This window comes from Pelecanus crispus, chromosome 6 (genome assembly GCF_030463565.1).
Source record: "Pelecanus crispus isolate bPelCri1 chromosome 6, bPelCri1.pri, whole genome shotgun sequence".
NCBI lineage: Eukaryota > Metazoa > Chordata > Aves > Pelecaniformes > Pelecanidae > Pelecanus > Pelecanus crispus.
In genome coordinates, this window is record NC_134648.1 from 9851549 (window position 1) to 9969065 (window position 117517).

Genomic DNA, 117517 nt, shown 5'->3' on the forward strand with positions numbered 1-117517 from the left:
CTATTTTTTGCATTCATTTTCTAGGTTCAAAAAAATCCAAATACAAAATCATTCCCCAAGTTACACACCAAAGACAGAAAAAGCCCTACGTGGTCGATGGTGATTCATCTTTGTGGAAGTTCCTCAAGTCACTTCCTTTTCGTGGGCTCCACCTTAATTTATATTAATAGAATTCTGTTGAATAGTTATAATGAGATTATTCTCATTGTAAGAGAAGAAGAAAAAGTGGAATACAAGTAAGTAAATAAACAATGGGGGGAGATTACAGCTGATGTCCTTATTAGGAAGTTAATAGGAAGTTCTTGTTTGGTTGGTCAAACAAGTAATATCTTAATTGTAGACACACAGAGTCTAGGAATTAAATACACAAAGTTTACACTGAGCAAAAGCAAGACCGTCTCAAAAGCATTCACACATCATGATTCAACCTACCTGTTTAATCCATTCCACTGGAATAGTTCTTTCTCTTTCAAAACTGCTGACAATAAAATTGCAAAATGCAACCAAGAGGAAGAAGCAGAACAAGTTCTTCACTTGTTTAGATAATTTATTGCTTGATTAGTAGCTTGTTAAAAAGATCTGAGTCCACACAGCATCTTCATTAATAAGTTAACCATAATTTGCAAAAACAAAATAAGATGCATTCTTTGCCCACAGAAACAATTTAACATTAATGCGTAGAGAAGTAAAAACAAACTTCAACTCTACCTCCGCCTATTAGGGGAACTTAAAGCATCAGAACAAAAGGGAGTCTGGATAAAAATTAAATAGCAGACAAGATCTCAACTACCTGAGGAAACGAGTCAATGGTGAAATAATCAAAGAAACCACCACCACAAATTCTCTTCCTCAGGGAAGAAAATCTATGATCCATCCTATAATTGTAACAGTACAGAGAGGAGCCCCTTCCAATGGTGTAACATATATCAAAATTTAAAGTCTGCAACTCCTTCTGTCACAGCTCCAATGAAAACACCACATTACTGCCCCCTCCCAGGACTACTTTTTTTTTTTTAATTAAAAAAAAATGCTCCCCAAGATCAAGAAGCAAGGAAACTCCAGAAGACTTTTCATATCCAACTATACAATCTCCAGAAGGAGGAAGAAATGAGGAAAAAAAAAAAAAAAAACCAACTTTATAACTTTATAGAAAGTATTCTCAAACTCTTGTTCTTGAGCCAAGACTCAGTAGCGTTTTCCAATATACAACAAAAACTTGGCATGAATGGGGCAACATATGACTATGCTTATCATCCTTGCCACTGTACGCATTATTAGCCTGCACACCCTTAAGTCAGATGACAATGGCATCATAGGAATGCTGTGACTATTTAGAACAGAAGACCAATGCCCGGACCTTTGATCCAAACTCATCTATTTCCTTCTTACTCATATGAACTTCCCCTTCAGTAATGGCAGCACAGTTACAGCTGCCACAACAGCCATGCAGCATACTACCTGGTCTTCGTGAGCTACCTCAATGATTTAAGGGATCTACAGTATCATTTATCCAACAGATTCTCCATAGCCAAATGGTTCATCCACATTCTTTTTCCTGAGCCAAAGCAGAAGTCAAGTAATCACTTGCTTACCTGCCTAGGATAATCTAGATTACGTCCCTGCGAAGGAACGCTCGTCAAGCATTAAAGAGTTTGGCATCCATTGTGAAATATTTTGCCTTCGTTGTAAGTCTCAAGAACTGTATATACACCTGAGATGCAGTCACTAAACTATTCTGTTGGAAACAAAGTAGTGTTTTGGGGTCCACAAAGCAGAGAGACCCAATTGAAGTCATACCAGCACTCCTCACTGGACCTCTCTTTGTAGAGAGACTGCTTGCCTAAAATTTCTGCATATTTTCTTAGGCAGAAAGACTATTAAGGTCAGTGATGATGAGCTGCCTAAATGTTTTCAGAAAAATCTTTGCGTCTGTCTAGTCTACAAATATTTTTAGAATCAGGTTTTAGACCACAGCAAAGAGTAACTTGCATCATCAACAGACCTGCACTGGCTTTACCTCACACACATGGCATTCTGTTATTTGGACTAAAATCCTGAAAACTCTCACTGATTGCTTCCTCAAATTCAATAAAATTCACTTTGCTCTTTATCTGACTTTAATGTGCTAGATAGACCATTTTCTAGAAACCGTAATCAACATAAAAAAAATGGCAAAATACCATATGCAGGAAAAAAATACAGGTTAACACCACTGTCTGCAAAATCAGTAATCACGAAAAACAGTAAAAATTTGATCTATTATCAACCCTAACAACCATTACACCTGCTTGGATAAAAGCACCTAAAATAAGAACTTCACCCAATTAAGGTTAGCTTCTATTCATTGGTGGAAGTAAGTTACATTTTTAAGATTACACGGCTAAGGAAAATTTCTTAAAAATCCCTTTCTCACCTTAAGTCTTCAAGCAACCCTCTCACAAGCACAAACAAATTCCTTGTGGATCAACCACATACATACTAAATAGAAAGGGACTGTATCACAGCAACAAATACAAAGTTTACAAATATATCTCCACAGCTACCAAAATAAATGCCAAGCATAACAGAAACATCAATATCTATTGCCTTTATGCACTTCAGAAGCCTGCACCGCTGCTGCAGCTGAGCAAAATTAAAACACAGCCAAAGCTGTCAATCTGGTATTACATTACTTCACCTAGAAATAAACTGAAAGCTCAGTTTTGTCAGAAAAGGAAACTTTTCCAAGACACTTCTAATACAGCTTTGTCTTGTATACTTTGATAACAGATTCTCAGCAGGAACATTCAGAATTGTAAACAAAAGTAGAGCTGTAAGAGCAAGCTGAAAGGCCACCAAAGGGCTCCCTCTAGTGTGAAGAAGAAAAGGAAGTAATTTAAGTCCAAGATGTCAACTGTAAAGAGAAATGCGTTACTGAGACGAAAAAGGTAATGCAAAGGAAATAGTTAAGGAGCTAAATATTAACCCCAGATCTTAGAAAGTTGAGGTGAGGTTGAAACATCAGGGCTTTTGCTCTACGAGAAGCAGCCAGTGTCACAGAATCACAGGATGGTTGAGGTTGGAAGGGACTTCTGGAGGTTGGTCATCTGGTCCACCACCCCCACCCCAAGCAGGGCCACCTGCAGCCGTTTGGCCAGGCCTGTGTCCAGCTGGCTTTTGAGTATCTCTAAGGACAGAGACTCCACCAGCTCTCTGGGCAACCCGTGCTAGTGCTCAGTCACCCCCCCAGTAAAAAAGCGTTGCCTTATGTTCAGGAGGAACCTCCTATGTTTCAGTTTGTGCCCGTTGGCTCTTGTCCTGTCACTCAGCACCACTGAAGCAAGCCTGGCTCCACCATCTTTACATCCTCCCTTCAAATATTTGTACAGATTGATGAGATTCCCCCCTGACTCCTCGAGGCCAAAAAGTTTTGTTCCTGCCTAGGGACCTTAAATATCAAAACAAACAGGATGATTTCACTAGTGAAGTATCTCACCCAAACAAGACAAAACTGTATCAAGAAAAGCCAGAAGCAGATTTTTATCACACTGCTAGAAGGTTTTGACATGAATTTTTTTATCTTGTGTGTATTTGGGAGTGCATTGTTTCAAATGAGCCAATTTACACTGACAGTTTTCCACAGACCATTTCCTGGAACTCTCACGTCAGGACATGTACGTACAAGTCTCACAACATACTAGTCTTTCCAATGACAAAAAAAGTTTGGCCTTATTAAACTTGCTGCATCTAAAAATATTTTGAGCCACTGACAATGCAGAATTTTAATCCTATTAGATGAGCAGCACTCTCGGTGCCTTCAGTGGGAGCTGACAGCATTCACCAGCTGGGAGCACTGGGCCCATTATTGAAATCAGAGTGGGTGTTTGCTTCCCCATCAGTATTGACAACATTTCCATTCCCTTTCAAATAATGAATACAGAGGCAAGTATATGTGAAATTCCATCCTGCAACGCTTTTACTGACCCTCTGTAAGCATTTTTAGTTGAGTAACTTTCCCATAAAGATTAGTATGCTGACAATAACAAACTTTGTTAATTGGATGTATAATTACTTTTGTTATTTATGTGCTATTACAAGTGGATACCATTATTTCTGAGCAGTAAATTTTCTCAAATTCTCAACAACTTAGTGGTTAATAACTAAATATTCAAATTAGGTATAGTGGGTTTTGGTGTTTTGGTTTTTTTTTTTTTTTAAATCTTTAGGAAAAATCCTGCCTTATTCTGAAGCTTAAAAACTGACACTGATCTATAAACCTGTCCTTAAAATCCTAGTTATTTTATTAAAAACCTAGTCTTTCTCTTAAAATTGGGAGACTTAAAAGACTTCATCATGTCTTGTGGGGATGAAGTGATAGCCTTCACTAAGAAACAAAGTGATGTGTGTATCAGAAATCTAAGCACATTTTAAAAACACTTAAAATTCTATTATAGCATCATTACAATAGTAGTCTTGATTCCAAGTAAAGATTTAATTGACAATGGTTTGTCAAACAACATAATATAATTTATCACATCTTTTATTAGACCAACCAACGTAGCTGGAAAACCAGGCATTTCTACAGGAATGCGTAAGGGACACTAGGGGCTACCCAAAAAAGTAACTGTCTTTTCCAAGTATGACCTGGTCTAAAATACGCCCCCCCCCCCCCCCCTACAGCATATACTATGTGGAACAGGATAACAGTTTTATCCAAGATTCTGATATGGCTCACTCGTTTGTTGAAGTGCTTACTGCTGAACATGATAGATAGTCAGAGCCCTTTGATGTTAACTGCACAAAACCAATAATCAAAATCTAAGTTATGTCAGATTACCTTCAGTAGAAAAGCATCGCTTCTAAATCAAGCTACCTGGACAGAAATTTAGTTAACAAACATGAGAACTCTGAATAGCTTTGTATAAAGGAAAAATCTATACGATATGATTCAGGACATCAAATAGACCGTTACAGAGAACCAACCAGATGCACACACTTCCAAAGTCCATGAGAGGGGGCATTCTCAATTATACATTTGTGTCATTTTCATTATTCAAATGCTTAAAATTTCTATCTACAGTTTATCATATCAATTGATAAGTTCTGCATGAACAACTGAACAATACAAGAAATTTCATACTCAAGTTATGGTAGGATATATTTGCATATTGGGGTGAGATAAAGGGTGTTACTTTTTATGATTCTGTATCAAACAATCAAAAGAAAATCCTTGATAGCACAATCTGAATGGGACACTTACAAGGAATTACATGCATTCCTGACCTAAAGTCCTCCTAATCAGAAATCAGTAAAGCGTATTATCCTTTACTATACAAAAATGAATACCCCACTATTAATTTGCAGCAAAGTAATCAATATATGCAGAAACAAATAATTACTGCACAAACATCTTAGATGGATATCACCCTCCTCTTGTGAGGAGACACATAGTTCTGATTCAGTTCTTCACAGCATCATATTTAATTTCTCCAACAATATTTTACCAAACATCACTGTAATGAGTGAAGTTTTAAAACACAGGTAAATAAGCATACTAGCTAGTACAGACAATACCTTAGAAATATTTTTAGAGATGTGAATTTATATTCACCCAATGTTAAAAGCAAGTGATTTAAATTAATTTCCTATTTTTCATCTCAGAATATCTCTAATTATATATCTACTATATTGTTTACAGGTATTTATCTGGAAAGATTGAGGAAAATAACTGATGGTTCCATCTTTCTGAGCTTCTTCATCACATAGCTTGCTAACCAAGGCTATTTTACTTTCCTATTTATGAAGTAATTTTTCAAGTAACATGCAAAAGCTACTCATTGTTCTGCCATGCTGAAAACTGCATATACACAGGAGATACTCTGTTTATTCTAAGCACTTGCTGCACCTATTTTTTTTCTTACATTGATCTTTTCTATGTTCTGTATAATAAACCAGAATTTAAACACACTTTTAGTCATTACCTATAGCATAACCCTAACATTTTAGTATTTCCTTATATAATAATTGGCTTAAGCTGCGTACACTGTTGTCTTCTTTACATCTGCTCTTGTAATGCTGCTTTAAACGGCAAACTTGAGTCTTAGGGTTGGGACAGCAAAAATTCAGGTACAGTTCAGAAACAGGGCTGGCTCCTACCTTGGGAATAATGCAGTCAATGCACACCTGATGGGGGGCGGGGATAAACCTTGCTGAGTCTTTCCTTGTTGTGCTGTCTTACTAAGGGTATGTAGTGACGGCATAACACAAGAAAGGTTTACCTCATTAATACAAGAAGGAACTAGAGGACTCATGCACACTTGTTACAGTGTTTGCCATTACCAGCTTCTCACTCATTTTTCTGTAGACACTAACATATAAACATGTTACAGAGTTTTCACACATCTGTGTACCTCTATAGTAGTCCTCGGTGAGGATTTCACAGATAATCCTCAAGACCACAGCGGTGGGCACGCGGGAACGCAGGCTGAGCTCAGAAAGGGGCACACAGGAGAAAGAGTCTTTTCCAAAGTAAAGATCACCCTTTCCTGTTTTCCAGTGTATAACAACTTAACCTTTTCATTATACCACAATAATATATAATCTATACTGTTTATGTTTTGTATGGTATGGTTTTGAAAAACCTCCACCACACATGCACAAGCACCCATGCACACGCAGACAGAAGACACAAATTTTCTGCTAAGATCCACACAGGCAAAAACATTTGAGTAACCATTGGTGAGCGTTAAAGATCTGAGGGCCTTTCCTGCCAGAGTTCTACTGCATTGCTCCTCCACCTTCAGCGCAGGTGTGAGGTCCAGCAGAGAGTTCAGCTGGGGCTGATGTGTTTCTCAGTCCATAGCAGGAGCCTGGAGCCTTCTCCGCTGATGCAGGCAGGGCTGGGCCCAGGGGTCACTCTTCCCCTGAGGATGTGGGGATCCACCTCCACTCCCCAGACAACATACATAATCAACTTGGAAGTCTTCTTCCCTCTCTCTTAATAATGACATGCAACGGTGGCATAACGCAATGGAGATTTACCTGTTGCTTGTACAACAGAGGTTCCTCATACATAGTTGTTACAACACATAAAAAGTTTCCATATACGCATGCAGGTATTTTACTTACACTTAAATGCACCACAGAGTTCTTGTGCATTCGTGCCCTTGCACTGTAGCTTTCAGCAGGGATTTTGCTGGTTGACATCATCCTCACAGAGACAGTCGTGTAGGAACTCAGTGTGAGGGCTCAGTAGAGGCACACAGGAGGAAGTTGTAAGGTCCTTTACAAAGTAATGGCAGTTTCTCCTTTTTTCCAACATGTAGCAACTATTCTTGTCTCCTTAGTATTATTTGGAAAACAAACAATCTGTACTGCTCTTTCGTTACAAAATACTGTTATCTTAGTCCTCCACTGTGTTATAAGCACATATACAATCATACCACAAAATCTTCTGTTGAGATCTCTACCAACTAAAAAAGCATTAGAGCCACCCCAGCTTGTAACACATTCACCCCACCTGACCAAAGGGATATTCCATACCATATGACGTCATGCTCAGCATATAAAGCTGGGGGAAGAAGGAGGAAGGGGGGGACGTTCAGAGTGATGGCATTTGTCTTCCCAAGTAACTGTTAGGTGTGATGGAGCTCTGCTTTCCTGGAGATGGCTGAACACCTGCCTGCCCATGGGAAGTAGGGAATGAATTCCTTGTTGGGCTTTGCTTGCGTGCGCAGCTTTTGCTTTACCTGTTAAACCGCCTTTATCTCACCCACAAGTTCTCTCACTTTCACTCTTCCAATTCTCTCCACCATCCCACCTGAGCAGCTGTGTGGCGCTTAGCTGCCAGCTGGAGTTAAACCACAGCAGTCCTGATGTCATAAAGTAAATATTTAACTATGGTCATCATTCCTCCAAACAGTTCTCCTTATTTCACACATCAGAAGTTTCTGTTTTTCTCTGAGGAACATCTGATCACTTCTGCCAGCGTTATCCAATACCCTTAATTCTACTCTTTCCTGCTTCTGTATACTAAGTCACTCCGGCACTTAAATAACACAATCCAGAGTCACTACAGGAGATATGCAGCAGACACAAGTCGCTCTCAGTGCATCGATTTCCTGGTAGCTGAATCACCCCACTCACGTGTCTCAAGAGTTTCTTTGGTGTGCAATTTTTAACCCAACACATGCCAAAATTCTTCACATATTTAATGTTAGCAGCACACTGCGTTAAATGCATTTGCAGCCTTACCTTTTAAAAGGCTGTCCAAGGACCACTTATTGTCCTTGCCAAACACCACACATGGTTTGGGAACATGCTCTTAAAGCAAATGAGAAGTACTCAACTGTTTCTCTCCAGCCCTCTGGGGAAGCCAAAACAGCCACAGATTGACGGGCTTGAACCCAGCCTCCGTGCCAGGCTGCTCCTCTGCACTGGGAAGGAGAGCGAAGGGAGGCCCCCAGAGCAGGCATGTGCTAGTGGAGACCAACCTCTTGCATTTCAGGGAACCACATCTGCCACTCTCTAACCTTTTAGAAATATGTTAAGGTTTGCTTTGCTAATTCAAAAAAAAAAACAACAAACAAAAAAACCCAACCACACCAAAGTTATTTTCACATGTGCAAAACTTATGTTGGTCCTTTTTCCCCCACGGTTAGCTGCCCGGACAGAAAAGCCCGGTGGAGACAAAACGGTCTAGTTTGCTCTTAGATAAGTAATGAATTGTGGATAAGCAGCTAGTTAGAAGGTACGCTGCTGCAGCACCGTTAGGGAGGCACGTCCCCTCCACAGCTCCTGCTCAGCAGACGCCCTGCATTAGACCAAGGGCTTTAGTTCTGGGGAGTAAAAAGCCAAACCGGGTTTTCAGCATCATGACTAACCCAGGGGAAAAAAAGTCAGTTTTACAAGTAGAAAGCGTTCACAGAAGACGAAAGGAGCGCTACCTTGTCCTCAGAGGGATCCGGGGGTGAGCTGAGGAGACAGCCAGGTTTCTGGAAACGAAGCCCCGGCCGAGGGGAAGCCCCAGCGCTGCCACCGCCTGGGCTCCCTCCCCGGCCGCCCCCCTCTCCTCTCCGGCTGGAGGGGCCTTCCCGCCCCCCGCCGCTCCCCGCCGCTCCCCGCCGAGGCGCGGACCCCGGACCCCGGGCGGGGGCGGCCCGGGGGCGGCCCAGGTACGGCCCAGGTACGGCCCTGTGGCTCCGCCGCGCCCTTTCCAGGAAGCGCCGGCAGCAGCCGCCGCCACAGCGCCCAGAGACGCTGCCCCGCCAGCCGCCCGCCGCGGGTCCCGCCGGAGCAGGTAGGGCCGCGCTGCGGGAGCGGGACGGGGCGCGCCTTCGCCCCGCTGCCTGCCCGGCCCGACTCGGCGCCGGCAGCGGGGGCCGGTCCCGGGGCGGCGGGCTCGGGGGGGCCGGGGCAGGTCCCGGCGGGGCGGCTCTTCCCCTGGCCTCGTAGGTGCCGTCGGGTGGTCGCCGCACGGCTCCGCTTCAGGCGGCCATGGCGGTCTTACCGCTGCTGGGCGTCTCTGGGAAGAATTCGGCTCTTCCTTCATTCACGTTTCCTAAGTCATCCTAGGCGGGCGAGCGCAGGGGCGCTGGGCGTGAGGAGGTTGGCAACGCCTTTCTCCCGACAAAATGGTTTCTGTACGTCTGTTCACGTCGGGTAGCTGTTGCCACCTGCTGCGGCCGCTCTGGCCGCGGAGCCGCGGTTTCCGAGCCGCCCTGCGGCACCTCGTGCGTGCCCTCTCCGGGCTGACCTGACTGGGCTGGGCCCTCTCCGGGCTGACCTGACTGGGCTGGGCCGGGCCGGCGCCTCCGGGAGGGCTGTGCCCTCTCCGCGCTGACCTGACTGGGCTGGGCCGGCGCCTCCGGGAGGGCTGTGCCCTCTCCGCGCTGACCGGGCCGGGCCGGGCCGGGCCGGGCCGGGCCTGCGTGAGGGCCGTGCCCAGGGCGGCCCGGCCAGGCGTGCGGGCCTTGTGCAACGGCAGCGCCGGAGACACGCAGGACCGGCTCGCACCGGTGTTTTTCTTCTCGGGACCCATTAGCCTCAGCTGCATGTAGGTGCTTGCGTTAGATGACTTCATGTATAGGGTTCATTGACGGTTCATCGCTGACACTTCAGCCGATTGCGCTGTCATTCTTTTAACTCAGGGTAGTTTCTGTCTGACAGATACCGCGCCATGTTTGTGGTTTTGGTCCTGCTGTGTCAACTACATGGGATGTTTGCGTTTCCTCACTGCGCAGGAAGATTAAATAACTTGAAGCAACCTGAACAGAAAGACGGTAACTTACTTTTAACGTGATTTTATGCTTTCCAAAATAAAACTGTGTCTAACTTTGCTTCTGCTGAAAAATCTTTTTATGTATGTAAATAGTTTTGGGTTTGTGGTTTTTGTTTACTTAATTTAAAAATTAAGCTGGTTTATGCTTAATTTTAGAATATTTTAGTATCTTTTGCTGAAATGATAATTGACTTGGGTGTCAAGATTAAGTATTTATCAGATCCAGTAGGACGTGCAGATTGGGACAACTGAGCTTTCTTTAGGTCTCTGGGATTATTGTCATTGCTAGAACCAGAAACCTCTAAGTAACGTCAAAATTCCAGAAGTTTGAAATCTGTATTAAGACAGTACTGCTTGGGTGCTATTTGAGCACATCACAGTTTTATTTGTGTATCAAATATTGCTTTGTATTTAAAAGGGTGTATTTGTTTTTTTGAGATTGGTATTTTTTCTCAATACCAGATCCCCTTACAACACCTTGAAAGGTAAACATAGTGCTGCTATTGCAGTTCTTCACTATGGAGGGAGGGAAGTGGAAAGGAATTGAGGCAAAAACAGATGAAGTTCCTGAAGAGGACTTAAGCACTACAATGCTAAGCTGTGTGAAACTTCACATTTAAGCTTAAGCATCAGGGCTTCAAAAAGGAATTTGTAACTTAGCTGTCCAGTCCCCTCAGTGGGTAAGGAGTGCTGAAACCTTAAGACAGACTTTAAAAAGTCATCACATTGAGCAGGAGGTTCCTTCAGGGCAGTACATTGAGCAGAAAACACGGCTAGCAGAAAAATGCTTGAGACAGGTTATTCATTAAAATCCGTATTGCTCTGGGGCATAAAACATTGGGCTGCCAGGCTGCCTCTTTCCTGTGAGTTCATGGTGTAGAACCCTCTCCTGACAATAAGCCCAGATCATGCCGTTAAAGACAGAGCTGGAAAGAGAGGGGCCCAACTCTTTATCCAACAGTTCAGCAAGTAGAACAGTTGCCAAGGGTATGGGGTACCTGCAGGGAGAGGTTACCCTTTCAGCATTTTCTGAACATCTTTTACCAGCAGTTACTTTATTCAGCACATTGTATGGATGCATTTGTAATTAAACGCTAGGCATCCTAAAACCGGATTTACCATTTTGTTGAACCATGGCCTAAGGACTGCAGAACTGCATTCAGTTCCCTCACGTATAGGAGAGAATTCAAATTCATTGGTTTCATTCTCCAAATACTATCTTAACCACCAGGTTGTAGGTAATTTGGAGATGGAAATAGGTATACTTTGACTATGTCCTATAAAATGAAAAAAGTGCAGATAAGTGGATAAAGACTCTTTCAAAGAGAAAAGGAGCATGCATCACTGGGAATTAGGGGTCCTAGGCTCCAGGCAGCTTGTGTATGCCTTCCATGTTAATTAAAATGCATCAATTACCTAAGTTAATTAAGAAGTATAGTGAATACCACTTGCATGGTAAGGAATGAAACACTACTGAGCAAAACTGAAGATCTCTGCTTCAGAAGATTGAAGTTATTCTCGCAATTTGCACTCAACCAAGATATTGATAATACCTTTCTTCCATGTAATTCCTTCCCCTTTCCACTTGTGGGTTTGGGGGATCTTTTTGGATGAAGTCCTTCTCTCTGGTTACTCTTAGATACAGCATAAATATTTTAAGCTTAGATTTTCTTGCAATTACTTTAGAGTATGTGTGCACACGTGTGGCTCCTTCAATATGTACTGTATTATTATATAAATATATACTGTAATATTCTATAAATATATATGGTAATATTCCTTCAATATATGATAATATTAAGGAATAAACCACCAATACGCAAGTTACACTGCAGTTTTCTTAGTTTTCAGACAGCAAACCATTTTGAGATACCGTTGCAAGATCTAACAGTAACTATTAGGGTAAAAATTCCTAAATGATGTGATAATCTCGCCAAACAAGCTAACAAGAACACAGAGCTAATTTGTAGCTGAATAATGTTATTCTGAATCTCATCTCCTTTTTTAGCCATCTGGCTTGGTACGTAACAATGCTGTTTCTGCATTACACTTGCAAAAATAATCCTCTAGTCATTTTGCTTAATGAAATAGTCTGAATTTCTTGGAGTATGGATTAGGCTTTCACTGAAAAGCAAGCCACAAAACTAGTTCTGTCATATAAAGATTTTTTTTTTTTTTAAAGAAGTTGTAGCAAGAGCAGGTTAAAACTTGACTATGGAAAATGCCCGGTGAGCAAATGCATTCCTGTATTCCAAAGCCTGCGATAATTTCACTAACTCTTCTGGAATCTCACCTCACAACGTACTCCATGAAGCCTCACGTAGCCTGTAATAAGCACAAAAGAAGAAAAGAATTAAATGGCTTCAGAAGTGCCTGTTGTCAGTAAAACGCCTATTACAGACTAATTTAAAACAAACAAACTTGGCAATACGCCAGCCTTTACATAAAACTTACTGCCGTGATTGTGAAAAGAGAACAAATGTAAAACAAATAGGACTCTGCTGCCATGATTTAAAATCCAAATTCCATAAACAAAATTTGGAACTCACAGATACCAGAATATTGATAAATGTATATTGAGGATTCTATAGAAGGAAGAGTTTTTTTGGTCTTTTTCCTTTTTTCCCCGCTCCCTTGCCTCCTTCCTCCAGTAGGTCAGTGTCTTGCTGGGTTTGCGTCTGACTGAATTTCTGCTTTATGCAACTGTCACTTTGTTCTTAAGAGCTCCAGTAAAAAACTGATGCCCACATCCCAGAGGAATAATACCAAAACTTGAACAACAACTGTCAGGAGAATCAAATTCTCTTGGCCAGTACAAGGAATAGCTGAAAGACTTTACAAGAAAGGAAAATATGTTTCTTTTATATTGCATAGTTAAAAAGTTAGCAGCAAATAAGACATTTTAGGAGGAGACCTTGATGTTTCTTTTTCCTGTATGTAGTTGAGAGATGCTAGGGGAAGAAAGGGTCTCAATGTACTCCTTTAGGATGTTAACCATCCTTTAAAAATACCAAATTTAGTTTTCCTAACTTGTTTTAAATTTACTTGATTTTTTTTTTTAATTAGTGTTCACATCAGAAAAGGAGGCCAATTTATTCATTGGACGGCATCTTCTGAATAACAGATTCGATTTCGAAGCATTCACAGCGGATAACCTGGAAAGAGAATGCTTTGAAGAGCTGTGCAATTATGAAGAAGCGAGAGAATTTTTTGAAGACCCTGATCAAACGGTAGCTGTTCAAACTGAATTTAATGTACTGAAGGAGATTATTGACTAAATCATTACTGTATCTAAATACTGTAGCCCTTCTGAAAACAGCACTTAAAATGATTGGGTTTTTTACTGTAAAAGTAGAGGCCCCAATTAGATGGGGTTATTGCTTTAGATACACAGTGAATACACCTGAATATGTACTATTGTCTTAAAAACTTTAGATAAGGGTTCCAATTCTGCAAACAAATATAAATGAAACTTCAGACATACCACTTGTGGATATACCTGTATGTGTTTTCAGAATCTCTTTTTTTTTAAGTAACTTCTCAGCATCCAATTTGAATGTGTTCTGCATGCTCTATGTATTAATTGGCTGATCGTGTCCTTCTGTCATGCCAAAGAAGTGTTTTAGAAGAGAGGAGTACGGAGCAAATCCGCAGTTCAGCTATTGCTGAGTATTCCTATAGTATTATCTTCTAAATCACTACCTATACACAGCTTAGAAGAAACCTGGTATAAAAAGAGAGAAAAATATGTAAGAAACCTTTCAGCCCAATAACAGAACATGATGACTGTCTGAAGACTGGCTCTTGCTGCATGCAGCAAGAATCAGTTTGTGATTCTAGGTGTGCTCTGCAGTAACCTGCAGAAAGAGCAAGGACTACACTCCTATTCTGAAGATGGAAATGTTAGTTTGCCATTGCTAGCATTTTCCTAAGAAAAAGGTGAAAGTGTTAAATTGGAATCTTGATGGAGTCTTTTGCTGGGTAGCAAAAGTGGAAATTATAGCTACACACATTTAATGCATAACAGTCATGCAACATAAAAGGTTTTTCTCTTAAATGAATCCCATTATTTTTCCTAGCTGATATGAATTCAAATACTGTTCATGCAAACGTCTGATTCTAAGAACTTGACTTTGCCTCATTAATAATCTTATGTAGGGATTTACAAAGATTAATTTTAAGCATTTTTTTAGTGTCAGAATATATGCTAACTTCTACTGTAATCAGGCAGAAATATGAGGTAACATTGGACAGTTAAATGGGCTTTTCTCTTTCACCAGCTGGCATTCTCTCCTTTGTGAAATTGTAATTTTTATGCAGACCTGAACGTATGAGAAAAATACAGTGGGATAAGCAAGTACAAATCCTTCAGCGGGAGTTGCTTGTGTTTATGCCATGGATAAATTTTGCCCACAGTACTGTATTAAAAAAAATTGTCAATAAGCCTGCCAATTATGTAGCTCATATAAATATGATCCTTTGTGTATTTATAGATGGATTTTTGGAAAGACTATTCAACTAAAGGCCCTAAAATAAAAACAGGTAAGACATCTTCTTATTCTTTTCTTATATTGCAATATTTTATGTTTGTTTTAATAGTACATTCTTAAAAATACACCATGCAGCCAGTTAGCAAAATCAGAATTGATCTTTTTACTGAAATTCACTGTGAACTGTGCAAGTATGTTGCATTATCTGATGCAATAAAACACACTCACTGAAGCATCTTACTCACAGGGGATCCATTATAAGTCTGTAGGTAAAAACAATAAGAATTTTGTTGTCCATTTCTTTGTTTTATTATACAATCAGTAAAATTTGCAGTAATTCTGTGGCTTTGTTTTGTTTGTCCTGCTCCCCCCCACCCCCATTTCTTTAATAGTAATATAACAGGCTGATTCAGGTTCAGAGTAGTCTTATGCTAGATGTTTTATAACAAAAAAAAAAAAGTCAGTATGACTTGAGGAAACATCTACAGCCTGATCAAAGTCACAAGTACATGAAGTAATATTTGGAAGGCATTTGAAGACAGACATCTCAAGAGTTTTATGTGCAGAAGAGAGAGTATCTACTCACTCTTGCTTTAAGCTGAATGTGAATGATACTCTTGGGTTGTGTTACACAGATACGGCTTCTCATCACAACCTAGACATTTGTGGAAAGGAACAGCCTTATAGCACAGCAAAATTAGCATTTCATAGTATATATGGTATACTATGTAGATGGAAAGAACACATAATGAAAGTAACCAATGTTTTATCTTCAGGTGATGAGACACTACAAAAGATTAATGTTACAGGACTTCTCATCAGTCTAGTTGCTGCTGGAATACTGTTAGTTATAATTGTACTGTTTATCTTCTACTGCTGCAAAAGTAGATGCAAATCAAGGCAACCACCAGGGTAAGGAATTTCACTGCTTGAAAAAAAACAAACACCAAAACAAACTCTTGCTTAAGAGTGGAATTTAAAAATCACTGTGGGTTGGTCTAACTGTATTCTCAGAGAATCCAATGGGCGTTCTCACTTTCCTAGAAGCAAAGTTAGGTGAGCATGAGCAGTAGTTATGCTGAAGTTAATTAATAACACAAAAACATAAATCAACACTTGCATGGCCGACGTACCTTTGGGGTTTTTTTTTTTGTGTGTTCTTGGTTCCAAAATATTCTTACTAAAAAGATGGAATCATTTTAATAGGTCGGGGCCTGCAACGTAAAGTCTAACATGTTCTGTTTGCTCTTTAAAGTAGGGTGTATGCTCTTCATGGCATGTAGTCTACTTCAGATGTCAAATAAAGTAGGTTGGAGGAAATGCTTCTCTACCAATTCTCTAGCCCTTCTTGTTCCTTTATCCTAAACTTGAAAGGCATACAAGAGGATTCCATGCTTCCTCTTCCCTATAAATTTCACATTCCTGAGCTATTCTTACCCTGTGGTTTGGAGAGAGCATTTAGCTTCTGGTCTTTATGATCACTGAAGGCAAGTGGGTTTTGGTGTTGGGTTTTTTTGTTTGTGGTTTTTTTTTGGGTTTTTTGTGTGTGGGGTTTTTTGGGGGGGTGGTTTTGTTGTTGTGTGGTTTGTTTTTTTTTTTAAACAACTAAGACTTCATATTTTTCTTCCCTTTGAAACACAAGCTGCCACTTATAACTGTTAACTTTGTTTAGGTACTTGGATTATGTAAGAACTAGAAGACGTAATTCATCTAGCATCTTCAGAAGGCACGAAGAATTTTCTTTGAACCCTATTCCTCTCAGAACTGATGATTCAGGACTACCAACTTATGAGCAGGCAGTTACTTCAGATGGACAACACGACGTGCCACCACCCCCTTATCCAGGGCCCCCAAAAGGGGCCCGGGTGTTTAAAAAGTCTATGTCACTTCCTGCCCCTTAGTCACAAACCTTCTGGGTTAGGTGGGAATTACTGAAACATAACATACTTTTTTAAAAAAGTGTGTGCTACCTTGCATATTGCAAGACAGTTTACAAAAATGTGAAAGATCTTTAGCACAACTAGGAACAAGTGAAAATCCCATTTGGGAAAAGAGGTGATCTGTTGCAAAGGCTGCAGGACTATTCTTTGCACAGAATTCTTACTGCAGTTCTTACTGCGCTAAGAGGAGGGAATGTGCAGAGTATGTCTTGTACTGCCACCCTCTTCCATATGCACTTTGAGCCACCCCATCATACTATTGATGTTTCATTAATAATTTCATCTTTTTTTTTCTTTAGAAGGAACAGTATTTTAATTCTTTTTATTGACACTAACCATTTTTTGTGATTATTAATACTTTAAGCCACTGTAAGAAGTCTACTTTGTTGATATATTCACTTCATTGCTGTGTGAATTTTCTATTCATTCTAGTAATAGATTTGAGTATGAAAATTATTTCATGATTTGATCTTTCAAATGTATATATATATTACTGCTTCTGGATTACACTGGTTTGTTTTAGACATTGCTGGTTAACATACTACTCAATTTGTTGTATTTTTGTAATTATAATTTTGGATGAAAAGGAACCATTAATTGCATGGCACATTACCCATTCAGACAAAGTAAACTTTCATCAAAGTACTTTTATCTTATTTTGATATTCACTTCAGCCTGGTATTTAGTGCTGAACAAATAGAGGGTATGGGTCAGGGATGTTAAGCAAATAGCTAAAGATTTGTCCCTTATTAAAAAAGTACCCAGGTTTCACAGATAATGTTTCTCTTGCAGTTTAAAATATAAATGTTGAAAAAGACATTTAGTTTTTTGAATCAAAGGCCAAACTGCCCCACAGAAGCACTTTGCATAAGTAGGTATTGCCCTACTGGGATGACGAAATGGTACCTTTAAGTAGAATGAAACATCATATTAGATAAATAACCAGCATCCACAGAGCAATAGGCAAGAATTTCAGGGAGTTACTGGTTAGCTGTATCAACACAACTTCTGTATCTCCAGTTGTAGCCACCCTTAATTTTACATCTTAATAAAATATCAACCCCCAGCATTATATGGCCTACAGGTCTTGCTGAGCCGGTCACAGACCAACGCTGCTGTCCCTTTACCTCCTAGGCAAATGGCACCGTAGTGGAAAAGGCTTCCCGTAGCCACAGGAAGCCGTATTAGGGGGTCTCCCAGGCAACATGTCAGGCCGGTGTTTCCTTGTACTACAGTAGCTGTGTGGTTGGACGCATGCAATGAAGTTTTTTAAGAAGCAACAAATTCCCGCCCTGACACACACTCCCTTTTGACCAATGCTGACAGCAGCAAATGGTATTTTCATTTGGTGCCTAAAATGCACATTATAAAGGTTGAACATTTATATGTAACATTTCACTGAATTTTATGGGTTTTTAATGTGCTAGAACCTACAGTGCTATTGAGCGAGATGCAGAGGATTGCTGTGAGATTTTTAATCTGTAAATGCTTTTGTAAAGAAGGAAATGCTCCAAATCTTGGAATATAAAGAGGGTATATTGAAAACGCTACACAAGATCTTGCGCTTTGAAAAATACATACAATCCACCTGATATCAGTGGACATTGGACATCTTATTCCTAAAGCTTCAGCATCAGATTCGGCTTTTGACAAGTCACAAACCTCTTTGCAGCTTCTTTCTTGAGAGATGGAGGAATCCCTTTGTTGGGATAGCTTCAATTCACTTCAGCCCTATGTGTAAAAGCATTTTGAAGTTCTTGGAGGTTACTGTTCTGCAAGACTGAAGTGAACTGTGTGAGATCACTGTTGATAACCACAATACAGAGTTATGATGAAGCTGTGGAATTACAAGCTTGCAAAAACATTTCTCCCGTATTTTCTTTTCATGTAGCTACCAATTTTTAAATTTGTTAATGTGCATCTTGAGCTATAGAGCACACTTTTCGCTACATTTTTCTTGGGACTCAAAAATGACTAATTTAATGGGACTGATAGGAGCACTTTCAGGGAAAGGGATTTCACAGGACTTGCAAGAGTTCAGAGATTCTTTAATGTTACTACAGTGATGTACGCATCTGGCAAAGTCACATTTTAAATAAACTACAGAAAGTGTACAGAAACCTATTTAATCACTTGAAATTTGATTCTTTGACTATTCCTACAAATCATTTGCAAATGATTCCATGCAACGCAAGCAAAAATTTTTACCTTCATAATTAATAAAAAAACCTTAAGATGGTGTAACTGTTAAACATTAATGCTATAGCTCTTTGGGCAGTAAACTGCACCTTCTGTAGGGTGTAACACTTCAAATTTACTCAAAGAATCTGCGCTTTAGACCTTGAAGATACTCAAAATATGCAGTGACTGACATTCAAATACTGTTTGCATGTAACATGACAATTTGCAAGACACATTCTGTTCATTAAAAATAAGGAGCAAAGTTTAAAATCTAGTTGAACACAATATAAACTTACCTCTCCTTGTAAAGGGAGAAAATTCTCTTGAATGGCAGTGGTTTGGATTGAGTTTATTTTTCTTCTTTCATACATTGCCTCCTGGCCCAAGATACTCTTACCTTGTTTCTTGTCTCTTTTTAGAACTTCTGATTCGTCAGGGTTAGCAGAGGAAAAACCAACAAGAGGTCAACTGTGGTGACTTGTGAATTCAGAAGTATTGCCACATTTCCCAATTTTACATGCAGCTTCCTTTGAAAATGCAGTTGCTATTTAGAATATAGGAAACAGCAAATGTAAATGTCCTTAGGTGGGGGGAGGAGGAGGTAGTTTTTGAGGAGCAAAGCAGCAGCAAGTTTAATCTAATTTTTGTACAGATACAAATCATCAGTGTTTTGACTTCTGGACTTTCTTTCAAGGGCCAGTAGGAGAGGCAGTGGATTTTAAGTGAATTAACAGAGATCTACTGTGACAGTTTAAAACAAAAGTGTCTAAACAAAACACTGGGGAAAATTACATAGTACTTAAATCCTGTTTCTCTCAGAACAGGTTTATACATGCCACTTTAAATGCTGTTAGCCATTGCCTTGAACAACTTTCCAAAATGTAGCCCTTTCAGCATCATATAAGATCACAGCATGCAACTTTTTGTAAATCAGGACAGATTATTAGTTAGAGCAAATAACTGAGGGTCAGAAAAGTGGTCTCTGGCTCTGTCAACTGAAAAATAAATCAACCTGTTTTTTGCCTCAGTGGCACAAGAAAGCCTACTATTTGATTTATAAAATCCCCTGATGAATAGTATTGTAACCATTATGTTTTTCTAGTTTCTTGGGGGTTTTTATGTTGGGTTTTTTTTTTTTTTTGTGAATTTATTAGAAGAGCAAAACCAAAGTGACACATGGAAGTGCACTTCCTCACCACAGTTCATGAAAATGTGAGTCACGAAGCATTTGATTGTGGTCCTACCAAAGTCTATGGCAAGCTTTTTATTGGCTTCAGCTGAACTGGGATTGGAGCCAAAAAAAGAAATAAGTGAATAAAAAAAAAGTATAATGTTCTGCCAAATTATTTACCACAATGCTGTTGCCAAACCTGATTTAAAGTATTCTATTGTTTTAACGATGCTTACTTACATTAACCAGAACATTTGAGGCTCATCTGCCCTTAAAAAGTGTATTTGAAATTTGGAAAGCATAAGAAAATTCCTTGCTTTCCTCAGATTACCAGCTGTGAATAAGTTGCATTAATTACCTGTAGGTTCTTAGCAACACTGTTTGATTACTTTGATCAACAGTACAGGTTCATTTAAAGCTTTTAAAATAAAAAAAAACCCAAACAAAACCCAGTAACTGAACAACCTTTCTACCCACAGTCTCATCTGCCAACGAAAGTGTTATTGCTGCTCTCCTCACTTGTTCCATGTGGTGTAGAGAACAGGAAGGAAACCCCAGGTTTAAAGGCCATCCAAGCTTGCTCTTTCTAGACTGTAAATGTCTTTCTAGACTGTAAATGTCTTTAAATTAATTCCTAGCATATGCAAATTTATCACTATTATCATTTTTCACAATCAAGAAGTTGCATGTATTTTCCTCTCAAAAATTTTAAGCACATCTTCCCAAATACCCTGCTCTTTATTCATGTGGTAACTTTTGACTGTTTCCAGTTATTTCTGAACTGTGTAAACAGTTCTTGTGACTTAATCTTATGAATGTATTTCTTTCTCATCTGACAAAGCCTTTTGAATGCATTTGTCACTGGTTGTATTTAATTCTAACTTTGATGTTCAGTGCTGTCATTTTGTTGAGAGAAGGGTTGCAATATTTTAAACTCTGCTAGTTTCTGTATTATTTTGTAAAACAATTTCCAAATAAACATTTATGCAAGTTTATCATGGCAAAAGAGAGAATGCTAATTCAGCCTATGATAAAAAGCTAATAAACCTCCAATGACCCTTTTTTTAATTTGGGTTTTGTTTTTTTTTTTTTTTTAAATGAAGTTGGTAACAGCATGCACTATTCTTCATGCCATATAGCACCTACCGACAGGAAAAAAGGGTGATGGTTTGTTTTCTTTTAACATTGGCAATTTCTGCTCTGGATAGAAACTTCCTACTTCACTGCTCTAGTTCACTTAAGCATCTGAGGTTCTGAACCATGAACTGCAGTCACTGAAGTCTGCAAGACAAACAAGCCAACTGAACTAGGTGTTGTACCTTCCATCTTCATTGACTTTCAGCAGACCTTTGGTGAGAAGATTTAACACAATAATGTGGCCGAAAAATATCCACTTTCTTAGGGTTAGTGAAGTGAGCAAGATCACGCCAGTGAGGACCAGAACAGGCAAGCAAAAGCAACGCGGGAAGCAGGACTTCCTTAATGGCAATGGTGACTTCAATCTGCAGTGAAGGTACCGCACTGTGCAATGAGGATAAACTTCTGCAGGGAGGCAGGAGGGATGGATGAGGGCAGCTAGATGGAGCAAATACAGTGGCACAGCAAATTACACTAAATTAAGCCACTCTTGGTTTGCCCACTGGAAGACAACAGTCAGATTTGTGCTTTTTCTCCCAACCACACAAGATGAGCTGAGCTAGCCGGTTAAAACTCCCCAAAGAATACCAGAATCTCCTCCTATATTTGAGCATACAATGAAGCTTTTTTATCAGTCAACTGAACTGAGACTTGGAATACAGCTAGTGGGGTATAGATGCTTCATTTTTATTAAAAGTCTTGGGAAAATAGGATCTCAGTTCTTTGGAAAATGTCTTTTACATCATCCATTTACTATATTATGACTTTAGTGATATAGTTCCCAGCTACAAAAAAAAAAAAAAAAAAAAAAAAAAGGGAGTTTGTATCTACTAGAGTTCAACAGTTCTGAAAATTATGTGGAAGTTGAGCCAATTTACAGCATTTTGACACTACTTACTTTTTTTTTTAAAAAAAAAGCTAGCCAAAACTGAAATAAATAAAATTTCCAATCTAACTTTTTATCTGTGTCCGTTTAATAGAAAGCCAGCCCATTCACTTTGAAACATCAAAAACAATTATGGCAAAACTGCCCTGACTAATTTGGCAAAATACTGAAATGTCAGCAAAAGACTAGCTCCAGCTGGGAACAGCAGGTCCTATGATGTACCAAGAAGCAAGTCTTTAAACTAGTTTAGTTTGCTCTTGACCCCTGGGGAGCAACCTCCCCAGATTTTCCCCAGGTGAACACCATTCCTCTACTTTACTGTAAAATATATGATCTTTTACATAACTTCACAATGGCAACTACACTAATTATATGGAAAAAATAACAGGACAGTATCAAATGTATTTTGGCTATTTTTGATGGAATAAATTTTGTCCGTGTTGAAAATACATATAACTACATTAACTACTTTTGCTTTACATTTAACTTTTCATTTCCTTCTGCTCTTCATCTTTTCTTTTTGTTCTACCTATAATTTGCTATTGAACTTTCTTCCTTCTCTGATTTCTTTTTTTGTGTCTATTCATAATCTACTACTGCACATACCTCTTTGCTGCTTAGTTTTCTTTCTTTTCTTTCCTGGAGATGGTTCCACTTGGTCGCCTCCCACCCTCTGAAAAGCACTCTCCTCGCACAGCTTCCCCAGCGTCTTCACAGAGATAGCAAAGCCTTTAGCTCCTCCTTTCCCCCCTGCTTTCAGAGTCCTCAGGGCTCTTTGCGTAACAGCAAGACTACAGAAACACTGAAACAGAAGGGGCCATCAGATGTACGCATCTTGCTACTTACATTCTGGGAGCCTCTAGAAGCCCAGACTTTAAAGGTAGCAGCCAGACTTCAAAGGATCAGGAAAAACATTTCAGTCTAGAAATTGGTAGACTTAAACACAAGTTTTGAAAAGGCCTTGTAACAGGTTTTAAATTTCTGATGCAGTGCCTACTTCATTTACGAAATAAGAAACACCTGTGATCGCTCAAGTTGTTCAAGCAGCTTCAGTTTAACTTCTCTAAAGTTCAGCAACTGCTAAGTATTGAATATGTAAACATCCGGTATTTAATGTTAAATATCCAGCATCGATATAATACAAAGGAAAATACCTAGTAAGAGTTAAAATACTCCCTGTTAAACTATGAGTTTGTTCAAGAGCAAAGGTTTTATTTAAGTTTTCTTCTTCCTACGTGTCATTGCACATTTCCACCACTTAGCTTATACCAGCTCTGGTGCTTACTAGAACCCTTTGTAAATCATTCAGCAGAAACAGACAGCTTTCTCCTGAGTGGGTGAGTTGAATCAACACAAGTGCCAGTGGTGGCTCCTTGGAAGGTGTGGGGCCACATGACCAGGAGGAGGATTGGGAAAGTGAAGGAAACAAGGCCTTCCACCTCACTGCTGCAGTGAGCTTTCTACCAGCTCGGTCATCTCTTGTCACGTCAGGAGGAGTACCGTGGTTTATTAGGTCAAATTTAGTTTAATAGAATGAATTCTGAAGGTTTTTCTTCATTGTTTGTACAAATACTTAAGCTTTTTATCAAATAAATGCACAGACTAGTATATGTGGAGAAATGCCAAGAGAGTATTTGCCGTGAGACTCCAAGACCAAGTGTGTTCTTTGAAAGGCAGCACTTTCTTCCCTATTTACACATTTCTTAATGTCTATCTTTACGTTTAAAGAGGCCATGTGCCAAATTAAATGCAAAATCTAATCTGTTAAGCAACTGCAATTTTCTGCTTTCGTCAGAATCACAATTACAACAACAAGGAAAAAAAACCAGTGGTTAATAGTAGGCCTAACCAAGACTCATGTTATTACTGCATAATATCTGATCTACTTACCCCTCGCTGCTCACAGAAGATACCACGGCCTGGCAGCACACGTACAAAGCCTGCGCAAAGGCGCTGCATCCACAATCTGCAAGTGGATGCCTACTGTCCACCAGCGTTCAACAGAGAAAGACACTGCACAAATTTTATTTTGTGCTCTTTTTAGAATTTGTTAGTAAATCAGACCCAGCTCAGCTTTGGCCTGAACTTCTTCAAACTTCATCTGATCAGACAGGTTCAAATTATTTGAATGTTTTCTCTTTGAAACGTTAATTTTCAGGAAAAGAATGTTCTCAAGTCTCTGAAACACTATTTTCAAACAATTGTGAAGATTCATTCTCTCAGCACAAGGCTAACTTAAGCATTTCTAGAGATTTTGTTGACAAATGGTTAGCCACTGAAAGCTAACCACTAAGATGTTTGTATATGTTAGTGAACTATTTATGTTACTGTGATAGTTCCAGGATAAAGTACTATTATGAACTGAAATACAATCCTTTTTGTCCACTTTCAACAACCAAGCTGTAATCTCCGATTTGCAGCGTTAACCGCATGCTGTGCCTTTAACTACTTTCTTCGATCAACAACAGCTGAAGCTGCTGACCCAGCATGTGCATCTGACTATTCTTCCACAATTCTTTTCAGCCCATCAAAGATTGCCCTGAAGCATACCAAGAATTTTGCTGCAAAACCAACAGTTTACAGATTTAGCTGACAGCCTCTTAATGAAAGAAGAAGAAAAAAAAAAAAAGGCACTCAAACATGAGGGAAGAGCCAGGACAAGACCAAAACCAGGCATCATGTGTTATGGAAAGGTAGAGGACAGGAGCAATGCCCTCTGTGAAGAGGAGGGCATATGGGGATAGAGAGACATTGGAAAAGCCTTGTAAAGCCAGGTTTGTTGTACCTGCAGTAAAAAGGATGCCAAAAGCACAGGCAGCAACTGCTGGCCCTATGAAGAATCACCCCATTCAGTAACACCTGCTGCTGCATGCACAAGGACCCTGAGTGGTGCTCTCCCGGTATTCAACATCTGCAGTACTGTTAAAGCTGTAACATACCACGGAGTCTTCTGCCTGGCCAGCCTTGTACAACATACACCATACTCAAGCAGGCTCAACTCAATTCTTCTGTTAACATGGGTAATAATAATAGCACACTAAGCAACAAAGCAGTTACTAAGTAAATCAATCAGTTACAAATAAATAAAGCAATGCCAAGTGTGAATTGGAGCATTATTCTGGCCCTGGATTTGTGATTAATGTATTGGTTTTAATTATGATCAAATCACAAAAAACTGCCAACTACCCATCAGCTTGATCCTGCATTTCATTTGGCATATGGTCACGTTAAACATAAAACTAGACCTCAAAAAGCAGTATTGCCATTCAGCATCGTCTAACATTAAATTATTTAAACAGGGATACAGAAAATAGGGAAGTTTCCCTAAGGGGCACTGTATATTAGCTAACACAGTTCTGCAGCAGAGCTGGCTGCATTCTGGCTGATTGGCATATAGGCAGAGAAGCCTGTTACTGTCCACAGAGGTATATCCTCAAGCACTCCTAGACTCTAGAGATTTCTATACTGAATATACCACGAGCCAAGTCAACATCTCATCATCAAAAGTAAAAGGTCCCTGCTCTTTCCTGTCATCTCCTTCCCTTCCCAGCTGCTTCTGGCTGCACACTACCACTGCTTGCCCTGAGCCAGCACTCATTTGATGCAAAGCAAGCTGACTCAGCTCAGCGAAATTACAGAAAAATTACCTCCGGCAAAAAAGTAAATGTTCTTTTGCCAGTGGAGCGAAGTTACTGCTCACATTGTGGTCAGAGCTCATCGCTAGAAGTGGGAGCGAGGAAGGGAGAGTAAGGCCTTCTCCTTTGGGTGTCAGCAAGCAGCCGAGGCAGCCCAGCCCTGCTGCCACACCACACCTGTAGGCAGCAGCGCATGCTGCAGCTTTGACGATCACTCCTCGGACCTTAGGCAGACGATTCCTATTAAAGCATTACCTTAAGTACTTAAATCTGTCTCCTACACATTGCATCATGTTTTTGACTCTGTAGAGGATCTGTTACGTTATTTTTCCAAGTGGAGACTGTTCGTTTAGGGAAAGAAATGAGCAACAAAAATTCAATACTGCCCCAGGCTGGTACGCTGCACAGATTGTGTTACAGTGTTGTAATTTAAGATTTTTGCTCTTAAATAGAGTGAAAAAATGCATTAGCTTATATTTCAGCAAAATATATTTATTATATTAAATTCTTGACTTGAGAGATAAGCACATACAATATCATTACTGGCTATAGGCACTCAGCTATGAACTACAGTTCAGAAGGTGTTAAAGCCCACCACAGCTCAGTTCCTAAATGGCAAGTAATTGCCACATTTGAAACAAAAGCATTGCTTAGTAACACAAGAATCAAAATATTTTCAATATTCAGAATCACAAACATGTCTAATATGACTTCTAAATACACATCTTAATATGTACATGTTGATCTACACATTAAAATAGCACATGTAATTAACAGGATCTAGCAAAGGATTTTTTCTATCACTGACATCTTTCAGAAAAGCTGTTTGTAGAGTATCATGGATATCAGGATACTGTAAAAACACTTCCTCTAAACAGACTCTCTTGCTGTCTTACAGAATGGTGTTACAAAATATCTTTTGGTTACAAAAGGATAAAATTCACAAACTTCAGGGCAGATTTCCTAGACAAAGATGATGGCAAAAAGCAGCAGGGATCGCTTTAATGAGAAAACTGCGGAAGTCTCACCGGCTGGTCTCAGGACAAGTACATCTCATACAAGTATCTCATACACAGGAAAAGCAAACTACTGGAGAAACTGACTTTGTCTGGTGATTATGGACATTAGCAATGAAGTTTTCAGTCTACTTCACCTCTATTAAAACCAAGTAAAAGAAATTAACCTTAACAACAGCTGTCACAACTTCTGTTTCACTCAACTTCACTATTCAATTACAAGAAAGAGGATATACTCCAGTGTTCAGGGAAACACTGTGTCTGTGGTATACTGACAATCAGTTCATTTAGTGGTCTAAACTAATTGCATATCTGTTTCCCTGCCTGTATATCTGGACTAGTGCTTGTTGTTTGTGATTTCTCATGATTTTACAGCCACATAACTAACAGCATTAACACACCCCCCCCTTCTCTTTAGATAAATATCATGTAATGAAGATACACAACATTATGGTACTCTCTAAAGTTCATGTTGCCATTACTAGAGAAAAATCAAAGAAAACACTAGCAGTTTTACAATTTATTAATATGCTGTTCCAAATTTGTGGCAAAAAACTTTTAAGGTAGCTCCACACCAACACATTCACTCTATATAACCAAACACTACAGCTAGATGGAAAAGGCTATCACTTAGGTCCATTTATCGCCCTTCTCTCAGGCCCCCTTGAGGGAAACAATGCATTGTAAGTGTAATATTATAATGGAGATTAGCGGAGATCCTGCAGGGAAATCAAAACCTGTAGGTCCTCCCCCGCTGGAAATGCTACTTTCAATAGTATCAGCACCGTAAGTGCTTCATCATTAGCATAAAACTGGAGTCATTTTCTGTCATCAGGCCTCCTTCTCATGTAAAACAGCAACCCTTGGGTTTCCCAGCGAAAGAAGGTCCCCCACCCCCCACATACTCTCCTCCAGCTGCAAGCAATGCAGGTGCTAACGTATGCAAACACAAGGAAAACTCACTCTGCTGGTTTCTGGCTTTGGTAGCTTCTTCTCCCTCCTCCCTCTGCCTTGGCCTCTGGGTGACTTTGCTCATTCTCGTCGGTGCTGATGGCTTTCACACTTACCTCTCCCTCTGATCCAAGGCTGCATTTCTTCCTATAGTTGACTTTGCAGCTTCTTGAAACTAGGCATGAGAAAAGTAGAGCCTCAGCTTTTCCTCCTCAAGTCTCTTACCTTCTGGCTTTCTCATTCAATGTTGACCACTCCACTTTTTCATTCAAGTGTTAAGGTTTTTTTTTTTTTGAAAGCATCTAATCTGATTGGTTGTAGTCAAGTTTCTAAACTCTGCATTTCATTACCAAACTCATTTCACTCTGTGGTTCGATATTGCCCGGAGTACCACAAACTAAATCGTCAGATGACTTACCCATTAGCATACACCTTCCTCTTCTGAGCAATGCCTTCAGGTGCAGTCGCCCTCTCTCTTTCAAGTGGATATTCCTCATCTTTACCTCTCAGGCACATTCCTCCCGCTCATCTCAGCCTGCCTGCGTACCTTCAACCTGCAGGGAAAGCAAGGCACCATTGTCCACCCACCATCCCCCTGCCCCACAAGGCTGTCCCCTTTGCTCCTACCCCGAGCTGCACAGCTGGTGCCCATTTCCCTTATACTTTGTTTTTAAAAAGCAAGCAGCCAGAGATAGAGGAATTTACTGTCTGCGCACCAGGTGGCTTAGATTGCTCTAAATACTTAAATATTCTGTCTATTCCTCTTGCTGTTGGGACTTTTGGCCTATTCGGACTCCAGGCCTGCAATGACTTACTGACGGGGAGTGCCTAAGTCTTTTGGAAAGCTCTGATATAGCTATGCATACTAGAGGCTATTTAGCTTGTAAAGAGAAAAAAAAAATAGCTAAAGGGCCGTGCTTTTGTATTATTTAACCCCTGTAAAGCACCCTCAGAGCGACGACCAACCTAAACCGCCGAGCACCGGCACGGAGGAGCTTGAGGCAGCATAGGGCTCTGGGGGAAACACGGGGACGAGCTTCTCCCGGTGCCCCTCAGCCTCACCCAATTCCCGCGCCCATCACCAGGGCTGTTTATTTTGTATCATTTCTCCCCTCAGTTTAATTCTTCGGTGAGGAGGGCGGCGGGGCGGCTGCCCCACTGCCGGGGGAGGCGACCGGGCGGGCGGGAGCGGCGTCGCCGACGCCGCTCCCGCCCGCCCGGTCGCCTCCCCCGCCGCCGGAGCAGGGCGGGAGAGCCGCCCTACAAATTGCTTTACAATGCGCTCCCCGTCAGGCAACCCGCCGCCTCGGGGTGGCCGAGACGGCTGCGCTGCCTCCATCTTGTCGGCGGCGGCGGCCGCCCCCGGAGGCCGCGGCCCCGCGGCGTCTGCCCGCCGGTGACGCCGCTTCCCCTCAGCGGGAACAAGATGGCCCCGCCCCGGCCCCTCCAACAAAGCGCCAGCGCTTCGCTTGACGCGGCCCCGCCGAAAAAACCGGCCTTCCCCCACCCCGCCTCGCCGCCCGGCCCGGCCGTCCCCGCCTTCAGCCCCCCCACCCCGCCCCGGTGGCGGCTACCGCCCCCCGCCACGCTCCCCTCCAGCCGCCGCGCTTCCCCGGCAGGCCGCGGCCGCCCGTTCCCCAGGCACAGACCTGCTCCTCCTCCTCCCCCCGCCGGCGCTGCTGGCGGCCGCTCCGGCGGCGGCCCCCTCCGCCGCGGCCTCCCTGCCCGAGCCGGAGCCCGTGAGCCCCAGTGCGCGCTGGCGGGGGAGGTGCATCCTGGGAAAGAGCAGCCCGACATGGGTCCCCGCCTGGCCGCCGCGCAGCCCCCGCCGCCGTGCGCAGCTCCCCTCAGCCGCCCGCCCGCCGCCCGCAGCTGAGCGGGAGGGGAGGGGAGCGGAGCGGAGGCAGGGCAGGGCAGGGGGGCCGGGACGCGGCGGCCTGGAGGGGGCCGCGGCGCTGCCCGCCCCGCATGAGGCAGGGGGGGCCGCTCCCACCCGCCCCGCTCGGTCCCCGCCGCCGCCCTGCGCGCAGGGCCCCAGCGGAGCCCCCGCCGCCCCGGCCCCGCGCCCTGCCCCGATGATGGACAGGAACTACCCGACGACCCCCAGCTTCCCCGACCCCCTGGCCCCGGCCGCCGCGCAGCCCGCCGCCTCCTGGGCCTACGAGCGGGGCGCCAGCAGCCTCAAGCCCAGGTGAGGAGGGTCCGCCGGGGGGCTGCGGCAGGAAAGGCGGGCGTCTGGGCCGGGGCCTGGCCCGCGGGTGGCCGAGGGCGCCCCGGGGGGGGAGGCGGGCGGAGGGCCCCCTCCGGCGGGGCAGGGCAGGGCGGCGGGGGGCGTCCCCGCGGCGCGGCCGGCGGCGAGCGGGGCCCAGCGGCGGCGCGGAGCGGCGGGTGAGGCCGGGCGGGCCGCGGGGCGGGGGGAGCGGGCGGACGGGCCGCGTCCCGCCGGGCCTCCGCGCCTGGGGGCACGGCCGCGGAGCCGGGCGGGCGGTGTGTGTGTGTTTGGCGGGGGGGGGGGCGGCCGGAGCGAGTTCCCCGCCGTCCCCGGGCGCCGGCGGCCCTCGGGGGCGGTGGCGGGGCGGGCGGTCTCCCCACGCAGGGCGCGCCGCCGCCGCTCTCCGCCCCGGAGGCTCGCGTTGTGCTGCGGCGCGGGTTCACGAGTTCACGCGTGTCCGCCCGGCTCCGGGAGGGGAGCGGGGCTCGGCGGCGCGGCGCGGCGGGGGGAGCGCTGCGCTGCCCGCCGGAACAATGCTGCCCGCGGGCGGGCGGCGGGGCCGCGCCGCGCTGGGGCACCGGGCGGCCTCGCCCCGCGGCGGCAGACGGCGGCCCCCGCGCCGGCGGTGGCGGCGAGCGCCGCGCTAGCATCCCGCCCTTTATTTCTCGGCCTCGTTGTTTTTCGCTCTGCCAGGGCTGGTTAACCTCTTTCCTCCAGCGCGCTGCTCTCGGGCGTGCGGAGCCTCCGCTAAGCTAAAACTTGTCTGGAGCGGTTCAGTTCCACGGAGAGTTCTGTAAAGTTCCGGGAAGTGCGGAAAAAATACAGGATATCTTATTGGCTTCGGACTGCTTTCTGGTTGTGTAACTCTGCCGACTGAAACGAGTGTTTTCTAGGTGATGAGGGGGTTTGTGATCGCCTGCCTTTTATGTCTCTAGCTTGATATATCTGCAGTTCCAATCTCGACGACGTTTAAAGGTAAAAGATAGTCTCGGGCTAAAAATATACCGTCAAAATAGGTGTGCCTGTAGATGACTTTGCCTTCGGTCCTGAAAGTGGTCAGGCGTGTATTCTGATCTGTCTGATAAGATTAATAGATTATCAAGTCAGAAGGACTGTTGCAATCATCTAGTCTGACCTCTTCATAATGCAGGCCATAGGACTTCCCCCCCCATCTGTGTTTGAAACTAGAGCTTACATTTTAGAAGGTGTAGTTAAAAATTTACAATGAGGCAAAATTCAGCACAATTCTTGGTAAAGTATACAAGTGGCTGATTTGTATTTTATTTCTTATTTCTGATCTGAAGAGGGCTACCTGTAGTTTCTAGCCACTGAATCTTGCAATAGCGTCATCGTCACTGAAAATCCCATTATAACTCATGTTTTCCTGAGTATGAATTCTTATGAATTTTGATTGATTTATTGTTTTATGTTCTTTTTATTAAGAAAAATAAGTAATCTTTTGAATTTTGTTACTAGGCTTTCTTTTTTCTTTTTTTTTTTAAATGTCTTCGGTTATTTTCTCAGTTTTCTCCTGGATCGCCTCCAATTTATTGTCACCCTTCCTGAATTGTGGACGTTGCATTTTAGAAGCAATTAAGTCAATGTTAAGAAAGAAGATAATAGGACCTCCCTGGGGTGTGAGGTTCTAGAATCCTTGTTTCACAGAGAACTGCAAGGGTGGTTTGTTTTTTTGGCCAAAACCTTGCCCCATGAAGCTATGTTTAGCTGGGCTCTCTGCAGACTTGCCCACATGGCAAAGTAAGGTCTCCTACCGTTCTTCCTAATATTTCTTCCTAATTGTTGAACTGCTTTTGGTCATGTTGCTGTGTTGGTTTCAGTGGAAGTCAGTGATGTGTCCTTTCTCTATTGCTTTCTCCAGTCCTCATCATCTGTTGAGGATCATGCCATCTATTCCATGAGGAAGGTTTGGATTTTCCAGGTCATTTAAGAAGATGTAGTGCAGGAGCAAGAGTGGATCCCTCTGGGGTCTTAGAAGAAATACAACTGCTTGATGATTATTTTGTATATTCAAAACTGGTTTAAAAACTTAATCTTTTTAATAGCTGCTATATGTTGTCTGTTTGGGGAATTCCTTAGTTGAAATGGCATGCAGAACAGTCCCAAGACAAGTACTGTGCAGAAGCTCATTGGATCAATGCCTGCTACTTTTACTAATCAAACTGTTAATCAAAAAAATCAAATTAGTATTAGTGAATCTATTCTTGATATGACAAAATTTATGCTGTTCTTTACGAAGCAATGTCAAGAAGACCTTGCTTTCAGTTCTTGAAAGTTTCGTCTTGAGGCTGTGTAGATGGTGATGAATGATACATTTTAAACCTGTTGACTGAAACGTTTTAACTACTTTTTTTTTTTTTTTTTAACTGTAGCAAGGGCAGGAAAAATACTATGAATCACATTTTGTGCTTGAAGTTCTCCTGTACTGGGTTCTTAGAGTTCACAGCATTTTTAGTAAGAATTAAAATATCCTGTCTTCAGTAAGATTTAAAGATTTGAACCGTGTTGGACGCAATGTTAAATACAGTCTGGGCTTGCATAGGTTTCTGGTTCCTCTATCACTGATAACATTTGTCTTTGTACGGATGGAGCCAGTTGCTGGGGGATCGGGATGTAAGAGTCATGCCTATCGCTGCCAAGGCTTGTGCGAGCTGGAAGCAAATTGTGGAGGTATAGATGTACTGTAAGGGAATATGCTGTCAATGTTCTCAACTTGTGTTACAGATCACATTTTTCAGAATGCTGTTTTTGTTTGTGGTTGACAGGTAGTCATCTAAACAGCTGATGCTGCATTAGCCTGATGTTAAATTAAAAAAAAAAAATGCGTGTCATGTTCATCTGGTACTTGCTTGAAAAGCATTCAGCCTTTAGGTGATATAGATAACAATATTTCATTCAAATTTAATTTCATATTTATGCTGTTGCAGGCTGTGTCGTGGCAGGCTATGTTCCCTTTGTGCAGAGAGCCATGTTCACAGTCTCAGCTCATCAAAGTGATTTCTCCTCCCTACAAGCGTTGCTCCTGTCTTCCTGCACTTAACTTCAGCCATCTGGTTTTTATCCTGCTCCTTATTTCTTGCAGTCACTGTTTTGTCTGTGCAATGGCACTATTCCTATCAACTGAAAGGATATGTGTGGTGAAGTATTATGAGGACATTGCTGCCAGGCCTGCTGTGACATAACTTTTCCCATGGAATAGGAGAAGATAGTGAAATGGGGACAGGAGCTGATGGAAATCACCTGAATCACTGTGTTAACTGAGCAGAGATTGCTCCTGCTGAAGAATGTGCTTGGACAGTGCAGCCACAGCAGCCCTGTAGCCAGGGGCCAAAAGGGGTGGCTCCTGCCCTCTGCGTCCCCTCTACCTCTTACACAGGTTGTCAGCATCTTGAAGGAATTTCTGGTGGTTCTGTGGGCACACTGCCACTTTTGACCTTTTTCTGTAGCTGTTAGAAACCCTTACTTCTGTGCTGAAACTCTTCTTGTGGCACAGTCTAAAGCTAGTCCTGTATTGAATAGCAAATACGTATGTCATGCTTACTTGTTACTTGCTCAAGAAAAACATGGTCTTCAGAAAACAGATGAACGTGTAATAGTTTGAGAGACTGCCATAATTGCTTGGGAAGAGAAATGGAGATAGGTGATAACGGATGAGGTTTCTGGTTGAGTGTATGTCTGACTTGGGGTTACTTCTAGGGTTTCATTCAGAGAAGGATTTTTACTAGGGGAGGGATCTCACTGTTCTTGTTTGGTTTTTACCACAGCTCTAAGACTCAAATCTTCTGCTGTATGTGATTGAATGTCAGTCACAATTATTTCGTTGTTGTTTTACATTTTATGGCAACTGCCGTGGTCTCTGATGTTTCTTTATGTGTGGTAGTCTTTGTCTGTCTCTGCCCTACCCAAACATATGGGGTTTTATATCATTTTATTCAAGATGGTTCTTTACAATAGGTAACACTGGCATTTGATTAGTGCGTCTTGTATTTATAGCAGCTAATCTAAGATAATGAGTTAGTTACAGTGATAGATCATATGCAAAGTTACGTAAGTGGGAAGTTTAAACTTTTATGATAAACAGTTATGATGGGTTTTTTAACTTGCATTTTTGCATAGCTGTCAAACTAATGCTTATTGTAATAACTGTATGATAATTGTGATTTAGTTAAGGCTCAATTTTAAATTCTAATGGCTTTTTGCATAGGTATAGAAACTCTAAAAGTGCAGACTGTGTTTTAGAAAAGCGTAGAACATTTTCTTTCATCAAATGAAATTGTTCTGAGAGGTAGAAACAATGTTTGTTGTTAAACGCATTTCCTGCAAAAAGTTCCCTATGGCGTAGTATTTCAAATGTTGAAAGGTAAAGCTCATAAACTGTGAATACATTTAGAACACTTGCTATTAAAAGAAAAGACACAGAAGGATTAAATAAACTTTATAAACACATAAAAAGGTAGGTCATTATAAACTATGACAAAGTTTGGTAAGATTTTAAATCTAAAACATTTATACACACAAACTACCACACAGGTACTCTATGGTGTAGCACAGATACCTTGCAGGGACTTGCTAGCTTTTGTCCGTCTTTTTTTTTTTTTTTTTTTTTTTTTTTTTTTTTACTTTCTTGTTTTAACCTGCATTCACTACACACTGAAATAACAGCTGTGACAAGGTCAAAGATTGACTGAACAGAGAGGCTGAACACATTCTTGCTGTATGCCCCTCAGCTTTTCACAGATGCAGATGTATGGTCATCTTACAAAGTCTTTGCTGAAGTTTCAAAATAAGCCAGATAGGCTTGTTTGGAATTACATGCCACATACCTGTCTAAGATTTAAAAACAACTTTATATGAGGCATTTTAAGCATTTTATGTCACTTGGATGCAGTGAGAAATGGTGACATAGAGTGGTGTGCAGAAGGAACGAGTTGAAACTTAGTCTGAGGGTGCAGTTACATGAGATGGCTGAACTCACCGCTCAGGCTCACTGCTGCTGAAAGGGGCTCCCTTCCTCCTCCCTTGCGTCGGCTCTGGTGTTTGTGCAACTGCACAGGGAGCTGATCTAATGTTGTTAATCCACGAGAAGACTAACCTGATGGGGACGGTGAATAGCTTTCTCTTGAGTTGGAGAGCTGTGCTGGTGTACCTGTGTTGTCAGACAGGAATCCAGAGGTAGCATCAAGGGACGAGCAGGGAGCAGAGCTGTAAGGAGTGAACTGCAGGGACTCTGCCCTGCGGTCTCGGGTGGCTTTTAGATGGGCTCAGCCTTGCCATGTCACTGTCTTCAGTGAGTGTCCCACCCAAATTGTACTGCCTGGTTCCCCAGCAGGAGCACTTAGTAAGTGTCCCTGTTAGTTGAGCGCTTGAGCTCTTTTGAGATCACCTGGAATGATGTTTCAGATGTGAGCCCTTTCCTGTGGAGCCAGCAGCTTCAACACAGGTTACTGAATAGGTTGTTCTGAAGAAAGGGGTTTTGTATTCTTCCACCTACGCAAAAAGTCTGTCGGTCCCATATGTGTATTTTACCTTTCATCATTACCAACAAAGCTTTAGTTGTAGGTGTTTACCACCAGATAACAACCTTTTCCCTTGGTTTCTTCTGTACTTTTGCCCACCTTTTATTTTTTCTTGGAGATGGTGTTGATTCTGGCATGATGGTGTCATAGGAAGGAGGTTGTTTTTAGAAAAATCTTTGTTCCCGTCAGGAAAAAAGCATCTATGACTGGATTATATTAATTCTAAACAATAATAGAGCTCCTTTTATAGAGTGGGTGTATTTTCCTTGGGTTTTTTTTATTTCTTGTATTTAGTCAAAGCATTCACAACTTTGCATGTCAAAAAGTTATTCTGTACGACAAGTACCTATTCCATACATTAAAAAGCAAAACAAATAAAACCCACCCAAACAAAAAAACAGTTAAAAGGCAGCACATTAATAGTCTCACTTCAGACCTCCCTTAGCAGCCTTAAATGTGGCAAAAATAACTTTGAGCAGCATGCAGGTTCAGCCTTTCCAGCACGGCATTTCTTGCTGTACCATGCAAGTGACAGAGAAAGGAAAATTATTAGAATTTTTAAGCAAAGAGCAATAAAGTGCTCAGAGAGGATGGAGCTCTTACTTATTAAGTACTAGATTTACTTATCTCACTGGACAGATTTCATAGTTTTTGGTTTACTTCTGCTACTCTGACACCTCCTCTTACATGATTACTTCCTTGTTGTTTTACTCTGAACGGACTGGTGGGGATGAATGGACACTTAGAGCATCCTCGGAACCTCGCTGACCATGGGTTACAATAAATAGGGGCAAGGAGCTTTTATTCCTGAATCCCTGCACACTTGGACTTTCTTACTCCAGAACAATTCAGCAAGAACCTACATATGTATAGACAAGCTTTTATTTGCCTGCGTTGCTTTTCTTGTTTTTCATCTTCCTCTACATGCCTACCTCTGTGGCTTGCTTAGGACTTGTATAAGTGTAACCAATTACACTCAGCAGGAAGAAGGCACCCTTAGGCATCCTTATCTTAGAGTAATAGTATTTACATAGGAGGATACTAAGGAATGTTTATTCCGTAATAACCCTATATGAATTATACTTGGGGCTGTCATACATCTAGATTTCATTGGAGATAGCCCTATTTTTCACCTGGCAGTGTTGTGTGAGAAGAGTTCAAGGGCTCTGGCCCTTCATCTAGCGTTTCCAGATGTCTGGCAGCTTGTTCTGAAAGCTTTCGGACATCCAGAACATGCCAGACAAATGGCCACTGTGCCTGCGTGGCATGTGTGCAGTCGGGCTGGTGTTTCGTGGCGATACTGAAGGTACCAGCGTGTGCTGCACGTTGCACTTTTTTCTGACCAGGAAATCCCTTTCAGAAATACGGCAACTTTGTGTTTCATGCCACATCCTGTTTATTCTCTCTCTTCTTCATGTCAAAAATTCCAGTGCTAGACAGTGAATAATCCTTCTATTCCTACGTTCCTCCCGTTTCATTAATGTCTACTGACTCTGCCAAGGATAGGATTTCTAATAGGTTTTTCTTGATGGTGAACATGTGCTCATTTGCTATGCAAAGAGTGATCCTAGAAAACTAACTCCTTAAGACTCTCAGCAGCAGCCATTTGTCAGCTACCTTAGTTGCTGCTGGAACTGGTGACCTGGAGGTTACTGATGCTCAGTGCCACTGAAGAGGGCTGGGATTTTCTTCTTTTGCCCTCCAAAAAACTCCCTTTTGTTATCATCTTTAAATGGGAATACAGTTTTTTCACCAATTAAAGGAATTTTTTAGTTTGTGTGTGTACTGTTTTGATTTCTATTAATACTTGTTTTTGTTTAAACATCTGTCTGAATGTCAGGAAATCTTAAATCAATACCTGGGCCGTATTTAAGGAATTTGTTTTATATAGTGAAGTTTCTCCTATCTCAAATGCCATGTAGCTGTAACTATTTTTCTACAGTTTTGAACTGTGCACATTTTCTAGTTGAAGCATTCACAAGCAACGGGGTTCGTGTGGTATTTTCAGCTAAATAGTAACTGGTGACAATGTGGTAGCCACATTTCTAACCTCTTTGCAAGGTTAGAAATGTAAATTTAAATCTGTTTTAGGATGAAGAGGACACTGATGAAGAGGTGCAAGAGTTAAATTCAAGGACTATGCTAATTTTCCTTATAAAAGTAGGTAGTAACACCCCGTGATGTTTCCTTTAATGTAAAGGACTCTTGCTGCGTTTTACGATGAACTGTGTGTTGTTTGTATGTTAGATCTTTCCTGGGCACGCCTCCTAAACTGGGATAGAAGTGGTGTTAGTCATAGGGATGCCTCTTTATTGAATCTAAAAGAACTCATATGAGGTGCTTAGTCCTTGTAGTGTGTTGTGGGACAGGGAAAACACTGTACTGGACATGTAGGCGTGCTGGAAGACTTAACGAATATTTAATGACCTTGAATTGTAGGCTGTATGGATGACCAAGGATAGTAAGGTTTGTGGTCTAAGATGTAGGCAGTGAGTAGATGCCTCGATTTTGTACAAGTTCTGCGACTGTGAGCCATGAAGCCACTGATCTTCACAGTCCTTCAGTATGTTGCATACCGAGCTCTTAAAAATTTTGACTTCCTGAAACCTCCCTTATTTCGGTACCGAGAGTTTGAAACTTGGCTGCGAGGGCTGACCTCTTCTGTAAATCTGAGTGGGCTAGTGTTTGTGCCTTAGTTGTAGATTAAAGGAGAAGGTATTTCCTGGGTTATGGAACTGTAAAGTGCTTCAAGATTTGGTAATGAAAAGAGGTGTTGCGTAAGATGGCTCTGTCAGTCGATAGGATGTATGTATTTGCACCTCCTACCTCTTCTGCGATGAATATCTCAACTTCAGCATCATCTTTTCCATATAATTGGAAAATAGAAGGCTTACTGAGAAATGGGATATCCAAGTATTCCTATAGTATCCCAAAGGTAATACTCAAGCTTGCCACAAAATACGGCACTGTAATAACTGGGAGGATAAGGGTTGAGAAGCATTTCGATAGCTGAAATGAATTGTATTTTTAATAAGGCACTGATGTGACTAGGCCACATCTTGAGATAATGCTCTGCGGATTTTTATATTTTGAAATAAAATCTTATTATTAAAAGTAATGACATCTTTTTGTGTGTATCTTGGCCAACCGTAATAGAGGATCATGCTGTGTGCTGAACCATTAATGCCGTGATGATCTTGAGAAGCTTTTTGAATATCTCCAGGTACACTTATGACAACAGAATAGCATCACAATTTGGAGAAAAAGTGCTCGATTACTGTCTGTTACAAAAATCTTTGAAATTGTGAGTAAAGCTCTGTAGGAGAGAAATATTACTAATGAAAAAAAATCACATGTAGAGAAAAGGTAAGAGAAGAGGATAAATAAATGTAGTGACGAAATAATCCAGTGCCGCCAAAGGTGAGAAAAGAACATTGCAGTTCTTTCCACGGTGTAAGCTACACAGACCATAATGGATACTTGTTTTTCTGCAAGGAGCAATAGAGCAGAAGCTGTCAGGGAAGATGTGTGAACCCCCAAAACATTGCTTGACAAACAAGTGGCTTTAAATTATTTCTCATGCTGCATTATAATATAAATTGGGGGGTGAAGGTGGGCATATCGGTGTCTGTTTAGATGTGGGGAGTGGTGATACTGAGTTAATGAGGAATCAAAGTTAGGCTTCAATATTCAGAGCAGGAACACTGAAAGCTTCACTCCAGACATTGAAATGTTAGAAAGTGCATCAGGAGCTCAAAACTGGTGTTGTTATAGAATAGTTTGGGCAGGCTGTGGCCCCCTTACAGTAGGAAAGTGGGGGGCGAGTAGGTAAGCTTTAAAGAGCTTCTTAACTAGTACAGCACTCTATGGTCAGTTTTATTTGCAATGTTCAGATCTAAACATGGTTGGTATTTTTTCCTGTGGGATGTTTTGTGTAATTGAATGAATTCCTTGAAAATTCCTGATAGGACACAGAGGGGTTTCCGCCAGAAACTTGCCTTGGTGCTGCCAGCCCCGCTGCCCTGCGGGATAATGGCCAGAGGGACTGCGGTGGTGTGGGGGTGCCGCGGCCAGGCAGTCACCCCCAGTCCTGCAGCCCTACTCCTGGGCACGCGATGGGGAGCCTGAAAGCCCTGGGTGCTCCCCCGGCTTCTGGGTTCCTGCTAGCAGGCTGGGAGCTTTGGAGTTTCTCATTAAAGAAATTTGAAGTAGCTCATATTTAGAATTATAATTCTAAATTTAAAATACCTTTACCCTTTTTTGCCTTTCATAGTGTATCTGATTTTTGTAAGCTGCAGAATTTCTTTTAGAAGGTTGATTTGGCCAGGCTACTGAGAGTTTTAGTTAAAGCCAAGAGGAGCGGTAGCGGTATTTGCCAAAAAGACGACTGACTTTTTGTTATATGTACTGCATTTCAACCGTAGCTAACCTCAGCAAAAAGATAATTTACATTGTATACCTTAAAAAATAAGAATGAAGTAGTTTGTCCAGTCCTTCCATAGTAACTGAAGTCTATAAATAGCTCATTTCTATCCGAGTATTAGTTTTCACATACATAGTTTCAAGATGTAGTTAACTGATTTTTATGAAAATGGAATTATAATTGTCTTTGTTACTAAGAACTCCACAGGTTACTTAATCAGACAAGCCAGCACTTGCACTCAGGTATTGAAGTACCAGTAAGACTATTTTGGCTTTCCTGAAGCTGTTTTGGGTTTTTTATTTTGAAAAGTATCAAGCATAAAGAGTTCAGACACATTAACATGGGAATAAAAGGGACGTGGACCTTTTTTGCCATAAGATCTTTTTGTTCTCTTAAGATATGACATGTATTCAGGTAAAGAATCACAGGAACAGCATGAACTTTTGCTCATTCGGGCAGTTCCCTACATATAATTTTCTACCTCAGAATCTTTCTTAGAAGCTCCTATCTCAGCTTCTAGAAAGCAAGGAAGTAATGAGTGTTTCCTTTTGCAAGTACCTCAAGGCAGTCTTCATTCCACGTCGTGGTGGTCTCAGCCATGCACTTGGTGGCTTTGCATATGGATTGAAGTGGGAAATTAACATTATAACCTCATCTTTAATGAAAGAGTAAAGGGTGATTGCCTCTGGTATGTTGCAATTTGATATATTCTACATTGAATATGGAGTTGTAAGTACATTAAAAGGGAACAATGTGACATAACCAACAGACAGCTGAGGTTGTCAATAAAATACTACTCTTCTGTGTTTTACTGAAGTACCATAGTACTGGAGTCTGATTCTGTGTTTTCCATCTTTCTAAAAGTCATCTTCTGTCTTCAAGAATAATACTATTGGATAGTTCATAATCCTTTAAAATATTGACATCTATTTATTTTTTACATGATAATTCAAAACCAAGCCAGGCAAATGCTAAAGACGCGTGCTGTTCCCAAAGGAACGCTCTACGTACCTTTTAAGGTGTATTAACTTTGAGATGCCTTTCTTCTAATTTCTCAGGGGTGGACTTTATTTTTCAAATAGCAGATTATTTTTTCTTTTGTCTTGTGGATACTATAACTGTTCTAGACTGTTAAATATTCTTTCTCTTTGCGCAGATGTTGGTTGAATCTTCAAATGTTAAGGATTGTCTTGTCTTGTATCGTCTTAAGAGAGGATCGGGAGAATTAAATGCAGGTAGTAGGCTAGTTGCCATTTTTTTCCTGAACCTGCCAACATTTGCAAGCTTTGAACCAACTTTATTCTTGCAGTGTCGTCTTTCTTTTCAGTATGTCTGCATCTGGGAAATACAGGTGAAAAATCACACATTGTATACACTTCTAAAAAAATATTTTGCATTGAAATGAGTCTTTGGGCTGAGCAGGAGTTTGTTTTCCTTTGTCTTCTATTGGAATTAATTTCTGAAACATTTTCTGTTGTCTGTATGGGCTTGCTTTTAAACTTCCAGAAGTGCATTGGCCTGTCCGTTGGACAGGAGTGATTTGATGTTATTAACAGTATTAAACTCATTTAAGTAGCAACTTACTTTCTAGGCAAATCCCTCTGTCCTTTATGATTCTGCTTTCTTAGTCATCACTTTTTTAAAATACAAAATCAAACCCATTTTTAGATTAAATATATCCTACAACATTGCTTTTAAATTTTAATTTTATCTGAGCTGCAGATAGATGAATCCTAGATGCTGAGTTACATTCTAGTCAGACTGTAGCAAACGGTGGTGAACTCCATTGCAGTTAAAACGGGCAGCTGAAGCATGTTAGTTAAAAGGCCATTTACCCTCCATTTTATCTGTATTAAATTCAAGTAGTGTTTCTAAGTAGTACTCTTCCATTCTGTCTCCATGTGATGCTGTGAATAAAGGCAAAATTAACAAAGCTAAATATTTAAGCAAAATATTAAATATTGTATCTAATATTAAAACAATTCTAAGTATGAACCTGCCAGCAGATAATGCAAGCTGGAACTGTATTTTACGTGTTTAAAATCAAATATAGTGGAGAAAAAGAGATGTAAGCTGCATATCAGTTTATGTATCTTATATTTAGAACAGTATTTTTAATATTTAGAAATGTGTTTGTCATTTTCGTGGTGTTTGGATCTTAAGCAGCTTTGCTTTCAGCCTGTGACTGGAACTTGCTATTGCATAGCTAAGGAGATGGTTGAAGAAAGACTCCTTTGCCAAGTATCTGAGCTTTGGGGTAGAGGGGGAAATTTGAGTAATACTTCCCCTATTTCGCATATATCTCAAGTCAGAGAAAAGGCAAAGTGTGAGTATTAAGGTATATCCTTGTCAGTATGAGGCTGTCACTGTTTTTTTATCTCCTTTTTGGTGATTTAATTAGAAGTGGACCATATGCAGAGTCATCTCCCTGCAGGAGTCGGGAAACTCCTCTTGTTTTCCGTAATGTCGAACAGGCTACCCAAAGATGAAAACAAATTGTTTCTCTCGTCTACCTCAAATCTGATCACTTGGATGGTGCGTGCTGGGTTGTTGCCTTTCGTTTTGTTGGGTTTGGTTGTTCTGGAGCTCAGACGTGTTAGCCTGCGCAGGAGCCCGAGGTTGGGGCATTGAGGCTTCCTCTCTCGGGGCGGCGGGAGCACGGGACTCCAGTTCTCCTGCAGCTACTTGTCTCGTAGGCGTCCAGTTTCACTTTGAGCGCAGCCTGCACCGTTTGAATACTTTGAAAATGCTCTGTGATTTAATGTGTTTTTTTAGCAACTTTCCTTTATATCAGAGGCAGAAGTTACAAGTGCCTGAGAACAAAAGAACAAGGTGTTGCACCCAGGAGTATCCTTTGCTGCTTAAAAAATCTAGGTCTGTTTTTCATGTAAGCATTATATGTTTCCCTAGAGCTTAAATGATTGCTGTTACTGAACTTAAAAAAAAAAAAAAATCTTGAAAATTGCTAAGCTTTAATGAAAATTGATCTAGAAAATAAAGCAGAAAGGTGAAAATGCCCTCTTTCCATGTAACGATACTTTTTGTATCAAGTAAACTAAGATACTTGTTTAAGGTGTTTTTGTTTCTGTAGTTCATTTTGTATGGATGCCTAGGAGAGCAAGGTTATGTGAAGAAAATGAGAGAATTAAACATAAAGGCTTACCTGTATGTCCAGTGCTTATTGCAACTAAATTTTGTTTCCTTGTAAAAGTGATCCTTCCATCTGAGTTTGAAATTAAGAAATGCCATCTATCACTTGCATAAAGCACAAACCAGATAATTGTGTTGGCGAGGTGAGGAGGGTGGTGAGTGCAATGTTATGCAATAACCTTTTGCAGTTGGAGACCTAAATTCAGATGAAACTATTAGATTGAAGAATGCTGTGGAAATAAATTACTATAAGAATAGCAATATAAACAGATTTGTGAAGAGTTAATTCAGGAAGGACTTAATATGGGCTAACAAAAAGGAGTTGTAAACCAAGGTTGAGGTATCTTAGTGACAATTAAGTGCAAAGAATATACATTTTCTTCCAGAAATTTTACTGGAGAGGTAATAATCTTCTATTAGCCCAGCTGGTGGAGCTGAAAAAAAGATTAATATTTGAGTTGTTTCACTTTCATTGTCATAAGGATTTTTTGATTGCATCATTACAGCAATGACAAATAATGATGGCTCTTCATAGGACATCTCTAAAAGGACACTTAAATACTATATTAAAATTGAATTAACTTTTTCAATGAGAAATACTTCAGGGGGAACTATTTTCCAAATTTCTATGTCAGATTTGTATTACTTTCTAGCAGTAATCACTCCATTGTGCAGTTAACTATACCAGTAGAAGTGAAAAATCACTGTGGTGTATCAGTGATAAGGGGGAGGTGTTTTTGGAACACTATATAGCAACTAATGATAACAAATAACAAGGTACCAAGTAATGTGAATGTGTCTTCAGTAACTAATCTGCCATTTCAGTACAAGTGAGGACCCATGTGGAATTTTAACAAACTTGGAAACCTGACTACAAAAGGCTAGATAGCCATAATGTTATTTGCCACACTTAATGTGTTTTTGATATGTGAATTACATGCTGTGTAAGTTTGTCTGTTTAAAAGCTAAATTTTATAAAAAGAAACCCTAAGGCAGTAATCTTCTTTCAGGTTGCTGTGCTTGTGTTTAGGATAAGCTTATGTAAACTGCAGGCATATATGCAGGGGGTTTTTGAGATAAGAATCTACATTCCAGCAACCAGTAATTATACAATAAACAATTAACTGTTCTAATAAATACAATGTTTTTATTGAAAGACAGATTCATTTTTGAGGTTGCGGTTGCATTAAGTATGACCTGGGAGTTGGTATTAAAAAAAAAAAAAAAAAAGAAGTCGTCATATACTTTGAGTATTCTTATGATGCGCATAATTACTAGAATTTTGAGATTCTAGTAATTAACAAGGTTTTTGAGATATTAACTCTAGAGGTTATTTTGTATCCCATTGTTAATTCCAGCATCCTCCACGTTACAAAGTCTTTGTCTAAGTTTCTTTTACAAGTTGCTTTTATCATTCAAAGCATTCTGCCTCACATCTACAAGCTTGTGTTTTAGGCTCTCTTGTTGTTTTTGCATATACTGTACGCTTCCTTTGCAAAAAAACATGTTTATTGCAAGGGAGTGAAGAGGGGGAAGTGAATCACAATCTTCACCAAACAACCAGAATAAGTAGAACTTTCAAAATTAAAAAAAAAAAAGGAGCAAATTTCAATTTCCCAAATTTTCAGGTGGTTAATTTAAAGTTCATCCAGTTTTGCTCATGAGCTTCTGCTGTGGCAATGTAAGAGGAGGAATGATGCAGTATCACTTGATGTAATCTGTACTGGTTTTTGTGGGTCTCGCCTCATCTGGAAGGATGTTTGCTGCAACTACGATGCCAAACGTGCCTCTCCGCCTGAAAATACCTGAAACGGGAAAAGGAAGGTGTTCCGCTGTATGAGTGACGTGTAGTATGACTTCATAGTTTGCCTTTTAAACGTATGTGAAAGCAAAGTCAGCATCACATACTTTTATGGAGGTAAATGCTTTACAAAAACTTGAAAGTAAAAGTAAGTAAAACCTATTACACATGGAAAGTTTTCCCAAGATCAGCATTTGTCGGTGAAGATAATTCTGGCTAGCAATGCACGTGCTACCGTGATTCAGTTTAGAAATGTGTTTTCTGATGTAGCACATTTTTATTTTTAAAAAAAATCTGAAGAAAACATGATGTATCCTAAGCTTTATGTTTTTTCTAGCTATGCAACTTTGTTCAAAAAAACCAAACCGCCTTAACTTTAAAATTTGTCTTGTAAAAATATTTGCATTTAAATGGGCTTATTGCATGTGTAATGTTTTATGTGCAGAACACTATTGTAATTTTTTTGGTCTGGAAATACTAAAATTTTTTAATGCCGTAAATCAAAAAATAACCTACAGTGTCATGCAATCGTGCCTGCCAATTGTCCATTGTAATGATGCAAATCATTAGATTGCAGTCAGCATATAATAGAAACCAGTTGCTGATACAGTGTTGAACTGCGCAAAGATCTATCCTCTACAACATAAGCACATCCATGTGCTGACTCTGAATTGAGGTTTGGCTATTCTTTAAAATGTAATTATTGCTGTGAAAGGTGTTAAAGTGCTAGACAGTGAGTGCAACTGAGAAAACCAGTGGCTGAGGTTCTTTGGTTTTTTTCAAAGGATTTCAGTTCATTCTTTACGCTTGTGCCTTGGTCTGGCATGCTGACTATAGGAGCATTGCTATGCTATAAGCAGCTGAAATGGAAAATATATCCCGTTAGTGCATCTCGGGTATAGTAGTTAATCTAGCAGTCTAAAACATTGTGTCCCTTACAGACAGGCTCTTGCTAGTTCTTAATGTGTGGAGGTCACAGTGCTCTTACAGGCTCATCACATTCACTGCCTCCTCTTGTCGTCTTACTGAAAATGAAGCAAATCCAGCAGTGTTGCCAATTTTTATACTATTTGTTGACTTCTCTAAAAGTTTCCCATGATGTCATGATTCCTGGCATAAAGTGTTCAATTTTTCCCTTATGCAGAGTGACTGCCCCCTCATCCCAGGGGATGGAAGAGGGTAAGGGAAGTCTCCCTTACAGCAGTCAGCAGGGAGGGTTGTGGGTTTTGCTGTTTGGGGGTTTTTGGCATCTATTTACAATTGAATTTTGAACTTAAAGCAATCTCGCATGTACACTGGAATAAGTAGTAGCTAGGTAGCTACTGAATGTCCTAAAACGTCCTATAAACTGAACATCCAGTAGGCGAGAAGAAGATAAATGGTTACTCGGTCATGCTGGCTTTCGTTTTTGCTATTTGACAGGTGCTGTACAGAGCTGAATCTGTGGAAGCTTGAAAGCTTTGGGATTTTGTTTTGCTTCCCCCTCCTTTTTCTGCTTTATAAGTTGGAAATCATTAACACTTTTGACAGGTTCCTAATGTTGATTGATGTTTAGATCACATTTCTTTATTTTCTGCATTATTGCTTTTGCATGGGCCCAGACACTGTACATTTTCAGTTTGTTTCCATTAAGCCTGATTAAAACATCATGTTAATTTAGACGACTCATTTCAAAACATTAAATAAAAACTGTGGATCATTAACTTATATTTAATGCTAGGAGGTCTGAAGGCTGAGATGTGTCACTTGCTAGTGCTCTCACTGTCAATTTTGTTAGAATTGTACCAAAATTAACAAAATCTTTTAAAAAAACCCTACTGCTCCCGCAGCTTTGTAGACATTCCAGCCTTTGTATTAAATGTGGTCCTGTAAGTTTTAATGGAATCAGAAAATGAAACAAAGTGGGCATGCGTTTGTAGTCATCTGCTTTGCAGATTTTTACATCAGTAAATGATTACAAAAAGTGTCCATCCAGTGTTTCTTACAGTTGAACTAGGAAGACCTCTGTCTTTCTGACCTAGTCTTTTGTAGACTTTTCCGTGATCAACTTTGATTTTTGTAAGGGTTTTTTTTTCCCCCTTTGGCTCATTAGGTTTGCAGTACTTTTTTTAACTGCTTCACATTTTTAGGGATGTCCTAGCACAACCACATCTGTCAGACCTTGGGCTTGTGTTCTTTTTTATTTCTGCAACTTCTTGGCTTGTGGTTGGGATTTCGTAGTGGTACTTTGTTTCTATACCTGTATATTTTTGTTAATAATGTGTAATTTTTTCCTTAGCTTAAGCTATGGAGGAGGACATTCATCACATTCAGAAACAGATCTTCACAGACAGACATACACAGCTTCTCATCAGCTTCCTGGATACTCTACAACACACCATCCTACTGGTAACTGTCCATATCATGAGGTTACAGCTTAAATACCTAAAGAAGAAGAAGAAAAAAAACCCTGTTACATAATTTTGATTCAAGTTGATGAATTTTATAATCAGAGGGAGTTCGTCATGCAGGTGGTAGCAAGTGGTATTAGAAAAGCTGAGTTTGTAGTAGAAAGTTAACAATCAGTTGTTAGCTTTTATCAAAATGTTAGTAGAAAGGAAAATATAAGAGGGGGGTTATGCTCAATAACTTCTGTTGGTTCTTAAAGAAACTGCATTTATTCTTTAAAATACAGCTTTTCAGGATTTGGCCTATGCATAAGGGCCGAATGTTAAGTATGCCTCAAAGCCAGCTGCAGAAATTGTGCCAATTCTTTTAGACTAAAACAAATAGCAAAACTAATGGAAGTTTGAGCACACTGTTCAAGTACTTACATCTGCAAACTAAGACATAGTGCTGGGGGAAAGTTAAAATTTACTTTAAATATATTAGCAGGTTAGGCAATGTTACGTCTTCATCAGGATCTGTCTGTGATCCTGATGATATCCTGTCTCCATGTCAGGAGAAGACGGGGCTTGACCTCTTCACGCTTGCTTTGCAACCCAGTTTCTAAGGAAAGGTATTTGAGCTCGTGTGCTGGCTGGAATCTGCAGTCTCTTGGCCAGGTCCTCAATCAGGATGATGAAGGGTCAGAACTGCAGAGAACATTTCAGGGTGCAGACCGTGCAGTCTTGACATAATCTTGGTTACTCAAAACTCTGGATGTCTCCACTGCTTCCCATCGAGCCCCCTGCCATTGAAAGGTGTGAGCAACAGGGAATGCACAGAGGTGTTTGTTGAAACAGGAAACCAAAACCCTGTTTCTTGTGCCAGTCCTACAGAGAAGTCCAAACTGCTACAAGCTGCCCAAAGGGGGAGAAGGTTGATACAGGGAAGTTGAACGCATTTCAGAAGGAATTCTGAATGTTTAAACAGTTCATGTAAAAAGTGGAACAGTGACTTCAGATGAAGGGAGAATTTTATTGCTTGACCTAAATATTGTTTTTAAGCATCGTTTGACATACAGTTAATAATAGGTTTTTAAATGTATACTCAAGTTCCACTTTAAAGTTACAACATTGTAAAACAGTTAAACACTGAAAAATCGATGTACTTCAGTAATATTTCTGAAGTTTCATACGTTATTTTTAGTGAATTATGAATGTGTATTCTTGTTATTTGACTGAGCTTCTTATAAATTCATCTGAACTGTCTGTTTGTTCTGTTTCATTTCCTTCCACCCTCATCTAGGTCTTTCAGGAATATTTGATACCAGTATGCACAGTGCTGGAAGTAACACTAAGGAAACTTCTTCAGTTATGAATTTTCTCTCTGCTATTGAGTCTCGTACCGCTCAGGCAGTCTCTTCAGGATCTACCCTTTTACCACAATTCAGGGCTCCTTCCTGGCAGACAGGTGAAAAATTTCTCTTGAAATAAAATTTTGTCATGATTATATTGAATGTTTGGGAGAACTTGAAACAAAAATATCCTGAGTAGCTGAAAAGGCTACACGTCTTCTACCTCTTTTCTGTCTTGGTATTTAAAAATCTCAAAATCAATTAAATCGTATTAGCAGAAGAATTAGATTAGAAGAAGAATTATATGAGCAAAAGTTCTAATTGTTTGGAAGGAATTTAGATGTATAGGATATTATTTTGTCTAATGAGTCAAATTTATTCTCCAAGTTTGTTTAGAATTAGTCTCACTAATACCATAAGCATATTCAGGTACCTATACACCCTAGCAGATCTTTCATTCTCAAACTCTGTTCCGTGTCATAGTTCTTCTTCTGTGGTATTACTACTAAAACTCTGTGGATACCTTCAGCCCCTTTGTACACAGAAGTAAGGAGCAAGATGTTCTCAAAAAGAGGGCCTGAGGTGCATGTCGCATAGAAGTGATCTAATTTACAAATAAACAAACATGCCATCTCTTTTGGCAGACTGACTGCCTCCTATAAGCCTCCCCCATCTGTTAAGCCTTCTGTGCAGAGCAGGAAACTTTGCATATTTTGAGATTGCTGTAGACAGCCACACCGAGATAAGTGTTGCTGCTGCATCTGTGGGTAGCTTCAAGTTATGCTTAGTCTTATGTAGTGATTATGCAGCTGTGCAGTGAATCAGATCTAGTCACTGGTCTGACAGAAAACGTTTGGGTGGGTTTTTTTCCTTTGGTGGGATGGTTTTCCACTGTATCAGCAAGCTGATCTGTGTCTCAGTGCAGCTGTATGATCGTTGGTTCTGATTTAGGGGAGGAGGCATAAGGTAGGGAGAGGGAAGAGCGGAACAATCCTTTTGTTGACAGTTTGCACTTGTTGTGTTAAGTATAATGTGCAGCTGCATTCTGTGAAGAGCTACTCAAAAAGTTGAGAAGAGAGAATGTGGCTTTTTATTCACCATGGATAAAAGCAGATATGTGGGAGCACAGGTGAAGACACACAGTGTTAGTCTGTCAAAAAATCTTAATATAAATCAGTGGTGTTTAGAGTTGTGATGACCCATCCTCACATCACATTGTCAGCTGGGAAGAAATCTTTTTTTCTCTTCGTCCTAGCATTTTCTCCATTGCAGCCTGCCTAACAGTGAATTGTGAAGAATGGGGAGACATGCTGTGGGTCGGGTTTGATGTTGATACCAGTGATTGAGAGACTTCTCAGTACTCATTACTAAGAACTCATCAGTAAGCCCATTTTCAATATTACCAGTTCTCTGAGCTTTCTGTTGTCCTTTAATACTTCTGCTGCTTTTCTGTATCCCTCAATCCTCCCAAGTGTCTTTTGAGAGCCTTCTCTTCTACAAACTTTTTTTGATGAGGAAAAACAAGTGCTCTTCACTCTTCAAGGTGACCTTTCTTTAGAAGTGTTCTTTACTTTGGGTTTTTCTCCAAACCCTGCAACTGCTGATTTTTTGGGGGAAGAAAAAGAACAGTGTGTTTGTTATATTGTCCTACCAAGTCTTCCTTTCATATGTGGGATGTGTTACCAGTGTTCTGATTTCTTAGGGTAGTGGGGGGTGTCTGTGCACACAACTTACTACCTTTGCCATACCTTTTGTCTGCTCCTCTACAGAAGTAAAATATAAACCCCAGCAGTTCTACCATAATAATGCTTGTGACTGGCTCTTGTCTGGTTTAAGAAATTACCTGCATAGTAGGAAGGGCTTTAATTTATGGAAGAGAAGGGAAAAATACAGGTTAGATGAGAAATGAATATCTGCCGTTAAAATAGGTATAAATTCTTCCCCTTCTCGATGCTTCCAGATACCCCTACTTTGTGTTAGTGGTAGGGATCAGTAAAAGAGAAACCAGTTGTGCATGATGCTACAGTTTTTTGGAATGGGGGGGTGGGGAAAGCATTAAAACACTGCTTATGCTTTCTTGTAGAAAGACCTTATTGTTGACTCCTGAAAAATACCTTGGTACTCCTTCAGTATCACGTCTCTTCAAATCAGTTTGTCTTGAACTGAAAGGGAGAAACAAATACTTTCTTTCGCAGCTTCATCTGAAACTTCCAAGGCAATTATGTGATTAAGTTGCAATCAGTTTAAGAGGACTTAATATACTTTAAAATGATAATTGATTTTTTTACTGAAGTATTTGTCTCAAAACAAGCTTTATTTACTGAGAGGTTTTTTTATTTGTTCTTAAATGATCCGAAGCTGAAAGCTGTTTTAAGTGTCCAAGAAGAAATGAAAAAGGTCAAATTATACCAGTGATTTTAATTTTTTCTGCTTTGCATACCCTTGTAAATTTCCCAGTGGAAATCGATTCCTTTACAGATTCCTTTACAAGAAGTTTAAGCCCCTCTGAGAACAAACTCACATTCTTCACTTTTGTTTGTGGACTTTGGAAACAGTATGCAAACTTCACTGGTACCTACAAGTTACAGGGTGAAAAGCACTGAATGATATGGATCACTGTTGTAAGCCCCAAAGCTTGCAAGAGAATTTCACACTCCTGTTTCGGTTGGAGTAGTATATTTGGTTGAGAAATCTTGTTTAAGCCAGGATGTCATACTGATGTCTGGATGCAAATTAGTAGTAGTATACCTTTCAGTTAGATAGTTGCTATTGCACTGTGCAGATAGTTGCTTTCTGTGGGTGTTTTGCACTCTCACTTTAGAAAGCATACAAATCATACCTATTCTTTGTATTGAAAGTCAAAGCCCTCCTTTAAGAAACATGTATTGCGAAGTGTATAGGCCATTAGTTATTTCACTGTAAGCTCTGAAATGTTTCACATAAAGTGAGTTATAAAAGTATTGGTAAGGGTAAATGCAGGAGATGGAGTTGCTTTTTTAACTACATGTGTATTACAGTTGGTAAGGTATAATTTTGCCTTTTTACTGTATATTAAAGGTGTCAAGGGCTTTTGATCAGTTGTCCTCTACTATGAACTTCTTTTTGAACTGAAATAAAGACTAATAAAGAGCCTTCAGTTTCCAAGCAGCATACAATTTTTTTTTTTTTTTTTTTTAAGCCAGAGTTTGCATCTTAAGGATGTGAGTTTTTTTCCTTTGGCAATTCACTGTAGATATAGAATTTGGAATTCTTAAAAAACCCGGCACTTCTGGTTTGAAAATTACCCACAATAAGTGCCTGCCTTTATATCTTTTTGTTGAAAAGGATGATGATTCTAAAGAAGGTTATGTTTGTAAATCCTGTAAGATCTTATAGTTAAATGAGTTACGGAAATACAGAGTGTTGTAACTTGTAAAGCTCCCTTATGTTCTTTTTCCCTTCTTGTTCTGTTTTTGTTTTTTTCCAGGTATGCATTCCTCAACAGCCACAGAACTGTTTGTTACTGGAGCTTTGCCAACCTCTGGAACATTTCCACCAACATCTGCTTTATCACCATATCAGCATCCCAACACTTTCAGCAGTAGAAACTTTGCTACTACCCCTTCTCTTACTCTTCAAGATACTACTTTCAGTGCTACATCAAATGGTCTCTTAACTACCCATGATCCTTTATTACAGATTAAAACATCGCAAGGCACTGTTCCAACTGCATTGACATTTGAGCGCCTAGGCAGTTCTGTTTTAAGTACCAGTATACCACCTCAGTCATCAACATATCGTTCTGCTCAAGAATCTGCACCCCATCTTTTGCAACCTCAATTTAGTTTGTTGCCTTCAACCCTTGGAGGAGCTCAGCAGGTTTCTCAGGCGTATAGCACATCTGTCTTTACTGGTTCCACTGCTTCTATCGATAGAGCACTTCAGCGAGAATGTAGTGTTATTAAACACCATCAGCGGCCTTCAAGTACTCAGTCTGTTCAGGCTCAACTGACTGTTTCACAGCATTCCTTACACACCTATTTAACAAGTACAAGTGGAGTTAATTTTCAGGATACATCTAGGCACTCAACATTATCCTGCAGTCCAGTTGGAGATGTTACTCAGGTGAGCAATGGAGGACCACAGCAGAAGACTTCTCAAGTCACAGTGGAACTTGCTCAGTCGTACACATCTGCAATTCCATCACCTGGTTTTCCATCTGCTTCCACAGCAAAAGTGAAAAACTGTTCCACGAAGCAGCCTCCAAGGTCAACGAAGACCCCCAAACCTCAAAGTGTAGCTCCCACGGTGCAGACGCAAAGCTATGCCAAAACTGCACAAAACCAGAGTTCTGTCATTACAGGACAAGCACAGATCTATTCTACAGCACAGCTCCCAAGCCTCTTGTCGGTCAGCCAGTCCCAAAACTATGTCTCATCCCAGGCTCAGAATGTGCCACCTGTCAGTCACTCACAGGATTTCTCATCCAGCAAGGTTGAGAAGCTGCCCTCACTGTATAAAACATTGACTTTTTCTGGGCAATCACAAACTATTACTTCTGATAGTCATACTCTAAGTTACTCCTCAGAGGAACAGGTATTGACTTCAGTTCCAAATGAGAACTATTCTGGGCAAACAAGGGAACTTTCTTCAGTCAGCCAATCTCAGAGCTACTCTTCTAGTCACTCTCAGGGTTTATCTCCAGTTAGCCAATCCCAAGTTAGTTTTTCATCTCAATCACAAGTTTTATCAGCTGTTAGTCCTTCAGAAAGCTATTCTTCAGGGCAGTCTTTAACATTAACATCGCCTTCTCTTTCCTTTAATGCCTCTCCTCGGATACAAACTCTTCCAGCCTCGAGTCCTAATCAGAGCTATATTTCTTTACATTCTTCTCAGAACTCTCAGTCACAAGAATCCTCCTCTCCACAGTCTCAAAAGTTTTTGCCATCTGTCCAGTCTCCTCCTTTTGCATCCCCAGCTCATTCACAGACACTGCAGAACAATAGGCCTTCCTCGGAAACGAAGTCATATGTTAAAAGGAAGTCTGACTCTAATTTGTATGCATCATCAAAACAAGAGGAGGAATTATCAATGCAGGATATGCAGGCATTGCAACAGCAGGCTTCTCTTGAATCTTCCACTCAAAGGTTAACCGATGAGGAAATCAATGCTCAGGATGCATCCTATAGGGTCTCAAAGGCGGATGACAGATACTCTCAAAGTGTCATCAGAAGTAACTCTCGTCTTGAAGATCAAGTTGTTGGACTTACTCTTCAAGGAACAAAGAAAGATGAAAGAATGGTCAATTCTGTGGAACAGCTTTCCCAACATATTGGCCATATCACTAGCCTAAACCATGATATAAAAAAGACAGCTAATTTAATGCAACCAACACAAGTAACTGTGAGTGCTAAAGAACTAAACCAGCAACATTCTCTTATGCATAAGGTACATGAAAGTAAAGCTCAAGAACAGCAAGGCCAAGTCATTAGTACACCATTGCAGGTTCAACCTCATGCTTTAAGACATGGTCATCAGCTGTGTTTGCCCACTGCACAGGTACTTCTGGAGTCAGCCTGTGACTTGCAGATTCTTCATCAGTCAATACTGCAGTCGGGTTTAGGACAAGCAAAGGCATCACCGCAAGTGCAAAGAATACAAAGTCCTCAACAGGTGACACATCCATTCCTTCAGATGGACGGTCACATTATTCAAAGTAATGGGGGTCATTCTCAGCAACAGCTTCATACTCAGAATTCAGAAGTAATGAAAATGGACATTTCTGAGCCCTCAAAACCACTACAGCAACATTTGACAACAAAAGATCATTTTAATCAAACAAATCAACACGATTCAAAGAACCAATTTGTTTCTCTAAGTTCAATATGTTTCCCAGAATCTATACTTCTTAGTGATGAGAGGAATATATTATCCAACGTAGATGATATCTTAGCAGCAACAGCAGCAGCCTGTGGAGTGACACCATCTGACTTTGCCAAATCAGCTTCTAATGAAGAGGAAATCCAGTCTGTTGAAAATCGGGAGGAGTCTAAAACACAGTTCCGATCAATAGATGTAAGACACGTGTCTCCTGGTTTCAGTGCCTCACCTACTGTAGTTGGAAAGCCAGCAAGCATAAGTAATATTTCTCTGAATGGAGGCCAAATTACTATAAATCTTACACCAGTGTCAACAATACAGACAAAAACTGTGAACCTTGATCAACAGCACATTGAAACTTCTGATCAAAATGTACCAACGCGAATGACCTCTCCTGCCCTTGGCCCTGGTCAAGAGGAGCAAGAACAAGGGTCTCTTCCAGTTAAGAAACAATCTAGCATCAGTCATGAATCTGAAGAAGATAATGATGCTTCTGCTGATAGTACACTGAACACAAGAGAGACAGAATTTGTTTCAAGCAGTAAGAGTCTAAGTGAAGAAAGTGCTGCTTCAGAGAATGATTTTAATATGGGTGGTGATGATGGTACAGTAGCAGGCAACCAGTCAAAGGGTCCATTGCAGCCACTGTCTGTGCCCCAAAGTGGAGATGGAACCATTAGTAGAACTGAAGAAGAATGCCAAGATTTAACTCAAGGGAACCTACAGAAGAAAAAAAGCAAAGGAAAAAGCCAAACCAAAAATGCTACAGAGGATGACAGTGTGATTCAGAAACAGTTAAAAAGAAGTGGACAGTGTAAACGTCAAAATTCAAGAGGAAATGACTCCTGTTTGACGTACTCTTCTCCTGTTTCGGAAAGTTGTTATGATACTTACCAGCATCAGGAAAGAATGAGGCAAAAAATAAAAGAAGTTGAAGAAAAACAGCCTGAAGTCAAAACAGGATTTATCGCATCTTTTTTAGACTTTCTAAAGTCTGGGCCTAGGCAACAGTTTTCAGCTCCAGCTGTACGAATGCCAAACAGGACTAGGCGACCGGTTACCCAAATAGTTCGTGCCCCTTGCCTACAGTCCCCTGCAAAGCCTCAGCCAGCAGCAGCAGCACCTGTAACTGCTGAGGTTAGTGGAGAAAGTCCAACCAAAAAAGTTGATGAAGAACTTAAGAAAAATTTAGAAACGTTGCCTTCATTTTCTTCTGATGAAGATGATTCTGTGGGGGGTAACCACGATCTTCAGAAGAGCATCTCTACTGCATTGTCAGCCCTGGATGATACATCTGACAGAAAGAACAAATCAGGTAAAATGGTTACTACAGTGCCTATGTTGAAGGAGATTTCTGTAGCTGATGGGAAAAAATAAAGAATAGCTTTAGCTATCTTCAGTTCACGTAAAGGTTTTGGTTGGTTGTGATTTTAACCACAGCCGTAATTAAGATCTCTGTTCAAAAGGTGTGCTGACTATGAACTACACTAGTGTTTTCTGCAATTAGAAAATATGTAGATAAACTTTTTCATGCTTCTTAAAACTTCTTAAGTAGGACTCTTCTAACGCCAGAAAGTTATTTTAGCCCAGAATTGGAATAATGTGTCTGTTTTCTTCTTCTCCAGCTTAGAATGCTAAATGTGATTTTCATCTGGAAACCTCAACAAACCATCATATCAGAGGTTTTAAATCTATTTTTAAAAAATTCTAGCAAGAGAACATGTTAATAATTGCCATCAGCAGAGGTTAAGTTCTTCCAAGGTAGAGTTATACATGGACTTTCTGTGATGATAAGAGTTGCACAGAATAAGCTTATAAAAACAATTTTTGCACTTGTAAACTGAGCACTGGTTTGGCTAGTCTTGTCCAAGATGGGAGTCAGTTGACTTTGATTTCAGCCACATTAATCGGGAGCGTTGTAGCTTCATGTTGATACATCGCTAACAAAAGAACAAAACCTGGGAAGGGTTGTATTGGGCAGGGAGGGGCAGGCAGCAACCACTGATCACCGTAGTAGTTAGTTTTCCACAGGCTTTTCAGTTTTGCTTGTATTACAGCTGCGCTGTACGTTACGTTGTCAGCGTTCATAGCTTTTAACGGATGCTGCTTTGCTTTGAAGTATTTTCAACATGCAGCATATTTTTGCCTGGATAGACCTTTACGGTGAAGTCTGTTTTCTCTGGTAAGCAATCTATCTAGCCAATCACATAACTGTACTAATTCAAGAGAAATACCATTACCTTCCAAAATAATCACAGGGAGAAAATGAAACATTTCTTAAACTCTCCTCAGGACCCACAACCCATAGGCTGGTTCTTAACAAAATAAATGAAGTAATTTTTTCTCTTTAGATTAAAGGAGAGAGGGAGATTTTTTTTCTCTAGGAGTGACATGATTTACTGAAAAATACATAGCACAATCCAACTGAAATTGTAATAATTGGACCTAAAATACTGGAAAAAGATTGCAGAATACATGATATACTAAACAATACTTCATCTTAATTACTGTTCTGTTTTGTTCTGTGGCTATTTCTATTAAGTTAATGTTAAGTTCATGCATTTTGGAAAGTCTGTTACAGAAGATGAGGTTCCTCGTGTATCTTTCAGTTGAATATGTATTTTAAACAAAAAAGCAGTGACTTTTTTTTTCCCAGAAAGCCAAAATGTGGACAGTGCCAGGGTGTGAGCCTCTGGCTGAAGCTTGTTAATTTTAATAAGCCATATTCTGTGTACAACTTCCTAAGGAAATATTTCAAAGTTTTTGATGGGTGGGCATTTCCATTAGTGTTTTATCTGCAGTGATTTTCTTCCCAATATTATTGTATCTTCTTTATATTTATCATTCGTAAGGATGTAATATTTATACCACCAATTTCTTGAATTCACCTTGCTGTTTTGTTTTATACAAGACTGTTTGTACATTATATGAGATGCTTAGTAATGACTTCTTTCTTACTTGCTGGTGTCTTGCAGATTTTGTAGTAATTCCTCCTTCTGTCTGCTTTTGCCCATAAGTATGGAAAGACAAATATTAAAACATAGTGTTTTGTTGGTAGTATTAAGTAGCGTATGTACATTTATCTGCTGTTCTGAGGAATGTGTAAATATACTTGGGGAACTAATAATGTTGTGTCAAATTAAAGTTGTCATAGCTTTCACTGAACAAAGAAATACAATGTATTTGCAATAATGCGATATGATATATCCAGAAGAACATATTTCATGGCTTAGCACTTTTACTGAATTGATTTAATGAATCTTTATGTGTCTGATATATAGCTTTTGTATTGACACATTAATTTTATATTTAAATCACTTGTTTTGAATCACTTTTTATTAAAATATATGTCATGTTACCTTTTTTCTGTTTTTTGAAGTCAACAATTAGCAGTGATTGTAACAAAAGTGTAAAATGGTTATCTTCTCAAGTTTGAAGCCAGTTTCCTAAATTATATTAGTAATTATGCTATAGCTACTATAACTTGACTTCTTTTAGATCAGAAAGTCAGTGTTGAAACTAATATGTATAAAACAGTATAAAGTAATATCTAAAAAAGATTATTTTTTTTCAGGTAGGGAAGAATAATAATTTTGACAACTGGGAGTTTCCTTTGGCTCTGGGGTATAGAGGAGAAGAAGAAAGTTCTTTGCCTTCTTTGTTTTGTATCATCAGTACTTATTGCTCACCTCTGTTAATATGAAAAATTATTAGGATATTGCCAGAGTTTTAATATGGAATTTGCAGTTACATTATCACAAGATAGAAAAGATGAATGTCCAAAAGTCATACAGCAAATGTTTTCATATTTCATGTGTATTTCTCTTTCCTTAATCCAATTTAAAAAGACATTACTTATCAGCAGATTGGAAACAAGATTCAGTGTTGTAACCTTCACTGTTGTATTTGCTTATTCACACAAAGTACAACAGTATTTCCTGTCGATCATGTCTGTAACTATCAAATTGTTTTCTAAAGTGTTCATCTTTTGTTATTTCTAGATGCTAATAGGTGCAGCAGCTTAATACAGAGGTATACTAGCTACAATATTTTGGTCTTGTTTAAGGTTTAGTTGTGGCCAAGATAATGCTTCTGTTTTAACTCTTACAACAGGTGTTTTTCCTAGAACAGTTGTTTTTAATATGTATTGTAACAGAAAAGAAGAAAAATAAATCTAGTTCCCATTTTACGTTGCTAATCCTTGATAATTTAACTAAAACTTCAATTTTTTTTTCTTCAGAAGCTGAAAAAGCTGCAGTTGTTACTGCTGCAGCCGCTGCCACTACTGCTGTAATAAAGCAGGAATCTCCACAGACAACTGCTCCTGTAGTCAATGCGCAGGAGAAAACTAATCCAGCTGACCCCTTAAAAGTAGCTCAACAGGATGCTGTGACTTCAGACCAATTGGCAAAAATACAGGCAGCTGTTGCAGTAGAAGGATGGACTGATGAAGAGGATATGGACAGTGGAGGAGAGGGCATGTACAGAGAACGTGATGAATTTGTAGTGAAGATTGAAGATATAGAGATGCTAAAGGTAATCGGAATACTTGCTTGGGGGGGCAAGCATGAAAAATCCTTCATATGAACTTAGCCTCAACAAACTACCAAAAGGGGAAAGGCTGCAGATTAGTTTTCTGTTCCTATTCTAATATTCACTGGCTACTGCCAAAATGCCTTAAAGGTGTCTTCTGTGCAGGTTATGAATATGTTTTGTATGTACATGACCCATTTTATACTACATATGTAATACAGTAAATCTATGTGCTGGTAACCTCTGTTAGAACTTGGAATTACCTTTTTTTAATATTAAAAAGCATACATTTTTCACAGGCTCTTGACTACCTTTTTTTTTTTTTTTAAATAATAGTAGGCTTTCAGGTGTAAGATGTTTAAGAAATTACTTTTGGACTTTTGCAGAAGATCTTGGAGTTGTCTTTTTTCTTTTTTGGAAGAGGTTCTGTTTACTGTTCCAACAAGAAACAGCTTCCATAAGCAACCAATACAGCTCTTCACATGAGTTTATGGGAATGTTCCTTGTTGTCTTTGATTTCTTGTTTTGTTTTGGTTTTGTTCTTTCATCATTTTAAATTCTTCTGCATGTTTACCTTTCCTTTTGTTGCTATCATAGCCAGCAATATTCTTACTATTAATTTATAATACTTTTGATTACTTGTCTATGTGTTCATCCTCTTGAGATTAAGTTTTAAATTAGTTCATGTAGCTTTGTCGCATAAGATGAGCGTTGTCAGTTTTAAATATTCCCTTGTCACTTATAAAACCAATTACGTTTTGTTATAAGATACTTTGAATTTTAAGCTTTGTGGTGTTTATTTCTTTAGTTGTTTAAACAGCTATGAAAAAGGAACCAATACTTGATTATATGTTTTCCAAAAAGAGACTTTTTGAGTTAGTAGTTTGCGTGTAGGATTTATAGAGACTTCTTATTAGAGCTAATAATTACAAATTTGTTTTTTAACATAGTTTATTTCTCAAGCTACGTGAAGAAGAAAATCAACTCAAACTCTTTTTTTTTACGGATAAGTTGAACTGAAAGTGTAAACTCTGGTTCACTAATTCATACTGAACTATCTCTTCACGTTAGCGCAAGCATCATGCTGTAATGTACCTGGGCTTCTGCTACAGAATCTCTAAGGACCTGCAAGCTTTTTGCTACTTGTTGTGATTCTTGCATTTTTGTTTTAAAAAATATTTTATAGAGCAAAAGAATAAAAAATTGGAAAAATGTTATATTGTTTTAAAAAATAAAGTTTTGTGGCTCAGTTGCATGGTACGTGAGTTAAGACATCACAAAAGGCAAAGCTGATTGGCACCAACAGGCTGAGAGAGTTGGGGTTGCTCAGCCTGGAGAAGAGAAGGCTGCGGGGAGACCTTATTGCAGCCTTCCAGTACTTGAAGGGGGCCTATAGGAAGGATGGGGACAATCTTTTTAGCAAGGCCTGTTGTGACAGGACAAGGAATAATGGATTTAAACTAAAGAAGAATAGATTTAGACTGGATATAAGCAAGAAATTTTTTACAGTGAGGGTGGCGAAGCACTGGAACAGGTTGCCCAGAGAGGTGGTGGAGGCCCCATCCCTGGAAACATTCAAGGTGAGGTTGGATGGGGCTCTGAGCAACCTGATCCAGTTAAAGCTGTCCCTGCTCACTGCAGGGGGGTTGGGCTAGATGACCTCTAAAGGTCCCTTCCAACCCAAAGCATTCTGTGATTCTATGATTCTAACTTCATCACTGTGGATTGCACTATACTTACTGTAGTTCATGCCATACTGTCTTGATGCAAAAGGCATGTAATGACTAAGGTTTGGAATTTTTAATTACTTATTTCCATTTTATCCCTAGGTAACTCTCGCAAAAAAATATAACGCACAAACACACTTCTGGGAGAAAAATAAGCCGTTTTTAGCAAATAATTTTATGTTCTTACAGGTTGCTTTGCAAACAGGAAAAGAGCCTCCAGCTATTTGGAAAGTACAGAAGGCTTTATTGCAAAAGTTTGTTCCTGAAGTGCGAGATGGACAGAGAGAGTTTGCTGCTACTAACAGTGTGAGTCTTAAAAATTCCTTATGAAGCCTCATGGGAACTGATTTCCTTAATGGATGGAAGTCTAGGAAACAAAATAAAATGCGATTCTGACACATTCTTAGCAAGCATCCTGGGGGGAGGGAAGGTTTCTTGATTTCCTCCTACTCTAAAATTCTCTCTAAATATATTCACGGGCAGATTCTTTGCTTTCCAGCATGGGTTCTTTGGTATCATTCAGGCTGTGTAAAGGAACAAGTTTTCGCAACCAGAATAAAGCCAGTGGAAGCAGGCTTGTGAACCAACTGCTTTCCGCAATGCAAAGGATACAAATAGGATACAATTTCAAGAGGCAGCCCTTTGCCAGGCAGATAATGCTTTTGGGATAACACATGGGGAGGATTAAATACAGGGAGAAAATGAAGCCCAACGTACCTCTTGTCTTATTTTCTTACTTTAAGCATTATGTGGAAATTCATTGGAGAATTTCTCTTAAACTATAAATGCTGTAGGATGGCTCATCTTTGTATGCAAAGTTGTTGTTTTTAAACTGACTAGTATTTAAATTTTTAATTGTTAAACTGAATAATTTTATTTAACAGAAAGACTTGTGTATTAAATTTTTTTTTTTTTTTAGTATCTTGGGTATTTTGGGGATGCAAAAACAAAATACAAACGAGTGTATGTGAAGTTCATTGAAAATTCAAACAAAAAGGAGTATGTGAGAGTATGTTCAAAAAAACCACGAAGCAAGCCTGTACAGTCAGCAAGGTATTTTATTTCAATTTGTTTTTCATTTTGCCATATTGTTTTCATATTAAGAACACACCTATTTTAATAAACAAGGCTTATAACTCAGGATTATGTTAATTCAGCTTTAAGTTGGAAACTGAGAACTCTTGTGTTTTGCTCTAAGAAATGAGATATAAATTACTGCCATACCAAGACTTCTCTACCTTGAATCTGTGGATTGCAATAATCATTTGTTTTAGAGGTGTTAGGGCTCCACATGCTATTTCTTTCTGTCATCTTTCGCCCTGTTGCTCAACGTAAGGATAGAAGCTTACAGGTGTAATGATTTTAAATTTTTGTGTGTTGTTTACTCCTATCCTGTGGACTTTGCAAGTTAGGTATGTTTTTCTGGATTGCTTTCATGACCGTTTTGTCCCAGTATACTAGAAGTACCATGCTTTCTTCTCAATGCTGGAAAGTTAATTTAAAAACAAAAGTTCATTGTTGAAGTTGGTTGTCACAAGGATGTTGCTCCTCCTTTTGTATGTCCTTTCACACTGAGGGAATTTTACTTTTCTTATTGCACCTTCCCTACCTCCCTCACCCCTCCCCAAAAAGCCTTATCACTTTGAGTTATCCCATGTAACCTCTATCCATGCCTTAAAATCAGTAATTCCAGTAGTATTGCTTTTAAACCACCAACAAGGATAAATAAAACCCAAACAAATCTGTCACTCTGGAGAGCCGTGTAAAGAATGCAGGACAAACATATTATGATTTTGATTATTCTAGTAAATCCACTACTGGTCCTGCAAAATGTTATGACTGTAAGTGTGTCTCTCACAGGTACTTTAGCTATCGCTGAGATTTCCTCTGTCACCTCCCATCTGACAAGTTTTTCACTTCAAGTCATTCACTTGCTAAGGGTTTTGCTATTGCATTTTGCGTTGACCTTTAATTGTGCTTTTGGAAAAGATTGCAGCTTCTGTATGGTGCAAACTCTGTCACGCTGTAATGCTTAGCTTATTTTATTCTCTCACAACTTCAGATGATATCTGAATCTTTTCTGTCTCTATGGCTTTTCAATGATTATAATTTAATGCAGTTAAGTTTTATTTATCAGATGTTGGTAAACAGTAATGAAAAAAATTACAGTGCTCTTCACTGAAGAAATGACTGGGGTTTTAAGTCCAGGTTGCTCTCAAAGAAAGCAATGCGATCAGATAATTTTGCAAAATGGTCGTGATCTACTTAAAACTAGCTAGGATTTTGATGCTCTTTCTTTCTTGGGATACAAAAGACTGTTCCAGAACCTGTTCTTCCAGTGCTCTGAAACATGTCTTTTAGCCAAAACATGATCATGATTAGCTTGTATCCATATATTGTCTCAATAGTGTTTTTGGCTTTTATTTCTGTCTTTCCCTGGTGTTTTTACTGCATGATGTATTTCTGGAGAGCAGTCAGATTCCACCTGTGTCTTCATTTCACTAATATTAATCAAGGTCTTTCAATTTCCCCATCTAAGGCAGACTTTCCATTCCTCTAATCATCCTAGTATCTGTTGTCTCCATCCATTTCAGTTTGAAATCTTCATCTCAGATGACTAGAATTATTCACAGTATTCCACAAAATACTTACAGTGTTTCCACTGTACATTTCACTGCCTTACCATTAGAACTTTCCCATTTGGACAAAAAATCTTGCCTGGTGCTTCCCAGAATTGTATTCCCCGCTGTGTTCTCAAAACTGCATTGCATTATTAGTCCTAAAGTACGTAACTTTGTACTTACTATACTAAGTTTCCTGTTTGCTTTCCTGTTTTCGGTGGTGGGAAGAGAAAGGAGAGTTGTCTGGTTTTGTATTCCAAGATCCTGCATTTCCTGTGTTTTTATATGATTGATATTCTCCCATCTTTGTATTGATACAATATCCCACATTCACTTCGTCAGTGAATCTTACCGATTACTAGTATTTGTTCAAGTCGGTGAAGTCTGATTTTTTTTTTTTCATAACATAATCAATTTCAATATTAGCTCCAATCTCCTATAGCTCAGAAATTCTACCAATATTGGGCAATTTAAACTTTCTGTGCCTATCTAGTTATAAAATTGAAACACTATTTAATCATAGGTAGTTGAGAATAACTGTTAAGCATTGTATAAAAAAAAAACCCAGTAGTATAGTGTGTATGACCTAATTCCTAGTTACGTGTGACAATGAAATAAGTATATATAATTGGTGGGGAATATATTCTGGTCAAATAAGGCTGTAGCTGTTTTATTAATGCCAAAACTTGTGTGGTAATTAGTTCCATAAAGATCGTCTTCATAATATTGCAGGACTATTCATTGCAAACCTAGTAGTAGCAACAACAAAACCCCTGATCCACCAACACCAAAACCAACAGCAACAAAGGTCTCTTCTGTGAAACCCAAAGCTAAACAGCCAAAGGTAAAGGCTGAACCACCACCAAAGAAAAGGAAAAAGTGGAAAGAAGAGTTTTCATCTTCCCAGTCTGATTCTTCACCTGAGGTCCAGAGTGATGAGGATGGTGAGCGTGATATTATTGTTAGCATCTAGGCCTATTTGAACTTAACTGAAAATAGTAGTATAAAAAGATATTGCTCGATCTTGCAAATTTTTCTTCACTAGCCTCAGGGAAAAAAAATTGAAATCTAACAGTGCCATGGAAAATTGATTCCTTAAAACTTTTTAGTTGTTTTTGTATAAGTAAATGTGTGCAACTGAAGTTACCTCACATGTAGTTTATCAATTAAATAAATATATTTTTACTACTTACTTTCTAAGATGGGTACAATTGCAGGAGAAGGAGGTGATTTGATTTTCGAATACATCTCAAGAATTGAATTCTTCATTAATTTTCCATTGCAATGCCATGTCATGTCTAAAGTAATATTCCTGCAGTGCCTGTCTGCGTGCAGATGTGGGCAGAAGTCAGATGTTGCCGTTGTTTTTTCAAAACCCAAGGAGAAGAAGCAGTTGACTTTTTGGCTGCTTCATTGCTTGACTAAATGTCAGCTGTTCAAATGCAGCCTGCTGAGCAGATTTGCCATTAAAACATTCATGGTGTCTTGGAACGTTGAGATGCGACGTTTGCAGTAATTCTCCAGAACAGAAAGGGGTTTTAGAAGTCTGCTATGTTTATAGAGATTACTTGTGGTAGCAGATGTACAGTGTTTTTTGCAGGTGTGGGGTTTTTTTTATTTCCTGTGTGTTTGAAGTTAAACTGTGTAGTACCCATGCTTTGTATTGCAGTATTTGCAAAGCATGTTGGCCTCGGTGACTTTAACTCTAGATAAGCTAGGGTTGGTGGACTGGAACAGTGCCTCTGCTGAAGGCAGCACCTTTAAAATAACAGTTTTGAAGCAAACTTACCCAAATAACCAGTAATATGTACAACTGTCCCTATTTAAAATTTCAAGTAACCTGGTGATGATAGTCACCCATAGAAGTGTGAATATCTGAGAAAGCTTTAACAGCCTTGCTAGCTAAATTACTGCAAAATACTGGTGTACATGGAGCCTATAAAAAGCTCCAGAATGCTTACTAATGCTGATGACTACTCCATGTGCATGTTTGAAATTGCTGTCTAGGAAAAAATAAAAGCTTCCTCAGAATAAGCACAAATATGCCTACGTTGTTTTGCTGATAAAAATTGTTTTACATCTTTTTTTTGTGACTTGGACAATTAGGTGGGATTGACTTCAATGGTATGCAGGCTCCTAAGTGACGTTAGTGCTTTTGAGTGTTTTTCTGTTGGACGACTTTGAGTTTTGTGGTTTTAGGAGGTACTTGCGTTGACATGAAACCCACACTTAGGGCATTTTGCTTGACTGAGGTTATTCATTATCCCTTTTCTCTAGACTTTCACCTACAATAATAGAAAAATGTTTAAATTCCCTAAAATATGGTAATCTAAATGCTGATAGTTACAAGTAATTGTACGTGTTTCTACAAAAAATTGTACCATTTGTACCAGATTTGGTGTTTGTACCTGGCTTTGGCATGGAAGTAGTTTGAGTATTATTTCTGATTGTATAGACTTTTAATCTCTTGGGATACCAGCAGAGGTCACTTGTGTTTTAGGAGAGAAAGCCTTTAGTTTTGAAAAACACAGTTATTTGCTGGATATTGGAGGAAAAAAAATCACTGTATTCTGATTAATTTTCAGAGCTTGTACCTCCAGCTCCCCTTGTTACTCGCTTTTTGAATACAAGAGCTATGAAAGAGACTTTTAAGAGCTACATGGAGTTGCTGGTTAGCATTGCCTTGGATCCAGACACAATGCAAGCCTTGGAAAAGAGCAATGGTACAGTATGTTTAACACTTGCATGGGTTTTTTTATTAGATCTTAAGGTTATTAATCAGAAAGGCGAATGTATTTTTTTAAAATAAAAAGAAAAACAAACAAAACCTACCAAACTTTTAGCAACATACCCACATCTGAAGAACACTTTACGCAGGTTACTTATACATGTGTGCATGTATATATATTTGCGCTGTCTCTTTGAATAATCGGAGTAATTTAGAAATACTGTTTTGTCTGCTTTGTTACATTAGACTTGCGCTGTGGATGTCAGAACTGAGCTCTTTGTTCCTGCTGTTGCTATCTTTTAAAATCTTAGCAAACATTTGTTTCAAATTACAGTGTTTCAAGTGTGTGTTTACTTTCTTATGAAGAAATACCCTTATAACCATAAGTAGTTCTGATTCTTGTTACTATTAAAAATTCTTCTTTTCAAACTCTGAAACCTTAAAATTCTGATCATGGACAATTGTATTCAGCTTCCTCTTTGAGGAGAAAATGTCTGGACTTATTTACCATAGTGGACTCCAGGATACAAAAGTCAAAACTGTTCTGTTTTTCAAAATTTGGCAAAACACGAATGTATGAAGATAAAGGTCCGAAAAGAGCAATCATTTCACATTATTTAGTTGCAGGCTGTTGTTTCTGTTCACGTGTTTTTAAAAAAAAACTATTTTCTAGACTCTCCTGGTTTGCTCTGGTTGTGCATCAATGCACACTTCAAGGTTTCACACCCATGCATTATGTCAGTAGTCCCACTAAAAGCAAAGAAATTGACTTTATAAATAAAAGACTCCATACTGAGCTGTAGATTTTCATTCATGGCCACATGCCTACGTTCAAATGTATATTTGCAATTTAAGGTGGTTTATCAGATAACTCTTATCAGCAAGCACTTTCCCCAATTTCTTTTGTTATAAATGCCAGCAGGATCATCTCTTGTAATATGGAATAGTGAGTATCAAAACCACGTACTTGTCTTCATAAAACTGCCAGTTGTGTTGCACAGAAGAGGATTATCTAGGAAATTATTTGAAATTGTCTCTAAGATTTATGCTCTATATTGCTCTATCTTAATGTTTTCCTTTCAACAAAGAAAAGTCAGAGAAGGAGCAGGATTGCAGTCAGCAATAAAACTGTGTAATCTCTAGGCCAATTTAGCAGACTGATCAAAAAAAAAAAAAGAGATTTTTCTCTCATGTTTGAAATGAGTTTATGTGCAAATTGCATTATTTTTTACTTCCACATTTTATGCTAATGGGTAGAAGTATAGATTCAATAAGGATCTCATTACTGTGTGTGTCTCAGTAATCAACTGCTACATTTTTTTAATGTGTCTTTTAGACGAGCTACTTTTGCCTCACATGAGAAAAATTGATGGCATGCTGAATGACAACAGGAAAAGGCTGCTTTCCAAATTACGCTTGGATCATACTTTCAAGGTATTCTCTTTTAAATTCTAGGATTTTTAAAGTAATGTTATAAGTCGTTGAAGGCATGCCATGCAGGCACAACTTAAAACCCAGAAGGCAAATTTGTAACAGAAATGAATGTGGATTTGAAAGAGATGCTATAAATTCAATGTTTGTATGTGGCATTTGGAGAACATTTTGTGATGGAGGAGTTTATCCTGCAAAGGTGAAGTTCTAGTTTTACTCCCCATGCTTTCTGGTTAATTTTCAAGCATTTTTTTTGTTTTAAGCTTCTCACTTTTGCCAAAAGAAAATGTTTGCTGTCCTTCTAGAGCTTTTGGTTAAGTGATTGTATTGCCTCAAATTCTTAATAAACTTTTACATGAAATAGCTTTGCTGTGGAGCAGATGTCTGAACACCTTTGAAGTAGAGAACATGATCAGAGTAGTCTAAGACCAGGACAAGAGGGACTTGAGAACAACTCATTTGTGCACTCTTTCATGTATCTTGAAAAGTGTGGATAACGAGCCCATACTACAGCAACTTTGACACAGTAATAAAAACCAGGTCTGGAGGTGGACAGAGAAGAGAGCAGCCACACCATCTCAGTAGAGAGAAGGTAAACAGGAAGATAATCACTGCAGTTCCTACTGTTCCCACCCACCCTCCAAGAAAGAGTGCAGATTTCAAAAGTGCAGTAAAGGCCAAGAAGGCCAACAGCATCCTGGCTTGTATCAGGAATAGTGTGGCCAGCAGGAGCAGGGAGGTGATTGTCCATGTGTACTCAGCACTGGTGAGGTCACACCTGGAATTCTGTGTCCAGTTTTGGGCCCCTCAATACAAGAAAGACATTGAGGTGCTGGAGCATGTTCAGAGAAGGGCGACAAAGCTGGTGAAGGGTCTGGAGCACAGGCCTTATGAGGAGCGGCTGAGGGAACTGGGGTTGTTTAGTCTGGAGAAGAGGAGGCTGAGGGGAGACCTTATCGCTCTCTACAACTACCTGAAAGGAGGTTGTAGCGAGGGGGGTGTTGGGCCCTTCTGCCGAGTAGCAAGTGATGGGATGAGAGGCAATGGGCTCCAGCTGCCTCAGGGGAAGTTTAGGTTGGATATTAGGAAAAATTTCTTCACGGAAAGGGTAGTCAAGCATTGGAACAGGCTGCCCAGAGAGGTGGTGGAGTCACCATCCCTGGAAGTGTTCAAAAAACGAGTAGATGTGGCGCTCTGGGACATGGTTTAGTGGGCATGGTGGTGTTGGGTTGATGGTTGGACTGATGATCTTAGAGGTCCTTTCCAATCCTAATGATTCCTAGTTTTTACTTTCATTAAAAGTAATCCAGCCACCAAGTGAGGAAACATGAAATTGCTACTCTACCCTTAATTGTTTTAGTGGTGGACTTGGTAATGTTAGGTTAATGGTTGGACTGGGTGATCTTAAAGGTCTTTTCCAACCTAAATGATTCTATGATTCTATAAAGTGAATTAAAGTTATTTTCCCTCATGTCTGAGAACTAGTTGCCGATGTCTATAATCAGACTGATTATTTCTTCCTGTAAGTTTTGAGACCAACAACAGCAGAGCAGACCTGTCGAAACACCATAAGACCAAACTTGCTCTTTTGCCTGTCTTTCTTCTGTCCCCTTATGTCCACAGTGCAGAGACACTTCTTGGAGAATTAGTTGTCTCTCTGTACTGCTGTGTGCTTACTTTTGAGAGGTAGGTGCGATAACAGCAGAGATGACAGTTCTGCTTTTTCATCATGAAATCTTTAAAAAGATCTTTTCCCCCACAGCTCAGTTTAAGCGAAAAAAACTAATATAATCTTCTGTAATACTAACATGTAATTACAGCTGCTTATTCAGCTGGAGTTCATACCTCATATAACAGCTTTGCTGTGTGTTCACTTAGAAGCAGGTTATGTATCATATCTAAAGTTAGCTTAAGCCTGTATTTCACAGTATGATCTGCAAAAAGTTTATGGAGTTAGAGATGTAAGGAAGGGATCTGCTTGTGATGTAAACTGTGAGATAAAAAGCCTTTTATGTTTGCCTTCTGGTACCAACTTGTGCCATCCTTGGGTCAATATTTTGGAAAGTGTGTTTGATACTCTTTAAGATTCAGGTTAATCTGATGATTAATACAGGAAAGTCTGCTTCTGCTCCAGCTTTGATCAAATGACTAGTTCAGATATTAGAGCTGAAGGAGGCACTGAAGCAAGCAATAAGTGAAAAATGTCATTATTGTTCATGAGTATCATTTAGTTTGAATATTTTTACCATCCTGCATTGACAATCATGGATGAATTTAACATACTTCTTTTTTCACTGGATACAGTTAATATGGGATATTTTAGCACTGTATTACAAACCAAATCAGCCACTGAAGTTAGCAGTCAGTGTTTGGTAGTTTTGCCTGTAACATTATTTATAGTTCTAACAGTTTATCATGTCCTTTGGGTTACAGATTTTTATAAACAAAACTAGAAAATATTACTATTGCTTTAGTTGAAGCTCAGTGAATGAAGGATCTTAGCTGAATTGTGTAAATTTAATTTGGAAATAATTATCACAATTTTATGTCTTGCACTCTCAAAGATGTGGAAATCACTAGTATTTTCTTCTTCGTTCCAGTTCAAATTTGTCTTGTTTAGGCCAGTGGTCCGGCCACGTAAACTGTTCTGGTTAATAGGAATTCTCCAGAGGAAGGCAGGAGGGGCCAAAGCCCCTTGTCCCTTGAAGTCAACCTTCAGGAAGGCTATTACAGTGGATAGGAAAACCAAATAATTTAAACCTGTTGAAGTAGCTGTTCCAGTTTGAAAGCATTGCAGTGAATATTGTATATGGACAGGTTAGCTAGTCGAAGTTACTGCTACCACTGTGCAACTCTGTGTGGCAGATTTTATAGCTTTTTACTGAGAGGGTTTTTTTTTATAAAGTGAAAAATGGCTGATGTATATATATAGAGTGCTAAGAAATTATAGGCAGGGGAGGTTGTTGAATTCTAGTACTGCTTGTTAAAAGAAAATAGAAAAATTTAGTCAACTTCATATTTTAACCCAGTAGTCCAAATTAGGTCCTTAAGCTTCAGCATTGATACATTTTTCTGTATGCCTGATTTTTTTTCCATCATACTGGAGTATAATGCAAAGATACATATGTTCATATAACTCGAAATATTTTTTTCAGGACCAGATTATATAGCATAACAACTATTTCAAACCAGCTCCTAACATAATGCTGTATTTGTACAACAAAGTTGTATTCAGATTTACTCATGCAAATAATGTAGAACTGAAGCTGGTAGAAATGCAGTTCGCTCCCATGAGTTAATATGTCTTAAAAACTTGTGCTTTTTTGAACCAGCCATGTACTTCACTGTGCATAAGCTTTTCTACCTTACAGATATGATAAGGTGCAATTAATTTGTATTTTGCAAAAGCTGGGACAAAACCGATGAAGACATTTAGGTATCCAATCCCTGCTACAATTGGCAGACTTCCCGTGCCTGACTAAGCATTAAGTACTTAGGCATCTCCAAGTAACTTGGCCTCAGAGATTCTTGGGTAGAAATGCAATGGAAAGCATTTTAAAAGGTAAAAATTGCCTAGTGGAGCCCTTTTTTGCTCTTTCTAATGAAAGAATCACAGATTGTAATCTCAGATACAATAAAAGGATCTTCTCATCTTGAAAAATTACAGTAGTTAAGAACCACTATGCTTTTCAAATTGTATATGGTTGCTTGATCTGATAAAGACCTTTTATCAGGTCTTTGTGGAAGAATAAATTGTTTTATAATAAGCTGCACTCTAACTCTTCAAAGAAAAACAGCCGATTTATCAGCAGTCTGGGTGGCTGGCCGTTCTTGAATTTTTCATAATTGTTTTTCTTTATATGCTCTGTTTAAAGAACGCTTTGGAAAACTTTCCTGAACTGACAGTGATTACTCGGGATTCTAAGACAAAAAGTGGAGGAACGTCTGTGTCTAAGATCAAAATGAACGGTAAAGCTTACAACAAGAAAACACTGAGGGCTTCTAAATCAACCACTAAATTATCACAGGTGAGTGTTTAGAGGGTTTATTGCTGCCACCATCTGACTTCTAATATGATAACCACATTTATATAAAAAACTGCTTCATGTATTAGGTTTTTTGGTAGATTTATCAAAATCTAAAATCTTTGTGGAGTGAGGTCCTTTTTCTGTAACAAGGGAATGTTAAAAAACAACATTTAAAGCAGTAGATTAAATCAGTTTTAACTCACCTGTGAAACATATTTCAGTAGGGAGACAAAATACAATAAATCATTTCATAATTACTCCCCTATTTAAGTTCTGTGTTTAGACCCAAATGCTCTAATCCTGTATATTTATACAGGGAGTCTTCTGTAGCAACTACTCAAGATTGCAGGAAGATGAAGTAGTAGTATACTGGTTCCCTTATGCAGGCAGCAGTTCGTAAGTGTAGTTGGATGGCAAGGGAGAGGTGAGCTCTGCTGTAGCTGCGCTTCTCACCCATTGTAGCATGCGAAACAGCAGAGCCCTGCTAGACCCCGCTCTGCTTCTGTCACAACCAGAGCAAGGACCGAACTTCAGACCCCGTTTCTGCGTTGTAGTCAGCCTCCCAGACTGTTGCTGAAACAGCAACATTTTGCCTTCAACATTGCAGTTGTGGTAAAATCACTGTGTAGCTCATAACAATAACAGTTTCTTAAACTTGCTGCAAAATCTCTAAAGTAAATGATGCAACGGCTTCTGGATCAAAAATGAAAAACTGATGTTAATACTGTAAAAACTGAGACTAGGTAACACTTTTTTAAAATTTAGTTCTTTATTGCTCCTTTCCTCATTTCCAATGACAGAATGAAGCTCTGTATCTTAAAAAAAGTTTTAAAAAGTAACGTGGTAAGGCTTGAGTAGTTTATGGTGTTATTTCCATAGTATTCCTAGGGAACACTATAACTAGATTTTGCTACATACTGGCTCGCATAGGCTTACCTCCCAGCAGTAACTAGTGGCTAGACAAATGACCTGTAAACACAGCCCACACTCATATTTCTTGCCAAAGTAACGTAAGTGTTTGATAAGTATAGATCAGCTCTTCTCAAGCAAAACTATATGATTTTTTTGCAATAAATACCCACCAGTCTGGTAGAAAAATAGTTAATGCTTTGGTAATTCTTGCAGTAGTTCTTGAGAAGGGGTGTCTTGCCCATTTTAGACTCGCAGTGCATTCAGGAGGATTGAAAGCGTTCTTAAACCTAGTTTTGATAAAATAACTTGGGTAGAGAAAGTGGAGATAGGAGATAATGGTGATGTAATATAAATTACAGTGTGCCAAAATATGTCAAAACAATTATTTGAATGAAATACTCCATTTCTGAATTGTTGAAAAGAAATTTGTTTGCAGAAGAAAATGTTTATCATATCTCTGTCTTGGAAAATAACATGAATTTACTTAAAATAATTGTTCATTTTGCAGGAGTTTACAGTAGATCCAGAAAAAATACAGTTGTATTCTTTGTATCACTCACTCCATCATTACAAATATCACATATATCTAACATGTAAAGAAGAGGTAAGTATTGTTCTCTTTGAGATAATTTTACATTCATTGGGGGAATTTATTGATGGAATTGCGTGCAACTAGAGGGACTGTTCTCCTCTTCTTGGTAAATGAGTATGGATTGTGGTGTCCTATTTTACTTAATTCTTTATGACAAAGAAGAGGGTATGCTGAGCACATATGTTGCCCCTGATGAGCACTGCTGCCCAGAACATTCAGGTATGAGGCTTCCAAGGTTTGTGTGAAATCAGTTTCCCTCAGGATAGGTAAGCATTCTTCACTGTTATCCAAAATAAACAAAACAGATGTTCACAGCATGTGTATCCTCAGATCTAGAAGCTACTTTTTGTCTTAGAATGCCCAGTCCTTTATTGTTTCTGCAAATCCTTGGTGGAAATGTTCCAGGTAGCAGAAATACAAGAGTTGAGCTCTGGCTTAGTTGTTAAGAAATGCATTTTTTGGGCATTTTCCCCTGTTTTTAAAGCTTAAAGGTTTTCTTCCAAAGAAGGTTTGTGTTTAACTGCAGAGTATTATAAAAACGAAAATTCTGAAATGCTGGCAGCCTAACATGTATACGTGTATGCATCTTTCTCTCCCCCCTCTTTTCTTTTTTTAAATAGATTTCTTCTGTTCAGAAGAAGAGTGCGGATCTAGGACAGGAAGAGATTGTGCAGCTGTGCATGAAAAATATAAAATGGGTGGAGGATCTTTTTGAAAAGTTTGGTGAACTTTTGAATCGTGTCCAACAGAAATGCTCATAACAAAAATGTATCCCAAATCTCACATTTTTCTACGGCACTAACCTGATGGAACAGAAAGCTCAGAGAGAGGCTCTGATTTCTTCTACAATGCCAGACTGCGTTCTTGTTCGTAGCCATTTTTATTTCTCCTTATGGAACTTTGTGCCTTGGCTTTTGCTAAGGAAAAGTGATGCTGCCAAGGAAATCAGTCCTTTGGAGATGGAACTAAACGTAAACCTAACCACATTTTTAACCTGAAGAATTATTTTCTATTTTGTAAACTACTGGATAACTTAGTTTTATTTTCAGAAATGTTTTTGACAAGTGATAAAGCATGCACTACATATACCTTTTTCTTTATTGCTAAAAAGATAACAACACTTAAAATACTACAGATTTTTCCATCCCTGACTAAGCAACAGAAAAGTCAGCGCTGGGGTGAACTGAGTTTTACATGTCTGGCCACCAAATCTAGAGTTTTGTACACTTTGTGAACAGAGCCGGAGTGACATCAAGTTTCTGCATACGTATATTGCCATCATAAAATCCAGAAATGTCATTATGCTTTATGGACTCCTTTTACTATTGTCATGTTCAGGAAACTGAACATGGAGTTGGTGCAATCCTATGACTGCTTTTTTGTGTCAAATTATATTGTAATGAAAGACAATGACCTTAACTATTTTCCCTGTTTTGAAGAAAAAAAAAATATTTTCCTTTATACTGTGTTTTTTTTTCTTTTTTTTGGAAAAAAAAAATTCAATTGTACATTTTATCTCACTAATAGTTGTATTTTTCACAGAGAAAATATTGTGGTTAAAATTGTTTCATGTATCTTTGTAATACACTTCCCATTGTTTTCAGTAAATCCTATTCATTTATATGTTGAATTCATATTGTAAACTATATATCTCGAGGTAACCCTTTTGTTTATACAGGTTTGCTTCAGTGTTAACCAGAATAATGCATACTAGACTAGTTTTGCTTTAAGTGTAGTTGTGTTAGACACTGCAGTTATTTTCTGATACGTGAAAATAAATTTCTTACTAAACTAGCACTTGATTAACCGAGAGTTTAAATGAAGAGCTACTACACTTTATCTTCGTCAACAAAGATTGATGATTGAATAGACTATATGCAGTGTTAAACACAGCTTACATAATTGTTTGTAGAACTGGCAGTTGCAGAGCTGTTCTCTTTTTGGTGCCTTTCAAGTCTTCAGACATCTTTGTAGCTCTTTTTCCCCTCCAGTTTGTTAACAGTTAGTAGTGTCACTAGTCACACTCAGACAATGAATGTAATGGGCTCTAATCAGGAGAACATTTTCTTTAAATTTGCCAACAGAATGCCTTACTGAGTCATTCAGAATGGATATGTGTTCTACTGGCGTCCTAAAAAAATAGTCATGTTGGGTCTTTTTTCAGATAATGTAGAAAAAAAAAAATTCATTCCTTTATCCTTTCACTGCCACTTAGTGCCTTAATTTCAGCCAAGAAAGCAGGGTTCACTATTCATTGGCCAAATGAAATAGTTTATTGCCATGTGATCTTTTTTCCCCGTTACCTGTTTTGATCCTATTTAGTTGTTAAATGTTCATTAGACCTTAGAACTGTATAAAGAGTTTAATGAATAGGTGTGAAAATGAAATGATTTGATCTTGAGTAATCAGATAGAGGTCTGAATATTAAAGTATGTACAGAATTTTAGCTGATTAGTTTTAGAACCTTGTAGGATGTTTACCATATTTCCAAAGCTTTTCATCTTTTAAAAGCAATAATTCTCCTTTACAATTTGTATGCAGACTACAGTGAACGGAAATGGGTATGTGCCCTTGCCTTTTTTAAAGCCTCTTCATAGTGGTTTTGCTTTAAAAAGGGAGGTCGCTCTCATTGCTACTGCTATGTCTACTATAATCAAGGAGAGCAAGATGGGTTGTGGTTTAGGAAGAATGTGCAGATTGTTGGGAGTAATCAAGAAGCTAATTCATTTTCACAGTGAAAAGAAGGGTAGACACAGGGTTGAAGAGTTGCTATTGCTTCAGTCGTACTGTGTTGTATCTGGTAGGAGCTAGAGTTTATATGGTGAAACCAAACAGCAAAGTTACCAATATTGGTAGCAATCAGCTAAAATTATTTTACTGTAAATATGCACACTGGAGATGTAGTAGAAATGTGCCTGGTATGCTCCTTAATCGATAGTGGGTGTTCCCAAATTTACTTAGTGTATTCCCTTATTGGTGGGGGTGGTTGGCAGTGTGTGTAGATTAATGAGAGGTATTTAGTTACCCAGGCAGAGTTCTGTTGTCACCTTACAGTGATATGCACAGCACAGCTTGGGAATTCCTAATCTGTAGTTTTAAAAATGATTAGGATGCAGACAGAAGGAACAATAAAGTTGGCTCCTTGATGGTGTATAGTAAAGAACTCGTCAGACTTTGTGTCTCACACATCCCTTCCTAATATGACTACGAAGCAACTAATGGAGAGAGGTCTTTGTGCTTTCTAAATTATTTCTATACTGGTACTGTATACTTACTCTAGATTTTTTAATCTAGAAGTAGCTTTAGGAAGCTACTTGTTTTTAATCCAAGTCTTCAGAAGCTGAAAAAAGAAATGAGAGGCTTTTGGAGTAGCTTGTCCCTATTTAAAAAGAAGGTAATTTTAGGAACAACCATTTAAAAAAACTCAAACAAAACAACAAAAAAAAAAAAAACTGGCCAGGATGCTCTGCACTGCCGTAGAAGGTGACCTGGCTTATTTTTGGCTGTTTTATTCACAAGGCCAGTTAAACAAGCACTGTGCCTGTAGAAGACAGGAAAAACCTGTCTTGAATAAAAGTAACTACCCCAGACTATTAAAGATTAATATAATGGAGCTTCCATCTTTATCTTGGGCTGCAAAAATGGTGGCTGGATGACTAATTTACCAAATTAGAATAAGTGAAAACATGGAACTCTCAAGTGTGTTGAAGGATCATAAATCAAAATAAAGCTTTGTTAGTGGGATTGAAGAGGTCTTTTATACTGAAGCAAACTTAGAAAAAAGTCAATGTACAAATTACTTTTTTGCACAAATACTTTGCTTTGTTTTGTTGCATTTTAGATAATTAATTCTGCACCCGCATCTCAATCTTTTTTTTTTTTTTTTTCCCCTTGAAGTAACAGTGAGGTCTTCATCCCTTAACATCTGACAGTGGAATTTGAGCACTCTTTGACTGCAAGAGAAGATGCACTAGGAAGGAACAAAACCCTCCTTACACTATGAATTAGCAAAGCAGAAATTGAACTAATTGCATGATGAATTATTTGGTTTTAATTCCACTTTTTTCCTTTAGTATGGCATCCCTGTTTACATTCAGTTTGTTTTTATTGAAATACAGTATTTCTCTTAAAGACAGGTTTTCTTTGAGATGCTACTTCCAAAGTTTTGCTAGCAAAAAAATCAGAGACAAAATTGGATTGCAAAACTGTTTCTGAAAATGGCTAAAGACTTTAGGGTCTTTGAAGTTCTATGACATGTGTTGTATTCATATATTGTCAAAATGAAATACTACTTTTTAAAAAGTCAGATCTTGCAGGTTGTCTTCCAAGTAAATGATTTCCATAGGAAAATATATTTTAAATATTATTTAAATATTTACTACTATTTAAAACAATTTTAAAACAGAAAAGCTAAAACTATGGTCACAAAATGTCAGTGTGTCATCAATCATTTCTTCATTGCCAACACTTGACATTTGGTCTCTCTTACCCTGTTACATACCTGTGCATTGCACAATGCACATTCTGCCATATCGTATTGTTTAAGCTAATATTAACATGTCATTGTTAACAAATGCATGTTTTTCTGCATATCTCCTACATATGGCAAAAATGAAGCTAGGGCTAATTAAGAGACACGTTATGCGTTCTTAGTCCAGATTTTCAGGTGGTCCGTAACACAATGTATGGAAATGTGAAAAAGGACAGTTTTGTACCATTCATGATGTTATTAACTAAACCCATTAAAGTGAAAACACTTTTTAAACAAAAACCTTACAACGCTTAGTCATTTATTACTAAAATACTAAGTCTTGAAAAGTTAGATTGTTGGAAAAAGAATTGGCAATTTAGACTATATTTTCTGATCTCAATATGAAGAAATACAATTCTAGGTCGGTTTTTTTTCATAATATTGCATGGATTGAGCATGTCTGGTTTATCTGGTTTTTTACACTTATGGGTTCTAAATGTTCTGAATTAATTTTCATAATACACCTGCCAGGTCTTAAAATGATGTGGTAAGTGAGGAGCCAGACAGTTGGGGTAAGAAAGCGCCTACTGCTGTCATTCAGACTTTAGCTATACTGTTTTCTTCTGTTCTCTTTCTTGCTAAACTAGAATATCATCTCAATGTATCTATGGGAAGAAATGGTGCTGTAGAAGGTTCCCCCCCTTAAGAAGAATTGCTCTAGATATTTTCTTAGGAATATTTTTCCCACACACAGAGGGCTGAAGTGCCATGACGTGGATATTGGCTGTAAGATACATGGTAGGCATTCTCTGAGCCAGCTGCTTGCAGAAAAAGGTGAATCTGAAGGGCTGGAATATTTTATATTGGTCCTGGGTATAAGAGCTGCTTCCCAAACCAAGATGAGTATGAAATGAGACATTTGCCTGTGGAGTTGATTGTTGTTTTCTCCAGAAAACACTTTGGGAAGTGGGTAGGCACAGAGAATGTCCCATTGCAGTGTGGAGGCTGAAGCTTTTGATACTACATTCCAGATACTGCTTATAACTTACTAATTTTTCTTTTTTTAAAAAGAAAAAAAAAAGGCAAGAAGCTGGATGTATGCAGCTTTTTAAAGGAGAACAGCAGCTCCTGCTATCAGCAATTTATTGGTAAGTATCTTAGGCAATCAAAATAACTTGTTCTGCATTCGGTATTTGCCTCTCCTGTAGAAAACCTAACAAACGGTTGTTTCATTTCCAGAAACTAAAGAACAGAAAACAGTCTTAAAATTATTTTAATTTGATCTTTTATAACAACACAGCGATAAATACTGAGAACAAGCTATTTATAAAGGAGAAAAATAAAAGGCGAGTCGGGGAAAACAGCAAACAAAGAGTACAGCCCTGCAAAAGTTTCTCATTTGTGCTGGGTATGTCTTAGTTTTCTGCTTTTAAAAGTTTTACTGGGCTATTTCTTTTGTGCGTGTGTGTTTAGTTTTGGTGCGTTTTTTTGTAGGGGTTTTTTTTTTTGGCGACCTAACGCACAAAGGGTAGAGGGAAGTAACAATAACAGCAGTGCCCACGAGCAGGACTTAAAGAGCAGTTAAGACCCTTTTAGGAAAAACAGAATAAGGTGGGAGGGCTCATATGTATGCGATGGTTCATATAGGAAGAATCTGAGAGAGAAGAGGGGTGGGAAGTTGGAAACAATGTGGGTCAGATGTGGCAGGACATCGGAAAGGAAGAATAATTTGGAAAGGGTGAGGCTAGGGGAGCTTTTGGAGTAGAGGTAGTTGAGGAGCAGAGGGTGTAGGAGTTGGGAGTGGTCCTAGTTAGGAAGTGGCTTCAATTAGGCGTGCTGCAACGTATACATTGACTGAAAAGCAATGACAAGCCAGCAACGTGATCTGGTGGCAGGTGGACATTCCTAGCAGAGGGTCCCACTGGAGGGCTGTTAGGATTTTGCCACACATGATGACGTTATGAGATTAATTCCATCTAGTCCTAATTCTGCCTTCTGTTTTGCTATAAAAACGGTGTTTCTTCGGTTTTGAAAAGCATGGATGCCAGTATATCTCTGCATAGAAGCAGTGGTTTTTCATTGCCTATTACTATAATCCATTTTTGAGCGTGTGTATTAATGGACTGTGGTTCCTACTCAGGTTGTCCTGTATTGTCAATGTTCCAACAAGTATGAGAGTAAAAACCCTTTTAAGAAGTAGTTGTATTGCAATCATTTGAGACAAGAATTTTTACTTTATTTTTGCAAATGCAGGTATATCATCAAAAGTTTGGACCTTACTTTCTTCAGATGTCCATGTGAAGGCTTAAAAAAGCCCCTTACTTTTGGACTGTCATAGCATGAATGGATTTCTCTCTGTGTGTGGAGTGTTTGAATTGTGATCATTCCAAATAAAAACAAAAAATGCTACAGCCCTGTGCAAATTGGGACTTTGACATAGGTCAGGGAATTTATTTGGAAATAAGTTGCTAATATTTGAATCAATCCATTCAGGTCTTGTACCTTGGTGTAGAGGAATGTGAGTATGGTGAGTATATACTGAAATAGCCACTAGAAGAGGGGCATTCAAGTAAGTGCACATTAGTGAGAACAGGAGTAATATGAAAATGTGTGAGTAATGATGCTAGCAGTAAACTAAACTGTGAAATTTCTATCCAGTATGCAGTTACTATATTAACTTTAAAATACTGTAGCTGAGTCCTAATGGAACATGTTGAGGAGGTAACTATTAATCATATAGTTTGTGTAACAGCTTCAAAATTTGAGGTTTTATCTTCTTTTAGAAACACTGGGATGTTTACACACACAGGAGAATTTTAATTGTGTATCTGATCCTGTGCATATGATAAAGGTTATAGATGGTAGTGGCCACTCTTGGCTCCAGCCTTGCCCTTAAAAATTCAATTTAAAATGCTGTGGTTATTTTTTCATAGGTGTTTTTGGTCCAAATTATGATTAAATTCAGTCTCTTTTTATTCTGCATGTGTTACTTGAAATCTTAAACTGTATCATCGGGAGTACATGCTGTAGCCTTCTAAGACTTCTAGGGCTTGTGATAGCAAGACCTTTTAAGTAAAACTACATTGTTTGGCATCATCCTCTTCTTTCTAACTGTGGTGGCTGCTAGTGTGTGGTGGCTGCTAGTGTGATTTGCCTGTGCATTATTTATGTATCATGTATTTTTGCTGCGGCAACAGAAGGTAAATGGTATAATTGAATAAAAGTTGAAGCATCAATGTCTTATCATGTGTTTAGGTCAAATTGGTAACTTATTCAACGCTCTGGGAGAATAAGGATTTAGATATGTTCTCTAAGTAAAGCAGCTTTGGTGGTTTCTGAAACCTCACAGATTTTTGTTGTTGGTTGGTACACAGAAATTACTATCCCTACAGCTTTGGTAACAGAAGAGAGTAAGTGAATGCTTTTTATTTGCTTCAGTGCAAGGTCCAGCAACTTTGTTTAAACAGACAGAGGGGTAGTTTGACCATAGTCGATGGACTTTGCACTAAAGGAGTTCAAGAGAAAGCTCGCGTGGTCTGTGAGAATCCAAGTGTCGCAATTCTGGAACCAGCTGGTTTAAAAAAAAAAAAAAAAAGAGGTAATAAGAAGTGCTTGGCTGGGAATTGTTACTTTCTTCTTGACGTGAACGCTGCAAGTTCTCTGAGTTTTAGTGGGGTAGCAGGGTTCTCTGCAGGATGCTTCCAGGGCCATTTTCCCATCCTAAACTGTGGGCCTGGCAAAACATGGCATAATTGAGTTTGGTGGCCCCAGCACATTGTACAGTAATATAAAAGGTGAATTACAGATTCCTGCTTGTAGCATACATAAACAATAAGCCTGATCCTCTGCTCTAGAACATAAGCCTTGCGTTCAGTGTAAATATAATTGGTACGTAGCTGTTTTCTAAAGAAGTCAAAACAAATGGTCAAAACCAGGAATTTCGTTATGCTTGGCAAGCCCGTTTTGAGTTCTCACTTTCTTCCCCCTTTATCAGCTCCTTCTGTCCCGTTAAGCTGGTGCCACTAGTGGCTGCTTACTTTGGGAGTAGGGACATAGACAGGAAACTTGTCCCTGGTAGATCAGCGTAAGTTACTACCTCACCATGCTTCAGCGGGAAATCACTGCTCATTCAGCTGGATCTCCACAGGCTCTCCACAATTATATACTGGTGAGAGCTGCTCCCCTAATCCTTTGTGAATTTACCTAAAGTCACTTTCAGTAGTGACATAAGTTAGTGGATCTGGTTTTGTGTTGCAATATACAGGAGCTCAGGTTCAGCCAGTTACTGCAGCTCACCTGAGAGATGGTAACTCCCAGCTGGGCAGATGGTAACTTCTAACGTTTCAATTATTTGTGTCTGATTTCACTTGCTCATTCTGGTTGAACAGGTTTGTGGTGCGTAGATGAGAGTGAGTCTTCACTGTTCTGTGAGGAGACTTTACCCAAACAGCGTTGCAGGGACCATGCCACCCTGCGCACATTTAGGCATGCTGTAATCAATCTCTGCTTATAATATTTAATCGTTCTTGAAAGTCCCAGAAAACTTCCACAAAAGTTGAAAATAAAACATTTAAGACAAAATTCCTTAGTATTTGTTAAGACTGAGAAGCAGAGGCTCGTCCCTGTGGTTTTGGTGACATCGCTAATAGCCTTTGCCCCTGTACGCTTCCTTGCAGTAAGCCATCTCGAGTTATCCTGGCTCCGACTCGCTCCCTTTCCAGGCCCCTTGCATGGATCCTTGCTCGGAGTGCAGTGCGTTCCAGCGGAGGTCAGCGTGCGCCAGCGCAGGCTCAGCGTGTTGCCTCCCTGCCCTTCATTTGCCATTGCCCTGCTTGACTTGGTCCCGCAGTCACATTGGTATTCCAGCCCAGGAATGGAAGGATTGCGCTCCTTTACAATGCACCCTTTGTCGATTCAGTCAGTCAGTCATCCAGAAGCTTCTGTCCTGGGAACTTGTTTATTGTCCCAGTTTCTTCAAAAATGCAAGGGTGGAATCCTTACAGTTTTCACATCAGGATAAAAACCAGAAGTTTGCGCTTTGGGAGTACATCATACCCTTGCAGGAGTGCACCTGCAAGTAGCCTCTTCGTGGTGGGGCAGATGTGGCTGGCATCATGGGTTGAATGTTACAGGATGGCATCACCGTATCCCACAGAACCGACAACTACGTGATCTTTTTTTAATTCGAACGTAGATGGGAAACTGGGATTAAGCAGAGTGAATTTGCGAATAACCTGCTCTGCATCACGAGGGAGAGTGTCAGTGCTCTCTAACCCGTGGAGTTCAGCCCCGAGCAAACCTCTTGTGCTCTTTAGTACAAGTAGCAGAACACGGTACTTATTACTAAGGCGGATTCACTGCAGGAGTTCTTTCCGCTTCCTTCATCTCTGTCTAGCATATCAAATAGCCTTTTTCAATCCAAGATTGTATGAATAGCTGTTCATTTCCTTAAATTTGAGATTAATAAAGGTGGAAGAGAAAGTTTTGTCATTTTTATAGGACAGTTTCAGTATTAAAAAAACGTGTACTGGACTTCGTATCTTCATGCAATGAAATAGAGGGGATTTGCTAGTGTTGTAACTCTGACTTAAAAAATAGTAATTTCTATAACTGAAGCTGTTGATTTTCCCTCACATGAGTATCTTTATGTGACAGTGAACCATATGTCAAAATTTCATTTGTCTCGTCATTTGTGAATGGAATGGAGCAACATTTTAAGGGTTACTGTTTAAAATGTTCTCCTTTCATCAACTTCAGCACTGTAGTGAATACAGGCATTGTTGATATTTAAGTGGGGAAAAAACAAAAGAGTAACTGTTCTAAATAACTGGAATGTTTTTCTGAATTTTTATGGTAATTATTAATTGCTGTGCTTTTTCAGAAACAGCCATAACGATTGGGTTCAACAGATCCTTGCAATTGTGACAATAAAATTGTATGTATATATAAATTTAAGCTGTGTTGACATACACTTGATCTTTAAAGCTTATTTTGTTATAGGAAGACATTTGAAATCTAAAGAAAAAAGTTTGGTATAAGAGAGATAGCCTTCTATAGTCTGATGTATTTATGAGATGCAAGATTAGTAGTTGAAATGCAGAGTCTATGCTAATCCTTCAGAAGAGTGGGATCTAGATTCTTTTGAAAATAACAAATTGGATAGTATTCTTCTGCAAGAATTCCTTTTTATTTCATAGTTGGTTTTCCGTGAAAAATCAGTATTTTTTTTTTTCTATTTTTTTTGGTACTTGAAATGTGAAGAATAATTGGGATATTGAACATTTTTTGGTTTTAGATTATTTTATTTTCCAGGTTTGGGATCCTTTCAGTTTTTCTAAAAAATTGGAAATTGAAACAGCCTTTTTCCTTTGTTTCTTTCAAGAATACGTAACATTTCCCAATCACTTATCCAAGCATTGATCTGCCGTAGATAAAACAGCAGCACCCCATACTTTCTATTAATATGCTTCCATCTTTTTTAGGCAATACATCCTCCAACTTTTGTCTTTTTGATAATGATATTGAAAGACTTAATCACATGGTAATTTTTTACTTTGTGAGGTCTTGTATTCAATTATATCTCCTTCATTTGTGCCCAGGATACTTGGAAATTACAGGTACTCTCACATCCAAATGCTGGTTGGCTGTCCAGCTTCCAAGTTCATTATGGAAAAAGTTAGACAGCACTTTACATAAAGGTATTCATCGGTTTCTCACTTTGTGATGATACAAGTTTCCATTTTGCCTTCTCTTTCCCCGTAATCAGAGACAACCCGAATGCGGGTCTTCATCATCTTCATCCTCGAGCAAACACTTAATTGACATGAGTAAGCTAATCAGATCCTGAGCAGCAGACATGCCTAAAATTGTGGCTCTTGAATTTGAATACTCTGTTTCTGCTGTATGCTTCTGATTAAGCCCTACACTGCTTACATGAGACTTAAGTTTGTAAAACTTAAGTTTGTAAATTCTTCAAAGCTTAGGCTACTCTCTCGGTCCTGTTATAGTTGGCAGGAGCATTTCTAGATGACCTGGAAATAAATCAAAACAGATTTTTCTTCTGCTGTTCCTCACTATAAAAGTTCTTTATAACAGCTTCAAAGAATTTGACACAACTGTACAAATTAGGACTCAGCTGCATAATTTGTTAAAAAACCCATTTTAGTCACCATAACTAGATCACAAAATTGTTGTTCTGTGCAACCACGCGTAACATTATTAGGTAGAGAGCCACCAGTAAAGCTTTCCGTATCATCAAACTTCCTTCACTGGTGCTGTGTATAGTCTCCCTTGCCGACTTACACCCTGCAGACCAGGTTTTGATTTATTTACTTGCAGTAGCATCTGTCTCTGTGTGTAGTCCTATATTTTTAAGTGGAACTGCTTTTGGAGAAAGGTTACTGTTCCATGTGCATGTAGGAATGCCACTAAGCTGGTCCTAAGTGCTTTGACGAATGAATTATGTTAATTATGTCTTTGTAACTGACATTCTGTGCATTCTGTGTTCAACTTTATGCAGCTTAATTTGGGGAAACCACTGTGGAAGGTGAAGCCAGATACAGCATGTTGCACCTTCATCCTGGGATCTTTCCACCACAGTCTAAGGAATTGCACCGGCTAAGAATGACCATACTGGCTGCACGGGATTGCATTCTTTAAAATGGCTATGTAGAGTATAAATTAATTAATGATGTATAAATTAATAATTACATAAAAGTGTATCTGTGCTTTAGGAAAGCATTTTATAATAATGTTATTGTAGGAAATACTAGAAGATATATGGCATTTTTGAACATCCTTTAATACCAGGTACTGTTCAACGACAGCTGGCTGACCAGCCGAGAGCTGCCATCTGCCCATGGAGAAACTGGTGCGTTAGGGTTGTGGGCGCTGCGGGGAAACATGGAGGCAAAGGCAGAAATCCAGGGCAGACTGCTGATCGCCTGGTAATAAAATATGAGAATAAAAATCTTAACAACCTTCCGGATTAGCATTATCCATGGTTCACTCTGTCCCCTGCAAGCGGTATGCTGACAAATTGTCATCTGATCTAAGGTGTAAAGTTCTCATTAACTGGTACACCTCCTGTTTGAAAATGTTTGTAGTTCTAAATTCTCTCAAGATTGTGGTGAACCATTGCAGAATGATTGACTGCTTCACTTCATTTCAACAACTATGCAAAAATAAATTCTTTTTAAAAATGAAAATTAACTTGGGCATTTACTGATTTGCAGTTAATATATTTTGGCAATGCTAAGTCTAGCATCAAACTGTTACAAAAGCAGGGAATAATAAAACAACATATTGTGGAAATCCTCGTTGACCCATGCATTATATATTTTTTATTAGGTTCTTAATGGGAACTGTCAAAACAGGTACCTGTGAGTCAGAACTGTTTTGGTTTTTTTTACATCTTCCCCTCTTCCAAGAAAGAAATCTGTTTGCTCACTTCCTATTGTTGAAAAACAATATGAACTTTCATTTTCAAAGGCTAGCCTTTTGCTACAGTTTGAATAGCTTCCTTTAAGCCCAGAGACTTAAGACTTATTTATCTGAAAAAACTTAACAAGAACTTCCACTCTTAATAACTCCATTATTAAATACTTCGTTGCTTTGTCAGTGAAACATGAAGAAATGTTTGTTTGCCATAAGTTTGCTGTATCTAGTTCCCTGTATCCAGTTTTTCACAGCTTAAAATGAAGTCCATTGTTTGGTCATCATATACAAATGGATAAACTTACAGTGCCCTACCTTTAAGTGTGACAAATAGGGATAAAAGAAGGCTGACTTGAGCTTCAGTGGATAGCAGATGTCCTGCATGTTACACCCGCTTGCATGGAACTCATTGTAGAACAGGCTAAAGTTTCACACAGGATTTTGTTTTGCAAACCTACTGTCGACAGTTCAATAATCTGAGAACCCAAAATGAATTTTTGTATAACTTGTAATATCTATATTATTTGGCTTTTAATGTGTTACATACTTTTGAGCTTGCATATCGTGGCCATCAATTTGGCTTTGTGTCTGCTCCTATTGAAATCAGACCAAAAATATGATTGAATTTTATGTCATTCTAATACACTTTCACTGGGTAAGAATCATCAAAGTACCCCATACTTAGCAGGAAATCATGTTGGATCTCTCAGCAGTTTCTGCAGACAATAGAAAAAACTTTTTATTACCCTGAAAGTGAATTTATTATTTCATGCCAATAAAAAATGCCTACTGCTATAGTAAACAGCTCATATAAGACATCAGAGGGAAATTTCAACCATATGTGGTTGCTCAAGCCATACGTCCTGGTAACAAGCAAGAACACTGTTTAATTGTTCATCCGCGGTCACGTACGAGGCCTAGTGTCGGGTTAACTTAAGGAAACAGAGCTGACCGGTTTGATTTTTTTTTTTTTTTTTTTTAAAATTACATAGTAATTACAGGAAAAAACCTGCATTCTGTGCTCTAACAGCAGGGTTATATACCGTGTTGCTGGGAATGCAGGGTAGCGTTCGTGTTGCTGTGGGACGCACCAGGGACTTGAGGGCTCTGGTGTGTGGGCGAGGCGGTGCTGTTACCCAGCTGGGAGCCGCGGTACCTTCTCGCACCGGAGCCGTAGCGCTGGTGAACGCAGGCGCGTTGCTGGTTTTCTCCCCTCCGCCGAGGACAGTCGCTGTTTATGGATCTTGCTGCGGTTGGCGTTGACAGAAACGAAACCTCGCAAACCCGGCCGGCCGCGGGTCAGGCTACGCCCGGTTGGCGGAGGGGGCCGGACGCGGCCCTGGGCGGGGTGTCTAGGCGGCCTTTCGGGCTCTTTCTGCCCCCGCCGGCCGTCGGCCCCCCGCACTTCGCCCCCGCGCCCCCCGGGCCGCCGTCCCCGCCGCCGGCTGCTCTGAGGCGCTCCCGCCTCGCGGCAGGCGCGCACCGGCCCGGCGGCACGCGGGCGGCCGCTCAACCGCCGCCGCCGCCGCGCGCGCCCCGCCCCCGGCGCCGGGCGCCACCAATGGGGGCGGGCGCGGGCGCGGCGGCCCCGCCCCCTGGCGGGCTAGCTCTCCCCGCGGGCGGCGCGCGGCGCGGCAGTGCGCGGAGCCGGCCATGGCCACGGTGCGGGAGAAGGCGGCGGCTTTGGGCCTCGGCGCTGTCTGCAGCCCCGCCGCCAGGCCGCCGGGTACGGGGCGCGGAGCGGAGCGGGGCGGCACGGCGGCTGGGGGGGAGCGGGCTGCGGCGCCCTCCTCGCGCGGGTGCCCTCCGCCCGGGCTTGGTGGGGACGGCTGGCGAGGCGAGGCGGGTCCGGCCCGCTGCGGGCTCGGGCGGTCGGCGCCGTCCCGCTCTGCGCCTGGCCGCTGCCCGCCGGGAGCGCCGTGCCGGCGCCTTTCCCCGCTCCGCAGAGGTTCAAAAGTTGGCCGCTCTCCGCCGCCGGTGGAGGGAGGCGTTTCCGCCCGGGAGGCCCCGTCCGGGCTTCGCGCCCGCCCCGCCGCCCCTCACCGAGCCCGGCGCCGCAGCTGCGCTAAGGCGCGGCAGCCCCGCCGCCTGGGCCGGGGGGTGCGGCTGGGGGCTGGCGCGGCTGCCCTGCCCCCCGGGAGCCCCTCGGGAGCCCCTGGGGCTGCGGCAACGGGGAGACCCGAGCAGCCGTTTCTGTCCTGAAAGCAGGTTAAAAAGCAGGTGGCTCCTTAATGCAACGTAAAGGGCTAAAGGTTGCTTGCTGAGAACACTTTCTGCTCCTTTGCCGCCTCGAGCACCTTAACTTTGGAAAACCTTGTAACCTTAATACTTAATGCCACTTCCCCCCAAAAGATTTGGGGGGCGGGGGGGAAGGGGGTGTGTGTGGAAGGAAGAGGTGGTAAAGCAGTGGTTAATAGAAGAATTATTGCAGGTAGTATGTGTTGAAACTTATTTTAGCAACGGAAACCAGCACTCATGTATGTTTGGTGGTGTTGGGTTTGCGGGTTTTTTTGCTTCCAAACAGGCTAGTTGGCTATTAAAAGATAGGGCTGGAAGGAAACTTTGTATTCTGTTTTGTCTGTTTCGCCTACCTGAAGGTGTCATCAGGTTAAAGTATCAGCAGGCATGCGCTTTGTCTGTCTTGTACATTTAAAGCTTTGGAGGTTCTGGAAGGTTTCTACCTAGTCTGGTTCAATGCTGTATATTAAAAAGCTTTTTTTTTCCCCGACATGAATCTTTTCAGCAAGCAGGTGTCTATTTGATAATGGCTCTGAAGATAACTGTTGCTGTCCTTTATAACAGTGTTGGTGCATTCAAATGCTATTGTATGACTTGCTTTTTTTCTTTCAGTCTTTACTGCCCTCTCCTAACTTCCACCCTCCCCCTGCCAACTTGCTAATTTCTGGGCTCTCTGGTAGATGGAGATCAGCTGGAAACTCTGGTGCCCAAAATTGGAATACAATTCTCTAACTAAAGTCACTTCAGACTAAATAGAACAGAAAAAAATACCTACTGCATCTCTGTGGAAAATGTTCATGGTAATATGTTCCAGAATGAGTTGCATGTTGTTTTTTTTTCAAACACTGCATCACACTGTTAATTCATTTGGTTTGAGGTCTGTCATAACCCCAGATGGCTTTCTGTAGGATTGCTGCCAACTCCTCATTCCATATTTTCTCCTTCAGCTTTTGATTTCTCCCCTCTTCCTCTGCTTTCTCTCTAATAAATTATTCATCTGATTTACTGAGACACATGTAGTCTAATTCTAGCCTCTCTGGTGGCTGCAACTCTTCCCAGTTAGGTGCCACCCGCAAACTTTCTAAGTACATTCTGTATTTTTAAGTCCTTGTGGAAGCTGAGTCTAGCCTCTGGTCAAACTGTTAGTTGCTAGCGTGCTATTCTTAATCAGATAGGTAAATGAGTAATAGTTTAGTGGTTTTATAGGGGGAAGGAAGACTGGTTGGCTCAAGGAAGTGATACTGAGTACACAGAGCTTGAGTCTCGGGGCTGTGGTGGTAGAAGGCTGTTCTGTGAGATAAGTGTTGAGTGAGCGGTGTCTCAAGAGAATTCTTGATCTTTTTAGTGATATGCTAAGCACTGATACTAGGTGGCTTGTGTGTATGCACAATCCTGTAGGAAACAAGGTTCTGATGTGTCCCTCCATCCCTGCTTCCCTCTTCCCCGGCCCAGCTGTGTAGTTTTGTCAGTGTCAGTGGAGGAATGGGGGACTAAAGCACATACAGCTAGCTTTTGTTTGTGGGAACGTGTGCTTAGGAGTAGGTTCCGCAAGTGCAACCATTAGGTGATGGAGGAGCATGCAGAATGATAGTGTCAAAGTGACAGGCAGAAAAGGTTAGAAGCTCCAGGTTGCACAGCTTCAGGCTAATGTAATGAGAGCAACTGCCAGAGAGATACACATTGGTACGGTGCAGGCAGACTTGCTAAGAAAGTAACAAAATGTTAATAGGTGAGCAACCCAAGCCAAACTGCAGATCTCACGGATTTTTAAATCCTTAAAGATTCGTGAAAGCCAGTAGCCAGAAAGGGGGCAGTTTGTTTCTAATTACAGCATGAATTCAGTCTTTATGCTTTCTCTGTTCTCAGGCTTTAGCTTGGCACAGAAACCATTTGGAGCAACATACGTCTGGAGCAGCATTATCAATGCACTTCAAACTCAAGTGGAAGTGAAAAAGCGTCGCCAGAACCTGAAGTGCTATCATGACTGTTTTATTGGTTCAGATGCAGTGGATGTTGTCTTTGCCCATCTTCTACAGAACAAGTATTTTGGGGATGTTGATATTTCCCGTGCTAAAATAGTGCGTGTATGTCAAGCGCTGATGGATTACAAAGTATTTGAGGCTGTTTCAACTAGGGTCTTTGGAAAAGACAAACGGTCTGTATTTGAAGACAGCAGCAGTAGCCTCTACAGATTCACAAATGTCTCAAACCAAATGGAACTTGATAAAGATTACCAGCAGTGTACACCACAAAGGTTAGTACATGGAATGTGAAGATAAGAAACTTTTTCAATAGGAAAATGTTATATATCCTGCGGGAGAGAAGGGAAAACTGTTGTACAATTGCAGGACCTGGGGGGAAAAATGTAGATATTATATGGATGTTTGCGTGTGAAAGATAGGTAGGAAACAGCAATTTGAAGTGAGTAAATCATTCAGCCTGCATAGTTACTTGTTTTCTGTGTCTGTTATCACATCACCTTGGGGGAGGGGCGTAGGAGGGTAGAAATTAAGTGCATTACAGATACTGATCTATTGGGCTCTAAACCAATATAACCAACTGGAATTGAGGTGCACCAGGCTAATGCAGTGGAACAATCTTTAGTCACTGTGCACCTAGCCCTGGCATAAGCCAGTAATCCATTCAGTTTTTAAGGAAAAAAAACAGGTAAAAGTTGCTTTCTTCTTTCATTATCTTAGCTTCACTACGCTTCAGATTTAGCTATTTGAGATGTTTTCAGCTGTTTCTTCATATGCGTATGACTTCTTCCGAGGCCATGTAGCACGCTGTTACGCTGCTATGCTATTGCATGCCATCATAGAACCAGAGGGAAGTGCAATTGTGAGGTTTTGTTTCCTTGTCTCGAGGGGTGGCCAAAGACAACCCTGGTACTAACTAAACCATCACAAACCAGAACACACTGCTATGTAGATGGCACTTTGCCAAATAACTTCCCTTAAACAGTTTTTGTCAAGTGTTCATCTCTGAAGATATTCCAACATATTCTTTAAAGAAACTACATTCGTGTAGTTACTGCAATAGTTTTAGCAATACGCACTTTTGAAAATTGCAAATAGTATTCACCTAGAAAGAAAATACCTTATGCGATTGATGTGTTCATGAGGGTAGCAAATGTGAACTTCAGTGCATCAACCCAATTCATCAGAAAATTCTAGAAACAGAGATTAAAAATGGAGAGTTGCTTGGTCCTGCTTCTCCCTCTTCTTCCTTCCCTCCTGCCCCCACTAGCTCTTGTTCTGTGCTAAAGCAAACTGTCCCAAGTCTTTGTTTGGAAAGAGGAGAATTCATGAGAAATTAAAAACACTTTAATCAAACGTGGTATTTAAAAAATATATTCATCACAATGGCTGTTAAAGCAAGACTTAGAATATATTGGACAAACAGTTGTGAAACAAGGTTATTCATGTTCTATTAGTGTAGAATGAAGGTGGTGTTCTGCTGGGCAGGGCACAGATCTGTTGGATTACACTTCTTCATTTAGTGAAAGGAACAGATCTATTGATACATACGACTTGTCACATACATAGCAAAGATAGTGGACATCAAAAGGATTTTGCAGTGCCCTAAATGAAGAAGATATAGGAATTGAAGTTAAACAAATATGCTTGGAAGAATAGTAATTTTGTGGCTGGAGTTGTTATGCTGTCTACTCAATAGCATATGAAAGCAATTATGACAAGAACCAGCTAACACACAGAAATGGGTGACAGGTTTCTGAAGCCTTCCATTAGTTGATGGCATGAACAAGCTGCATAACTTTAGGAATGGTGTTGCTATGGAGCAATCACCTTCTAGGTTTTTCAAGAACAGCTCTTAATTTTTGTTCTCACTTTGCCATCAGGAATAACATCTTAAAACTCTGGAGGTTTTGAGGGGGGAATTTGTTTGGGGTTTTAGTCTGGGTTTTTTGGGGGTTTGGTTTTTTTTTCTGTTTGTTAATTTCCCCCCCTTAACCATTTCCTCTTCTTAGATTTTTCTCTGTGGTAATTGAGGTAGCTTGCTGATGCCAGCTGTGACAAGTTCCAAGAGAGGAACTATGTACTTGCATGCAACTGTTGCACACAAATAATTCTTTAAGGTATCATACATTTTCCTGTGTGACTTGGACAGAGAAAGTCTCGGGGGGGGTGGGGGGAGGGCAGGGAAAGAAGATTATATAAATATTTCTATAGAGAAAACATTTTTTAATCTTGGACAGTTATCCATATCTGTATGTTACATTATATGTTTTGTTATCCATATATATGGATGTAATTATATATAAAAACTGTTTCTTAATCTCAGACATGAGAAGAGCATGTTGTTTCACTCTACTCCTGTCAAACCAGAAAGCTTGGAGGATCTATGGGAAAACCTGAGTCTAAAGCCTGCAAATACCCCTCAAATAAACATCTCGGATAGTTTGTCCCGTCGAGGTAAGCCAAGCAATGTCTCAGTCGTTTGTTTGTGGGAGAAGGAAGATAATAACTGTAGGACTGGGAAGGCTTATGCCTGTCAGATTGGAGAGGGAGTCAAACTGACTCTCACGGTGTTTTGTTTTGAACACCATGTCATAACAAAGGCAAATTATATTTGTTGCAGGCTTGCTTTTTACCTTTTTATTTCATCAGACAGGACCCATTATCTCTAGTTGAAATAAATCAGTGTTGAATTTTGTAGAGAACAACACACAATTATGTAGAGCTTGACTTGAGTTAGGAACGTTCTTCATAATATGTAGTTACCTGCACTACTTCCATGCTTGACTTAATCATGGCCAATAGTCTACTGTTAGCTAAAACTCTTCCTAGCTTTTTAACTGTGTATCTGTGCTGTCCGGTGCTCCTTCATTATTGTGTGAAACCGTTCCTGATAATTCATGTCTTCTCTCTTGGACTAAATTATGATCTAATGTGTTTTTTCCTTTGGTTAAAAATGCTAATGCATCCTAGAAACTCTCAAAAACTCAAGCCAGATCATAACTGTGGAAGCTGTGACAAGGATAGTGTCACTGTTACGCTTTTTTTAATCCCTTATCTAGAATAAAGAGAGCTTGCAAATTGGAGCACAAAGAATGTAAGGCACTTCAGACTTATCCAACAAGCTGTTCTCTAACACTTGTAGTTAACTAAACAAATGGCTAATTCTTTCCTTTTGTGGTGATAAAATGCACTTAAAGCTGATAAGGGCCACACTGCTGCTGTAAATCTTTATTTTGGTAAAATTAATCTTTTAGGTTAGGACTGATGGGAGGAAGGGGAGTTGTCTTTTTCATAATCTCTCTTTTTGCACATGCTGAATCTCCATGTGCTTTGTGTATTCCACCCTTCCCAGTTATTAATGAAGTATGGCAAGAACAAACAGTTGCTCGTCTGCTGCAGCTTGTAGACCTTCCACTTCTTGAGTCTTTACTTGAGCACCAGGAGATCAGACCTCAGCTTCCACAACCAAGGAAGGCAACTGGGTACATCATCACAAGTAACTACCTAGACAGAGAGATTCTCAAGGCTTTCAGTGACTCACAGTAAGTATTCATTGTTCGCCTCTGCAACTTTGAGAAACTTTCTGCTTTCATAGGAATGTAAAGCTTGGTTGATCTTTGGGTAGAAATGTAGTAGTCTCCAGTACTGCAGAAAGACTGTGAGTAGGCACTTTTCTCGCTGTTAGACTTGACTGGATTAATTGGTAAATACCATTTGCTAAGCTCTAAACCAGAAGTAGCTGAGACAATTTGTGCTGAACGCTGGAGGAGTTTTTGAATGCAATGATAGTATTTGATAGTACTCGGAGGGGAAATTGTTTGCTGCACAATAGAGCATTTAACTATCATCTTGGAATTTTTTCCTTAAAAAATTACTTGTGAGGGAATAGTTTAGTTTCTTCTACCATATTAAAAAAGCCAAGAATGCTGAGCCTGAAACTGTTAAAAACATAGTCTGAAAAACTTTTACCAATCTGAATCAGATCAAGGTTCAGGTTTCTGTTTATCTAGCAATAATTATGTCCTTGTCTAACAGTAGAAGGACATCACTAGGTTTAACTGCTTGTGACTCTTTACCTGTGTGGGTTACTAATTCTTTATCTTGATTAAATACATACCAAAGAGGTGTATGGCTATGATCTACCGGAGTGTGTCAATTCCTAACGTATTTAAGTACCATGTGTTTAAGTACTCTCATGCAGTGAGAAACCAGTCTACTTTCTGAGGAAAACAATGCAGCCAACTCTGAAAAGCATCAGCAAGTAATGCTACAAAGTTAAACTACTCTGTCTTTTAGAACAGATGAATGGCTCTCAGCAGCAATAGATTGCTTGGAATATCTTCCAGATCATATGGTGGTAGATATTAGCAGGAACTTGCCTGATCAACCAGACAAAGCAGACACATGGAAACTACTGCTGTTTGAAAATATTGGTAGATACTACGGCCAGAAAAAGGAGCCGCTGTTAAGCCATGCATCTGAAATTCATTCGGGAATTGCAGAACTGTTAGGTAAGCAAAATAAAGCTATATTCCTAAGTGTATGTGAGAGATGTACTGACAAACTGAGTATTTACTACAGCAGCCAAGCGTAAAGGTTGACTTCTGCAAGTTTGGGTTTTTTTTTTTTTAATTTCTAGTCATGAAGACTGTGCTTTGAAATAAAGAGAAATTTTGGTCCTGACTATATGCAGTTCTGTAGTTTGTGTTCAGTTCTGCATAGAATGGCTGTGAAACTGGAGTGCTATAATTTGGTAGTAGTTGGTGTCCAGGGAAATTAAATATAAATATGGTCTAATATTAAATACTTAGGCCATAAGATCTAAAGTTAAAGCTGTGTGGATGTTATGCATCCCATTCACAGCTCTCCCCTCTTGTCCATAGAAATGTGTATTCTTAAATTTTATGTTCAGACAGTATTTTAGAAAGCATTTGATGTTTTAGTCACAATTAACATCTCATCCCTGTTCTCTTTATTCTTCATCCTTCTCTGCCTTGATTATTCTTGTTCCATGTTGGTAGGAATATTTTGCATTTGTACCCCATTCCTCCTCCCTACATGATAAAGGGAGGATACTAGTACAACCTACTTCATTTAAATAATTCACACATCTAAAATGGGTCTTCTGCATAGTGAGGCCAATTAAAACTTAGCAAAGCTCTGCAGAATGGTTTGCAATTAATTCATTAAGCTAGCCCATTTATCTAGGACATATTCCTCATTTCTTGGTAGATCTTTATTTCCACAACAAGAGATCATTAATTTTCTAAACAGAACCATTTTCCTTTTTCAGTATTTCACATTCCATTCAAGATGGCTGAACTATAATTGAACTTAATGGAAAGTGAGCTTTTCTAAGTACCAGGCTAAAAACCTGGGTGTGGGCTATTCTCAGATTGTACGCAAACGGCTCTCATCAGCCTGTGAGAAATTTTTGTGAGAATGAATTGCTATGCTTGACCAGTTCTGTTTAAAGAGATGAACTTCTCCGCAGTGGCTAATTTAGGTGTTGCATTGTAACATTTATTTAAATAAATATGGCAATAGATACCTTGATCTCTCCCCAGTGAATGGAAAGATGGAGCAATCTTTAGAAGCTGTTCAACTCTATTTGAAACTTCTAGACAGCCAAGTCAGGGAGGAGTTCAGAAGACTACTGTACTTCATGGCTGTTGCAGCACATAATTCTGAGCTCAAACTACAGAAGGAGGTAAATGTGCATACTTAACTGATACATGTTGCTTTACACTTACTGAAATCTAGAGGTCCCAGATGCTGGTCAGAAACACCGTTGTAGCTTAAGTATGTGACTACAGGAGAAGCAAGGACTCCAGAAGAACAAAGACAGTGCCCTTCTTAAAGGGGGGAGGCTAATTACCCTTTTTGATAATTATTTCACATTATCCTTTAGGGTGACAACAGGATGGTTGTGAAAAGAACGTTCTCTAAAGCTATTATCAACAATAAAACCTTATCCAGAGGGAAAACTGACCTCCTGATCTTGTTCCTTGTGGATCACCAAAAAGATGTGTTAAAGGTAAGTGCTAGAAAATGACCATGTTTTTGTTATCTTGTATGCTTATGCAGAATTGTCTTTTTCTAAGCTGTTCTTTGACTGTCTTCTCTTTCTATTCAAGATCCCAGGGACACTGCATAAAATGGTCAGCAACAAACTGGTGGCTTTGCAGAAAGGCCAAGATCCTAGTAAGATAACAGGTGACAGTTTAAACTGAACACTTCATTCTTGTCATGCACCCAGATGAGAAATAGAAGGGACCGAGATGATGCAAAAAGACTTGCTGTAGCAATGACTAATTTGACTGTAAGGGAAGATGGGTCTGTAGAATCTTGAGGGTGGTTGACTGTGGTGTTAACTATCTGAATGTCTCATGTTTCCTTTTAGGCTATACCTTTTGCCAAAAACTTGATGAAAGAGAGTATCGCTCCAATGCAGAGAAGACCACAAAAGATGAGCTATTATCTCTATTGAAAGCGATTGATGAAGATTCAAAGCTCTCTGACAAAGAGAGAAAGAGACTGCTAGGTCAGTTTCATAGTAGTAATCCCAGTATTTTTATGCAGTATTTTGGAGACAGAGTTACTGATCTCTGTGTGTGACTTTAAATACAGATTGCTTTCTATACTCCAGCATTGAAAACACTAATATATTTGTAAGTCTTTTGTATTCATGTATCTAATAAAATTATTTTGCGGAAATGAATGGAACTTATACATTTATTACCTAAGCCACCGGTACTCAAGTTTAGTCTGTACTTATAGTTTAGCTTTGCTCATTTGTAATTGCTGTAGGGCCAAAATAATCCTTCCTTTTCCTCACCTAAAGCCAAGTCTACTGACTCCCTCTATTCAAGTATCAAAATTACTGAGAGGAGAAAATACCTCTCTGAGAGCTTTCTGCCGCCTTCTGCCCCAGCACCGAATTTTATGCTGAACAGTTGTTTTTTTTTTAATTGGCCTTGCATTATGTGACACTCTCATGTAGCATTGCTCCTTGACTTGCTGTGTAATGGACAGAACTGAGTAACGTCTTCTGCTTGGTATTCCAAAGCTTTCCTTCAAGCTTGCCAGCTAACTATACTGTGTATGTATATGACAAATTGCTATGCTGTTTTAAGCTAAGATGGCACCATATTGAGGAATTGCCAGGGAAGATGACTTTTTCCCAGCTGAATCCTACTCTGTGCCCTGAACTTCCGTTGACTCTTGTGGGGTGGTAAAGATAGTCTGGATTTTTAAGTCAGTCAGGGTTTGGTTGCCACAGAACATGCCATTTATGGCTAGTTATCTTCATCCCCGTAGTATTTTCCTCTGTCTCTAAGTCTTATTGATGTCACCAGCTGTAATTGGAAAAGAGCTGGAACAACTAAAAGGCCTTTGGGTTTTCTTATAGCTGTATATTTTATCTATGTCTAGTCTACAGTGGAAATCCCAAGCTGTGCAACACAGGCAGTTGCAAACAGGAAAATATATAGCACAATCGAGATCGGATTTTGACTCTTGTGGACTTATCTTTGGGATGATGCCAGCAAAACTTCATTAGAGTTACTGTTGCAAGAAATCACAAATTTTGTTCCATATGCGGTGTCCGTGGAGCTCTGTTCTCTTTTATTTTGGGAAAAAAAGCTAGTTTAATTGGGATCAAAGGTAATTTAATCATGAAAACAATGTAGTCGTAACTGTTACAAACCCATGTGGTGAGCTGTTTCTAAAAACACAATCCTGTTTGAGATACTACTCTGTAATATATCACTAAGTAACTCTTCAGTCACTCATGTCTGTTGCCCCTGGTTTGTCGCTTCTCCAGAGCGCTTTCTCTGAAAGCCAGGCGATGACTTGGTGTGTAACAAGGCCGTGGGTTACTCTGTTCTGATCGGGGATGGAAGACAAACATGCAAGAGGCTTATTCCAGTCAGTTAGGAAGGACTTTTAAAGGATAATCAGTTCTTGGAAACTATTAGTATGGGGGAAATGTACCCCTTTTTAGGAGTTATTTTGTGTAGTTCTTGGCTTTAACTGAAAGCTTTTGATTATAAATGCATTTTCTCAGAAGAGGTGGCTTAACCTAAGCTTTAAAACGTGGGGGTGGAAAGGCAGTTTCTTGTTCTGAGAATTTCTGGTCATATTTTTCTTAAGCTACCTGTGGTGTCGCATTGGTTGCCTCTTCAGCAGAGGTGTATTCCCGTTCGAACTCCCGAATCTACGTGCTGTTAAGAGGATGAGATTTCTATCTTGAAAATGAGTTCCTGCCTATAGGCATCGCCTGCTGGAGTACGAGTTCTGAATTACAGATCTCGCTGCGCTGTGCGAGTCACTGGGTTGGCGTTGGTGCCAAGCTTGCTTTCAGGTTACTGCCAAGCAGCCTGCAGCGCAGCGCCGGGCAGGAGGGCATTCGGGAGCCTTCGCTCATGGGTACGAGGCAGGGGCAGCGAGGGCGTTCGGGAGCCTTCGCTCATGGGTACGAGGCAGGGGCAGCGAGGGCGTTCGGGAGCCTTCGCTCATGGGTACGAGGCAGGGGCAGCGAGGGCAGGAGGGCGTTCGGGAGCGTTCGCTCATGGGTACGAGGCAGGGGCAGCGAGGGCAGGAGGGCGTTCGGGAGCGTTCGCTCATGGGTATGAGGCAGGGGCAGCGAGGGCAGGAGGGCGTTCGGGAGTGTTCGCTCATGGGTACGAGGCAGGGGCAGCGAGGGCGTTCGGGAGCCTTCACTCATGGGTACGAGGCAGGGGCAGTGAGGGCAGGAGGGCGTTCAGGAGTGTTCGCTCATGGGTACGAGGCAGGGGCAGCAAGGGCGTTCGGGAGCCTTCGCTCATGGGTACGAGGCAGGGGCAGCGAGGGCGTTCGGGAGCGTTCGCTCATGGGTACGAGGCAGGGGCAGCGAGGGCAGGAGGGCGTTCGGGAGCGTTTGCTCATGGGTACGAGGCAGGGGCAGCGAGGGCGTTTGGGAGTGTTCGCTCATGGGTACGAGGCAGGGGCAGCGAGGGCAGGAGGGCGTTCGGGAGCCTTCGCTCATGGGTACAAGGCAGGGGCAGCGAGGGCAGGAGGGCGTTCAGGAGTGTTCGCTCATGGGTACGAGGCAGGGGCAGCGAGGGCGTTCGGGAGCGTTCGCTCATGGGTACGAGGCAGGGGCAGCGAGGGCAGGAGGGCGTTCGGGAGCGTTCGCTCACGGGTACGAGGCAGGGGCAGCGAGGGCGTTCGGGAGCGTTCGCTCATGGGTACGAGGCAGGGGCAGCGAGGGCAGGAGGGCGTTCGGGAGCGTTCGCTCATGGGTACGAGGCAGGGGCAGCGAGGGCAGGAGGGCGTTCGGGAGCGTTCGCTCATGGGTACGAGGCAGGGGCAGCGAGGCCTTTCCTCTGCCTGGCTGTGGTACGGCCCAGCTAATGGTGCGGCAGGGAGCGATGGTCACGCGTGAGCGGGGTAAGGTGTCTGTCAGTGAACACAGGGCAGCAAGGGAAAGCCGTGGCCTCTCTCCCTGGTTGCTCTTGGCCTGGAAAGGTGCCTCCCTTGGGAGTGGATTTGATCTGAGTGAGCGCAGCGGGTAGGGACAGACACCTCTGTCTCCAGGTTAGAGCCCAGGGGCTGTGGGGGTGCAGCGCTTGCTCTGGCCCAGCTGCGAGTGCTGCAGGGAGCTTGGGTACACAGGCGCAACCCCCCCGCACTCCCCCCTTCCCAAAAAAGCGGCGGTGAGCCGTAACGCTGAGGATTACCCTCACGCCCTTGGCGCGGAGGGGAGCGGCGCCCGCCCCTCCAGGCCCACCTCGGGGGGAAAGCCCCGCGGCAGGCACAGAGCGGCGGCGGGGGCTCCTCGCCCCGCCCGGCGCGGGGGGCGGCGGGTCCGGCCGGGGCGGGCCGTCGGGAGCGGCAGCCGCTGCGGCCCGCCCCTGCGCTGGGGCTGCGCCGCCGGCCCAGCCTCGCCCCGCCGGCCGGCAGGAGGGAGCCGGGGCCGGGCGCCCGCAGCGGTAGAGCCGGTGGCCGCGGCTCCTGCTCCGAGCGGCGGTAAGGCGGCGGCGGGGCCCGGCTGGCAGCGCGGCCCTGAGGCGGCTGGCGGGGAGCGGCGGGGCGGGGCGGGCCGGGCCGGGCAGGCCGCCGGGCCTCCGCGGGCCTGGGGCGGCGGGGAGGGCCCCGGGCCCGGCGGGGCTGGGGGCGGGCGGCTGCCGGGCCTGCGGGGCGGCCTGCGGGGCTGGGCCCGGGCAGCCCAGCCGCCGGGGCCTGTCTGCTGGGGACGGCGGCTGGGAGTCAGCGCTGGCCGGAGGAGGCTGTCACATCGCCCGTGCTCTCCGTGCCTTGCCCGTTCGGCGTCTGGAAAAGCACCCCCGGCTGCGCTGCGGGGGCTGGTTTTCCGTGTGGCGCCTTTATGAGCCTCCGTGGCAGCTGTGCCCGGAGCTGCTGCCACCACCGCGGCTGGGCAACGCGGGGAAAGCAACGTGAAACTTCTCAGCCCGTGCGAAAGCATTGCAGGAAAATTGGCGCCCGGAACTGGGCAGGGCAAGGGGTGGCACAGTAGCATTGCTGCTAGGCGGTGTGCTGTTTCTGTTGCCATACCTTGTGTGCTCTCTTTTGGTAGACCCTGCTGACGGACCGGGACTTTCAGGGCCTCACACAGAACAGACTGCGGATAGGGAGAATGGTGGAAGTTCATAAGCATCCCTTTTAATTCAGAAGGGGGACAGGGGACAGGCTGCAGCTTCACCACACAGAGCTGAGGTGTAGCTTGCCTTTTGGTGGGTTACGAGGGAGAGTAGGCTTTGATGTGGCAGAGGAACTGGAGAGAAAGGTGGCCTTCAGGGCTTGCATTTGGCCTGCAGGTAAGGAGAACCGTCGAGTCTTGTCTCATACAGAGCAGTGGGGCCACGCTTCAAGTTAGGAGATGCTGCTTCAGTCTTGTGTGTACTCCATAGAAGCACAGTGAAGTTTACTTAATGCTGGCGTGCAGCAGATGATTTGAGGAACTTTGATGAAAAGGACCCGTGGAAAATGTTTTGTTTAAATTTTAATTTGTTGGATTTTCTCTCGCACTTCTGTTTTTAATAAGAATAAATTAAAGTGCCAAGAAGTAGACTGTGTTCTGTTAAGAGTCAGAATTGTTTCTGTGAAAGGAAAGATGATGATCACGCTTTTGGAAGAGGTATTGTCAAGCTTATTTACCCAGTGGAAAGAGGATTTGTTCTAGATGTGATCTGGCAAATAATAGCAGTAATCCAGCAGAAAAGAGTAGACTATTGCAAACTCAACAACTAAACCAACAAGTGTGCCTGTTTACCTCACCCACTGAACAGTCATTTGGTAGAATGGCCCAGGAGTTCTTGTACCCACTTTCCACAGCTGAAATAGGACTTCTTTTTAACAAATGGTATTTAAATAAAATTGTTCATTTTGAGACTGTAGCTCTTGATCTGCCATTTTATGGAAAGCAATACTTTTGGATGTAGGCTGGTGGGTGTAGGATGTAGGATGATGGCCTGGTGGGCAAAGCTGGGGGTAGTAATCATGAGACTGATTATCGTCTTGGCCCTGTCATTTATCTTCTGTGAGTCCTCAAGCAACTTAACTCACACCTCAGTTTCCTCTCTGTAACTAAGATACATTATAATATTTCTCTACTTTTCTAAGGGTAGGGAGGATAAAGTGCAGTGAGAGATTGCAAGGCACTATGAAGTGTCATGTGCATTAAAGACCTAAGTGGGTCTCAGTTGAGTCATCTTTGTGCTTTGGATTTTGACTTCAGGAGGATGCTTTGTGGAAGAGAAAGATAGGAAGAACAACCGTCTAGTCTGGTTGAATGAATGTGGAAGCCTTTATGATAATGCTCCTCTTCTAGCCAAATTCAACAACATGTTTCCTTCCTCTGTTTAACCAGTTCTATCTTATAATTTCTATTGCAACTGTTGCTATGGTCTTCTGTATTACCTGCTTCTTTATTAACAGAGCTACTCATCCTCTTGCTGCTAGAGTGTTTGCAGTAACAGACCTTTTGTCCGCTAGACCGGAGATCCACTTCTCCCGGAGCAAGTCGCTGGTTTCCCACCAGTGGTTTCCCACTTGCGTGCTGGTTTGGATGCCTTGCGTTACACCTGGCTGGAGGCTGTCCCTGCCATAGTCGAAAGGGTGGCCATATGACTGCAGCTCTGCTCAGACTACCACTTTCTTGTCCCAGCTGGGATTGTCTGTGTGTGTGAAGGGGGAGATGATCAAGTGTTTCGGGCAGGGACATCAGTGACTGTTCCAGCTAGAGATGGGGGCTAATATATGGGTCTAACAATACCTGTACTGACATCTTAGTTTTCCTATGTAATTTATCCCATGCTTTTTATGCTTTGTTTTCTTTTCTAAAATAGAAATCACAGAGTGCTGTGGACAAGTGTTGTGTGGTGTTGTGCGTCTAGCAAGATGATGATCCTGAGTCATTGCTGTAGAAAACCATTTCTTATATGCACGGAGCTTTCCAGCTGTCCTGTAGAATCACATTGGCACAGTCAGTTTAAGCACTGTTGGAGTAGGGTTAGTTATTGCAGCTGTTGTATGAAAGTAAAATAATCTCAGTGCTGCATTTTATATTTCTGCACTGTTGCTTGCTTATGCTGCATCCTCTTCAGTGTAGTCTTTGACACTGCAAGTATTTTTTCCTAGTAGCTGTGAGGTGCCTCTGGAGGCTGTACCTCGTGCTTGTTTCTTTCAAATTTTGAAAGTAGGATAGTGGGATGCTAGGTGAAAGAGGAAGTCGTCGTTTTTCCAGGAGCTTTCTGGATTTTTTTGAAAGACAGACTCTTCCTGACTTCCCACTTCACAGAACATCCAGGTTATTTAATTGAGTTAGAGACATCATATGCTCTCTAATAGATTTTTGTAAAATTGAATTCTGAACAGTAGCTTCCTGTATGATAGAGAGTTTTCAATGGTAAGATGTGCAAATTATGGTCTTCAGACAGAAATCTGAATATGAAATAAGTGACGATAATGAATGGTGAGACATGCTTTTCTAACGGTCATTTTCTCAGTGTAATTTTGGGTACACTGCAGGTATCTGTGATGTAATATAAATATTATTTAATAGCTAATGTTTAATAAACTAATATTTTAAATACTATATGTTCTTTACTGGCTTAATGTTTTTTTTTTTAAATAATCCTGATATTTTATGCATAAATCATGACTCTTGCATGGAATGAAAATATGGGAGTAGAATTTTATATTAATTTCTCTCTAGTCCTTTTCCTGCCTCTTAATGCATTTGGATGGCTCAAAGTGAAAACTTTTTAAGTTCTGAGCAGTTGGGGCAGATCACAGTTCAGCAGTACGCTATGTTCAGAAAGCTTTATCATTATGTAGTGGGGAAATGTCTCATTTGGCGTAATCTTTTTGTAAAACATGGTTGTAATACTATTCTGAAGGTGTTTTTCACTACTCTCTCATAAGCGATGCTAAGAAAGAAAATGAAATGTATTTTTCTTTCTCATCTGTATGCATTACGGCAAAGGAACAGTTTCAGATTTTTGAGAACTTACTAGGAATGCAGATTAAGTAAATGGTAGCTGTGTTGAAAATCCCGTTTTGTGTAAGACAGGAAATGAGTCATTGAGTCGAGGTCCCCTACCATTATGGGAATGACATCATATAATTCCTCATAAGATTCCTTTTATTCTTATTTTTTTCTTAATCAGGAGAACTCCTGGTGGTGTTTTCCCACTCAGCCATGTCAGAAAATTCTTATTCATTCCCTTTTTCATCTTTTTTCTTTTTCTGAAAAGAACCAACTGAAAATGTCTCAGAATCCTGAGAAGCCACATTCAAGTGAAGAAAAGTTGAGTGGTTTGGAGGATGGTCAAGAGGAGAGCTTGGATCAGTCTATCAGAAAAAGAATACGCCAGAGTGCTCCAGGGTTGCACAGAGATGATACACCAAAGTGTAAGCAAAACTGCTTTATTAAAAAAAAAAAAGTAAAGTCTATAATTTTTTGGTGGAGACAATCATGGCATCTTATTGCATTCTGTGCAAGTTTGACTGTTTTGCAATTAAATATTGTGTGACTCTTGATCACTTGCTTTGAAACAGTTTGTAACAGCTTTCTCCCCATTTTGTTTTAGTACTTAATTGTTCATAATAACCATGTTGCTCTGAGCCACATCCATCTTAGATACCCTTGCACGTCTGCACTCATGGAAAGGATAAGCACTACTCCAGCATATTCTAGCTAACCTGTTGCTGCTGTTGCATTATCAGCTGAACCTTCTGGATTGTTGCAGCCTCTGTTTCTACTGCAGGGCAAGGAAGGCCGTTATCAACAAAATAACTCCCTGTCACCCCCATCCCAATACAGATGGAAAGTAGTACATTTAATCCTAATAGCGCTTCTAGTGTCAAGCAGGACTGCGTATTTTAAGTTTATTCCTAGGGCATGTATTTCTTTGTCATTCTGCTTTTAACCTGAGAAGCTGGATGCAATATGGCTACCAATTATTTCTGGCAAAGCGATAGGTAAAACCAAGGGGAAGTTTTCTGGTCCCAGGGATTCAATTCAAAGAGGCAGAATTGCTCAGATAACTAGTTCCAAATTTCTGCAGGGATATCTCAGCATGTAGTATTTTATTTTTTGCATTCTTTTTATTTTTTAATAGTGTTTATTATTACTTGAGGTTTAGTGTTGTGTTTAGTGTCATGTTACACAGAGGAGATGTTCTTACGTCTTGCTGGTTGCCTGATAGGAAATGTGGTGTGTGTATGGAGAAGGGCTATGAACACGTGAAAGTAAAATGCGTAACACAGTCTTACACCGTATGGTACCACAAAGAAGTCGTTGGTCTCAAGCCCTCCCCTCTTGTGAGGGAGCAGATATAATATGAGAATGAAGTAACATTCTTTAAGAGCATTCTTTGGTAAATGAAAGAGTCTTAGCTTTTAGTGCATCCACTGCTAGAGTGAAGTCATTTGGCAGTTGGACAAGAGCACTCTCATTCAGCTGTGAACTTTGTTGTCCTGCTAGTTCTTCTCAGAATATCAATCCTCACTGTGTTCCCAGAGTCACTATGCAAGATTAAGCTCCCAGCAGACCAAAATAAGGGTTTAAGAGCACTGCACAAAAAGAGCAAGATATTAATGAAAAATTAGCACATTGGAACCATGCTGTATATACTTGGAACAGCTTTGAATGGTAGACAAGTGATGGACAGTTAGTTTTAAAGGACCTTTTCTATGTTACTAGCTTAAGTCCAATCAAACTGGATTATCAAATGAGGCAGAGATGATAGTTTGCCTAAAACATATCTCAGTGAACCCAGCCTATGAAGATCCTTGGTTGGTTTCTTTCATGTTGAGAATCAGTATGTCACTCCTGTGCCCAGACTGTAGTTGAAGTGAATGAACTGCAGAGAGGAATCAATCCATTAGGGCAATTCTGTCGTGGCTCTTTTCCCCTCTTCTGCTCTGCTAGATGTTTTCTGGAGGAGCTGAGATGAACATTGCCATTCTTGTCTGCCTCACCTGAGGACACTAAAGATCTAGCCCTCTCCCTTTTCTCAAATACCTGGACCAGGGAAGAGCTGTGGTGCTTCTCCTAACTTTTGGCAAGGCATTGCAGGGCACCCACATGCACTGCTTGCACTGATGCTACCACAGCTAGGCAGAATCTTTACCACAAAGAAGCAGTGGCAACAGGTTTCAGTTGGCTTCAGTGGTGATTACTTCCCTAACCAGCATGGCCTACACCCTTGCTGCCTTCTGTGCCTTTGTGTTGACTTGTTTTTAGGGCTGTAACACTTCCTGCACTACAGCGATGCCAGCAGTGTCCGAGGAGGATGTTATATAGTCCAGAACAATTAGGAGCTGTATTTCCCACTGCATCCAGGAAGCAAATTAAGTTTTCTGAAACTGCCCCTGTCCCTCTTCTACCTTCAAGATTTCTGCAGTCTGTCACTACCTTTGTCTCCTGCCTAATGAAAACTGGCCTGTTTTTTCAGGTTTGGTGCTTTCTCCTACTAGCTTGTATGCCCCAAGGGCCCAATTTGAAGCTGCTTGTTCATCCTTGTCCGTCCCAAATGCCTGCCAGAGGAAGAAGTCTTAGGCATTGGTGCTTCGACTAGCTCTTGACATCCTTTGTCACTTGGACAATGGCCTCTGGGGAAAAAAAGTTTGGAGAAATGCCAGTTGCACTGGCAGTAGTGAGAATAATTAGCTAGTAGTACGTTATTGCTTAATGTTAATGGTGGTTTGTTTGCTGACTGCTTTAGAGATGAAGTCACTTTCTTGAAAAATAAGAAATTGAAATGGCAACATCTGCACAATAATTGGGGAAATTATTTTAATGATTTTTTTGATGATTTCTTCCCACAGTATGGAGAAAGATGATATTAAGCAATCCTAAAGAAGTGGGGGTTTGGGTGTGAGGTTTGGTTTTGTTTTTTAAAAGAGCTTGATGGAACTTGGAAGCAATTGACATACTGAGCGCAGAATATCAACTTGGGTTCACTGCTTTGTTTCCTGTAATACTCCAAACCTGTGTCATCCGCCAGCTGGGAAGAGGAAGGGAAGGAAAGGAGAAGAATCTTCAGATGATACTGTCTTTTGGCCCTTTGTACTGTCAAAAAGGTGGAAAGGGTCCAAAAATAGTACCAGACTTTTTTCCACAGACTTTTATAGATAACTGTCTGACAGTTTAATTTATGTTGCAGCTAGTCCTCCTCGGCCTGTGTCAATAGAAGAGCTCATGGAAACAGCTAAGGGAGTAACCAACATGGCATTAGCACATGAAATTGTTGTTAATGGAGACTTCCAGATAAAACCAGCTGAATTACCAGAACACAGGTAAGATTGCTACCAAACAGATACATAAATTCAGTTTGCATTTGTAGAACTGCAGAACAGCTCCAGTGGATCAGATAAAGGCTCTGGCTAGTATCTTGTCTGGCAGTGCTTGACACGAGATAGGAAAAAGCATAAGAAGAAGAATAATGTAAGCATGCAGTTCTGCTTCCTCAGAAATGTGTGTGCGTGAAAGTTGAGCTCTTGAAGTAATTGTTTGGGCACGTGTGGTGCAAGTCCCAGTGTGGTGTGCTTTCTGTTGGTGTCCCCTTGTCCCAGGAGCCTGAGACTGCAGTCTTCTGAATACCCAAGTCTAGCTGCAGATGCAGGTAGTGCTCTTAGCTTCTTTCAAGCTTTCACTGCCTGTGGGAGTAAGATGAAACTGGTAACTTTGGCTTTTTCTGAGCTTAATGTCTGTTTCTCCAGCAATTTTTCGGGGGGAGAGATTCCTATGTTTTATTAGGTTAGGCCTTTCTCCTTTTAAGTTTTAAGTCTTTCCTTCTCTTTCTGACCTACCGTAATTCTATCCCCTGCTGAGAGGGGAGGGGCAGAACAGAAGAGGCCTTGATGTCTGGTCGCATATTGGCCCACATAGCTGACCTAGTCCTATCGACAGATGCTGCATCTGCTGTTCCTTTGTCTTTCACACACAGAGAGATGTGGCTGACTGTGTTTCCTGGGTTAATTTATGAAAGTTGAGTGCATATTTCATGGAAGAGACTTGGTCCACATTGGAACCAATGTTGTCTGTAGGTGTCTATGTTTGAGAGAGACCCCAGAGCATGTTACCTTCACGGGTCCTGCAGGAGAATATGCTACGGATGGCTCTTAGAAGACTGACATGGGTTGTCCTCTATAGAAAGTGGTCATACTGAGACAAAAGGTCTGATGCACGTCTCCACCAAAACAAGGTGATGGTGGTTCCCGTTAGTGTTAGTAATGAGAGGGTGTTGCTTGGAACTAGAACCATCCCTGACTGAAAAGGCAGTAATGGGAACAGTCCCGCTTCCCTTCTCACCTGGACTGTTCCTGTCTTTCCAGCTCTGTGACACCAGCGTATTATACCGGTGGTGTTTTATTAATGGCTGTGGACTGCTAAACAATAGTAACCAAAGAAAATATGCTTGTGCTGTTTAATACACTGAACCTCATGGTCCCAGCAGGAATTGCCTTTGAGTAAGCGTTGAATGGAGCAGATGAGGGTCTTTGCTATACTTTGTTCACTTGTCTCAGCCTCTGAGTTGGTAGGAAATGGAATCATGGCCCCCTTAAATGCTGAGGACAAACAACATTTAACTGAGCTAGCATATGGCAGTAGACATCTCTGTTGTCCATCAAGACTCATATAATTTAGAGCTCAAGCAATGATTTGATCTGTCTTCTCAGCACTGTCTTTCAGTGTCTGCCTTGTCTGCTAGGGAGACCCAGGCAGTGTGGGCCAGTCCTCCTCTATTGCCTTACTTGCAGGTTGCCTGCAATTCCTGTGTGGTTGCGTGAACTGGGACCTGCCTCTAGCCTGCGCAAGCGCTGCCTCTGAAGCAAGCATTTGGAAAGTACACCTGAAACATGCAAAGCTCATTCTCCCCATTTGACGTTATTGTCTCTGTCCCAGCATCTTTTGGGGGAACTTCAATCAGGTGTTTTCTGCTTGGCGGTTGATGGCTGAGAATAAACGCTTCATCTGAAGTCCCACAGTTAAGAGAGTGCTGTTCTATTCAGTGTCCATTTCCACTCCGTGTTCCTTCACATGGACTTCTCGTATGAAAATGTGCTGTGATAGTGGATAACTTTTCTGGCATGCCTCAGTGCCGTAAAATTGGTCTTGGCATTTTTCAGGGAAGGATTTTAGCATGTCTTCTTTTTTCTATCCTTTCTTCTTTCCCCACCCCCTTTAAAAAAAAAAAAAAAAGGAGGGAAAGAGGTGGTTGGATGCTTTTGCTCACTGATGCTGAGCAGTGGCTGCAGCTGTTCACCAGAGTGGCTGATTTGCACCTCTTCACCTGATCACAGAAACAGATGTACTGCAGAGGTCACCTTGCTCGGGAGTGCCTGGGCTGTGTGAGAGGCCAGGTCTGCTTTAGTACAACATCCCTGTGTTTGGCTTTTGGGAGGGTTTTGGGTACAGCTATTTACCACCTAGAAAAGAAAGAGTAGTCCTTCAGATTTTGCTTGAAGAGGGACTCTGGAATCTTCCTTGGATTAAATGTTTTGCGTGTATGTGTGTATAGCATAGAGTCCCCCGCAGCTGGAATGTACGTGCAGACAAGTGGTTGGAGGAGAAAGCAGTTGTGACTGCATTTGCAGGTGTACGCGCTGTCAGTAGAGTACGTGTTGGCTAGGCTGAGGGCCGCAGGGCATAAGCACCTCTGGGCGCTGCCTGAACCTCGGCTACACATGGAGTCAGAGCCTTGGGAATCTGGTGTTTGTTTTGGGCATTCTTTGTGTGCTTGCCTGTACGTGTGAGCGTTTTACTTCTTCGGTGTGGAAGTTAAACCTGGTGTGAACATGAGCCTGCCTACTGAAGAGGAATAACTTTCAGTATTTTGAATTAGGAATTGGTACTGAAGCAGTGAAATGAATTTATTTTTTTTACACAAACGGAGCTGGGCCTTTATCTCCGCTTAGCTGCAATATTTATGCGTTGAAATGCATAAGCTTGTGTGTTAGGGAAGTTACTTAATTTCTGTTAAGTTTACTTAATGAATTTTACCTGGTGGAACTGCATTTCCTTTAGTGAAGCTTTTGAAAGGAACGTGAATACTGATCTTTTGAAGACAAGCTGTAATTTTTGTGCTTGCTTTTTTTTTTTTTCCCTTCCAGTTGTTTACTTTAGAGGTAGTGTATGATAGATACTTTCAAGGATTTTAATTTGTAGCCACCTTTGCTTGTGTGTAACCCTTTATTAGGATATAAGCCATTCCAAATCCTGTGTCCAGTTTTTCTTGCTTTTCTGAGTAACTTAAAATGACAGCTCTCTTCTCTGTTAATCGTCATATATATATTATTACATGCTGTTCTTCAGGAGCTGCAGGTTATCTCTGTAAGGTGGTGCAGTGACAAGTATGATTCTTTTTAACTTTATTTACCCACAGCTTAGAAAAAAAAGTAAGAGATATTGTGCATAAAGCTTTCTGGGATTGTCTGGAAGCTCAGTTAAAGGAAGATCCACCGACATATGACCATGCAATTAAACTATTGGGAGAAATTAAAGAGGTAAGATGATGTGATCTGAAGGTAACTTATCGAATTTGTGTAGCTTCATTGATATGAATGGGCAGAAGTGGTTGAAGTTTGGCTTTTCATAAAGGACTCTCTTGATCTTCTTCATTACTGTATCATTGTCTGTAAATGTATATAAGTTGTATAACCCCAGAGGAGAAATTTGAATGTAAAAACAAATGCAAAACCACGTAAGATGAATAAAAAGTAAGTAATACTAGTTTCATAATTCCAAGCTTCCTTCATGTTATGACAGTGGTATTAGTTATGGAATCAGTGAGATGCCCCAACACTGGGCTAACAAAACCAAGTACAGTAGTCTTAAGTATGATCTGTACTACGGAGTATTTACCACTTAATAACTTCAGTATCACACAGAATGAGATGAAACTCTTGGAGTTTGTGAATAGTTGGGGGGCGTGGGGGGAAAGAGATTCCACTTGTAAAGGGCAATTAGTTTAAATAAAGTGGTTCAATAACTGTTTTGATCCTTGTAGTCTGTGACGTGTAGAATAATGCCCTGTTAACTTTCCATTTCAGAATCTCCTGTCTTTCTTGTTGCCTGGTCATACTAGACTGAGAAGCCAGATTACGGAAGTTCTTGATCTGGACTTGATAAAACAGGAGGCAGAGAATGGGGCCCTTGACATTTCAAAGTTGGTTGAATTTGTTATTGGGATGATGGGGACTCTCTGTGCTCCAGCTCGAGATGAAGAAATTAAGAAACTGAAAGATATTAATGAAATTGTTCCTCTGTTCAGGTACTGAAATGGTATTTATTAGTAATGTTGAGAGTCCCTTAAATAATTTTAGATGTGTGTGTGGTCCCAGCAGGGCAACCTGCAAATCTTTGTAGAAAAAGAGTGATAGGAAAGGGGATGTAGTTGTGGGTGTGAAGGGGAGAGAAGCTCCAGAAGTCTTTAACAAGGACCCTCTTTTTTCTGGTGAATTGGAGTATTTGTCTGGCTCCTGCATGTCACTGAAGGACATTTTCTCAAATACCAAATGCATATAAGCCTTAAGATAGCAGGTGAATGGTCAGTTTGTATCAGAATTTAATATCGACAGCAGAAGCGGGGGAAAAAGCAAGCAGGATAATAGGAAAAAGGGATTATTGTTCTCCAATCAGTTCTTCCTTTCCCCCCAATTTGAGCTCTCTTTACCCCCCACCCCACTCCCTGTATAATATCCTTTCCGTTCTAAAGGGAGTGTACATACCACATCTGGGAGCACAGAGGCTTCTTCTGCTTTGTCACTATGTTTTCAGTTGAACAGCTCAAGGTCTCAATAGTTAGAAGACATTTTATTAACCTTGTTGTTTTCTAATTTGATAAGCTTTCCAAGAGTTCAGGATTGACTTAGCAGAAATATTGCCAGCAGGAATTAGGTTGCTTTGAAATTAAGGTGTTTTTCTTTGGGTTTGGGGTTTTGGGGTTTTTTTTCCACCTTTTCTTTTTTCCCCACCTTGGGTCTGATTATTCACTTCCCACTGAGGTTGGCTTTATAGGCTGCCAACAGAGACAGTATACAAGCTTGGAAATCCAGATGTCTTTTTATGTATTCAACATACAATATTGCACATCCTGGGAAATATAATCTGTGGAGCTAGTAAAGTTAATTCCATGGAGGCTTTTTTACCGGAGAGCAAGTTTTATTTCCTACTTGGAAGAGGCACATGCATCCATGTACGTGCTTGCTCAAGCTTTCTCTCTGTCTTGTGCTCTTAAATTGTTAAGCACCCTGTTAATATTTCCCATGCATGTTTTTGCTCTTTCCTTAGACAATCTGTAATAAATCTTGTAAATAGTACCTCTTAAACGTCTGCAGCCTTGAATAACTTTTTCTGTTTGTTTGTTTAGAGCAATTTTCTCTGTGTTAGACCTAATGAAAATGGATATGGCAAACTTCGCTGTCAGTAGTATTAGGCCAAAATTAATGCAGCAGTCTGCTGAATATGAAAGAAAGAAGTTTCAGGAGTTTCTTGAGAAACAGCCAAGTATGACTTTCTTCCTTTCTTTCTTCCCCTCTGACCTCCCAGTAAACTGCGTGTCTTTGCTTGTAGATCATGAAAACAAATCAGATTTTTTTTTCGTAAGTTCTAGAATTCATATGGTGAATGACACCTTGTGCCCCAAAACTGTGCTTTGAAAAAAATCTGCTGGAACAACAGTTCTGCCCTTAGTGCGCTGCAGTTTAGTTTCATTTCAATACAGTGTAGGGCATAATTAGCTAGCATCATCTCACCTCCAGTTTCCTGTAGCTGTGTGGTTTTAATTTTGTTTTAGATGTTCTGCTTTAATGCAATAAATTAAATGCATGTCAATAACTGATATCATGGGTATTAGTAATAGTAACTAATGGGATTATTTGGAAATTACTGGTGGAAAAACCTAACTTTGAAAAGGAATTTTCTTAACAGTTTGTTTGTTTTTTTTTTTTTTTCCCCCCCTGCTCTTCTAGATTCTTTAGACCTTGTGACAAGGTGGTTGCAAGAAGCAGCAGATGATCTTGCAAAGCTGAGATGTAAAATGTTGCTTCCCGACTGTAGTGGTGATGGTGCCACTGGTGGGGCTTCCGCCTTGTGCTCCACTGCTGTACAAAATCGGGCCTATCTGAAGCTCCTAAAGTGGGATCATGTAAACAGGCCTTTTCCAGAAGTAGGTGTTTAACAGAAAAATTTATTTCTGTGCTTGTTCTACTTTCTATTTCTGGGATATAAGGGAAGCTGTTTGGATTTGTAGCCTTTCAACGAGTACCATACTAAAACATTTATCTCTTGATTGAGAGCTCTTGTAGCTCTTCTAATAGGTACTTCTTTTTCAGTATTGAAACTTACTTAGTTGGAAAAGAGGAGTTAATTCTTTTCATTTTGTTCCTGTTACTGGCCTGCTGAGCATGTGTTGCTCTTTTCTGTGTCTTTGTCTTATCTTCGCTGCTGTGAATAGGTAGGCATCACAACGTCACTTCACAGCCCAGCATTCTGACTTTATTCTTTGCAGACGGTGCTAATGGACCAGACCCGCTTTCAGGAAATACAGCTGGAGCTGGAGCAGCTCCTTTTGATGGGGACTGTCCTTCTGGTCACGTTCAGTGCAGCAGGCTCAGCACTCGTTGATATACCCGGCTTTGCTGAGAAAATCAAAACCATTGTCAAGGTGCTGCTGACAGGAATGCATCTTCCGTGAGTATTGAATAATCCTAGTCACACAGAGGCAGGTGTAGTTCTGTTTTCGTCCTAGTAAATAATCATTTGGAGCCTCTCTCTGGCTGTGGACTGCAGAATATGTAGAGGAAGTGATGAGGGCTTTGTATGAGCCCAGGCTGACAATTTTTATTCAGCTTACTTGGGCAGAACTGTCTTTTCTTGCTCTGTTCTTTCCTGAGATGTGCATGCTCCTTTTTTCAGATTATGCTTTCCATGACGCCTGGTTGGCACATGAGATTGCAAGCAGCTAACCATGCTCACGGTTTGGGACAGGCTCCCTGAAGGGTTTGAGTGTGGTACGGTACGCTGCTTGCGATTTAGAATGATTGCTGTGTGCGTTATGGGTTGATAACTGTTTTTTGCATTAGTCAGAGCTGTCTGCGTAGGCAGAAAGTCAGCTCTTGTATGGATTGTTCAGGCTGGAAATCTTTAATGCTATCCTACCTCCTTGTTTTGTATCTCAACTTTATTTTTCATATATATGAAATGTATTATTCTTTATATTCTGGCTTTATCTGGATTATGCTTCTTCCATTACATTTGATAAATAAGGCAACTATAATTGGATAGTTGATTTTTAAAAGGTGGGAAAAAACCACATAGCTAATATAGCTAAGTAATGCTCTACTCCACATTCTCTAGCTCCTTTAACCTGCAGGAATCTTTGGCTGCTGTCGGCGAAAAGGTGTGTGCTGAAGTTAACAGCTGCCTTTCCCAGCATGGGTTTATGCCGTTCTCAGCGGAGAGAGAGACTGGACTTAAAGGACAAATCCAAGCAGCGGCCAATCCGGATAACACCATATGCAAGCTAATAGGTATGCGTTGACAAAAATGCTCTGCTCTCAAGTGGCCACTCCTCTGTCTTTGTAAAACTGTTGGTGGCATGTCATGCATGGTTTCCCATCTGATGTTTCAACTACTTGTTTACTATGTTCAGGCTTCCTGTATTTTACGTGAGATTACACTATTTCTAATTGCCTGTCTCTTTTGAAAACAAACCAAAACCCTTGGTCCAATTTTTCCAGATTCTCGAATTGAAAAGTTTCTGGAGAATTATCTTGCATCTAGTCACCAGAAATCATTGCCTGCTATTCCTGGAGGATTAGGCCCTATTCAAAGAGAGCTGGAAGAGATTGCTGTCAAGTATGTTCGTCTTGTCAACTACAACAAGATGGTCTTCAGCCCTTACTATGATGCAATCCTTGGCAAAATCCTGACCAAGGAAGAATCCCAACTTGTAGGGAAGTCAGAAGAATCGTAAAACCAGTTTGTATGCTACCAATACGGTATTGTCAGCTATTTTAAAAAAATTGCACCACTATTTGTCTAGGAAAACAGCTTTCCATGTAAATACTGGTTCCTTTCAATTCACTAGTGATGATTCATGAGGAAAATACATGAGATGCAAAAGGGGTTCTGAAGTAAATGATGGGAGAGATGCATTTTTAATGTAAGCATGCAACCTGGGGGGGATGTCTTGGTAGTTTTCTGGCTGCAATTTTTAGAGTTTTGAGCTGATGCTAGGTAGGACAAGTTTAAGAACCAACTTTGTATTTAAGTAGCTCATTTTAGGGCATTTTACTCTAATTTACCGTGAATTTAATTTAATTAATCCAGAGCAGATTAGCAATGGTCCTTCCCAGAAGGGGTGATTTGGCTTTAAAAAAAAACCTTACTTTAAAGAAGAATGCTAAAGTTCTAGATAAGAGAAACTTTAACAGGCAAAAAACAAAGCCAAACAGCACTTTATTGTAACATTATGGTTAGTATGGTAGGCTACTAGTTATTTCTGCATTTTACTGCATTTTTAATAGCATTTTTTTGCTGTTTACCTGCAGATGTTACAAAACACATAATATATTTTTGTAGCAAATTTTCTGGTTATTGGGTAACTGTCCTCTGCTATGTACAGTACTTACAAAGGTGGCAATCTTATAGATTGCAGCTGTATTTATCTCTTGTAAAGACTTCAGAAGGGCAGAGCTAAAATGTTTTGATAAAAGTGGCATTTCTTACCTTTTTTTTGCTAGTAGTTTACTCCTTTTTATGTGAAATACTAATTTTAAAGTAAATCTTTGTCATTTTCAGAAGGTGGGTTTAAAGTGCGTGAAACTTCAGGCTGAAAATTTTACTTGTTTTTTAAAACTGCAACTGGAGATGGTTGCATATTCAATCATGTCTTCAAAAATACGCAGGAAGTGCAGAGCACTATCGGAAGTATAAATGATTTTAATGTATTGTGCGAAGTGAGTGATTTAATGTTAGTTTGAATATACAGGGAATATTTTCAGTAGAAGATTTTTTTCACTTTGTAGAGTTGTTCTTGAAACTTAAAATATTTGTAGGTCTTGAATTTAATTAGCTACATGTTGTATAGATGAGTGTTCACAGAAGAGCTCAATGATCGTACAGCCTTATTGCAATCTCACGCTCAGCTAGGAGGTAAGTACATTTGAAATTTTCCTCTAGTTGAGCCCAATGCTGTATTACAGTAATCAAAATTTGATGATTTTATGAAAGCAAAGTTCATAGTTATAAATGGTAACTGTCCCAAGTACTAGACTATCCAAAATAGAATGTGCTGTCTTCTTTAAAAAAAAAAACCAACAAGTTATGTAAAATTTTATTGCTAACATCCAGGTTCATTTTATTAATCAACTAGTCAGCCAAAATAATAGGACTTCCAGAAGGAAGCACTGGATTATGAATCAGTGTTGATGCTTCCCTTTCCAGTTTTCCTTTAAACGTCAGTGTGGATATAGCTGCACTAACTTTGAGTTTGGAGGAAGGTGGGATAAGTAAGAGTTTTTGTTCTTAGCCTATGCAACTATAAAACAAATGTTTTCTCATTCATTATAAACCCCCTTCCCCCAGGGAAAAAAAAACCCACCAAAACCCTGTAAGAGATCACCAGCTCAGACAAGTGATTTTTCTCTTGGCTAAATGGATAGTAAAAATGGATGTCTGTCTGTGAATCTTTCTTTGCTAACTTGAAAATGAGTAGGTCGGTTAGCCAGAAAAAAAGTTCTGGGTAGGTTTTTGGTGTGGTCTAGTTCATTGTTTGAATCGGCAAAGGATACTACAGAGGTCTTCAAGATTGCTTCATCTGCTTACTGTGCTTTGCTGTTAGTGCAGGATCCACCTCAAAATACAGCCTATAGCTCTGCAGCTCCAAAAAATTAATTTGGTAGTCTGCGTAACAAAAGAGCTACCAGAACCATTATTGCTAGAGATATTAAAAACACCAAATAACCAAGACAAAGCTGATTTTGGTTTTGTTAAATGAGAGTTGCGGAAGTTATAAATTGCTGCTGCTATTTTAGTATTGCCTAGAAGCTGCCTTTAAAGGCCCCTGTGAATTATGCATACTACACAAATTTAGATGCTGTAGGGGATAATCTCAAGGATGTGGGGAGGAACATCATCATGGTGAAACAACATACTTAGAAACAGCTTTGAAAAGTACGTGACTGATGCCAGAATGAATGGGCCTGCATTATCAGTAGATAAAATTGTACTTGCTTACCTAGGAGATGGCTGCTCGCAATTCAGGGTCCAGATGTCCACAACGGTCAACCCCTGCTTACTCTGACATCGAAGCATGGATAGTGCTGCCACTAGTGCACGCAAACTGCTCGCAGGCTCGGTACAGCGAGTCCCACCTCGCCTCGCAGCAGGGGTTTGATCCCGAGGCTTCGTGTAGAAAAAAAGTGCAGCACCCAGCTCTGGCGCCAGTCTCACCTTTGGGGGGGTGCACACAGTAGGAACAAGCGCCTCTGTGGGCCTTTCAGCAGTAGAGACTGTAATAAATGCCCACAAGTGCAAATCATGGTAGTGATTTTTCCCAGGTTGGTTTTTTTAACAGCGGTGGTTGACAACTAGTTTCTCTACATCCTCTTTAAAAGAAAGAGGGAGATAGGATTAAGTGGCAAAGCAAAAAAGAAATTCTAGGACTGATAAGGCCAGACCCTACCTGCCTGTGAACATTTATATGGTTATACGTACGCTGTTTCACCTTTTAGTCTGGTAGATAGGAGCGCTGACCTACAGTCGTCTGTACTGCTGGTGGCAGGAAAGTTTTTCAGCTTGTCCAAGTATCTGAATTTCCGGTAGTCCACGGGGGTTTCTATGGTCTTATCAGAGCGCAATTCTGAATAGTCAATTACAAGTTAAAATCTAAAGTATGCATAGAAACTGCTTGGAAAGTTCATGTAGTGTTTTTGTTA

At 40.5% G+C, this 117517-nt stretch overlaps 4 protein-coding genes across 5 annotated transcripts; all 4 read left to right on the forward strand.

Moving 5' to 3' along the window:
- The first annotated feature begins 10156 nt into the window (after positions 1–10156).
- Positions 10157–16649, forward strand: PRRG4 (proline rich and Gla domain 4). The gene is made up of 5 exons (XM_009480527.1): positions 10157–10259; positions 13325–13488; positions 14752–14800; positions 15525–15660; positions 16421–16649. The coding sequence occupies exons 1-5, from the start codon at positions 10157–10159 to the stop codon at positions 16647–16649; spliced, it is 681 nt and encodes a 226-aa protein (XP_009478802.1).
- Positions 16650–29801: 13152 nt separating this feature from the next.
- On the forward strand, positions 29802–74396 carry QSER1 (glutamine and serine rich 1). Of its 2 annotated transcripts, XM_075712110.1 has the most exons (13): positions 29802–29856; positions 47064–47173; positions 48455–48619; positions 51970–55677; positions 58603–58898; positions 60812–60928; positions 61542–61675; positions 63976–64187; positions 65829–65966; positions 67308–67405; positions 71278–71430; positions 72851–72946; positions 73555–74396. In XM_075712110.1, exons 3-13 carry the CDS (start codon positions 48481–48483, stop codon positions 73693–73695), a joined length of 5232 nt encoding a protein of 1743 aa, XP_075568225.1. In that variant the 5' UTR covers positions 29802–29856; positions 47064–47173; positions 48455–48480; the 3' UTR covers positions 73696–74396. The 2 variants fall into 2 exon arrangements, with proteins under 2 accessions (XP_075568225.1, XP_075568226.1); XM_075712111.1 differs by lacking the exons at positions 29802–29856; positions 47064–47173; positions 48455–48619 and adding an exon at positions 49828–49884.
- A 13098-nt stretch (positions 74397–87494) lies between these two features.
- DEPDC7 (DEP domain containing 7) lies at positions 87495–96679 on the forward strand. Its single transcript, XM_075712899.1, has 9 exons — positions 87495–87567; positions 89946–90333; positions 92385–92515; positions 93414–93603; positions 94358–94572; positions 95629–95771; positions 95973–96098; positions 96199–96277; positions 96465–96679. Exons 1-9 carry the CDS (start codon positions 87495–87497, stop codon positions 96677–96679), a joined length of 1560 nt encoding a protein of 519 aa, XP_075569014.1.
- Positions 96680–103833: 7154 nt separating this feature from the next.
- TCP11L1 (t-complex 11 like 1) lies at positions 103834–114559 on the forward strand. The gene is made up of 9 exons (XM_009492944.2): positions 103834–103978; positions 106738–106870; positions 109960–110080; positions 110627–110847; positions 111946–112082; positions 112547–112743; positions 113086–113267; positions 113934–114106; positions 114317–114559. Exons 1-9 carry the CDS (start codon positions 103834–103836, stop codon positions 114550–114552), a joined length of 1545 nt encoding a protein of 514 aa, XP_009491219.1. The 3' UTR covers positions 114553–114559.
- The last annotated feature ends 2958 nt before the right edge of the window (positions 114560–117517 follow it).

What these genes read in the sequence shown, in the direction of transcription:
- QSER1 (XM_075712110.1), top strand. Translation starts at nt 48,481, where the DNA reads ATGCACAGTGCTGGAAGTAACACTAAGGAAACTTCTTCAGTTATGAAT. An exon ending in GGCTCCTTCCTGGCAGACAG is followed by an intron (nt 48,620 to 51,969) that starts GTGAAAAATTTC and finishes GTTTTTTTCCAG; the next exon opens with GTATGCATTCCTCAACAGCC. An exon ending in AGTTTGCTGCTACTAACAGT is followed by an intron (nt 60,929 to 61,541) that starts GTGAGTCTTAAA and finishes TTTTTTTTTTAG; the next exon opens with TATCTTGGGTATTTTGGGGA.
- TCP11L1 (XM_009492944.2), top strand. Translation starts at nt 103,834, where the DNA reads ATGTCTCAGAATCCTGAGAAGCCACATTCAAGTGAAGAAAAGTTGAGT. An exon ending in GAAATTGTTCCTCTGTTCAG is followed by an intron (nt 110,848 to 111,945) that starts GTACTGAAATGG and finishes TTGTTTGTTTAG; the next exon opens with AGCAATTTTCTCTGTGTTAG. An exon ending in CTGACAGGAATGCATCTTCC is followed by an intron (nt 113,268 to 113,933) that starts GTGAGTATTGAA and finishes CACATTCTCTAG; the next exon opens with CTCCTTTAACCTGCAGGAAT.
- DEPDC7 (XM_075712899.1), top strand. Translation starts at nt 87,495, where the DNA reads ATGGCCACGGTGCGGGAGAAGGCGGCGGCTTTGGGCCTCGGCGCTGTC. An exon ending in GGATAGTTTGTCCCGTCGAG is followed by an intron (nt 92,516 to 93,413) that starts GTAAGCCAAGCA and finishes CACCCTTCCCAG; the next exon opens with TTATTAATGAAGTATGGCAA. An exon ending in ACCAAAAAGATGTGTTAAAG is followed by an intron (nt 96,099 to 96,198) that starts GTAAGTGCTAGA and finishes TTTCTATTCAAG; the next exon opens with ATCCCAGGGACACTGCATAA.
- PRRG4 (XM_009480527.1), top strand. Translation starts at nt 10,157, where the DNA reads ATGTTTGTGGTTTTGGTCCTGCTGTGTCAACTACATGGGATGTTTGCG. An exon ending in GCAACCTGAACAGAAAGACG is followed by an intron (nt 10,260 to 13,324) that starts GTAACTTACTTT and finishes TTTTTTAATTAG; the next exon opens with TGTTCACATCAGAAAAGGAG. An exon ending in TTGAAGACCCTGATCAAACG is followed by an intron (nt 13,489 to 14,751) that starts GTAGCTGTTCAA and finishes GTGTATTTATAG; the next exon opens with ATGGATTTTTGGAAAGACTA.